This window comes from Patagioenas fasciata, chromosome 1, assembly GCF_037038585.1.
Source record: "Patagioenas fasciata isolate bPatFas1 chromosome 1, bPatFas1.hap1, whole genome shotgun sequence".
NCBI classification, from domain to species: domain Eukaryota; kingdom Metazoa; phylum Chordata; class Aves; order Columbiformes; family Columbidae; genus Patagioenas; species Patagioenas fasciata.
Genome location: NC_092520.1, coordinates 131,078,710 through 131,222,888, shown reverse-complemented (window position 1 = coordinate 131,222,888; position 144,179 = coordinate 131,078,710). Strand labels below are relative to the sequence as shown.

Here is a 144,179-nt window from a genome sequence, read left to right as displayed (position 1 = left end):
TTTTGGTCCATTTCATTTTATGATACTCATGGGTCATTTCTTGCTTTTTCTTACTCTCTCCAGGTAATTGTGGAAAAAGCACCAAAAGCCAGAGTACCTGATCTAGATAAAAGGAAGTATCTTGTGCCTTCTGACCTCACAGGTAACTAAGTCTACCTCCTTTCTTCCTGATTTTCAGTGAGAACATCTGAGAAGTGCTTTTCTCTCTGATCAGCATGAGGAAAATTTCCAGGCAGGCTCAACATCTTGTCATTGCCCCAGTTTACCTGGCTGTCCTTCTTATATTTACATACTTTACAGCCTGGATTACTACGTGCAGCATTCTCTGAGATCTTCTGAGGCATACCACTGGCTTAACTAACATGCATGTGTCACAGCTGACTTCTACCCATGATGAAAATTACTGAATTGTGTATCATAGGCAGTAGCACAATCATCAGTCAATGATAACCTAGCTGCAGAGTTGCCAGAGGCTGTAACCTTGTTGCAGGAAGAGACAGGTGCTTAAAATAGTCCCATTGTTTTCTACCCCTTTGTTTGGAGTCATGGCTACAAAGTTCCTTTTCTGAATGGTCATGGCCATTTTTGTCTGTGTTTACCTTTGTTTTCATTTGAGAACATGAATGAGTTAAAGGAACAGCATTTCTTTTTCTTGCAGTATGTAATGGCTTGCAGAATGCGTTCTTGTGCAACATAGCTCAAGCAACTACTGAGGGATTTGTTTTCCAGAATGGTATGACCATTTGCGCCAAGGCTAAATTCTCTAAGGTGTTTTGGATCAATAGGATGTAAAGGTTAAGCTAGTTAGAGGTCTTCCCACCAGTCCCTGCAGTAGAGCATTTCATACCATAGCAGGTGGAGTTTGGATCTAGAGTGTACAGGGCCTGAGGCATGTACCTGAGAAACTGCCAGCTCTGAGGGCAATAGGTGCTAATATGGTTGCAATAGTGAAGTTACTGCTCTGTTTCCCACATTGTTCATTTTCCCCTACTTTTTACACACAGAATGTGACTTCCACCATCAAAAAAAACAACGGTAAAAACAAACAAACAAAAACCCCCAACAACACATTCTTTCTGCATCTAAGGCATTCTTCTCTGTTCCTCTTCAGTTGGCCAATTCTACTTCTTAATCCGAAAGCGGATCCACCTGAGGCCAGAAGATGCGCTTTTCTTCTTTGTCAATAATACCATCCCTCCCACCAGTGCTACCATGGGCCAGCTGTATGAGGTAAGCCTGCCCCATCTTGTTCTCCTTTTGTTGGAGTGCCCAGAAGGATGGATATCCTCACTGAAGGACAACTGAGCACTACTACACTGACAGTGGATGCAGCTTGGTCAAAGATATCTGAACATGGACCCTCTTGGCCTGGGCTATATCACATCATCTGTTTAGGGAAGTTCCATCCTGCAGTTATAAAGAGGAGCCTGGGGAGCCTCATCGTTTTAATTATTTGTTTGCTACATGAAAGAGTTGTTCTATCAGGTGGGAAATAGTTGATGCAGCAGTGATAAGTTGGTCCAACAATCTTTAACAAAGTATTGAAATAAACTACTTATATTTCAGACAAAATATTGTGTCTGGGGTGGAGGGTGTAGCATGCACACTAGCCTTCCTGTTTATACAGAAGCAATTTCTTTTTAGCCAGTAAAAGAACACAGTATCACTGGGCAACCGTCTGTGTATACATACCTCATCAAGGAACACTTATTCTTTGTTGAAAATTACTTTTTCATAGCTTGTATTGTATATGTGAGTCTCTTGTAGGACACTGTGAACATTGCTGCCCCCCATTTTTACTGAGCAGTGTTATTTGATTGACTTTAAAGACATATTGTGCCCATCAGAGGAACATTCCTCAATTACATAGCCATTATATCATGGGTGGTTTGCAGTGGTTTCTCCTTGTACTGTGTTTGTGTGTTTTAACAGGAGAGCTCCAGTATGGTTCTGTGAGCCTTATTTGACCTGTCCCTTTTTGACAATAACTGGACACTTTGTATGTGGACTGATTAAGATAACATAAGATTAACACATGCAGGGAGCTTTGCAAATCTGGACATGTTGCAGGAAGGTATGTCTGACTGTCCAGAGCTGAAATCAGAACTCTCTTCCTGGCACTCTGCAGACTTCTTGTGTCAGTGTCATCAGTGTCATCTCAGCTTTACTACTCATATATAAAAACAGGACTAGAAATATAGCCACTTGTCAAAGTGTTCTAAAAAACAACAAATATAACCACATTTACCAAATACTGAAGTATCTAGAGGTGATTTTTGACCTGTTAAAGCTTTCCAAGTCTCTCCTCTCAATCTTAAGGCCTTACCAGCACTGAGATTCTGCTGCACATCCTGCAACAGTCAGAGCTGTTTCTGTTGCACATTTGCAGTACCCTCAGGTTGTGGATCTTAAAGTAAATTCATTCTGTCCAGAAATGTGATTTGCTTGAGCTTAGCGGTAGAGCCATGGCCAGAGAGAAGGGGTTGCTATATGCTCTCTTTGGTATGAGGAAGTGAAGCCTTTGATGTACAGGGGGAGAAAGAGAGGTCATGCCCTCTTGTTGTTAAAATAATCTCTTGTTTGGGCTTTTTCACATGTAATGAGTTACAGGACTTTGGTTTGTTTCTTTCTCCCTTTCTCTCCTTGCAGGATAACCATGAGGAGGACTATTTTCTCTATGTGGCCTACAGTGATGAGAGCGTCTATGGCAAGTGAGCACCAGCCCCTCAGGCATGCAGGCGAGATGGACTGATGGAATGGATTGGGGGGGGAGTGTTGAAGAGGAGGAAGGAGGATGCCTGAGAAGAAGGGAAGACTACTGGGAGTGAACCACATGCACAATGCCATCATCTTCCATGCATTAATTATAATCATTATTTTTTAAATTGAGGGGAGGGAGGGTAGGGGGCCAGTGTGTGAAAGGGTGAACTGAAAGGCTAACGAAGGGTTCTGTGCTGAGGGATGGAGAGACTCCACTGTCTGTAGTTCTCTTGACACAGCTGGTAGTAGTTAGCCAGTGCTGGAGTCTACTAGACAAGCCAGTGTGGTGGAGCTCCAGGAGAGTGACTGGGCAGGATGGCCATTTTTCTATAACTCTTTCATTGGATGAAGAAGGCATGCCATGTATTGTACACTGACCTTTGTCATGCCTTGCCTATTCGCACGGGCTGCACTCCTGTGAGCATTCAGTGAGCTGTGAAATACTTCACTCTGCCCACAGAAGGCTGTCAGTCCTCACTCCAGCTGCTAGCTGTGAAGCTTTCCAAGAGTATTGTTTCCCATCACTTCCATCAGTATTAGAAGGGCTACTTCTAAGGCCTGGGCACTCAACAGCAATGAGATGCGAAGGTTGGGGAAAAGAAGGAAGGACCTTATTTTTTTTTTTCCTTTCTTGCTTTAATTGCAAGTGCTGGACAGAAAAATTTGAGACAACCCTTTTATTCTTTTCAGTGAAGCCAACTGATAAACTCCTAAGCACAGGGCTAGAAAGGACTTCAAGAAAATGATTAACCCACTCCAGATCTGAGACAGGACTGAGTATACCAAACATGGCTGCTCATCTAACTTGTTCATAGTAAACTCCACAGACGCAGATCGTGGAAGCTGCCAAGGTTGTCTGTTCAGTTCCTACCTAGCCTACAAGTGAGAGCTTTTCTTGCTAATTAACTTTAGTCTCCCTTGCTGTGCATTAAAGCAACTAACTACTAATGGTCTTGTTATTCCTGAACACAGAAAATTATCTATCAGTGTTGTCCTTGTATCAGTCTTCTGCAGATTTGAAAATGGTGGAAGTCCTGTGGGTTTAGTCTTCCCTTCCATGTCTCATCCCTGTACAGCCCTTGCACTACATGCACAAGCGGAAGAAATCAGTCTCTCCATGTGTGTCTTGCTGGCTTTTTGTGATTGGACAACAGTGCCACCCTTTGCCACAAGAGAAGTGCTTTTAGACTTGAAGGGGAAGGGGAATGGATTCTCTATAAATTTTGTTTTAAGTTATTTTATTTTAAGCCAGTGTTTTTCTTAGAAAGGTGCCAGATACATGCTGTCCCGTGCAAGCCTTATGCTGTCATGCCAAAGCAGTTTCTTCCCAGTGGCACAAAGAGCAGATTTTCCCATAGCTGCCATAACTCTGATGAAGGGATGGAGTTTGGGGAGTGAGCTGACTTTCAGGAAAATTCTGGGGTTTTATCTAAAAATCAGAGAACTGGACCCGAGATACTGTAAACATTCCTACATTTAAGAGAGGGACCAAGAGGGAGGAAAGGAGAAGAAGGTTGAAGAAGACAGGCAGATTCCAAAGTAACCTGAAGGTGTTTGCTCTATTTATGTGAAGTTAGATATCAATTCTCTGCATTCCTCAGGAGTGAGAAATCAAAATGAGTGCTCTTCTGCTTGTGGGAGGGAGGAAATCAGGTTTCAGCCTTCTCAGCCTGTTGTTCCATGGAGGTACACAGAGTAAAGGAGCAGGCTAGGAAGTGTGAAGTGGGAGTCACTGGCAGAACTGTGCGAAGGTCAGGGAAGGCAGCTTAGAGGGGCAGGAGGATCACTGCCCATGTGGTATGTGAAGTAGCAGGAGAGAAGGGAGGAACTGCAAAGGATTTAGACAGGGTAGTTGCAATGGGCAGACAGAAAGTGAGGGAACAAAGGATGAAATGGTTAGGTTAGTATTCCCCAGTTTTTCATCCTGAACTTCAGGTTTGTTGTTCCATCATGTGTTTATCCGGAATAAATGCATTTGGATGAGTTATACCTACTGCCAACTTAGGTAACTTCAGTATCTGTCTTCAGTGTTCCGTCCTCTCTTTTTGGCCCACTCTCCTCCAATTACCAGGCTCTTCTGCCATTGTTGGGTGCAATTTTGCATCAGTGTCTTGTTTTAGGAAGCTCTGAATGTTCTGAAGCAGAGAACAGACACAGGAGGCTTTGTAGAGTAAAATACAAGATAGTTGGCATCTAGGGTGCTCGATTTTGTGCTCAGACCTCCCCTCCCCCTGCTGGGTTTATAAGTGACATATGTGGGACTAATATCAGCTGTTTGTTACATGTAGAGTTACAGTTTAATTTAGTTATTTTACCGTTCTTTTAACTGGATTGTGGCATTTACTTCTGTTTTTGCGCTAGTCTGATATTGTATGAGGTAATGATGGTAATTATTTTTTGTGTTGGTTAGCTGCAGGTTCTTGTAAAATAAAGTTCATACTACTTGAGCTAAAACAACCAATCAATAAAGATGCATTTGAAAATCACAGGCTTGGTCCGAAATGTGTGACTGCATCATTTGTCTCCACATGTGTGCTTATAAATAGGGGACCAGCTTTGTCAGAACTTTTTGCTGTTACTTTTTCCCAGAACCCCAAATTTCCTCTGTCCTGTCTACCAGGACAAGCCACATCTCTTCTTTTTTTAGTTATGTTGTCACATGCACACACTTGGCCATGTGTTTCTGTGCCACCAATGTGCACTTTAATTAGACCTAGATGACATGAGAAGGTCTTAAGTGTAGTGGATGCACTGAGACATTCTCTGCCATTTTAAGGTCCTGAACAGTCCTGGCGAGTTGACAGGGTCCCAAGGGCACCACCAGCCCTGACTGTCCCTGCTAGGCCCCCAGGGTCACCTGTCACCCTGCCCATGGCCCAGGACCACGTGATGCTGTCAGCCCCGACGATGCCGTAGCAGGGTGGTGATGCCAGTATCCCACAGCCCTGCCCAGCCCTAGGCCCTGGACAAGCCAGGCCCACAGGGCCCAGCCTTGGCCCATCCCTGTCTCCAAAGCCCTGCCATCGCCAGGTATGGGCCTGGGTCTGATCCTGACCCCAGCCTGCAGGTGGGATTCCTGTCTTGACCTGCCTTATCACCATGATGAGCCTTGTGGTCAGGGCTTGTGTTTGGATCTGGCCACCATCCCTGGGCCTTTCCAGCTCCCACATCGGGTCCTGTAGGATGAGTCCTGTGGTTCCCTGTGGGCCATTGTCCCTCAGGGAGCCACCAGTCCTCACTGTCTCATGACAGTGAGGGCTGAGGTGGGACTCCTGTGGGCAGAGGGCATGAGAGGGGTCCTGGGATGCCCTCTAAAGATAGGAAAAGCAAAGATAAGGGAATCTGTGGCTCATTGAAAAGTAAGTCTGCAGTGGTGACAGATCTAGGCTGCTTGTCCTTGTGGATATTTGTGCGCTGAGAGGGAAGGAGTCCTGTTGGGAGCTGGCGAGACCAGCAGCCACCATTTGCTCAGTGCCGTAACTCCGCATCAGGTACTGTCAGCACACAGAGAGGAAAGGGACATGTGCTGTCATCTGGGGAAGCAGCAAGAGATATGCCACTTCTTCTACCTTCTCGTCACCTGCAATTTTGTGCAGGTGCCACTGGCCAGAGCAGCGGAAAAGGACCATGCCAATGCTGTGGAGGGGCGACCGTCAGCTGTCCCCCTGCCACACACTGAGTGAGAGAGTTGCACAGAGCGCTGAAGTCAAGAATTGTGGCACTAAAATTCACAGGAATAAAACTTGCTAGGCCAAATAGATCTTCTTTTCCCCACTGCATACAGGTTGGAGCCAAAGTATGAGCCTTTGTTGCTGTTGCTGAGGGAGACGATAATTCATCCTGCACTGTGTAAACTCAGAGCCTGCCCATAGCAGCAGTTTCTGTGCTCATATCCACCAACGTGAATGAAACAAGCTCCCGCTGTACGGCAGAAGGGCGCTGTGCCTCCAGACAGATGGTCAGAGATCATCTGAAAGCTTACACTATCAGCTGAAATAATTTGAATATCAGCTTCAAACATAGTGCATGTTTTGCTGTCTAGGTTGTGGTATTGTCTGCTGAGTCACATAGAAAACCACCATGGAGTTGTATCTGAATAAGCAGGCCTCTTCCACTGCCGCTCTCACCCCTTTTCTGAGAAAATGGTGTACCAGTGATGTCTGTATGCCTTGTACCTGCCATGCTGCTTTTTTGTTTGTGTCAGTGCCGTCACTGAGAGAAACAGCAGTCAGGCACATTTACTGAATGTGATTTGCCTGATCCATGTGTAAAATATTAGCCTGTGCTCAAAGACTGTCACCTTTATTCTGTGGGTTATGGAAGTGGGCTTGGAGCAAGGCCTGGGGGAAACTAGAGGCTCAGCTGTTCAAGAGAGGTTAAGTAATTAATACTGTGTCTTGGTCACTATCACTGCACATGGGATCCTCTCTCCAGTCATCCTGATGTTTGCTTTGGAAGAAAGCATCCTCCTGGAGCAGAGAGTACCTGAGGAAAAAGATGGCCTGAGTCATTAGGGTCGCACAACATCACTGTGAAGAGTATCTGTTATCTTAACAACAGGTCCCAAATTATGCTAAAACCTGGTGTTTTCACTTCCCATAAAACAGTCATGTCTGAGATGAAAGAAACACTGATTAAAACAGAAATAAGACTACCAGGGGGAGAAACTCCACCTAATTCCTGTCACTCAACCTTGAATGAACAGTCCCCCATGATGAGCCACAGAGTGTGACTAGAGGCAGAGACTGCTGGCAGGGCACTCGCAGGCCTGACACAGACAGCATGGCTGGCCACAAACAGCAGCTGTCCCAGCTTGTGCTGCCAGTCTGTAGGAGGATGTTGGAAGTCCCATGGCATTTGTGTTCCTGGATGCTCGTATGAGTCCTAAAGCACAGGTCGTACCTGAATACATATGTGATACAGGAATTAGTTAATACTCTCCTGAAAAAGCTGGATCTTGTGGTACCTTTCTGTACAATAAGGGTCTGATTCTCCCTCATTTTGCACTCTGGCCAATATCATCTGGATGTTACATTGTTCTTCGAGAATTAAAAGATTGTTAAAAAATGCTAGAATTAGTGATACACGGAAGCAGCAGGATAACATAAAGATCCGTATTTTCAAGTGAGGGCATTGCTAGAACTGCATTAAGGTTGAATGGACTAGATTGTTAGCTGAAGGAAAAATTGATCTGATTCATCCCTGGTCTACTGCTCCCCCCACCTCAACTTAGAGGATTTGTTTTGCCACAATCCTCTCTGACCATCTGAGCAGTCTCCTGCAGTGTCCACACACTGCTCAGAAACCTAGAGCGCTTTCAGGAGGTAGCAGTCCCTGTTACCTTTAGCAGGACATTCTCCTCGCCTTTGGTGTACCTTGAGACTAGCTCTGCCTCTTCTCTCTTCCCATATCCTATTATTCCTCCAGTAGCACCTGCCCTTTTTTTCCCTCAGGGTACAGTGAGATTAGCAGGAATGGAAAGGTTTCCTTAGCCTTTATTGTCATTGCCTGCCCAGCCACCTTCTCTCCCACAGGAGGCAGCAGAAGGCTGACGTGTGCTCTCACGCAGCAGCATCACCTACCTCCATTAACTGAGGTTCAAAGACACTTGACCGCCAAACGTACAGTGAACAGTGCTGAGAATGCCTCACATCAAATAGGTAAAGCCATTGGATATAATTCCTACAACAAATACATACCTGTGAACACACCACCTGGACCACATAAACAAAACTAAGCTACTTCCTGCACCTTATGTTGAAAATACCACATCACGCTCACCCCATGCACACTTGTACACACATATGCACATTCTCCACTATGCCTCAGACCACATCAAAGGCACATAACATCTTTGTATACGGCATTGGCCACATCATGGATATTACCATGTCAAAACCCACTCTGTGACTTCATTTGTACCCCACACAACAGTGAATTTACAGGCATTCCCATGATACATTGTCAAAAACCATGCGCTTCCTATACCGAGCCTTGTATCGCAGCAAATATGCAAAACATACCAGTCTGATCATGCTCACCTGAAGCACATGTTAGCAGAAGGGATGCAAGGGAGAAAATTATATGCACTACACACTTAGAATATAGTTCAACTCTCCACACAGACAGCAAGTTTGGAAAACAGTGCAGAAAGGAAAGAAAAATGAAGATGCGCACACACACACACACTGAACGTGAGGCTTTACAGGCCTGGAATTCAGCCACTCTGGCAAGTGCAGTGTATACTAGCAATCAAAAAAGAAATACAGCAAAATTTATGCCTGTGCATACTGGCTTTCACACAGCCCTTAGTGCACAATGTGTATTTGTCCATCATCCTAATATGTATTCAGTGCAACTGAAGCCAACAGCCATGTGCCAAAAATGGACACTGAGAAATGGAAATCAATAGGGAAATGCAGGATGGAAAAAATGCTCAGGCTAATACACAGTCATGACTCTAGTGCAAGATTAAAAGCAGGAGTGAAAAAGGAACCTGGAGCACTAAGAAAAGGTACGGCAGTATACAGCCACTAAGCTGCTTCTTATCTATGGAATGCAAAAGAAGACAAGAAAGCATCAGTTCACAGGAAACCTTGGAGGAAAGGAGCCCACTACCTACAGCCATATTTGAGAGGTGAAGAAACAGCAGCCTCTGTCCCTCTATCCTTTGCAACTGAAGGTAAAAATTAGAGTCTGGAAAAGCAGGACCCTTCTGATCAGGACTGGATTGTCATGGGAGAACAGGAGGGAGGCAAATCGGGACTATCAGCAGTTTACGGAGTACAGATGGAATCAGGAGCCTGGTGGAGCAAGATGTGGGAGGAGAGTGAGAACAGACCGGCGAAAGGACTGCAGGGTATGAGTGAACCCAGCAGAATGGTGTGGGAAGCCAGGAACTGGAATAACACAGTGGCTCCAAGGCAGGAGTAAGACGATACAGACAGCTTAAACTAATGCCAAAGGTACTGCAGAAAAAGCTCCTCCTAAATTGGGCAGGTGTTGGCTTAGCCTGTGCGTTCACACTGCTGCCACTACCAGTAGAACCGCAGTTGCATGTAGGACTCATTCACAAAGCTGAGTATCTGGTGAAGCCGTGGTTATCTACCTACCTATCTCTCAGTCTAGTCCTTCTGTGCATAGTCATTACAGCAGCCACTGGAGCTCTCTGTGACCACTGTGCTACCTCAGTGATATCAATTAACCTCGTTGACCCTGAGTGGACAGTGCTGGGGGACATCCTAAATGCCTTTTCCTTACATCATACATTAAATGGGTGAGGGAATGAACAGTTATCACAGGTATGCTCCTTCTTAAGAGGTATTCTGAATCCAAGAGCAAAATAAACATGTAATTAAAGGAGTGGTATCACTATGCAGATATGGAGAGCAATAGTGCCAAATATTTAAGAGAGAACAATAAGAAGACAATGGGCAAAACCAGCCTATTAGAATGAGAGTAAAGAAAGGCACAATCAAGCTGTAATGCACTGTGTAAGAATGTGTATTAAAACGTCAGAGGAGATGTTAATGCAGATTGGAATCTGAAATAGGTATTTTTCCATTTTACTGTGGTTGTTCAGATGTAACATTGGAATATTTCAGATCTTATTCACAGTTCATTTGTTCCAAGGGGCATACAACAGAAAATGAACAGTGACAGATCTGATCATATTTCATTAGTTTGCATTTTATTACTTCACACTTATATAATGTGTTCTATATGAGAGTCTTGGTACTTCCAAAAATACAGATCTATTCAGCCTCACAGCAGCCCAGTGGGGTAGCTCTTGCTGTTTCCAGCCAGCTGCTGGTGATGTTGAGGTGCAGAGATGGGGACTGGCTTACCTCAAGGCCCTACGATGAATCGGAAGCAGAGTTAGAAAACTAGTCTTGTCCTCCTGATCTCTAGCACCTCTAATAACAGGAATACACTCATTACATGGTAAAACTGGAATGTGAATTCTGTATATTCATATTATTTTTCATTATTGAAAGAAATTCCTTATCATCTTTGGGAACACAGCATCATAACATTTTGATGTTCTGCCTTTTGCAGACTGGAAAAGCTCTGATTTCTTTGCCAGAACCAGCAGCAAGAAGGTAGCTCCTACTCTTGACACGTTGCCAAGAAAACACTGCTGAATTGTCTTTGGGCAACAGCCCTTTTCAAAGGTCATTGATACATCTATCAGTGCCTTCTTTCTCTGGAACAAAAAACAAATTACAGTGCAAGCCTGGAAAAAAAAAAGTGCATTTTCCTCTTGCCATTTGCATTTTGTTGGATTTTCTGTCAACTTGCAAGCATTTAGTATCTGTTTTTCTATTTTATTATGAATGTTTCATAAAATCTGCAAAATTATTCAAATTATTTAGAAGCCTAAATGTCATTTTGAAAGAATTTAGACACTCACTGTTGAAAATGCTGAAATAAACACAACACTGTAGTCACAGACTTTCAGTAATATCTGGGTTTGTAGAATTTTTAAATACACAGATGACAAAGCAGAAAGAAATATGGATTTTTTTTAAACTATATAGCTGCACATGTCTGTGGTTGTCCAAATTAAAACAAACAAACAAGCAACAACAACAAACATCCATAAAACACTGTTGGAAATGTTGGCCTTTTGGGATAGCATTTCCTGACAGGGAAAAAAAAATAAAGAATGAAAGAAAGAGCATTTTGAAATCTGTACATTTGCTGTGGATGTCATAGAGATGAGTGTTAGAGTGTTTCACTGTTAGAGAAAAATGTCATCCAGGGTCTCAGGTGCAAAAGATGAGAAAGCACTTATTCAGTGATAGAGGCTCAAGTTCCTATGGCTACTTGATAAAATAGAGAAGGAACATTAAGTTAACATCACTGCAGTGACTGAGATATCTTTGCTTCTTATAAAAGGTTTCAGTGGATTTTGCCTTGAGGACGCCCTGTAAGAAAACTGCATTTCCTGAACTCAGCCACAGAGGAAAATATTGTTTATTTAAACTGCCTATTCCAGAAGGCAGAATCAAGTGCATATTTGGATCAACTTCTGAGCTCTGGAAAAATCACAAAGCTGCTAAGGCAGTTTCATATTTTAGCATACTCTTATAGTGCTTTTTGCATAGTCTTTTAATGCAATATTCTCATATTTCCCCAGAAAGCAGAAAACACATCCAAGTAGCTCATTCCAGCTAGCATGAACTGCAATTTGCTGTAGTGCATTGACACTTCTCTGGACTCAGGCGTTGCAGGTTGGTTGCTCCCACAGCATGGACATTTTCTTCTCTTTCTGCAGTTGGTGTTGTGTTGTCTAGACTACAAAAATCTCCTTGAAGGTACCTCCCTGCAAAGGATTCCTGGTCAAAGCCTGACTCCCAGAGAGGATCTGAACATGCCATCTGGTCTATGCCAAAGAAGTTCCTTTTCCCTAGGTTTCCTGCAGCAGAGACTCAGACATGGATTCCAGAAATTATTCTAAAATAAATAATTTATTTGCAAGGTACAGCTAGAGTGGCTCAAGCTGGATCCGTCCTGAAGAGGGACCTCAGTGGAAAAAAAACTTGGACAATTATACCCCCACAATCCAAGCACACCTCATGCGTGACCCTGGGCCAATTGCAAAATTAGAGTCTAATGTCTCCTCATTCTTCGTTGGGTCTCTTCATTTTCATCAGATGGGTTGTCAGTCAAAGTTCGGACCTTCAGTTGCTATTTTGCACCTGCAGCTGGAGAAAATATGTTCTTGGTAATAACCAAACCATTCCCCTGTTAGATGCCACTCTGTTGCTTTATCTCTAAGGATGCAGCTCCCCTCATCTTCTAGCTCTATGGCCCTTTTTACTTAACAAAGCAGAAAGTTCAAAGTTTCACAGATTGCAGAAGTTATGCCAAGCAAACTTACTGATGCAAAGTGAATTCTACAGAAGCAAATTCTAGAAGCAGCAGTATACCGAATAACTCAATAAGCTAAGGCAGTCTGCTCCCTAACATCTAGCAGCATATTCTTGAACAAGACAATGAAGAAACAATTTTTAAATGAAAGTAAGATGTGCTGGGCAATTTAGGGTGAGGTAGCCACAGAAACCGAACCAACCAACCAAAACCCCACAAACAAACAAAAAACCAAAACACACACACACACAAAAACCCCCACAAAAACCAAAAAACAACAAACACCAAGAACACTCAGTGACTTCAGATCTAAGATTTCTTTACTAAGGGAGATGGTTTCAGCAGGTGGCTGGCAATTTCTGGCTGTGAAAGGTGCACACAGTTATACACACACTCTCTGCAGAACACATACACCACAACCGAAAACTCCAGTATGACTGTGAGTGGCACCATGGACTCAGGGCAACAACACTGTATTGAGCATAACTGGTAGCATTTCTGTAACACGGGGCTGCAGGGCTGCTATGTGTGGTAGGAGTCAGTGAGCTGCCCCACGCCTGTCACTGCCACTTCCAGCTAACTCTGAAAGGGATGTGAATAGTCCATGGTGCTTCAGAAACCTCAGCTTGTCAGAGCCACTCAGAAGATCTATAGCAGAGCATTTGGCATGCTTGCTCAAACAGATTTAAGAAAGAGTAGCACCAATAAAACGGAGGAGATTTGGGAGGAGACACATGGAGGAAGACATGGCTGGGGATGTGGCTGGAGATGCTCCATGCCAGAGCAGGGACAAGCCTGAGGGACTGTGGCATATGGAGAACCCATATCAGAGCAGGGGCACCCCCAAAGGGACTGCAGCCTGTGGGTGGCTTGTGCCAGAGCAAAGGGAAGTGAGGAAAATGCATGGACTGCCAGAGAGAAACCATTATGTTCCAACCTCAGCCTCCTGCATTGCCTATTACATCCCTGAAAGGACTGGGAGAGATTGAGTGTAACGCATGACAAAAACAAGGGAAACTGGGACCAGGAAGGGGTGGGAGCAGTGCTTGACTGAAGTCCAGCTGGGGGAAAATGGAAGAAAGGTGTTTCCCTAACTGTTTGTTTAGTTTTTTACTCTTTTGTTTCTCAATATTCAAATCTGTAATCAAAGGTTTGCACTAGCTGACAATAGATTAAATAAGTTTCCCCAAGTTGAGACTGGTTTGGCCATGACAAATATGTTTAGTCCGGCTGGTAGAAGTATCCAAGATGTGCTTGCTGGCCCAGCTTGTACATGTAACTGTTCCAGCTCAAGCTTAGGCTTCTGTATGATGCTGTACTTCTGGGGATGTGGTTCATTCCCTCAGCAACAATTGTTTTCACTGCTTGTTGAAGATGGCCAGTAAGTCATCAATTACCTGATTTTTCAGGCCAGCCCAGGCTATTTTAGCTTTCTCCATATGTAAAGACAAGTAATAGCCTTTTCTGGGGCCATTAGTATGTTAAAAGGGTGTAAATTTGCTTAGAGTTCCTCTGTGCTTTTTGTTTCTTTCTGTTGCATACCTGAATCATTTGGAACAAGGCAGATGTAGTTCAGAGCTATGAGTGAGCTTTCCCCATAACAGCTATTTGTGCTTTAGTTGTTTTCCCCAGTACATACCAGAACCGTCTGAAATGTTAAAGCTGACAAAGCAGTTCAGGTCTCATTTTGTCTGAGTGATAGTTTTGGGCAAGTTTCACTACATGACAAGCGTAGCCTCCATTTCCAAAGGATCTCAAAGCAATCTACAGAGATTTATACTAAAATGGTCATCTTACTTAGGGAAAGGCAGTTGCTCTATGAGCTGCAGAAAACAATCATAGATCAGCTAGCTACAGGGTAGAAAAAGCAACATTATCATCAGGTCTCTGAAGCAGGAGGCAGGGGAATGGTGTCTGCTAGAATTGGGTCAACACTTTCATAGACTCATCCACTTTTAGAAATCCTGAAGATAATTTACTATTATTCATAAGCTTAGTTTGAAAATTATTTTCTGTCTTCAAATATCATGTTCTTTCATTTGAAATATGAAAGATGTAAACCACATGTATTGTGGGAGTTTTAAAAGCAGAAAAATGGAAGGGTGAATTATATAATAACAGACAAAAAGTATACATGCTTGCTGCAATTTAGGGATAGTGTGTTTTCTGGGGAGTTTTGTACTGCCTCTGAAAAAGTACATAAAAAGAGACAGGATGAATCAATCTAACACAGTGTGAGACTGAAACCTCCCAGATATTCTGGTTTTCCACTTTCAGAGAGTTGTTATAGTAAGAATTTTCTATTAAAGAATGTTTCAGTCAAATAACTCAAATATCCACTGTTCATGTAAGATATTTATTTGTCTGCCTGATGGGATGTAGGAGTCGTGAATCTCCAAAGTGTAGTACAGAGATTATAAAGTCATCCAATGGGACAAATTCAGTAATGTTAGTGCCTGACCCAAGACTACAGCATTAAGTAGGATTCACTGCTATGACGATTAGAGGCTGTAACCAAAACTTGACTCTCATGGAATTACAGTGTAAAGGAGAATAACTTTATCCTTCCAACTTGGTAAAAATGGGTCCTAACTAATAAACTCCTCTGGGGCAAGAAGTAGCAATGAGTTTCTAAAGAATAGGAAAGAGCATCAAAGGAGGCATAAAGAATTTACACTGGAAGAAAAATATTAAATGCTTGGCCCTGCTTTCACTGGCACTGCTGAACAGCTTCAGTGTGGTTTCTATGAGAGCAGACTCTGGATCCAAAAGCAGAGAAAATATTCTGCTCTAGGCTACATTTGCAGCACTGAGTTTGGTAGAGCCACACAGAGGCAACTGACACTGATCGTAACATCTTGCCTTGCCTGTGAGGACCAGCTTAAAATCTCGCTCGTTCTCCAGCATAAGAACAAGTAAATTGATAGAAATCATGTTTCCTTTATGTTAATGGAAACTGTTCTAAGCATCTAAGCAACTCTTTTTTTTTAGCATCTAAGCAACTTTTTTTTTTTTTTTTTTTTTTTTTTTTCTGGAGTCTGTGACACTTTTTAAACATACTCGAATACATTTGCATCAAAATACTAGGGAGCCTCTTCTGCCAAACCTGTGCATCATTAGTATATATTATTCAATTTATTTTTTGTACAAGGAGATAATAATAGATTTCATAATGATCTCATTTAGTTAGAATTTGCAAACAAAACCAGAAGAACCAAATTAATTAGCAGGTCAGACTCACCTTATTTGAAGACAACTGACAGGACTCCAGTGAAAGAGTAAGAAAAATTCAAAAGGTAATGATTTTAGCCTTTTGCTGAACAAGATGAAGGAAAACAAAAACTAATTAATTAAAAATACCAAAATACAAGTCTGTAGAAATATTATGTTTAATTGGAGGTTTATTTCAAATAAATTACTCACTGTTAGTTAATTACTGTTGCTAAACACGTTTTAGCAGTTCGAAGTGCTAAGAACTGCCAGGTCTGGCAGAATGGTGCTCATACACGTCTGTTCCTGTAGGAGGCTGATAAGCCAGGGTTATTTTATGCACATGATATTTTCTTCTTTCCAAAATAGCTGAATAAAATAACAACTACTCTTAGGATTTCTCAGATGATAATCAAGCTGAAAGTTCCACCCCAAACCAGAACCATGAGTAATGGAATAAATGGGTATTTTGCCCATCCAATACACAAAATGCTTTGTTTCCAATCAGAAAACCTGTTCTCCAAAGTTCAGTGAAAAAAGTCCTCCCTTTCTTGGTGGGAGTCAAAATGAACCCAAGAAAGCTTTATGGTTGTTGTCTGTGGGTCTCCATTATGAATGATTCAGCCTACGAATGGTGCCACTGTTCTTCACTTCCCATTTCAATCATCATCATCTATGTCAGGCTGGAAAATGCTATTGAGAGGTGATTAATACTGGATTTTAGACTGGGTAGATCCCTCCTGAGGACAGCCAGCTTGAAAGAATATGAAGCAAGGTTGTTGCTTCTTTGCTTTTGTACTGTCAGTGGACCCAGCTGTGAAATTATGCAAGATTTAGAAATGAAACTGGGAATTAGATGGAAAAAACATGTTCTGATTGAACTGATGTTTCATGACAGGTCTTATTGACCATCAAAGCAGATATGAGACACTTGGCTGGGTCTGACATATGTCACTATGTTCACAGTCCTCAAAACCTTGTTCCCTGAAAAATATATCGAATTATTAACAGGCAATTGTTAACAGCTCCTGAGAGCATCCTCCCCTACATTTCCAAGCAACTCCCCCTTCAGTGGATGTCTGCACAGCATTAACTATCACAGATGGTCCAAAGAAGTCACATCACAGTGAAAAAGTATCTTCTGCTTTTGTGATTAATATTATTAAGCAAAAGGGACTACAGATACAAATTCTTTAAAAAGAATTGGATCATCTGAACTTTTTAAATCTCTCTCAAGGTTTCCCCCCCGCCTCTGACACTATGTACACAGCAGGACTACTTCAAATTGCATCATATACCATAAGAAAAAATCAACCACCTTTAGGCTGAATTTAACACACTGCAGGCAGCATAGAACAGAAAGCCAACAAGGTTTCCACCAAGTCAGTCATTAGGAGAGACTGTCAGATGGCATAATGCTTGAATGGGTATTGTCAAAAGTATCTGAGTTTAGATGTCAGTCTTGCAAAATTACGAATGATGAGCAAGTAGGTGATGCCTGTGGCAGCCTGATTCTTGTAACAACAGCTCCCATGTGACTGCTTTAGAAAACATGAACTAAATTTGTATAAATCCTCTTTGTGGCCCACCCTCTCCTGGGCTAGGAACACTTTTTCTCAGTGTAGCACCATGTTTCTCAACTGCTGCCTTCTTAAAATGCATTTTGATCTCTATGCTCCCTGAAGCACTGGGGACTAAGGGTCAAAATACTTTTTCTCAGTGCAGACATGCTCCTTCCCTGTCCTCATCTCTCTGACAAGCAGTGGAGCAGCTCAGCAATGCACGGTGCCTTAAGAGAAGGCTGTGCTAAAATATTTATTTTTGTGTCAGACTGTGTAAACACTGGTTTTCATTTCAGAGCCCAAATACTATCCCACCCTTCCAGTGCTGTCAATCTAATTTATGGATCTAAAAGCTGATTATGGAAAAGTCACAAGTGTTACAATCTGCAAAGGTAAAGCAAACCCATTCCTTCCATTCCTCAGACTCTACAGGGAGAACAAGGCACAAATTTCGTGTGGCAAGAAAAGACTGGTGTATTCATGACATACTATCATACATATTAAACAGGAGAGTGCTCCTCAGAGTCTGAAAAAACAGACGAGAAGACTTTACGTGCCAAGAATCCTGCCTGATTTTCTTTACATTCTGCTAGGAAGAAATATGGAAAACAACAATATTTATCAAAAGGTATTTGAAGCACCTCTGCTGTTCTTTTCATATGCTGTGTTAGTTTTTGTAACTCAAAGTAAATAGCTGTTAAAGGAAACTAATGAACATAAAGGACTAACATTTCCAAAGTATGTATTAATGCTTCTGAACTGATTACACTTTAAAAATAGACTTCTTTCGTATCCATACAATAAACAGGGTCACAGACAAGTTCTCTGATTGGAGAGTGACTTGCAGCATGTGGTGTAGGGTTGAAGCTGCTGTTTATTCTTTACTGTAAGGCACAAAAAATCTCAGAGGATTGCTGTGATGGCTGCTAAAAATTTTTAAATTCTTCTAAGGCAATCAAGATTAGTATTTTGCAAAGCAGAGGGTCTAGCACTACTGTAAATTTTTTTTATCTGGTATGTCACAACCTTCAGTATTATTCTTACTAGTGTGAGTTTCTCTACCTTATTGATGAGGGGTTTTCTTTAGAAAGCCCTTTGTCCACAAATATGATCTAGCCCTTATATGTAGCTAAATGAATAGAGGTCGTCTATTCTGAAAGTAGCCTAGTGTCCTATGCCATCCTGTTGCACTTGAAATCTGAAATTGGAAGACATCTTTTATTGTTAACTTTTCTAATCTTACTATAAATGGCACATAAATAAGTGGTCCCTCATCTTCTTCTCTGGGTACTCTTGGAGTTTGTAGGGATTCAGCATGGAAGGGGCAAATAGGTGAGCCATACCAGGTTCTACTCCATCACAGAAGTTTATATACAACAGACAAAAAGTAAGGCTGATGCACTCAATATACTCCTAAGAGAAAGCCCCAAAACTGTAGCTGCTGCTGTAGTTTGCACTGTCAGACATGAATACATCTCAGTACTGCTTCATGGAAATGGGGGCTAACAGGCAAAGAGGGTGAGACTTAGCTTAAGAACTCCTGGTCACTGTACTGGGAGCCTGGGTAGGCAGAGGAGAGACAAGGAGAAGAACAAGGGCCATATCAGTAACACAGTCCTGACTACTGAAAATACTGTTATAAAAGTCTTTGCCCAAGCCTTGAGACAGAACATTCCTCCTTCCTTCTGGAAGTGACCATGCCCAAAGGCACCCACCCAAAGCAGGCTTTGTAAAAGCACAAAATAACAAACAAGGATAACCTTGAAAACAAAAGAAACTTAGATTTTACCTGGTGGGTGGCCTAGAATCTCCTCTGAGTGCTCTACCCTGGTAAGCTGATGCTTCCCTGGTCCAGTTCTGCATTTTTTTCACTGATTCCCTGCAATAAGCACCCTCAGCCCCCAGAAGGCATGAGGCTGTGCTAGGTGTCTGCACCCAGAGCATATCACCTTCTTCCGCTCTGGTGTCCTGGGCCTCCTTTGCTGTGTGACCCACTGCCTGCCTCATCTCACCTTCTGGAAGCTGAGCGTGTCCAGCCAGCTCTGGGGAAGGTGCCACCTCCCCTCTGCTCAGTGGGGCTCCCTTGATGGAGCAGGCTGCAGCAGGGATGAGGTACCAAGGCAGTCTTTCTTGTCCTTGCATCTCTGTCATCTGTCTACCATCTCTTGTAATCCATGGTCATTCAGCATACCACTAGCAAGGCCACACATCGTACAGCATTGGTCTATGTAAGTTTGGGACAGAGAAAGACATTGGAAAGATTTTTAGACTTACTGTCACTCCATGGTAATATAAACCCTGTCTAAGGAGAACTCCAGGCATCCTGAAACAAGAATTTGTTTTTTCAAACAAATATCCCTTCGAAATACAGAAATCTAGTCATGTTTTATTTAACCTTCTAGCCTTATGATCTTTGAAACAAGCTAGAAATGTCTGAATCCTGAAGAAAATTAGTTGAATATGTACCTAAATGGATTTTGTCAGAATTTCTTGAAAAATTATTTGCTTTCCTATTAAACTATGGATGTCAGCTGAACGCAGAAAGTATCTTAGAATAAATTACGCGGTCATAGAATCATGTAATCGTAGAATCATATAATAGTTTGGGTTGGAAGGGAGCTTTAAAGTTCATCTAGTCCAAGGCCCCTGCAATGAACATCCTCAACTAGATCAGGTTACTCAGAGCTGTCCAACCTGGCATTGAATGTTTCCAGGGATGGGGCTTCTACCACCTCTCTCGGCAACCTGAGCCAGTGTTTCACCACCCTCATTGTAAAAAAGATTTCTTCCTCATGTTTAGCCTGAATCTCCCCTCTTTTAATTTGAAACTATTACCTCTTGTCCTGTTGTAAGAGATCCTGCTAAAATATCTGTCCTCATCTTTCTTACAGACCTCTTTTAACTACTGGAAGGCTGCAATAAGATCTCCCTGGAGCCTTCTCTTCTCCAAAATGAACAACCCCAACTCTCTCAGCCTGTTCTCATAGAAGAGCTGTTCCAGCCCTCTGATCATCTTTGTGACCCTCCTCTGGCCCCTCTCCAACAAGTCCACGTCTTTCCTCTACTGAGGGCTCCAGAACTGGTTGCAGGACTCCAGATGGGGTCTCATCAGAGCAGAGTAGAGGGGTAGAATCACCTCCCTCGACCTGCTGGCCAAACATATAGTCCTACGTTAACCTTGAATTAAGATTATTGCAAGATGCAGTAATGTTAAAATAAAATAGAATGGAGTTTAGGAGAGAGAACCTGGGGTTTCAGTTCCGGGGAAGCACCTCAGCTGCAATGGTAGCTTGGATCCAGCAGGATGCAACTGAGTCTGGGCTCTTGGCTGGGACCTGTCCAGTGCCCTCAGGTTGGGGCAGCCTTTCCTTTACGTTGGGTTAGACAGTGGAGAGCTGGGAGAACACCACCACCCCAGAGTGCCCAGGGAGAAGACAGCTATCCAGTGCCATCCGTTCCTCTGCATGGCCTCTGAGGGACTTATCTGGAAGATGCAAAACAACCCCACCTGTTTTGTGGCAAACCTCTTGCAGCATTTGTCAAACTGACCAAAACCTCTCACAGCTTGGGCTGCTGGGTGGTGTCTATCTGCATGAGTCTCACTGGAGTGAAAAAAAAATCTTTCAAACTGGCATCAAGGCAAAATGAGTAACCTAAAACAAAACTGCAGTTTTACAAAATGTTCTTTTTTAACTCATTGATTTCTGAGTACAGTTAACAAAATTATTATTTCAGTACCACTGTAATGTAAATATAGGGATTGTGTTCTCCTTACGTGGGGATACCTGATGTTGCTGTATCAGTTTTGAATAGCAGAAGAAGCCCTTCAGACATGCAAAAGACTTATATGTACAAATTATATATTGTAAATTTTCACAGAATTTTTCTTGGCTTGCTGCCATCCTGGAGCTATACTTGTTTTGTGCTTATGGAACAAGCTTCCCCAAAGTGGCACTCACCATTCCACTACAAAGCCAGTGTACATAGCAGGAGAAGGTAAATTACATAAATGCCTGCAAGCAAAACACTAAATGCTTTGATATAATTCATTAATACTTTCATAGGTATGAAACTTTCTCTAAAAGAACAATAGTTGAGAGCCTGCTCTGATTTCTAATCCTAGGTTTGTTCCTAATATAAACAATGTACAGCAGAATGAATAACTGGTGGTTGTTTATTAGTCATTAAGAATTATTTGATCAGAACATCTATTTCTGCTAATCCAGTAGATGATTCTAAGGAAATGGTTGGTTCGGGGTGGGTTTTTTTCACTGCTTCATCAAGGGGCAGTGAGACTGGATGACCTCAAGAGTCTTGCCCAACATAAATGATTCCGTGATCTATAAATGAAAACAAAGGAGGTAGGAGCCTGTTTAACAGCTGTAACTGTATCTTGTCATATGCAACAGGACATCCTCTTCCACGGTGTTATTGCAAAGAAAATATTTCAGCTCTGCCCTCCTGGCTCTGTTCCTGCTACCACCCTCCTTTCTACCCACTTATCAAACACTCAGTGCACTCAACAATGATGCTGGGAAGGAAAACAGGAACAGTCACTACTCCTGAAGAAACCATTAGAAGCAATGCATGTTTATTTTCATCTCAGCAGGGTAACAAGATTTCCCCAGGATGTCCAATGCCAGGACAGCAAGCATTCCAGTGACAGGACCCAGGTATGTCTGAAAATTACTGAGAAAGGCACACATAAAATCTCTCTTTCCCCGTCTCCACCACTTTGAAGACTGCCTGTCACTATCCGATGGCTATAAATATGAACATCACCAGTGTGATCCTAAATGGAGCCAGGAACACCACAGGGAACCTCCTGTTGGAGCTGCTCATGGCAGGGGTTCACTGCATTCATTCCTTGCACTACGGTGGATGTCACAGCAGCAGGGAGCACAGCCAGGCATCCTCTCAGAGAAGCTTCGCGAGTCACCTTCACAGGGATCAAGCCTTAGCACAGCTTTCCAAAGAACACTTCCTAACACAAGGTCCACAGAGATCACTGAAGAGATTTCTCGCAGATCCGTGGGGCAAAGACTTCACAGCTGGAAGCATGGATGGCACCTTCCAGCAGAACAGCACATTTCTGCACAAGGGTGTTGGACAGGACCCTGAGGGAGACAAGGGCAGAGCACACAAGCAGGGTGACATAGGAGACAAATACCAACTTTGGCAGGGGGAAAAACACCACACAACTTTGGAAGTAGGAAACTTGCTGCAGCTCGTCTTTACGACTTCATGTCAGGGGAAACCCATCCTGGGACATGGGAGGTCTTGCAGTGGAGCTTGCTATGCCTGGAGCTCACCATGAGACTTTCAGTTAGTCTCATGCCAGGCTCTCCATTTCCCACCACTAAAGAGAAAAATGTCCTGTCCCACAAGGGACTTGTTGCTTAATGCACTTAAGGTATTTGGAGACCTTGGGACAGAAAGTATCAAGTATTCCAGTTTAAAGCTGTTGTATGGGTTTGTGGAAGGTGAAAGTCTCTGTTTCATTAAGGTTATCCAATCAAGAATCCTTTCAGTGCAAAAGGGGATAACAAGGACAAAATGATTAAACACAATCCACACAGACACAAACCTGGTGCACAAGAAATAACCAAGGCAATGGCAAAGACCAAAATTCTTCAGCCACTAATTGATGGTCCATCAAGAAACTACAGGCACAGCTTCGAAGAGGGCCAACCTGAGCTTTGTAACTGATAAGAAGGGGGCAACAACAGGAGCAGGAGGATTTGGAATATTTGAGGGCAGCCTGTGAGACTGTGCAAAACTTGTTGAGGAACATTTAGGGGAAGAGGGGTTGAACAGAGAGGAGGGCATGGCCCGTGTGTGAGCAGTTTCTGATGGCATGTGCATCTTGCTCCCTACCCTGTAGGTTTCAGTGCTGTAAGGATGAGGTGCCCAAAGCTGGGGGCATCCTGTGAGTGGATGTGGTGCTGGCTCTGGAGCCAGAGTGGGGTGCAGGACCCCTGGCAGTGGTGCCAGGCACTGCGGTGGGTGAGGAGCTCAGCCCAGACCGTGGGTCAAGACCAGTGTGCATGTCCTGGGTTGCTGCTGACTGTGGGCTGGAGGAGCTCAGCACTGTGGCTGGAGCAGGACCAGGGGTCACAGCCCAGGTGCTGGGTGCCAGCTGCTGAAGGGAGGGTGCTTGTGTTTTCCACCAGCCTGGGGTGTGTGGGTCTGCGTGTGCAATTCCCTAGCAAACTCCAAGCTGCACTAGCTGGTGAGGAGGGCATCCTCTTTTTTTGCAGTGGCATCAGGTGGACAGAGGGTCTGTTCTGGTGTTTGGAGGGATTCCTGCAAGTGTGGGGTGCCTCTGAGAGTGTGTCTGCTTGCTAGCGAGCACTGAGTAGGACCTGCTGGTGAGTAGGGGACATGTGGGGTGGGTAAGAGGGCTGGAATCTACACAGGTGTGTTAAATGGAGGTGTTCTACTGATACTCAGGGGCTCTGTGAATGTGTGCATGCTTGTGAACCTAGAGGGCATCATGTGTGTGCCTTCACTAGTGAACTTCAGTCCTGAGCAGCCAGAGAGGAGTAAGGGGACTTATCTGCCTACAGTTGTGCTTTATTTGAGTTCTGGTAGCATTATGTGTAGGTGCTGCTGAAAGCAGTGCCAGATTCCTTTGCTTGCACGTGTTTCTCTGGGGTACAGGTCCTGCTTCACTATTGGCTGAACCTGCAAACATGAAAGCAGCAGCTCTGTCCGTCAGCCTGGGACAGGGATTCACAGGTCTCTGGGTGCACCAGACTGGGCTCCAGCAGCCAAGCAGGAGAAAACCCTTGGTCCTGGAGCTGCTAGAGCCTGCAGCCACTTTGAACATCCCTTAGCGACTGTCTTCATTGTTGGTCAACTTCCATTGACTACAGATGAGACATTTCATGTAAAAGAGTTAAGTACATGGGAAGGATCTCAAGCCCTTTATCTAAAAATACAGAGCAAACACCATACTCACTTTTGTCCACTGAGTTTTGAGCCATCTTCCCAGGTCCAGCCACTACCAGTTCTATTCTGCAAACCAATCAGTGAGATTTGGTGTGCATCCTCTGGAAGAAGTCCTAGGATGGACAGAGAGACATAGAGAGATCAGTAGACTTCGAGAAACCCAGTCAAGTCCTCAGTTCTGAGGGGGAAAAAAAAGGGTGCTGTGTGAGGAAGGGAATTCGAAGAAAATTTCTGAATGTCCTTTGAACATCCATGTGTTTTTTCTCCCACAGGGACATGCTCTGTGAAACTTGGCATTCTGGAGTGACAGGTAGCCCTCTGACTGTGAGGTGTGAGGGCTGAGCCCCTGGCAAGCTCAGCAGAGGCAGGCAGAGAGAAGTGAGTCCCTCTTGCAAAGGGGCCAAGGGAAAGCCTTGCCTCTGTCAAATGCAGGAAGGGGGTGAGTGAGTCCCAGTGCCTTGCAAACGCCATTTACACTCTCCCTTTCTCACAGAGAGGAAGAGCTGGGCAGTGCAGTGCCTTGGACCTGCTCCCCTGTAATCTTACTATCCTTCATGAAAAAGGTCCTCTGCCTTTGCCGCTACAAAGGCACCCGCAATTTCACTGGTATTGCTGATCACGAGGAGATGGGCTCCCTGTGCCCAGCAGGATTCCTGGCTGGAATTCCAGTCCTTCTTCTCCTGTGAGAAGAAGTAGCAGCTCTCTCTGTAGGTCACCCACTGCTCAGGGCAGTGTGGACATGAACAGCCTGCAAAACAATCATACATCTCTCTTCCTTTTCATAATCACAGCCTAGTTCATGACAAACAGATTTCACAAATACACCTTCTTTGGAAAATGTTTCTCCACAGTTACTGTAATGCCATCCTTGGAGCTCCTCTGAGACTTGCAAAGACAATGTAATTGCCTCAATCAGAGTCTCTGAAGGGGTCTGTAAAGGGCATCTATTTTCCACATTGGGAGTAGGTGGGAGAGCATGTAGGGATCTCCTGTGACTTTCTTTTTCCTTCCAGCATTTTTACCTTTTCGGCTTTGATCCATGTTTCCTTCTATCCAATGGGACAGACAAAGCCCTGGCACCTGACAGACTTGTGGCAGGTCACCCATTTCCATATAGTCTCCACCACTACTGCTGGCTGCTGCTGGGGTACATCCTGTAGCACATGCCTGAAATACAGCTGCTTTGTACAAGCAGCATTTCTGATTCTTATACTTGCCTGAACCTCAGCTTCACAGCATTTCACAGCAAGCTAGTCAAAAGGCTTAAACTTCCTAGGAAGATGAATCATTTTATAGCAGCTGCTAGCCATGGAGGTCTTGCGGTTTGAGGTACCCTCCTTTTCTTTCCTAAGAGGAGAGCAGCTTGTACTACTGGACCATGGATGGACACTGAACACACCAGTGCTCATTCTCTTGCTGAGCAACACTGATCTCCAAATGCACAGAAGATAAATGACCCTTCAGGCTATGTCCTCCAGCCCAGAGCTGTACTTATCAGGATGTAAATGGCCCTGAGTGGCTGAGTATCCAATGCAGTGTGCTTTTACATACTGAAGTCTACCCACTCACCCCTTTCAAAGCCATCTCTGACACGTTCTGCCCCTTACACTCTTGTTCCTGTTGAGGGAAGTTCTAACTAGACCAAGTTTAACACTTAAAAATCTCAGAAAAAAAGAAACAAGTCTGTTTTAAGAGACAAAAGTTACTTCCATGCTCTTCTTGGACCCCTCAGCAGACCTCAGGAGCCCTGTTTTGCTCCCTGCCACAGTTCTAAGTTCAAAACAAATATATTAATTGCAGGAAATTTATTTACCCTTGATAATATAACCCACTGTTGTTCCCAGCAATGCCAAGAAGAGCATCCCTAGAATCACTGCAATAATCCAGGAAGTACTACATGAAACAGGAGAATCTAAGAAGAAAAAGAACATAAATGTGAGAAATGTGAGGCTTTCTCAATGGGACCAGTTATAACAGTATAACTTATCTCAAACTGCAATGTCTGTTTACCTCAGCCTGCACTCATTTCAGAGTTCAATACTGTCTGACCAGGTTATTTTCAATATTCCACACATGGATATTTTAATGTTTAATACCAAATTTACTTATCTGAAAATACATGCTATTACATAGGATTCCAATTTAGCAGAATGATACAGCTATGTATTGAAAGCACAATACAAATGCAAATTTCACTTAGTAGAATATAGCAAGTTCTATATACAGCTGAATCACACTACAAATATGATCATCATTGCCGGGCTCTGTGATATGCTTACCATTGCAATATTGGGTGGTACCAGAAAGGAAAATGTGGGTTTAAGCAGTTCAAGCCTGTTGATCTCTTCAAAGGTCTTTCTGTCAGTCGTTCAGTGGTTGTACTTTGTGTTAGGCTGAACCACATATACACTCACCCCATGCTGGTCTGGCTAACTCAGGAAGACCCTTGCATTCTTTTGAGTGCTGATACAACTTTTTGAGTGCTGATACAACTGTTAATCTAAAAAAAAAAAAAGTATCTGTCTGGTCTCCTTAATGTTAAGTTCAACTTTCTTTCTGACAGCCATTTTTCAGTCACTGCATACTTCATGAGTACATTGCACTTGCCCATCTACTTTGAGCTTTCTCCCATTGTAGAGGCTTATTGATCAGTGACAACTCAGGCTTACATCTGAAGAGCAGTCCAAATACAATGAGTGTTTCGATATGGCATCAACAGAAATTATGAGGTCACACATCACTTTGTTGGCTTAGCAAGTCTCCATCTTTAACCTGCCTTGAACTACCCATCCTTCCCAACTTCAAACAGCAGGTTAAAAAGAAAAACTTGTAGTATACAAATGCAAATTTCTAGGACATGAAATATGTTAGACTATTTATTAAAAAATGCATGCAGCCTTCCCATTATTAACAGACTTTACCTTTGCTCTTGATGTTCTCCTCTGTTCTTTGTCTTCTCATCATGTGTTTCTTGGAAGAACTGATGTGTTTCACGTTCAGATAGATGTGCTCCTTTTTATTCCTGTCACACGCTTTTAAGTGTTGGGGTTTTTTACTTTGCTTTACTTGAAATTTAGAAACCCAAATATCAACAAAGTCCAGGTCTAGATCTGAATTTCCCTGGAGATCAATAGAGCTTTCCTCCCAGCAGTTTGGAATCATTTCTAGCAACAGAGCAAATTATTAGCAGAAGAGTAATACATAGAAGCAATGGTGTCCTAAATCAGCTTTCTCAAATACAGTATCACTTAAGCAATAAAAATAGCCCATGAAGAGCTCTGTCTTTTGTGATTAAACTGCTGCTACAACAGATACTAGGTAGGTCAATGCTAAACAGGGGATCTTGCTTTCACAGGGAACTGACATTATCTCGCATTCTCCATATCAATGAATATAAGAAAGAACTTAGGCTTGACTGAGATGACAAAGGTGAGGAATTAAATTTCCTTATGCATTCAGTCTATATCAATGCCATACTGATTTAAAAACAAAGTCCTTTGAGCATCTGGACAAGAAAATTTGGGGTTTTTTACCTTAATTCCACAGGAGGAAGCTGAAATGTAAGAGCAAAACAGGTGGTGCATCTTTCCCAATCTTCATATGTGACTCTGCAAGAAGACAAAGTGATCATTACCATCAGACTGAAACAGGGTAACTGAGACATGAGAAAAAAGTATTGTGGTGACCCACACAGGAAATGCACATTCCTTTACCCCAGCACTAAGCTTTACCCTTTCAGAGTGACAGTGACAAACCCTGTGTCTGCCATGATTACATGAGCTAATTGTTATGCCACATTCACTGAGCAACAGAATACATTGAACAAGTTCAATCTGTAGAATCCATTACTAAAATCATAGGCTTGTACTGCCAGTCCTTTTCCTACAAGAATGATTTCTCTGATCATTCAACAATGTCAGACTTTCCACTCAGCTTTTTGATCTGTGTAGAAAGAAGTAGATCTGTGTAGAAAGCTCATGCCTGCTTTACAGATAGGTTGGCACTTGGCTTCAGGTGGAAAAGAGATACAGTACCCTCAGAACAGAAAAGGACATCACAAATAATTCATTTTGTTAATTCTCAGAATTAATCAAAATCTTGAAACATAATTTTATGAACATTTGCATAATTATTTTCACTTTATAGGTTACCAGGAACAAATATGTTTAATTTAGAAACATAAAAATAATTTCTATCCCTTTTCTTCATTCCCTTTCTCTTCTTTTTTTTTTTCTTACTCCATTTATTTTTAACGACATGGACAAGAACTGGTCAAGGATGTAAAGGTTGGGGTTAGATTTGACTGCAGTAACAATGAGACAAAAAAAAAGAGACTGAAAAAAAAGGGAGAAAATGAAAAACAGACTCACAACCTTAGACTTGAGAAGAGTGGACTTTGTAGTGCTCAGGAATCTGCTTTCAAGAATCCCATGTCATACAGTCCTGGAGAGAAGAGGGGTTCAGAATAGCTGGCTGGTTTTCAGCTCCTCTGGACTCAAGAATGGTCCACTCCAGGAGCAGGATACAAAGCAAAGGTGGCAGTGGACCTGCATGTATGAGCAAGAAACTCCTAACTAAACTCAAGCATAAAAAGGAAGTGTACAAGAGGTTGAAGCAGGGTTGGATGACCCATGATTCAGGAAGAATCCTGTAACTTGCAAGGGTGGACTTAGGAAAGGAAAAAAACGCCTGGATTTGAATATGATGGGGGATGTGAAGGGCAACAAGAAAGGTTTCTACAGGTATATCCGCAAGACAAATACTTGGGGAAAATGTGAGTCAGTGCTGAATATGGAGTGGAGCTGGTCACAAAGACACAGAAAAGGGCAATATACTACATGACTCAGTGCCTTCTTCATCTCAGTCTTTGCTGGTATGACTTGCCTTCAGCAATGTCGGATGCATGAAAACTATGAGAAAATGCAGTGCAACATAAGCTTATCCTTGATGGAAGAGGATCATGTTAGGAAGCATTTAAACAAAATGTACATACACAACTCCATGGGCCCTGATGGGAGACACCTCAAGTGCTGCGAAAGCTCACTGATGTCATTGTAAGGCCACTCAAAATAACCTTTGAAAGGTCATGGTGATTGGGAGAGTTCCCTGAAGAATGCAAGACAGCAAACATGACTCCTGTCTTCAAGAAGGAGGATCCAGGCAGCTATAGACCAGTCAACCTCACAACAGCCCCTGGGGAGCTGATGAAGCAGCTAATCCTAGAAATAATTTCCAGACACATTAAGGACAAGGAGGTAGTCACCTTCTTGTCAGCACGTATTTACAAAGGGAAAAATATGCCTGACTGACTTGATAGCTTTCTACAATGAGATGACTTTGCTCCATGGATGAAGGGAGAGCTGTGGATGTTTACTTATCTTGACTTTCAGTGAGGCTTTTCACACTGTCACCTGAAACATCCCCACAGACAAGCTGATGAAGTATGGAGTTGGATAAGTAGACAGTGATGTGGATTGAAAACTGGGTTCAGAGAGCTGTGAAGAGTGGCATGATGTCCAGCTGCAGGTCAGTCACGAGGAGCATGCCTCAGGGTTCAATACTAGATGCAGTAATGTGTAACATCTTTAATGATCTTGACAATGGGGCAGAGTGCACCCTCAGTAAGTTTTCAGGTGATACAAAACTAGAAGTAGTGACTGATACACCACATGGTTGTCCCAACATTGAGAGAGGACAGGCAGAAGAAATGGCCAGAGAGGAATATCATGAAGTTCAGTAAAGGTAAATGCAAAGTCCTGTGCATGGTGAGGAACCAGTATGTACTGAGGGCCAACAGTTTGGAATGCAACTTCGCAGAAAAGGACCTGGGGATTTCTGGCAGACACCAAGCTGAACATGAGCCAGCAATGTGCCTCATGGCTGTGCTGGTTCAGCTGATATAGGGTTAATTGTCATGGGAAGCTGGCAATGTCCTGAGTTTGGCTGGGTCAGACTTGATTTTCACAGGAAGTCAGGAGGGGACACAGCCAGGACAGCTGACCCAAACTAGCCAAAGGAGTATTTTATATCATCAAGGTAATGCTCAGTATAAAGTCAGGGAGCAGACTAGGTGAAGGGGATGGGGAGGGGAACACTTCCAGCATGGGGATTGTGTGGTCCAGGGCCCTCTTTTTTTCTGCAGGAATTACTGGGTGGTGCAGTTGTGTTCGGGCACAAGGTGCAGTTCAAGTCTCTGTTGGTCCAGGACAAGGGATTTGGCATGAGCATGTTTTAGCCTGAGTTGCAGTCCAGCATCCATGATTGCTGCTTGAGGGACTGCTGCTCTGGAGCAGTCTGGACATGGTTTTTTACCAGGCTGGTGAGCAATTGCATTAGGTATCCCTTGCTTTGTATAGTAATTCATTATTGTTATTTATCTTTTCCCTTTTGCTGTTGTGTTAAACTGTTTTCATCCCAGCTCATAAGTTTTACCTTTTATTTCCTGATTCTCCTCTCCATCTCACCAGGGGCAGGGGAGAGGTGAGCAAATGACACCATGGTTCTAATTGCCAGCTGAGGTTAAACTGCAACAATGCCAAAGAATGACAACAACCTCCTAGGTGGCATTAGGCAGAATGCTGCCAGCAGGTTGAGTGAAGTCGTCCTTCCCCTTTACACTGCATGAGTCAGGCCATGTGTCCAGTACTGTGTCCAGTTCTGGGCTCCCTTGTACAAGAAACACACGGACTTACTGGAGTAAGTAGCAAAAGGCCACTCAGACGATTAAGGGACTGAAGCATCTTTTGTACAAGGAGAGACTGTGACAAATGGGACTGTTTAGCCTGGAGAAGAGAAGGCTCAGGGGGATCTTATAAATCAAAGTTGGTTTGTTTGTTTGGCTTTCGTTTTGTTTTTTGTGGGGTTTTTTTGTGTATTTTTGTTTGTTTGTTTGTTTTGTTTTTAGTGTTTTGGTTTGGTTTGGTTTGGTTGGTTTGTTTACAGTGACTGTGTTCAAAACTGGAACAGGCTTCCCAGAGAGGCTGTATACTGTCCATTTGTGACAATATTCGAAAGCCAACTAGAAAATGTTCTTAGCAACATGCTGTAGTTGACCCTGCTTTGAGCAGGGCATTGATGATCACCAGAGCTGCCTTCCAACCTCAACTATTCCATGATTCTGCGACAACTAGTGAAATTTCAGTATGTAAGAGAAGATAAAGGCTGAATAGAACAGACATATGATTCCTCTGCAGCAGCAACTTTGGAGCTCTGCCTTCCAATATGATAAATCTTTGTCTACTTGAAGGGACTCCTTGGGCTCAGTAAGTCAAAACAGACTTTAAGTCTCATGCAGTTGATATGTCTAAAAGAGATTTTTTCCCAGTCTCTGCATCCTGAAGATCTCATCCTCCTCCTTCACTCCACTTCATACCATGTGTGGTTCAAGGGGCTGGTGGATCTATGCCAGCTTCAGGAACAGTTCTGCAGGAGAGAGCTGCAGGATGCTGCTGACCCATTTCAATAGTAAAATTTACAAGTCTGTGGCTTCTGATATTTCAGATGCAGCCACATACAGCACAAGCAACTGTAATGTAAAACATCTCTCTGAGGGCAAAACAAGCTAGTATAGTTCTTCCTCATAAATGTACTTTGCACTTTAACTCTCAAGATCAGAATCAATTGTGCACAGAGCAGAAACAACATAAAGGATGAACTCTGACTGGATGAAGAACTTCAGTACTGTCCTACAAACCTGTGGCTCCTTGTGGACAGATTTTTGACCCAAAAATCAGACTTACCACACTCCACCGTAATCTGAATCTAAATTCTGCCCCCATGCCACTGAGTTCTGCTTTGTGCTGATGCAGCTGACTGCATATTTTAGGGCAGGATGTTCTTAATTTAAAACATGGATGTATCAAATCAATTTAATACAGAATGCAGGATTAAATTAAATAAAAGGCTTTCTTTTATAATTCAGTATAAGAAAATAAGTAATTAAACTTTTGAAACACAAATAATAAAATTAAATGCTGTCCTCCAGCTCAGGACTGGTGTATACCTATGCAGAAAGTACACATTCAAAAAAACTTAGGTTGCAGACAGTTCAACTTGTATCTTGTCATGAACAATAAACCACAGCAAATCCACACTTTGAAAAGATAAGAACCAGCTTACAGGAAATGCTTGTTCTGAAGACATTATCTTCAACCAGACAGGAAGCTTTGACTTCACAAAAGCTTTGTTGCCTGGTATATTGTTCATAGGGAGGAATGATTAATAAGAGAGGCAATGAGGAAGACGTGAGTGCTTCTTTTCCATGATGCCATATATATGCCATAATGCCATTTCTTTGTGTGTCCCAGCAGGTAGGCCTATTTTGCCAGGTGCCGCAAAGACCCAAATTCTTCAGCCATTATTTGGTGTCCCATTAAGAAACTCCAGACACGCTTTTGGAGACGACCAGCCTGGGATTTGTAACTGATGGGTTACAACTGTTTTTGTCTTCCTCCAGTGCAAATTCCCTAGCAAGCTCCAAGCTGCACTAATGGTGAGGAGAGGGTCCTGGATCTATGCAGGAATATAAGGTGGGCAGAGGGTCCATGCTGGTATTTGGTGGCTCCTGCAAGTGTGGGCTGCCTGTGAGAAAAGTGTGTGAGTGCATGGGTATGTTTGGTAGCAAGCACCAAGCTGGATGTGCTGGTGAGTACAGGACCTGTGGAGCAGGCAGGAGGAGCTCAGATCTGAGCAGGGATATCATATGGAGAGGTGCTATACTGGTCCTCATAGATCCATGAAAGTGTCTGTTTGCTTGAGAACCTACACAGTGTTGTATGTGTGCCTTCACTAGTGAACTTCAACCCTGAGCAGCCAGAGTGGACAAAGGCGACTAGGCTGTCTGTACCTGGTGTTTGTTTGACTCCTGGTAGTGTTATCCATAAGTGCTGTTGAAGGCATTGCCTTGCCTGTGGCCATCTGCATATCTAGCAGTGTTGGTGTTGTGTATTTGTGCGTGTGTGTGTGTATGGGATACAGGCTCTGCTTCACTGCTGTCTGACCCTGCAAACAGGAAAGCAGCAGATGTGTCCAACAGCCTGGGACCTCCCATCCAGGCTCCAGGCAGGAGGAATCCTGAGGCCTCAAAGGTGCTGGAGACAGTATCCACTTAAAACATCCCTTTTCAGGAAAAATAACAGAACTTCATGTATTAATTGCTTTAAATATGCCTGCTCATTTAGCCCTTTAGAGAACTCCAGTTTATTTGCCGAGTCCCTTGCACAGATGCAAAGTCGTCTTCTTCCCCAGTCCATTGTACTTACTGCCTTGTCTATTTTATGTTTGTAATAGTTTCTACCAGCATGTGTAATGTGACAGTCAAGCTTCTGGTATGTAGTTTTAAGACCCTTACAAAGTTTGCCATTTGCTTCTTTTGTGTTGGGATAACATTCAATAAATTAGTGACTGTGGTGGGTTGACCTGGGCCAACAGATAAACATCCATCCAAACACCCACTTATTCCTCTCCCTGGGACAGGCAGAAAATAAAAGTAAGGTGAGAGGACTTGTGGACTGAGATAATGACAGTTCAATCAAGAAAGCAAAAGCACACCGAAGCAAAGCAAAAAAAAAAAAAAAAAAAAATTGAAATTGATACTTCCCATGGGCTGGCAAATGTTTAACCAATACTAGGAAAGATGAACTAAGCACATGTAATGGTTGCTGGGAAGAAAAACACCATAGCCATGAAGGTCCTACCTTCTTCCTCTTTGCCCTGATCTTGGTGTTCCTCTATTGTTTCTCACTCTTTTTCTTCGTGCTCTTTCTTTAATATATTTCCCCAGAGGCACCACCGGCCTGGCTGAGGGGCTCAGGGGCTCTGATGAGAGCCAGCATCACCTGGTCTCCTCTCATGGGGAGCACATCTGCAGCCCTCCCCTGTCCACACCTTGCACAGACACCCAGCACAGTTACATGCTGTACCCAACCCACGCACAGAGGATGGAAAAGGGGCACATGTTTAGGGAGCAAGTGCAGCGGCAAGCAGCAGCCCCACATTGGGGCAGGTGGAGCTGAGGTTGCACACTGGCACTGCCTGCCTTGCCCTGCACACAGTCACATCGCAGTTCCTCCTCCTAAGAGTTCAGTTTTGAAAGGAGGCATGATTTATTTTCCATATGCGTTCTGCAAGAGAGGTTTTTCTTTTTTCTTTTTTTCTGCTCCTGGTAGTATTTCACAATGACTTCTACTTTCTAAGGCTCTCTTTTTACCTCTTGTCACTTCCTTTACTTGCCTGCTTAACACCTACACTTTTTAAGGTGTCAGACTTAAACTTTTGACATTATTTTAAATATGGCATAATCTGTAACCACATTATGTGGTCCACTTCTTTTAAAGACATATGGCATTATTTGGCTGGTTTCTTGTGATGTCCCCTCCCCCTTCAGGACTGCATCTGCACTACTCCTGAGGCTGTGCACATGCACTGGGGCACATGGAGGAGATACGGAGAGAGAGCGAGAAATGGCATTGCGAGTATTGTTGTCAATGATAAGTAAAAAATAAGACACCTCTGTCTAGCTGTGAAGTTTTCATCTACACTACTCTAGACAGGAACAGAGACTTTTATGAATGTGAAATGCTAAGTGGTTTTTGTTTTTTTTGTTTTTTTTCTTCTGAAACAGTCATACAAGAAGAGATAAGCAAGAAGAAACGAAGACATTAGGAGAGACAATTCCTACTTTCTTCCCTCCATTCCTTGTATTGCAACCACTGAATTTGGATTTGAGAGTCAGCAGTACCATGCCTGCATCCAGGAGAAAACAATGCACGTCCCATGTTGGATGGTACTGTACGGATATATTAAAACACAGGTGTCAAACACACAACCTGTGGGCCGAATCCGGCCCTCCACTTTGTTTTATCTGGTCTGGCACTTGGTTTCTACCTGGTGGCAGTGCCAAGCTCTTTGCCCCCAGGCTCCTGCTGCTCATGTGTGCAGCATGTGTGACCGTGTTACACTGCAGGAGCTGCAGCCATAGCTACAGGAAAGCAGTGAGCCTGGGTAAGAAGAGTAATAGGTGAGACTGATGTTTGACACTAGTAAGTGCCTTGGGGCATTGAAAGGCAAGACAAACAAGAATTAGTAGGGCAGGGGGGCAGTGCTTGAAGGGGTACTCTCAACTGGGCAAACATTTAATTTAATTTTTTAATAAATTAGTCAGATACATGAACTTCAGTAACTTCATGTTATTTTTAAAAGCGCCTGTAAAAAGATATTTTGTAACCAGCAGCCAGTGTCCCACTCATGAACTCAAAAATGTCCAGTAAGAGAAAGACTGATGTAGAAGGAAGGCAATTTAATGATAGATGGGAAAGGAAATACATGTTTGTGTTGCAAGGAGAAAGAACAGTATGTCTTTTGTGTTATGAGACAGTGTTGGTGATAAAGGAGTACAATGCACATAACCAAGTGGCAAACATAAGGCCCACAGGCCAAATCCTAAAATTATATTCATCCCTTTGAAGGCAACCGTGAGGCTGATATGGCCCACAGTGAAAATGAGTTTGATAACCCTGTATTAAAAGTTTAAACATATTAAGAGATCAGCCAGCTAAGACTCTTCCTTGTGTCGTATCCTCTCCACCCACACGCCCCCCGCCCCCGCAAACACTACTCTCCCTTTTTTTGTTGAAAGCCCTGCCCTCAAAGACAGTTAAGGAGCATAATAACATTGAACTATGTACGCTAATGTACAAGTTGCCAGTATTCCCTGTACCAAGTAAGGTATGATTATTTTGGCAGCATCAAACTATTTTTTCTTCTCCTTACTTGATAAAATAACACTTGTTAAAATAAAGGCTGTAAACCAATATTTTTATAATTTAAAAAATGGGAATACTCTTTTTTATTTTTTTTTTCTGACAGCATTGATGTATTTTCATGCAAAAAGAATTTAGTAAGGGGGAGCCAAAGCAAAATCAAGGTCCAAAAATGTCACAACCTAAAAGGTTACCCAGCCTCTGAGTATGAAAAGGTTACAAACATGAGTTTGCAGGGTTCTGCAGGATTTTCAACACGATCATGTTTGAGCATGAACTGGGGTCTCCGCTCTTCTGAAATTGACTGTACTGGACAAGTGTTCACAGTTGCTACTCAGGGGATGGCTGGGCCCTGGTTTTCCAGGTTGGTGAGCAATTGCATTGTGTATCCCCCACTTTGTGTACTCTTCTATTGTTATTACTGTTGTTGTTTGTATTTCCCCTTTTGTTGTTCTGTTTAACTGTTTTTTATCCCAGTCTATGAGTTTTACCCTTTGTTTCCTGATTCTCCTCCCCATCTTCAACCTAATGGCCTTCTATGATTGAATAACTATATCAGTGGACAAAGGAAGGGCTATGGATGTCATGTCTGGACTTCTGTAAAGCCTTTGACATGGTTCTCCACAACGTCCTTCTCTCTAAATTGGAGAGATATGGATTTGATGGGTGGAATGTTCAGTGGATGAGGAACTGGCTGGGTGGTTTAATCCAAAGATTAGTGGTCAATAGCACAATGTCAGATGGGCACCAGTAACAAGTGGTGTCCCTCAGGGGTCCATACTGGGGCCATCCAAAGGGACCTGGACAAGCTAGAAAAGTGGGCCCTTGCAAACCTCATGAGATTCAACAAGGCCAAGTGCAAGATCCTGCACCTGGGTCAGGGCAACCCCGAGTATCAATACAGGCTGGGAGATGAAGGGATTGAGAGCAGCCCTGTGAAGAAGGACTTGGGGGTACTGGTGGATGAAAGGTTGGACATGAGATGGCAATGTGCACTTGTAGCCTAGAAGGCCAGTCGTATCTTGGGTTGCATCAGAAGAAGCATGGCCAACAGGTTGAGGGATGAAATGATTCTGCCTCTCTACTCTGCTCTAGTGAGACCCCATTGGGAGTCTTGCTTCCAGTTCTGGAGCCCTCAGTACAGAAAAGACACGGACCTGTTGGAGAGGGTCCAGGGGAGGGCCACAGAAATGATCAAAGGAATGGAACACCTCTCCTATGAGGACAGGCTGAGAGAGTTGGGGTTGTTCACCCTGGAGAAGAGGGAAGACCTTCTCCAGGGAAGACCTTATTGCAGCCTTTTGGTATTTAAAAGGCGTCTATAAGAAAGATGGGAACAGAATTTTTAGCAGAGCCTGTTGCGACAGGACAAGGGATAATGGTTTTAAACTAAAGGAGAGGAGATTGCGGCTAGACAGGAGGAATGAATTTTTTACAATGAGAGTGGTAAAACACTGGAAGGGGTTGCCCGGAGAGATGCTGGATGCCCAGTCCCTGGAGACATCCAAGGCCAGGCTGGATGGGGCTCTGGACAACCTGATCTAGTTGAAGATCTCCCTGCTCATTGCAGGAGGGGTTGGACTAGATGACCTTTGAAGGTCCCTTCCAACCCAAACTATTCTAGGATTCTATTCTTAGATTCCTAATTCTTTGATTCTGTGATTAACTCCTGCCTTCCTGGCTGGTGCTGTCATGAGGGTTTTGGCTTTTATGACAATGGGACATTCCTCTATGACTGTAACCTGTTCAGGATGGATGGAATCCATTTGTCTAGAAAAGGCAAAGGAATCTTTCTCAATAGGCTGGCCAACTTGGTAGGGCAGGCCTTAAACTGAAGGGCTTGTGAGTTAGCGTCTGAAGTGGCAATTGCATCCATCTGAGGAATAAGCCAGACCAACCAGAGCAGCGACAAATTTTCCTTAGCTGCCTCCCAAGATGAGAACCGGAAGGACAACCACCTCAAGGGTATGTCTGGCTATGGTGGATCCTTCTGCACTCCTCATGGGAAATCTGCATGCCTGAGTACTTCCCTGAAGCGTTTGTACAGCAACACACATAGCATGGGGAATAAACAGGAAAAAATAGAGATCTACATGTGGTCGCAGGGCCATGATCGTATTGCAGTTACAGAGACATGGTGGGACAGCTCATGACTGGGATGTTGTCATGGAAGGCTATGTACTTTTTAGGAAAGACAAGCCAGCAAGGCAAGGTCAAAGAGTTGCACTTTATGTGAGAAAGCAGCTCGAGTATCTTGAACTCTGCCTTAGGGGAGGATGAAGAACAAGGTGAGAGATTATTGATAAAAATTAAGGGGCAGGCTAACAAGGGTGGCACTGTTGTTGGCCACCTGATCAGCAAGAAGAAGTTCATGAGGCCTTCAACAGACAGCTGGAAGGAGTCTCACGATCACATGCCCTGGTTCTCATGGGAGACTTCAATCACTCTGACATTTGCTGGAAAGGCAACACAGCTAAACACATGCAGTCCAGGATGTTCCTAGAGATCATTGATGATAGCTTTTTGACACAGGTGGTGAAGAAGTCAGCAAAGAGAGATGTGACGCTGGACCCTGTCCTAATAAACCAAGAAGGACTCATTGGAGATGTGAAGGTTGGGGCAGTCTAGGCTGCAGTGAACACACAACGGTTGAGTTCAGGATCCTGCATGAAGAAAGCAGGAAAATAGGATTATAGCCATGGACTTCAGGATGACAAACTTTAGCCTCTACAAGGTTCTGCTTGGAAGAATCCTATGGGTTAGGGCTCTTGAAGATAGGTGAATCCAAGAGATCTGGTTAATATACAAACATCACTTCCACAAGCTCAAGATCGATGCATCCCTGCGAGGAAGAAATCAAGTAAAGGAAGTCAGCAGCCAGCATGGATGAGTAAGGAGCTTCTGACAAAACTCAAATGGAAGAAGGATGTTTATGTAATGTGGAAAAAGGGACAGACCACCTGGGAGGAACATAAGGAGGCTGTTAGAATATGCAGGGATGTGGTGAGGAAGGCCAAACTCCACTTGGAATTAAATCTGGCAAGGCATGTCATGGACAGCAATACGGTCTTCTTCAAGTATATCAGCAGCAAAAGGAAGGTTTGGGAAAATGTAGGTCTGCTGCTGAATGATGTGGGTGCCATGGTGATGGATGATACAGAGAAGGCAGAGCTACTGAATGCCACCTTTGCTTCTGTCTTTACTGCTAAGACTGGCCCTCAGGTATCCCAGACTCTAGAGACAAGAGAGAAAGTCTGCTAAAAGGAAGACTTTCCCTTGGCTGAGGAAGATTGGACTAGAGATCATTTAGACATACTGGATATCTGCAAGTCCATAGGCCCCGATGAGATGCCCTCATGAGTGCTGAGAGAGTTGGCAAATGTTGTTGCTAAGCTGCTCTCCATCATCTTTGAAAGGTTGTGGAGAACAGAAGTGCCTGACAACTGGAAGAAAGCAAACATCACACCAGTAAGCTTCACCTCCATCCCTGGAAAGGTGATGGAATAACTTGTTCTGGATGTCATCTCCAAGCGTGCAGAAGAAGAAAAGGTTTCAGTAGTCAACATGGATTCACCAAGGGAAAATCATGTTTGACCAACCTGATAGCCTTATGTGATGGTATGACTGGCTGGGTTGACAAGGGAAGAGCAGTAGACCTTGTCTACCTTGACTTCAGCAAGGCTTTTGACATTGTTTCTCACAACCTCCTCATAGGCAGGCTCAGGAAGTGTGAGCTGGATGAACTGGACAGCGAGATGGATCATGAACTGGCTGGATGGCAGAGCTCAGATGGTTGTGATCAACAGTGCAAAGTCCGGTTGGAGGCTTGTAGTTAGTGGGGTTCCTCAGGGGTCAGTGTTGGGTCCACTCTTGTTCAACCTGTTCATCAATAACCTGTATGAAGATACTGAGTGCACCCTCAGCAAGTTTGCTGATGAAACACAAGACCATGAGGAGCAATTGATACAGCAGAAGGCTGTTCTACCATTCAGTGAGATCTGGACAGGTTGGAGGACTGGGTAGAGAAGAACCTAATGAAATTCAACAAAGGCAAGTGTAGGGTCCTGCACCTGGGGAGGAATAACCTCGGGCGCTAGTACAGGTTAGAGGTTGACCCACTGGAAAGCAGCATTGTGGAGAAGTACTTGGGAGTCCTGAGGCCCTTGTGGCCAAGAAGGCCAACAGTATCCTGGGGTGCATTAAGAAGAGTGTGACCAGCAGGTCAAAGGAGGTTTTCCTCCCCCTCTACTCTGCCCTGGTGAGGCCGTGTCTGGAGTACTGCGTCCAGTTCTGAGCTCCCCACTTTAAGAAGGACAAGGAATTACTGGAGGGAGTCCAGCAGAGAGCTACGAAGATGATCAGGGATCTGGAACATCATTTTTATGAGGAAAGGCTGAGAGAGTTAGGTCTCTTCTGGTCTGCAGAAGAGAAGGCTGAGAAGGCACCTTATTTATGCTGACAAATAACTCAAGGGTGAGTGTCAAGAGGAAGGAACCAGACTCCTTTCAGTGGTGCCCAGCAACAGGATAAGGGGTGATGGGCACAGGCTGAAATATAGGGAGTTCCATCTGAATATATGGAGAAATTTCTTCACTTTGAGGGTGACAGAGCACTGGAACAGGCTGCCCAGGGATGTTGTGGAGTCTCATTCTCTGGAGACATTCAAACCCACCTGGATGCATTCCTGTGCAATCTGCTCTAGGTGCTTTAGCAGGAGTGTTGGACTAGATGATCTCCAGAGGTCCCTTCCAACCCTAACCATTCTGTGATTCTGTGAATTAATATAATTAAAATGCCCTGTGCCCATGCTCCAAAGCCTGGAAGCCAGGTCAACAGCCATAATCAGTCAGCTGTCAGGCCTCTGAGTAGGTGTTGTTCTTGTGCTACTTGGTGAAAGGATCAGACATGTTGCTGAATCTTGTTCACATCATATTTGATTTGTTAGATTTGTTAGTGTAGAAGCAACAGGTACTATTTATTAGCACACAAATACCTCCTTGTGAGGCTAAATTATAGTCTGAGGCCAAACACGAGTGAATCAGTCTCCATCTGTAGAATCATTAAAGCATATACAGTAGCATTTTGGCTCATTTCAAGTGTAGTGGAAATGCTGTCGATAGCTGCTTCTAGTTCAGCAACACCCACAAGTGTGGAAGTAGTTTACATATAAATTCATGAAATGTGGTTGGTCTTGTTACTAACAGGTTAAACATGCCACACTTCTTAGATACAGGGTAATGGTTGTATTGGAAGCTAAAGGATAAATTCTTAGATCAGACTGCAAAAGAACCAAGATGAGCTATGGTACAAGCACCTGCCCATTTTGGAAGCAGCTTTATAGGCATTAGTGCCACAAAGCCAGAATCATCTAGGTGTAAAAATAGTGGGCCACCAGCCCTGTCTAGAGGCATTGCAATGTTTGCAGAAGAATGATTGAATTTCATTAATCAAATTTGACTTAACTGGATTGTCCAAAAGGGGGTTACCATCTATAGAGCCAGGCACATTGTTTGGGTTGCATACACCCCAATTATCATTAGTACTCAGCCAGCCATTCCTCTGAAGACTATAGCATGTGGAATTAGGACTGGTGAAATCATAGTGTCTTTGATATTGTTTTATGTTATTAACATTCAGTGTAAGATTCCAGAGTTCCAAACCATTAAACCCAACTTTTTTGGTAATTGCTGATTCATTATTCCAGATCCATGAGATTTTTGGATAAGAATCAATACAAGCTTGTGTTCTGTCACATTTAAATTGAAAAAATGCTGGGATGAGATTGTAATATAAGATGTAATTACAATTGCTTGTCTTGCCCACTCAAATTGAACTCACACCCTGTCACATCATAATGCATCATCGAGCATTCTAATAAGAATGTGCCTTAAAAGATTGCTGTCAACAATTCGGAGTATTGGGAAGTAAATATGTCAAATTTGGTTGATACCAAGATGCTTCAGTGACATGTTCTGCTAACCACCAAAATTAGGCATCCAGTGCTCAAGGGCGGTATAAATACCAACAATCCGATTCATTGCCCACTTGAGAGATTGTATTCATCCCATCCCTAGGAAGAGGGAACAAGCATTGCTGTGATTATGAGATAGGACCCAATCATTACATATATCAAATAACAACTATAAGAAAGAAAAAAAACTGAGGGAAGATTGCTCATGACATTATTTCATTTCAGGTGAAATTGCCAATCAGTAGGTTGAATAAGGTAGACCAAAATCCATGGAATTAATATGAGTTCCTGGTTGCTGACCTTGCAGGCAGGGCAACCTAAAAGAACAAAAAGCCAGATTGCTTCATTTCTTTGGGGTATTAGGTAATCTGGATATCCTACACTCAGAAATGAGGTGCTTGTTACCCTGGTGATTGAACATCATTGAAGAGGTGTTTGTAATACACATGGAAATTTTCCTTTTTGTGGATGATTCACCTGGACAGTTTATCCAATAGATAATTGGTGACAATCATTTATGCCTGAAGTTGAAGTTATCCAAGGATGAGTCACTTGTTCTATAGCAAAAGTAAGATTTGCAATAGAAGGGACAGCAGTATGTAAGGGCTGCTTTTCATTCAATTCATTCAATAGTTTCATTCAGTTTATGATAATCTACCATCAAACACCAGGTGTCATTAAATTTATGGACAGACCATATATGGGAGGTATATAGGGAATGAGTTTTCTGAAAAATACCTTGTCATTTTAAATCCTTCATGAGAGTAGTTATGCTTTGTGAGGCTTCAGGGAGAACAAGATATTGTTGTACATGTGTTGAAGTACTTTTAGATAATTTAGGTGCGACCTATAATAGAAAAGTAGGAGACCCTCCAGCCAGTATTTCATCCATAGAAATTACAGAAACCTGAGTTTGACGGTTTGGCACTGAGGTGCCTAAAGGAGTCTTAATAGTCTGTGATTCTAATATATCCATACTTAATATACTTAAGGGTTCTACCACCACTAGGGGTCTCATTATTCTGTCATTTGGCAAAATCAATTTTATCCTGGCCTTGGAGCACTCCTGTCTTTTATCTTCAACCCTTGTCATAGGAACACTCTCTCAGGTTTTCTGAATTAATCCAGGCGTGTCCTCAGCTCTAATCATTGATACTGAGGCACCCATATTCATGACAAAAGAGGGAGAATATAAATAAATCACTATTAATGGTATACAAGGGCTTTTACTAGTATTAATTCAAAAAATGTTGGCCTCTTGGGGCAGATTGGTAGAACTCCCTGGGCTGGAAATTTGGAGTTTCTCTGTTTTGTTTTCCAATAGTAAGATAGGTAAAGCAAGTGGAAGCTTTTCTTATTCCTCCTGGCAGGAATATTCCTATCCAAACTTCAGTTAGCTTTTTGCCGTACTCCAAGGACATCTGCCTCAACTGTTCTGCATTAAAATTTGTAGTGGTCATCATGACCTGCGGTGGGGGATTGCCCCTGTCTCTGGCAGGAGCTGGGAATCGTACCATGGAAGTTTTAATGATAGGGTAAAAGGAGGCTGTCTTACCCATAGGATGCTCAAGTAATGAAGTGGGGGTGGAAGACTTGCTCTCAAAATCATCCTCTTCATTATCAGTTTTCATATATTTGTTCTTTCAGTGATACCATTCCCAGAGACTGTGTGTGTATGGTAGAGCAATCTTCCTGCCATAAAACCAGAGGTCTGAGGTTAGTTTCTAACTGTCAGAGTAGATGCTCTTATCATGACCATGAGATTCAGGGGCAGCTGCTCTAGTTCACAACAAAGTATTCTGAGCTTGCTGCCCCAGGGATTTAAATAAAGTGCTTGTGGCTGCTTCTGCGAGAAGCCCAGTGAAGGATTCTTGTCTGCTTTTGCTTTACATTTATGAATCTCCTGCCACCTCCAAAATTCTGCTCACAGTGTTTCCCAATTAAAAAACATTTAACTACTTGATTCTTATCCCACCTATGTGTTTTCCATCCCTTATCTTCTTGCTGTCTTCACTGTCTTCCTACTGCCTCCTCCCAAGCATTCATAACCTGTGTATTTAACAGAACCCCACTTCTGAGACCAATTAATGTCACAACCTAAAGGGTTATCTGGCCTGTGGGTGGGTATGTAGAGAGTCACAAACATGTATACCTATGATTAATAAAGTGCATTTATATATAGCAAATTACTACAAATAATTAGCAGCAATCAACAGCATAGCAGCCTTCAAGAATTAGCAGCAATCAAGTGTATACATAATATTTCAGGTTACTACAGACTTATCACCAGTAAAGCAAACTTTTCAATAATAATAACAGCAAATATCCTCATGATTGATTACTTATATGCATATATGTTCATAATATTACCAGTACCAAGCACATAAAACCAATCCCACAAGTGGGTCCAAATCCAACTGATCCCAGAATGGGGACCAGAAGCGGAACCAATAAAATGACAGACAGAGTCTCACTTCAAAGATGATCCATGTCACAGAGACAGGAGTCGAACAGGAATCCCCAGCGATGGCCCGATATCTTGCCTAGGAGATCCCATAGAAGGTTGCAGAGGCTCCAGTTTGTGCCAAATATAAGTAATTTTTCTATCACAGAGATGTAAATGGGCTTAGGAAACCACCATCTGGAGCAGTCAATAGAGACAGCTAATTTCTGTTTTTCACTTGGAGTGGCCAAAATGATGATGTTTTCTCTCAGACCAGTTTTTATTTTTTCAGACTGCTTTCCTGTTCTTGCTGCTAGAACAGCCAATGGCAGTTACCGATTCTTACTTTCTTAGTGTGATTTCCACTTTTGCCAGACTATTTTTCACCTTTCCAGATGATAAGCTGCCATTCCACTCCCTTGTTGTTGCACTTGTCAATGGTATCTCAGGCTGCCTGCAGTTTCTAGGTACCCAGCTGCTCTTCAAAGATAACAGTTGCGCTTCTCAAGGATGCTTCTTGTTCCCAGACCTCATTCCCAGGCTGGCAGGCATTGTCTCTATATTTCATCAGACATCTTCTTCTGTTTAGTATTCTTCCCCTTATAAAAACGTTGTCTTTATGGCTGTTCACGTCAAGGAAGAAACTTGCATTTCTGAGAGAATTCTCAGACTTGCACAGTAATTTGATGTGGCCAGCTCTAAAGCTTGAAGCTGGTTGTGAAACTTTCCTAAGAAATTTTGCAGCATTGTCTCTGTTATAACAGAATTTGAAACCCAAATTTTCCCAGGTTCAGAGCCAAGCTGGGACAGCAGAAGTGAGAGACAAATTTCCAGAGCTGCCCTCTGAAAGCCTCGTTCCTATGCTAGGACATTCAACACCTAGATTTTCTTTACTGTTTCTGAAACATTAGTTTTGTATTAAAGACCAGAACCCAGGTGTGGCTGCCTTCACCATATAAAAACATAAAAACAGAGAAGGCAGAGTTACTCAATGCTTTCTTTGTATCTGTCTACTCTGCCGGAGGCTGTCCTGAGGAGCCCCGTACCGCTGAGGCCCCGGGGGAAGTCAGAACAATGGAGGAGTTTGCCTTGGTTGATGAGGACTGGGTTAGGGAGCAGTTAGGCAATCTGGACATCCATAAATCCACGGGTCCAGATGGGATACACCCGCGGGTGCTGAGGAAGCTGGCTGGTCATTGCTGGATCGCTCTCCATCATCTTTGCCAAGTCTTAGGAAACGTGAGAGGTGCCTGAGGACTGGAGGAAAGGAAATGTTACTCCAGTCTTCAAAAAGGGCAAGAAGAAGGACCCGGGTAACTATAGACCGGTCAGCCTCACCTCCATCCCTGGGAAACTGATGGAACGACTTATCCTTGGTACCATCTCAAGGCATATCAGGGAGAAGAGGGTCATTAGGGGCAGTCAGCATGGCTTCAACAAAGGGAAGTCATGCTTGACCAATCTCATTGACTTTTATGAGGACATAACAAGATGGATGGATGATGGCAGAGCGGTGAACGTGGTCTACCCTGACTTGAGTAAGGCATTTGACACAGTCTCCCACAGCATCCTCACAGCTAAACTGAGGGAGTGTGGTCTGGAGGATCGGGTAGTGAGGTGGGTTGCAAACTGGCTGAAGGGAAGAAGCCAGAGAGTCGTGGTCAATGGGGCAGAGTCCAGTTGGAGGCCTGTATCTAGTGGAGTGCCTCAAGGGTCAGTATTGGGGCCTATATTATTCAATATATTCATCAATGATTTGGATGAGGGAATAGAGTGTGCTATCAGCAAGTTTGTTGATGACACGAAGCTGGGAGGAGTGGCTGATACGCCAGAAGGCTGTGCTGCCATCCTGCGAGACCTGGACAGGCTGGAGAGTTGGGTGGGGAATAACCTGATGAAATTTAACAAGGGAAAGTGTAGTCTTGCATCTGGGCAGGAACAACCCCAGGTTCCAGTATAAGTTGGGGAATGACCTATTAGAGAGCAGTGTAGGGGAAAGGGACCTGGGGGTCCTGGTGGACAACAGGATGAGCATGATCCAGCACTGTGCCCTTGTGGCCAGGAAGGCCAATGGCATCCTGGGGTGTATTAGAAGGGGGGTGCTTAGTAGGTCAAGAGAGGTTCTCTTTCCCCTCTACTCTGTCCTGGTGAGACTGCATCTGGAATATTGTGTCCAGTTCTGGGCCTCTCAGTTCAAGAAGGACAGGGAACTGCTGGAGAGAGTCCAGTGCAGGGCAACGAAGATGATTAAGCGAGTGGAGCATCTCCCTAATGAGGAAAGGCTGAGGGAGTTGGGTCTCTTTAGCTTGGAGAAGAGGAGACTGTTTACAGATATATACAGATATACACAGATATATAAGGGGTGAGTGTCACGAGGATGGAGCCAGGCTCTTCTCGGTGACAACCAATGATAGGACAAGGGGTAATGGGTATAAACTGGAACACAAAAGGTTCCACTTAAATTTGAGAAGAAACTTCTTCTCAGTGAGGGTGACAGAACACTGGAACAGGCTGCCCAGGGGTGTTGTGGAGTCTCCTACTCTGCAGGCATTCAAGACCTGCCTGGACGCCTTCCTGTGTAACCTCATCTAGGTGTTCCTGCTCCAGCAGGGGGATTGGACTAGATGATCTCTTGAGGTCCCTTCCAATCTCTGACATTCTGTGTTTCTGTGATAAGGAAGAAATTATTATGAGGATGATGAGGCACTGGAACAGCTTGCCCCAAGAAGCTGTGGATGCCCCATCCCTGCCCCATGTTTGTATATGTGTGTGTATGCATAACAAAAAAACAAAATGTTGAGTGCTTGGTTTGCATTTCTTGTCTTGAATGCAGTGTGTGCCTCAGCCTGGCAGAAAGCAACAGGGATATTAAGGCAGCATGATGTAGGAACCTCCCTTGGCACTCAGCAACTTAACTAAACACTGAAGTGTAACAGTGAATAAACGCTGTCGTGACCACAATTGTTCTCAGAGTTATGATGCCTACTGTCTTCAATCCTCAGTTTATTTTAAAATATTGTTATCAATTCCAAAGTCTTACAGAGAAGCTTCTGTGTAACTATACTTATGTTTTTAACATCTGCATATTGCATGTTGTATAAATCATCATGATTTGCAAGTAATTTGCAGGAATTTTAAAGTCTGCATGGACATGTATGGATGGAAAAACAGCTGGTAATAATGAATTTTCAAAATGTGCTCACAACATAGCTGCTAGCAGAAGCCATGTAAATATTGACCTTGATGTGAAGGTCTACATCTGTCTTCTCATGATTTTCTATTTCTCCTTTTAGGATTTTCCTTTCTCTCATTTTGGTTTTGGTGATGAACTGCAGTAACCACAAACATCCTATGACTATTATTAACACAAGCACCAATATTTTGAGTACATGCAACCACAGAGGGACACATGTGAGAATATGATATATTCCTACCTGGTCAGAAAACACACTTTTCATAGCATGCCACAAAACTCCAAGTCTTAAGTGAAGCAAAGCAACCTTCTCACTGCTTCTCCCTTACATTTCCCTAGACCTGTTCTCTGGAGTAGGAAAAATAAGATATAGTTGACAGTCAGAGATGGGCAGCTGGTGTTGCAAGAAGACTACAGCCCTGGTAAGCATGCCTGGGGACAGGCACCACTGTTATGTTGCAGGTAGGATATAATGGCAGGATCATCAGCCACATGTCTTGCTGCTGTCAAGTACAAGACAAGCACTGAGCAATCCCACTTCAAACAAAATCAAAACAACATATGCCTACAGGCCACAAACAAACCATATGGAGTATCTCAGCGTGCATGTTCACACTGTGCCAGCCTGACTGACAAGCCCGGATAGTAAGTAATCACCAGGCATCACAACCGCCTTCTTGTCATAAATGGTCCCTCATTTCATGTTCCAGTTTCTGCCAAAATGATGTTAACCATGGCTGAAAAGTCCAATTTGGTGCTGGTTACATCATCCACAACCTCAATCCAGACCTGCTTCCAGTGTGCCTGTCCTCCAGCGATCCTCTCTGGCACCATCACCAGGAACTCCAGCCACAGGGCAGGATCCCAGCGCAGGCAAGTGCTTTGGCTCCTGTCTGGTAACTTGGCAGCTTTACCTCTTGAGTGAAAAGCAGGCTCTGTTACAGGTAACAAGATAACCTACACTGGAATTACAGTGCGGTGCTTGGCAAAAAATAAACTGTCAGCTAGGGGATTATTTTTCTAATTTAATTTCTTCCGACTTGGTTCACAGACTTCCACAGAGTTCTTTCAAACACTTTTGTTCTTACTTTTGCCATGTAAAGCAGCTCACTGAGAAATTACATGGCTGTACTGTAACAACATAACGGCAGATGTGTTCCAAATCAGAAGAAACATACAGCTCTTCTCATTGAAGAGGTAATTATGTTTGCATTCAGCAGCTCCTGCAAACAAAATTTGGTTTAATTAATATAAATCACACTAGCACCTCTCACTACTCTTAATACTCCTGGAGGAATTAGCCATAACATAGCATATGTTTCCCTGAAGACAAAATATCGTAATATGTGCTAGCACAAACAGATGAAGAAGCCAGCTATTAACAACTAAAAGTCAAAAGAAAGCACTCTTCATATAACATCCTGGTTTAAGATTATTGTGAAGAACAATTCCAATGCAGGTACTGCTCTACAATTTAAAACCAGGCAACTGTGCTCAAAATCACTGATTTTTGAACAAATTCAACACAGTCTTAGCTTGATTACCTAGACGTTACTACACTGGCGGGCTCTTCCAGGTTCTATTCTGACACATGAAATTCCCTCTGGGCACTACACTGAGAGACTCTAGATGTCATTCCAGGAAGGGATGTATCTCACAGAGCAAACAAGCATTGTGTTCTTAATGAAGAAATAGGGGAAGAATAAGTCTGCAGTGACTGGCAGAAAGCAGGAAGAAAGTCACAGTGTGGGTCTCATGACAGGCCTTTGTTTTCTGCTATCATCTTAATACCACCCAGAAGGTGAACAACGTTCCTGATAAGCAGATCCAGCATCTCTGGAAGCTACCGGATGGAGGCAAGGGTCATCCTGTGGCATTAAGAAGACACAATAGCTTCTTCCTCTGCCATGAACATCTCCTCAACTTCTTTAATCCTGCCTGTCCTTTTCACTTCCTCTTTTACAGTTCTTTTGCTCTTAAACTCTGGATACTGACATCTTTACTTCTACCAAAAACTGCTCCAAGAAGAAAAACTTCACATTTAGAGTCTGGACAGAAATCACTCCTTGACTAATGTGCACCAGTTCTAATTCTAATCTAAACAGGATTATAAACATGGCTTGTTGGTATGCAGCTCGAGCATAGCACTATTAAACACTGCTTCCTTGCACCACAGGTCTGCTATAAGTTTCCCAAAGTCAGAAGTAGTTACTATAAGTGAAGCAGAGGGTGAAGAAGGGAAGGAGAAGGTGAAGTGAGTTGGTTTTGTTGTAGGAGATTTTTGTATTGACCAAGTTAATCTATACACAGCAAAAAAGACAAGTTTCCTATTTACATTTTTTTTAAATTTATTTTTACAATTTGAGATGGAAATTCACACTTAAGGTTGAACAGAGATAATCGGAAAGGAGCAATTTGTGTAAATGCAGTGTGCTGGGTGATATAGCAGGACATGATTAGAGGCAGCCTTCAGGAACCTGGCCAGCTGTTGGGAACCCAGAGAGACAACAGACTGTATATCTGTGCACAGTTTGGGGCACTCCGCACACATGCCTCTGTGTCAGACAAAACAGCAGCTGCAAATACCATGATAGAGGCATTTTCACTGCACAGAAAGAAATCTCTAACACAGGACACCTCAAAAAAGCATCCAGCACTGCTACATAAAACAGCAGCAGGGGACAAGTGTTTTCAGCTTAAATGACACTTACCCAACCACTCACTTGCCGCTGAAGGCTAAACCTCCCCACCCATACTTCATACTCTGCAAGCTCACACAGTTTTAAGAGCTCAGAAACAAGTCCATCATGAACTTCAAATCTGCACCTCTAACAGGAACAGGAAAAAAAATAAAGCAGTGCTGGGTAAGAAACATTGATCAAACCCAAGAGAGATATAAAAAGGGAGATCCATGAGCTGTGAGACTCTTGGAATGGCTGATGTCCAGCAGTTTTTGTTTCAGCTTTAAAGGAGACTATACAGGATGCAGGATTTACAGATACATGTCATCCTTACTAAGATTCAACACTTCCAGACTTTGTTGCCTTTTCTGATATGACGAAGTATTTAACATGCCAATTGCATCCACATCAGATTCACTCTAAATGTAGAGGAGCATGCATAAGAAAACACCATGGTTATGCTTTCCACACTGCATTTCTTCTTCTGCTCCTTACCGGTTGCTCACCTGTAGCTCAACCATATGGCAGGCAGCTTACAACTCACAAACCAACAGCCACTAAATTCAGTTTTAAGGGGGCTATGAAAGCAGTTCGACAGCACAGCAAGATTTCAGCAATGATTTTCTAAACAAATTATTCATAACTGAGATGCATCCCATCACTTACAGCAATAAAGGCTAGGTCAGATGGCATTCCAGCATTGGACCATCAAAAATGGACAGTATTTGCAATAATCATGCTGGATTATCAACACTTCTAACAGAAGCAGCAAAGCCATGGTGGATAAAACATAACAGGTATTGAGGAAGCATTCTCTAACTCCAGTATATCACTTGGCCTGAAAAATCAGGCATTTGTTGTCAGTCCCAAATGTCAGTCCCACTGTCACCCTGGCAGTGTTTTCCAAGTGTTCTTTTTTTATCTGATATCTATCAGTCCTGAGTCAGATTCCAAACTGTGTTGCCATCACAGGTCTGAAAAGTCACCCATAGCCACCCACATCTTTCATGTCTTATGCACATCTTAAAGAAATTACTGTGACCTCCTCTCCTGCTTTCACACTGGCTAAAGGCACCTACACTGGCTACAGTCAGCTCTTTCTCTACAGCCACTAGCTGTATGTAACAGTTTCTGTAACCTTTGAACAGAAAAGCTACTGCCACACAGAATGAGGCTTGAAAGCACACAGTATTTAAAAAATGTTAGTTAAAACTACCCTACAAACCTTTTAAAGCTTTTCTGTACAACTCTGCCCATATGTGTTTAGTCTATTTCAACCAACTCTCCAGATGATAAGGCCTTTAAAGCCTTCTGCCTTCACTTCTCTTTTGGAACAAATTCCAAAAATATGTAATTATTTTAATACGCCTAAGTCCAGTCATGGACTATATTAAGCATGTTTCCTGGTCATCTTTGCTTTCCTGTTATGTTTTGTACCTGAGTGATATTCTAAAGTCCTTGGATTACTGACAAGCTACATAAAATTGAGCTATTTTGCTGCATATTGAATAACTCAATTACATTCCACAGGATTGCTCATGCATTGCAAAATAAGAGTTACTATATTTTTGTGTGTGATATCAAATCAAGATTGGTTTTGATATAGTACTCAAGCCACTATTTCCAAAAGTCAGTGATGGCAGCTCAGGCTAGCTTGCTACTTACTCATAGGAGAATCTCTTGGAAAAAAATTCTGCAGGGGAGAACTGCAAGAAAAAGAGGAATGAAAGTAAATTGCCAAGGGCAAAATGGGGGGATGGTGAGTGGAGGATGGAACCAAACTCACAAAGGGAAATACAGCATCCTGCACAGAAATAATTTCCACAGGAGACGGAATTCGAGATAAAATTATTATAATCCAGAACAATTTACAATAAGAAAACCAAGACAGCTTTCATTAACATTTGGAAAATAATTACTGGATAGTAAGCTCTAAGCCACAAAAGACTCAAACATCTTCATGAACATCACTAAACTAACAATTTAAAGTTTTGCAGTCTTAACACACTGAGTAGAAACATACCAATGGCCCAAAGGGTTGTTTAGAAAGGCTCCACTGAATCAGTATACATGTAGGATAATCCAGAAACAGCAATATCTCAGTTCTTACGGCAGTTCAAATGTGGCAGGTTTCACAGTATCACAGTATGTTTGGGATTGGACGGGACCTCAAAAGATCATCTAGTCCAATCCCCCTGCTGGAGCAGGAATGCCTAGGTGAGGTCGCAGAGGAACATGTCCAGGTGGGTTTTGAATGTCTCCAGGGAAGGAGACTCCACAACTCCCCTGGGCAGCCTGTTCCAGTGCTCTGTCACCCTCACTGAGAAGAAGTTTTTTGTCAAATTTAAGTGGAACCTCTGGTGTTCCAGTTTATACCCATTACCCCTTGTCCTATCATTGTTTGCCACCAAGAAGAGCCTGGTTCCATCCTCGTGGCACTCACCCTTTATATATTTATAAACATTAATAAGGTCACCCCTCAGTCTCCTCCTCTCCAAGCTAAAGAGAGCCAGCTCCCTCAGCCTTTTTTCATAAGGGAGGTGCTCCACTCCCTTAATCATCTTTGTTGCCCTATGCTGGACCCTGTCCAGCAGTTCCCTGTCCTTCTTGAACTGAGGGGCCCAGAACTGGACACAATATTCCAGATGGGGTCTCACCAGGGCGGAGTAGAGGGGAAGGAGGACCTCTCTCTATCTACTAAGCACCCCCCTTCTAATACACCCCAGGATGCCATTGGCATTCCTGGCCACAAGGGCACAGTGCTGGATCATGCTCATCCTGCTGTTCACCAGGACCCCCAGGTCCCTTTCACCTACACTGCTCTCTAATATGTAATTTCCCAAGCTATACTGGAACCTGGGGTTGTTCCTGCCCAGATGCAGGACTCTGCACTTTCCCTTGTTAAATTTCATCAGGTTATTCCCCGCCCAACTCTCCAGCCTGTCCAGGTCTCGCAGGATGGCAGCACAGCCTTCTGGCGTGTCAGCCACTTGTCCCAGCTTCGTGTCATCAGCAAACTTGCTGATAGCACACTCTATTCCCTCATCCAAATCATTGATGAATATATTGAATAATATAGGCCCCAACACTGACCCTTGAGGCACTCCACTAGATACAGGCCTCCAACTGGACTCTGCCCCATTGACCATGACTCTCTGGCTTCTTCCCTTCAGCCAGTTTGCAACCCACCTCACTACTCTATTGTCTAGACCACACTCCCTCAGTTTAGCTGTGAGGATGCTGTGAGAGACTATGTCAAAGGCTTTACTGAAGTCAAAGTAGACCACATCCACCACTCTGCCATCATCCATCCACCTTGTTACATTCTCATAAAAGGCTACGAGGTTGGTCAAGCATGACTTACCCTTGGTAAAGCCATGCTGACTGCCCCTAATGACCCTCTTCTCCCTGATATGCCTTGAGATGGCACCAAGGATAAGTCGTTCCATCAGTTTCCCAGGGATGGAGGTGAGGCTGACCGGTCTATAATTACCCAGGTCCTCCTTCTTGCCTTTTTTGAAGACTGGAGTGACATTTGCTGTCCTAAGTTTCATCTGAAACTTCAAAGTGCAGCTATTACTGCTACCTGAAATGTCTGAATCTACGATATACAGAGCTGTTTTAATTGTATTCAGATTCACAGTTGCACCTAAACAAAATCAGATGTACAGTCAAGTCCTGTTGTATCACAGTATTAATTCTTAATTTTAAGGTAGCCTACCAGAGGGCAGATGTCTTAAAACCAGTCAGTCCTGACACACAACCACTGACTGCAGCAACTAAAGGGAAACAAGGGCAAACACTGCAGCCTGTGGGGCAGGGCTGAGTTTTGTCACATTGCTGCGTGCCTCTTGTACCAGAAACAGTGCTGGCATTTTATGAACCTGTGTGCAGTAAAAACACCCGTAATGCTGTAACAAGGATGTTTTTGACATCCATTTTGTCTGATATTCTGAGAAACTTCTCTTGCCTTACTGAGAGCAACTGCTGCAGTGAAGCATGACTGATCTTTGTTATTAGGGTGTGTCACGGAGGCACCCCGAGGTTAGCTCAAGGGACAACAGGGTCCAAAACAACTTTTATTAAACCGGTGAGAAACAGGGTTTTAGCACTCCAAAAGTGACTTAAATACAGGTTTCGATATCAGTTGAGGAAAATTATTAAGGGGCAGCAACTAATACAACAGGTGGTCCATGGAGTGCACGCACGTGGCTTCACCCAAAATAATGCTGGAGCTGCCCCTGAGTCCGGGAGGAGTACACACTTGCCTGAACATGGTGTGGGATTATTTTAAAAGAGATACACGTACTCATAGTGAGTACGGAAAGTGTACATTCATGATTCCGTGAGGGTAAATTTATAATACACTCGCAATCCTGCGAGGGTTAATTTACTTACACGTGCAAATGTGCATGGTATATTACACGTGCTTATGTGGAAGCACAGGAGGAAAATACACTCGCGATTGTGCAAGGAAATAATTTATACACGTGCTCATATTGAGCACAGAAAGCTACACGTGCAAGTGTGCACGGAAAGTACACGTGCTTGTATTAAGCACAGAAAATACGCGTGCAAATGTGCACGGAAAGTTGCACATGCTTATGTGGAGGTACGGGAGGAAAATACACCCGCGATTATGTGAGGATTAATTTTACACGTGCTCATATTGAGCACGGAAAGTTACACATGCATTTGTGCATGGAAAGTATAAATATACTCGCAATCCTGTGAGAAGTTTTACTCACACCCGTGGTGGCAAGGCAAGTGTAGTCTCCATCCCGGGGAGGGGGGCTCTCGGCGGCAGCATCTCGCTCGTGCTCTGAGAGACTTGTGACAATGGACGGAGTCTCGACGAGAGTCCCGTTTTTTTTATAGTCTGATCAGATCTGACTGTAGGCATTCCAGAAACTTCTCTGCACCCCCACACTGGCTGTGGGGGTGCCCCTGAAGCCTCCAAACATCCCCCACACTGGCCGCGCGCCCAGCGGCTCACTGGCGCCTCGGCACTCCCTCCTCCTAATGGCCCTGGCCAGGGTGCTCTGGGGCAGAACAAAAGAAGCTGTTAGCCTCAAACAGCAGGGAGAGAGGGAGATGTGCCTACTCCTTCCATACTGAAGGAGGGACCGGGAGAGAGGGGGGTTTGCATCCTGTCACAGGGTGCCACTTCAGAGCAGCTGACAGCAAGGGCTGCTCCAGTAAAGACAAATACAGAGCAAAATATGCAGGGTGATGGCAGCAGGGGAAAGCAAACCAGATCTGAAGTGTGGTAAAAAACTGGAAATAAGCTTGCAAGATGAATGAGCTTGTAACTTCTGAGCTATGGCTGTAACATTCTTTGTGAGGAGCTGTGCCAACACCTCTAACGTAAGACACAAAGCCACAGAAGTAAAATGCCTCTTGCAGAAGTGGATCACAGTGGGGGCTGTTTAAAAACAGGGCAAGAGGAAAACCCCAGGCCACCTCGTCCTTTTGTCATACTTAGAAAGACCCATTAAAGCATTCTATAAATATGAGATTGACTAATGTGAAAAAAAATTGCACTTTTATATGTCTTGGGGAGTTTTTTGTGGGGGAGGTGTATGTTTGCCAACTATTATTTCTTGATGGTGTAGTACCTGCTCTTAATAAAACCACAAGCTGCAGGAGGTAGCATAAACAAATGCACTCTAACATTCTCATGACAAAACCACAGTCCTCACCAAAAAGCAATTCTGTGACCACAGAAGAGCAAGTAAGTGCACTGCAGTATTTATCTCTATGTGTTCAAATGGGAATCCTTTGCTACATGCCCACTGTAGCAGGAAGAAGGTTAGTGGAGGCCTGGAGAGTTCAAAAAGACTCTTAAAAAGCTAACGGTTCATCTGCAGTTTCAGGAAATGCCAAGTGTAGTGAAGCCAGACTGCACCATCTGTACATGCTGTTTGTTGCCACTTTTTTGGACCATAAGCTTTTCTCATTTCCTCTCTGCCTGGACTGGACAGAACTTCTTCATCCTTAGCAGTGCTGCTGGCGCTAATTCAGTTTCTGAGAAGACGATCAAATGGCTGAAGAAGGCAGGTAGCAGAGATAAACCTTCATCTGTACTGAAAGACATGCTGCATCTACATTTGAGGATAGTGAAACAATCCACTGTTTTCCAGTCTCCAACTCTGTGTAAGTAGATGCGTTCAATGTGAGTCAAATAAAGACTCAGATGCGTGCAATTTACAGGCTGTGGTGCTAAGCTGCTGCTACCTTGTCCTGTCACAAGCAAAGCCAGGCAAACTCACTCTCCAAGGAGCAGCAGAGTGAGGTGAGACAGCTGCTGCTGGCCCTGACACTTGTTACCTCTCAGCAGACCCAACGTCTCACTGTCATGGAATATACAAGAGACAGCAATGCAACAGCAATGTTAGTTGTGGGGGACTACGGTGGGTCCGTGGATTCCCTGACGGAGGGCATGGGAACAGAAATTAGCCTTGAAGATATTAAGCCCTACCTGTGAGAAAGATGGGAGTAAAGGAGTAACTGAAGATGTTAAGGATGTACCCGTGAGAGAGAAGGGAGTAAAAGAGTAACATTGATGATAGCAAAATTAGCCAATGAGATGTTACTACTGTGATTTGTAACCAATAGTGAAGAGACACATGAACTGGTAAAACTGTATAAAAATGCACTTGTGGCAATAAATGGCATCTACTACTTTCATCCTGGAAGAACTTGGTCTATGTCGTTTGTCCATCTCAATCACGACAGTTAGTCCTCTGCACTTGTTCCAGGTGGAGGAATTCCTCTTCTCTCATGTTCTAAAAGAGCTTCGAGGCTTACACCCTAAGCCTAGTGCATCACAATGCAGAAGGTAAAAAGTTGGTTTCAAAGAAACAGTAAACTCGTGCTTTCAGTGATGACAACTTGTCAAACATAAGCAAATCAGAGAGCTGAAGTCCAAGTGTAAATCCATTCTGCCAGCTGTGCAGGAGCTGTGGCTGCTCTGCTTTACACTAGGCCAGCAGGGACTGATTGAATTACGCAGATGGCCCTGACATCTTGAAGAAAATTTTGACAGAATAATAAAAAGTCAACATTTTTCATGGGAACAAGATTCAAATTAAACAAATAATGTGTTCCATTGAAAATATATGCTTCTCAACAATACAGCTGTGAAAAATTTTCACCAAGCCCTCAGTGGTTTCGCTAAGGAGGATTTAATGCATGAGTCTAGGCTGATCGCAAAAATTTAGATCTGTGTATGAATGACAACTGCCACGTGGAAAAGACTGCTACATAGAATACTCTAATTAGCATCAAGTGTAGTTAACCAAGAATAACTCCACATATATGATTTCTTTTATGCCACCTTAAAACTTAATCTGATTTAGATTCAGTCACTTCCAAACCTATATAAGCTAACCTGAGGGAAAGGCAGTCAAACCAGAATAAGAATGCTCACATTGAGAATCAGGACACTCTGTGGAAAGGAAATGAAACTTGGACCTTATAATATATCAAGAAAATGTCTTTCTGTGGACAAATTCATAAGCAAGGTCTTGGCACAGGTTTACTCTCAGGCAAAACTAAGGCACACCTTTTGTTAGAGGCTGTGAGGTGCTCGCGTCCTGAACTCCCATGGATTCCCTTGATCAGTGCTTTGATAACGGAAACAAAATATGAGGATTCATGCAAACCAGAACATTGCTTTCTGCAATGTAACAAGATAGGGAGCTTTGAGAACAGCGATGCATTTGTTGCATTTACCTCTCCATTTAACAAAGCTCCCTATGAACCACTGTGCATTATTCATCAGGTCTGCAGTAGCACTACGGATGCTGTTCACAGTTCTGAGATTGTATTACATGTCTGAAACACACTTTTCACTGGCAAGACCTTTGAGGATATCCCATTCTTTAGTGGGAGGCTCAAATCAAGCTTTTTTTTTTTTTTAATGAATAGTTTATTTGTCAAAAAAAATAGTGTCAGCTGACTGATAATTGTGAATTTGACTTAAATTTACCAGGTAGCTTTGACCCTGTTTTCAAGTGAGGGAGAGATAAGATGATGTTATTATACAGGCCTGTGTTAGTATTTTGAAAAGATCATGTTTCAATTCTTCATGTCAGATTTACACCAACAGTAGTTATGGACATTAAGGCAGTGATTAGTGAACACCGTAAGAAAACTCTGAAAGCCAAATGAATACGCTTTCATAGAGTTTTCAGTGTTCTAGTATACAGTGGTGATACATGTGCTGTATGAACTAACATCACTTTTATTTCTGGATGGAAATATACAGGGTGTTTCAAAAAGACGGACGCAAGTTACCAAAACTTGATAACTCATTAAACCATTTGTAAATTTTTGTGTGATTGTAACATGTTGCCATCATGAAATATACTGCTTTAAAATTGGGTCTATCTTTTTTAAACACCCTATAGTTTCTTGCAAAGCCTAAGTGATATAGGAAAAACAAGAACCATTCCATTAATGTTATTCTGCATCTAAAAGAAAACTTCTTAACTTTGCCTTTGGAAGAAGACCAATAAATTTTGATGGAAACGATAATCTAAGCTCACTTTTCCAGCTATGTATTTTTAAAATCTAAAGTGATGGTTGAAGATATCCTTCAGAGTAAATAGTCCCCTTTAGAAGAGGAATAGTTTAGCTTTTTTCACAACACTGATTTTCAGCCTTGCATCCTACATGGCAAACCCACCTAATTTTTGCCTTCTAGGATGCTGCAGGCCTGCAGCTTGTTCTGAAATTATCTGGGATTCAACTACATGAAAGACTGAAACCTAATGAACATAACTGACTGTAATTAGCCTTTTGTGGGTCGCTATGCCCTTTAACTTCAAACACATACAAGAGTCATGCTCGCTGGAGAGATACCGAGTGAACACTGAATCCACTCTACACACAGAACAGTAAAACTATTCCTTTAATGTGCATTTATATTTTTTACAAGAACATTACTTGAAATGCCAAAATAATTAGAGAAAAAAAAAATAAGGCACTGTCAAGTTAGAAAACACAAACAGTAGAAGTCAAGGAGAAAATTTGTTTTGCAGACTGATTCTGCTTCTTTTGAAATGAAGGAAAAATGTTTATGACTTCAAGTTACTCTGATTTTTTACAAAGTTTGCATATTCATTAAAATCAATTATGAAATATTTTCAGATAAGTTTTGTGCAGCTTATATTATAAAATATAAATTTTGAACTAGCGAAACTCCCACTTTTTTAATTAAAGAGACATGCCCTTCTTCCAGGCAGACACTGAAGGCATACAGGTGTATTTCCACTGGGACTTCGACCCCTCAGCTGTCCTAGGGCAAGTCTTAGCATAGGCACCACTAACTTTTCTGCAGTAGCACTGGCACAGCCAGAACCTACTCAGAACGTGAACAGTCAAATCATGTGCACTCAGGTAAATCACCAGTGCAACAACCCTTGTCACTGAACAGTGACAAGCAAGTCTGTGGAACTAACATTAACACTAACTAACATAGTGGAAGCAAGTCTAGAACTAATATTAAAATGTATCCACTGATCAATGCATGGCATATAAATGGCTTACAAGAAAACTACATACATAAAATGTCTCACACTATTATTTTAAACTGAATCTGGAGTTCATATTCAGCAGCTCACTGAGCAAAAGTTCATCTCCTCCATGTGATTACCAAAGTTATCTGTGGTGTTTACATGTGAGACCTTGAAGTAACTGTGTTATCATCACAGTATTCACAAAATGCTATGGTCACAACTGTCACAGGTCATGTCCAATATCCAGATCCGCACTGCAGAAGTCATATAGCAAAGCTGTCACCACAGAGATAAACACAGTCTATCATATATTCTCACCATAATCACACAACGTCACTATGCATGCTTATTCTCATCATGTTATATTTACTGTAGATCAACCTTTGTTATTTGGTGTATTCTTAACATTTCCATACTGTTTTCACAGTAGCTGTTATAACTATGGACAGATGTCTTCAAAAAACCAAAATAACTCAGCAACAAACAACTCAAAAGAGAAGCATATGAACAAATTACCTGCTTTGCTCAAAGGAATGATGAGTTAAGAACCATTCCTGGGAAATCAGGTCTGTAAGGACTTTTCCTGAGACAAGCAAGGAATAATATGCCTTTATTATTGGAGTACTTGACACCACAGCTACTACAGGAAAGATATATTCTACATGAAGATTTATGATACTAATGTAACAACTTCTGCATCCATAGATACGCAGGTCTTTGGTTCTGTTTTTAAATATAGTACCTATTTTCCTATGGGAAGCTATAGTATAAAGCACTGCAGAAGACCCAGACAATTACTGAACGCAAGAACCCAACTGTGTTGAACAGGTCCTTCGTGAATGCACACCAAACCATCAATTTGTGTTACCTATTCTGCACACTTTTTCTTATAGTGCTGTGCCCCATAGCATATTCCCCAGGGCATCTCCTCTTCTGAATACCCAACTGATGCTGTTTCCTGGGACATAAAGGACAGGAAACATTTCCAGAAAACTCCTTGTGGTGGGTTGACCCTGACTAGCCGCCAGGTGCCTGCCAAAGCCACTCTGTAACTCCTCAACTGGACAGGGAAGAGAAAATGTGATGAAAGGCTCACATTGAGGTAAGCACAGGGAGAGATCACTCAGCAAGTACCCTCACAAGTAAAACATACTTGACTCAGGAAAATTAATTTATTGCCAATCAAAATCAGATTAGGTTAATGAGAAATAAAACCAAATCTTAAAACACCATCCTCCACACCCCCTTCTTCCCAAACTCAGCTTTACTCACGATTTTTTCTACGTCCTTCTTGCAAGAAATGAATGGGGATGAGGAATGGGGGCTGTAGTCAGTTCATCACATACTGTGTCACTCCTTCCTCCTCCCACTCTTCTCCTGCTCCAGCGCGGGGTCCTCCCACAGGAGATGGTCCTCCACACACTTTTCCAACATGGATCCTTCACACAGGCTGCAGTTCTTCACTAACTGCTCCAGTGTGGGTCCCTTCCACAGGGTGCAGTCCTTCAGGAACAGACTGCTCCAGCGTGGGCTACTCGCTCTGTGGGGTCCTGCGTGAAGCCTACTCTGGCTATAGCCTCCTTCAGTCACATTCACCTGCTCCAACATGGGGTCGTCCATGGGCTGCAGGTGGATCTCTGCACTACTGTGGACCTCCACAGGCTGCAGGGGGACAACCCACTTCATCATGGTCTGCACCACGGCCTGCAGGGGAATCTCTGCTCCAGCACCAGGAGAACCACTTCCCCTTCCTTCTCCACTGGCAGTGGTGTCTGCAGGGCTGTTTCTCTCACATATTCTCACTCCTTTCTTCCAGCTGCTGTTGTGTATTATTTTTTACCATTTCTTAAATACGTTATCACAGAGGCACTACCAATGTTGCTGATGGGCTTGTCCTTGGCCAGCAGCAGGTCCATCTTCAAGCCGTCTGGAACTAGCTCTATTGGACATGGGGGAAGCTTCTGGCATCTTCTCACAGAAACCACCCTTGTAGCCCCCAGCTACCAAAACCTTGTCAGGCAAATCCAATACGTTCCTTTAACTCAAGTTTCTCATTACATTTTCTACAGCTTCCTAAACCCACTTTGCTCCCAAATCACCACTGGCAGAGTGATATCAACAGGTTGGTTTAATAATAATAATCATGATAATAGTTTGTTGTTTCAGGCATGGAGGAGAGATCTGATATATATATATATAACATGCTTGAAAAACAGAGGGATCCCTCCAAACGTACACACCTCATTCTGAGCTTGAGAAGTGTCTAGAAAGGGCAAACTCAGAGACTTCTCCTTCACCAACATGTGAAAGAGTCCTTCAGAGTATGGTGTATTCACTCACTAGACTGAGCATGTCAACTCCAGCAACATTAGCATAGAGTTCAGGCACCACAAACTCAGGCACCTGCAGCACTGCATGATTATTGCTGGTCTTCATAGCTGCTTGTAGAGACCAGATCAGGTCTGCTGGAGAAGGCCGGTTAGTTGCATTCCACTGCCAGCAGGACTTCATGATGTTGTACCTGTAAGATGGAGAAGTAAGGAGGCACTGGGAATGAAAAGCAACACAAAGTTTCACTACAGTCATCTTACATTTAAAACATCTAGAGACCTCCCCTTTTTCTGCTTCATGTAAAGTTCTTTCCATGACTCTTCGACATTTGCAACCACATAATAATGTGTGGGGGCAGAGGCATGCAGTTGTTTGAGAGGATGCCATCTGTGAGCATGGGAAAAGGGAAGAAGATTGTTTGGTGTTCCCTTTTGAAACAGTAACTGAAATTCCTTATGGAAGAAAAAGCCTCTGAATATTAAAATAAACAATGTCTTCACAAGAGGAAGTATAATGCTTTAGATCTTCTGTGTGGATGCTTTGTCCATTCCAGGAAAAATCCCACAACTTAGAGGAAAAACATACATAACTCCAGAATAGTCCTGTGCTTTGCAGGGAAACACAGGAGCAACAAAATGCAATGGAAGACATGGAAACAGAAATGAGAAATTTTCAAAAGCAGAAAAGAGAGGTTTTGGCAAACAAGGTTTCATGCAGTAGAATCCAGTAAGGAGATGTGGTAAACATGAGAGAACAAGTCTCTAACAGGCTACTGTTTTGTATAGTCTAGACTTAGAGATCTTCTTTAAGATCTAGTTTTATATATCTCACTTCCATTTAGCTCTGCAGATCGCAAGTTCAAATGTCCATAAAGCAAGTCGCTTACATGGCTTGCTGGCAGCTCGAGGGCTGCTTCATAATGTTCTGTCTCTGCAGGTATGATAAAATGTCAGAAGGTGGTACCTCAGGATACGGTGGAGCACCTGGAAGTGAAAAAGGAATTAAGGTAATGATTTCAGATAGCAGCTTCTTTATAAGAATGCCTTTGTCCCCTACCAAAAGCCTTTTTTTCCTACCACAACTCACTCTGACAGAAAGTCTAAAACAAATTGACAAGACTTCACAAGTTAGAAAAAACAGGATGGTTATTTAAATTGTCCAGCTTTACATTCTGAAATTTGAGATTTTGGGTCTTGCTAATTTGCTGCTGCCTTGCATATTTTTTTTAATTATCATTAAATCTTCTTACCTAATGTAATCATTTCGTACAGTAGAATTCCAAAAGACCATCTGCAACAAAAGACAACATACCAATGGTAAGTTTCCGCTCTAGCTAGCTAGCCTAAATACATAAAATTGACTATGCATGACCTGCAGAAATGAGAAGAGAAGCTATGACCTATGAAGTGGGCATTATGCTGAGACTAGATATGCCTTATTGTGAACTTCAGGACACGACATGATACATAAAGGAGTGAAAGACACAGGCCTGACAGACAGATTAACTTCTAGCCCAGAAGTTAAATCATACATGTCTGCTTTGATGCTTGGGGGTTTCTTCAGGAGCCGCTCTGGAGCCTGCCACTTGACTGGCACAATCTGTGTGACTGAGTTGGCACCATATGTGTGAATTTCATAGGCAAGACCCAAACCACAGAGCTTAGCAGTGAAGTTGTGATGAAGGAGGACATTCCTGGCAGCAATGTCACCATGGAACAAATTATTCTGTTCAAGGTAAGCCTGGAAAGTTGGAAAAGAAAGAGAACGTTATAATTCTATTTATTCTAATTTATACAAATTTCACTTAGTTTATGCCTGTCTCCATGCTGTGGAATAGGGGTGTATACTCACCAAAATAATGCAAGCATATTTGGCTCAGTTTTAACCAAGCACATCTCCAGTGCTCAGGTCAAGAAGACTTAGGCCCACCATGCAGACTCGTGTTGCAATCAAGCAAGAAAGAAAAAATGCAGTGAATATAAGCAGACTTACCAGAGCTGCTGCAACTTGCTGTCCAACTTCATATACTTGCCTCTCAGTGAGGTCATAAGGGACACCATCCATTGTCATTACATCCTAGAAACAAAAGATCAAACACATGCCTTAGCTGTAGACTACCAGGGAACATTTCCTTCTAATCTAATAAAATGCGTACTATCTAATCTTAGGCTTTGCCAGTTAGTTTCACAATTGGTCACAAATTGACTGAAATATAAGGGTACATGGATGTGTGATGTGGATGGATGGATGGATGGATGGATGGATGATGTGCTGGGTAAGACAAGTACACTAGAGACAACTGGTGGGTAAATGGAAGGGTGGAGAAGAGATTAATAGGTTAGACAGACATGGGCAGAATGACAGTGGAGAATGACAATCCATATGCATGCATGAAAGACCTACTATAAATTGGACTCATGAGTAGAAAAGCATATTGATAACATATGAATCGCTATCTGGTATGAAACTAAATATCCATCTGTGTTACCACCCTGCCTGTAACAGTGACCCTAGCTGGATATCCAGATGAGAGAAAGAGAATAAGGTAAGCACACAATGCTTTTCCTGTGTAGTTTTCTAGCCCCCCAACTATTTTCAACTTAAGGACTTCCTGAGACGGTTATGGTTTCCAAATGCTCAGTAAAGTTTGAAAGGCTATGGTCCATGAATTCATCCACTCATGACTTGAAGTCATGTGAAGTTTCAAAATCCACAGCAGTCAGTGGCAAAGAATTCCCCACTTAATGAAGCAGCAACTTCATTTGTCTGTTTTGTACATGGCACTTACTAGCTTGATTTGCTACCACCTTGTCCTTCTGCTGAAGTAGACAGTGAGCAACCTCTCTGTATTTAGTGTTCCAGATGCAGGAAGATGATGGATTTATATGGTGACATGGCAGAATTTTCTTTCTATGCCTTTCTAAATAATGTCTAATATTTAGTTTATTTTTTTGCTTGATTTAACATTTTCATCAGACTTTATATTTTAATATTATAAAATCAGTCCCATTATTTCAGTCGTCATCAGCAGGATTACTTTTCTTCATGGGCACGACTTCATTTTTAACTATACTGAACTTCATCTGTACTTTTTATTGGTCAGTCTCTCAATCTTGAAAGATCTTTCTGCAATTTCTCAAGGTCAGTCCTTGCTTTTACTGGCTGGTATCACTAGCCAGTATCACTATCACTATCTTCATCACCTCCTGTCATTGCATTTTCTAGGTTATTGATACATGTAATGAACAGCACCAGGTCCTAGCATATATACCAGCAGAACTTCATGGGTGACCTCCCTCTATGCAAGTACCAACCTTCCACTTTTATGTCCTGTTTCCTGTGTTTTAATCATCTACTTGTCACTCAGTGACCTTCTCCTTGGTGTCATAACTGCTCTATTCTCTTAAACGCATTTGGAGTGGGACATTATTTAGAACTTTTTAGAAATTCAGGTAGCTGTAGCAACTCTCATTCCAATGGCCTGCAAAGTAGGACTTCACTTTACAGAAGTATGTCAACTTCTCCAAACTATATTGTATCAACAGAGATATCCACTAATTCTATTCCAGTTTAGAGTTGTGGAGAACTTATCTGGGGGACAGAAATAGTTTAGACTTATATAGATCTCACAGAGAGATGAAAAGAATCATCTGTGATTTATGGACTATGACTTATGGATAGATACGTACCTAAGGAATTTAGGAAGATATTCTACCATCACTTTGTTTTGACTCACCTTCCTACATGTCCATAGAAATGTCAACAGGTCACCAAGAGACACATCTTCCATGATCATATAAAGTGGAAGCTGGTCTACACAGCATCCAACCAGTTCAACCAGGTTCTCATGACGGCCAAGATTTTGATGGAATTTAATCCTTCCCAGGAAATCCTTTACTTCCTGGGGACTAGCCAGTTCTGTAAGGACAAAACAAAACAAACAAATTAAGGCAGCAAAGAACAGGGCGAGTAGCTTTTACAATCAACATGAATGGCAATCTTCTTTTGTCTTGCCAAGGCACTCCTTCCAAAACACCACTGACACTGAACCTGATACTCAACACAATGTGTTCTTGTCCAGTAATGACTACAAAGTTCTGCTCAGCATCAAGTATTTGATACAGAGATCTGTAACAAAGTGGATTCTGGCCACGTGTTTTACCTTGTAAGGCTTTCAGTACTACAGTCTTAGTCTCCCCGCGTTTCCCAGTTGTCAATTGAGCTCTGTAGATGCTCCTGTAGCGGCCATGTTTTATCAGCTGCAAGGTGCCTAGTGAGAGTTTCTCTCGTGGTATCTCCAATTCTTTCAGAGTCAAGGAAGCAGAATTTAGCAGGCTCTCCACAGAGGTCTCACTCAGCTGGATATAGCGGTTCTCTGTTGAGCTGGATTCCTGCTGATTGTTGTCATGTGCTGACAAAAACAAATACACATGATGCATAAAAGCAGACAGATGAACTCCTGTAGTAGGTGGTAATGTCTATCTTTTTATCCTCTCTGATTTTTGTTCCATACTGCTTTGGAAATCAGGACAAAGTAATGAACTGTTATTGTATCTTACCTATCCTGCACCTTGAAGCAGTAAAGGAATTTATCTATCTCCCACTCTATTTGATGAAAAGGCAGAATGAGTTTGGAGATCTCTGTTTATTTTAACTATGTAAACTTTATAGATAAGACATGTTTGTACTTTATTCCCATCTGCTGAAGCAATGACCATTTTCTTTTATCGCCAGTAATGAGTTGTTATGAAAGTGACATGCACAGGGTGTTCCAATGAAGGCCCTATCTTTGTTCTTAATTACTTCCCCTTCTATAGGCTGAAGAGGCTTTTTCCTCTACAATCCCCATATCATTTCAGAACTGTATTTTCATTTCCACATAGCAAAATATGTTTGCAGTACCAGCGAAACTGTCCCTATCCTCCACTAGTCCCTGTTCTATTTCCTGCCGTTCTCATAGGAAGTGGGAGACAGCAGCGTGAAATTAAATTTATTAAATGACAGTATAGAAAGTGGATTAGTTAGGTGTGATCTACATCAAAACAACTGTCATTCATGATTACCTCAGTGAAATTTTCCTTGAAGTAGCATCTAGAAGGGTGTTCCAGAAACACACTTTGCAGCTCTCAAGTGATGTTACCACAGTACATTAATCAGCCTATACGGTACGTTGTTTCAGGTTTTCTCAGATCCATCTATACCACAGATGCCACTGCTACTACTGCAAGTGGGATAACTCAGGGTTCCCAATTTTTCTAATGTTCACAAGGATTGCTGAACACCACTCAGGCTCATCAGAAATGCTACTGCCTAACAGTTCAAGCAATGGGAAAATGGGATTGACTTCTGGCCACTGCAATCAACACTCTTTCCTCAGTCTGAAACACATTTTTCTACCTTGGTGTCCAGATGATGATGATTGCTTCTGCTTTGCTTGCAATCCTCGACAGTGGAGCCAAAGGATCACAGTTAGCACAATGACAAAGAAACCCACAAGGAGAACTGGGACAACAATCACTTCAGTCTGATGTTCACGCACAACTGTCACCAGAAAAAGAAAATGGGAAGCCAAAGAATTAGTAACACTGCCTGATACACATTGGTTCTGTATAACAAAGTAGTAATAACCAATTTCAGTAACTTTCAAACCCCAAAGCATGTGTATCTATCCTTTGTTCCTTGGAACAGCAACTCAACACTGAACATCTCATTTTTCAAAGATGCTGAGTATCTAAACTGTATTAAACCACTAGGAAAATTGGACATAAGGTCACTTATTTAGATGCCTTAATTCAGAAGGTAGGAATTGTAGCCATGTGTAAATATAATCTACCAGTGAAACAGAGCAAGCCCTGGCAGAGGGATAGGAGGGAGATGGGAAGGGCTGGAGGTTACTGTGCCATTACAGGTTCAACTCCTTCCATCAAAATTATAGGGAGCATTTTAAAGAAAACAGGGCATGGTCACTTTGCAACTAACAAGGATGTTGCAGGTAACTAACTCTCTTAGCTCCTCAGATTTGGAGGTGGTGCTATTTTTGTACAGGGCAAGACCACATTTCAGTTCCCAAAGATGACAAAGTCATGAAATCAAAATCTCACAAGACTGGTCCTTAGGGAAGCAGCAGGGAATCTTTAATGACTATTATTATGTCTCATTCAAAGTAGAAATACTCTAAAATGGCTAAAATTCTGTGAGATTAATCCCACCACAAAGGCTGCATGCCCCTAAAAGTTTCTACTGCACTGAGACACAATGCAGAAAGAGCTCAGTCAAATCCTTCTGTGTGGGCTGGGATGCAGGTGGAGCAGGGGAAAGGGCTTGGCCTGCTTTTTAGCAAAATTGGCCTTCCTGCTCAACACGTGAAAGCTTATTACTTAAAAAAATCTGTGAATCTTACCACACAGCTTGTCATTGCTGTTGCATTCCAGCAGCATGCGTGTGAATCTTTTTGCGTCCCCTGCCATGTTCAATTCCAAGCACGTGGGTCTCTGACGTCTGTCTTCTGCACAGACAAGAAGAATATTAAAGAAATCAACCAGGGGGTAGGATGATTTATGAAGCAATAAGTGAACTGAATATGAAGCTTTCTACTCCTTATGATCAGCGGTTGTGTGAAAAAGCAGCACTAGGACTTCAAGGCTTACGGAACGATACAGGATATTCACTATCAAATCCTACGAATGGCAGAATGCATGACCAGAGAGAATTCAAGATTAAGCTTGTTCTGCAGTGCTTCACAAGCAATTGTGTACCTTTAGGCCTAGAGGTTGGCACATGCACAAAAATTCAAAGTCCCAAACTTAACTATATTTAAAGAATACTCAATACAGCTAATACACTTCTAGTTAACACACTTCTTGGAAAGGTTCAGCCTTTTATCTTCTGGTCCATTACAAATGAACAGATCAGTAGCAAGCATACTATTGCTCCACAACAAAAAGGAGAAAAAAAGTCTTGCCATTAGGGCTCTCCAGTACTAACTCTTATCACTGCCAGGTCTATAACTAATCTGAAGCACAACACCTGGAACTCTTCTGCATTTGTAGTTGAAAATGCAGGGCCTGTACAAGTATGCATGTTTCCAGGGGTAATTTCAGCTATCACTAATCCCTTAGCATGTCCAATCATACACCTACAAAACCTTCTGATTGTGTAAGTACATTTCTTATTTGTACAACCCAGCTCAGACAGAGCTGGATTCGCAAGTGTATGCCAGTGTCTGCGTGTTGTGCCAGGACAGCAGATCAGCTGCAGGTCTCCCAAAACACATCTCTGATGTTGAATTTCAGCTGTTCCACATTACAGGGGGAGATTATGCCTGTAGAAATTTGTATTTCTGTTCAAATTGATGTATGTGTTTTTGTTTATTCTCTGGAGAACACAAAAGCATTTTAGAAGATGCCCCACTGCTACACTAAGTAGTAATCTTTAAGTAATTTTTACTGAGGACTGAAGTCCTAAGACAGGAATAGGCTCTGTGATGCTGCATTGATTTACATCAGTACAGGACCTGGACTACTATTTCTAAATTATAAAAATCAATGTTCTGAGTAGTGATGACTGACAGAAAGGCAAGGAATGTAAATTTAGTCACTGTTTCTTATAAACATTGTCAAAAATTTAAGGCTTAACAGCTTCACAAATGGTATCATCTACAACAATTTATAGGCATTGGGACTTCTGTTCTGTAAGTACTTCATTTTCAGCTATGAGTTCAAGGCAATTCATCTCAATGGCAAATGCTAATAACAATATATGGCATTCTTACTGATATTAATACGTTTTTATGGAAGTTGGTGATGGATAGTGAGTTTATTCTCATGCTTAAAATTAACAGTTGTAATGATGCTTTACTCGTTGCGCAACAGAGGCAGCAGAAAGAGGAAAATAGAACATATCGGCACTTCAGGGTATCACAAAAAGTCTGTTTCATTTTTTGTTTCCTTTGATTCTTACTAAACTAGCAAACTCACCTAGTTTCAGGGTGTGGTTACAACACAAATCCAGTCACAGGAGCAATAACACCAAGCTTTTCAGGTACACTGAAAGCAAGCACATTAAGTCAGCCTACCTTGGCTATAACACTTACACAAATACATAAGTACCAACACAAGAGGAACAGTCCTAGCTTCTTTCACTCAGATACACACAGAAAGACACATATGAACAGATATGACAGCATCACAGGAAAACAGACTTTAGCACCATTAGTCAGCAATCATGTTGCATGATCTGAGTCATAAACAGTCCAACCTCCATCTCAAGACTAGCTAAAGGCTTTGTTTTGTATGGATGCTCACTAGAAATGCACGCTTACATTTAAACAATGTGCATGCACTGGCACACACAAGCACACGCATACCAACTTGTACTTACACAGAAACACAATCATACAGTTGCAAAGATCCATGGAATCACAGAATCACAGAATCGACGGGGTTGGAAAAGACCTCAGAGATCATCAAGTCCAACCCTTGATCCAACTCCAGTCCATTGACTAGATCATGGCACTAAGTGCCATGTCCAATCTCAGTTTAAAAACCTCCAGGGACGGTGAGTCCACCACCTCCCTGGTCAGGCCACTCCAATGCCTGACCACTCTCTCTGTAAAGAATTTCTTTCTAATATCCAGCCTAAATTTCCCCTGGCAGAGTTTAAGCCCATGCCCCCTTGTCCTATTGCTAACTGCCTGGGAGAAGAGACCAATCCCCACCTGGCTATAACTTCCCTTCAGGTAGTTATAGAGAGTGGTGAGGTCACCTCTAAGCCTCCTCTTCTCTAGACTAAACAACTCCAGCTCCCTCAGCCTCTCCCCATAGGTCTTGTGTTCAAGTCCCTTCACCAGTCTTGTTGCTCTTCTCTGGACCCGCCCCAGCACTTCAATACCTTTCCTGAACTGAGGGGCCCAGAACTGAACCCAATACTCCAGGTGTGGTCTCACCAATGCAGAGTACAGGGGAAGGATCACTTCCCTTGTCCTGCTGACCATGCTATTTTTGATACAGGACAGGATACCATTGGCCTTCTTGGCCACCTGGGCACACTGTTGGCTCATGTTGAAAAGCTTTGAAGCAGGAACCATGTCTACACTGGTCCCCTGTCCATAAAAAAGATTCCTACCTACTCCCTTATGCACCTCCCATCAGTGATGCCAGTGGGTGGCACCCAAGTTTTCTAACCATACTCAGGGCAGAACTATGGGATCCAGAAATAAAAACATTGACAGCCATGGGCGCTCTATTTGCACTGGCACTCCCAGTTGTCGCCATTGCTTGTCCAGCCGCACAGGTGTTACCACGTGAAAAGTATGATTAGACAAGCCCATTTATACTCTATGCGTTCATTCTCTTGCAAAACTCGGGAAGAAGGAAAAAAGTTGCACTTAATAAGATAATTCTGAAGTGCCTTTCAGTGCTACTTTTCAGGCCAAAACCAAATGAATCCTCATACTTAGCACTTTCTGCAGCTTACTGGTCTAACATTAAAAATATTACGGTTCCTACATTTCCATCCTCACAACAAGAGCAGAAATCAACAGATTTCACCTTATATATTCAACACGTTTTTTGTCGTGTACCAGTAGGGGACACATGGAGGGTATGTGGAACTAACATATTCAGTGTACAGGTGCATACTCATCACAAAGCAGAAAGCATATTGGCCGTGCTCAAATATTTTTTTTATTATATGAACATGGTTTTCCAGTATCAAGCCAGCATAAGGGGGACAAAAATACCTTAAGAGGTTCAAAACCTGTACCTCACTGGAATTCTGATTTTCCTTGTCTGTGTATTATGTTGTGCCAAGGCCAGTGCTGTCTAGATCATGAGCACAGGAGAACATATCCTGTTTTACTTCAATTCAGAATTTGCATTGAGCTATTTGTGCAATCACAAGTAAGTGTCAGCTTAGTAATTCCACGGGGTTTTTATTACGCTTTTCCACACATTAAAATCCATTCAATTGAAATTCTTGCATCTTCATTTATCTTCATTGTTTATGTTCAAAAACATATTTGCTTCAATAGTCTGGTCTCCTTGCCTGAGCCTATCTACTCTTCCAGATTACTCTGATTTCATGCTCCTTCAGTTGAAACCCATTATTTTTGTTGTTTACACAAAACCTGGAACTTCCCTTTTTCTCTTGGACATCATTTTTTTCATCAAGTTCTCTACTGTGCAGCACATCAACGTGACTGAACATCTTATTTAAGAAAACTAGTTGGTAGTGCAATATAAAAATCAAACATGATAGGTACCAACCACAGTGCTAGGCCACGCTTCCTTCAGAACACCAAGGCTCGGGTAAGAGTGCTATGTTCCCACTCAGTTTCAGACTCCAAAGCCTTCCTGAATGACACCTTCCCTTTCATATGGGTGACCAGAAGGAAATGAGCTTTTCTAGAACAAAGCTTCTCAACATAAGGGACTGAATGGGAGCAGCCAGGGCTTGTGAAGGTCTCTGTAAAGGAGTTTTGAAAAGCTACTTGTTCCCCTGACCAGAGCTCAGAGGGAGGGAACAGTGTTTCTGCTAAACAAATTTGGAGAGATGTGGGAGCTTTTGCTGTGTCAGAAGGAAATTAACATTAACTGGTGCAGAGGACAATGCTCAATGTATTATTAACAATGTTCGGATACTATGCAGTTCCAAGCAGACCACAACAATGATGGCAGTCAAGCCTTTCTTTGACAAATACGTGAATCGAAAGCCCCATGTCCAAACAGTGAAGACCATGGTATGTAGAAACAGCAGAAGCAGCTGCCCTTAGTCAATAATTATGTAGCAAAACTTTGGCAGAAACTAACCTGGAGCCAGTAGCATTTGCAAACTGCTACTTGTAGACTACTTGGAAAACTCTGTCCCAGCAGTTTCACAGCCCCCCAAAAGCGCCAGGTTAATTAGCTCCCACATCTGCCCTATGCAGACACTTCTCCTCTGTGCACATTTGCCAGCCTGATGAACACTGCGGGAAAAGGTGGTGGTTTGTTTTCAGCCACATTTTTTGCCAAGCTGATCTGCTGCCCTGGCAGTTTAGAAAAAGCACAGATAACAACACAGGGACAAAGTAAGTAGGTAAAAGATGGCAGATGCAGGGCTGCTTAAACGAGTTCAGGAAGCCCCAATACTGAATATGAATGTAGTTTGTGACTGCAGCTGCTCTGAATAAAGTGCTCAGCAATGCCAAAAGAAGAGACTGTGTCTTTTCTCTCCACTTTCTTCCACTCTTTATTTCTCTCCTGGCTGTGCAACTGATCACAGGTAAACTGATTCAAACCACTAAGCCAGCAGGAAAAAATGAACTTTTCTTTTGCCATGGTAATTTCCTGACATTTTAGTGAGTGGTATTAGTTCACCAAGCAATTCAATGAATGCCAGTGCAGGCTCAAGGAAGCAGCAGGAGGACACATTCAGAAGCAGGAACAGGGAAAATGGATCTCCTGCTACTCAGGATGGCAAATGGCTGATTTGTTTAAAGCTGTATTGTCAAACCATTCCCTGTGTCAGCACAAATACACAGGCGCTGTGTGCCAGCATAAGCCCTACTATGTTTTGTCCAGTCCCCTGTCACTCATTCCCACATGTATACTGTCCCCTTAGCACTAGCACAAGCATTCACATGGCTATGAGGTAAACTGGATTGGGAAGGTGCTCTGGCCTAAAATAATCAAACCCCTCTCACATATTATGGACTTCAATTTCTCATCAGTCTCAATTTATGCTGTTCAAAGTGTGAGGACCTAAGAGTCGAGAAGCTTGAGTGACAGACATTGTGATGAACACTTAGGAAAAAAAAGAGAAATATCAAGGCTTACATGTCGATGGAATATATGGGAACTGCATGCACAGAAACTGCCTGATGCTTGCTCCTGCCATGTTCAGGAAAACGAGGTGTACATATTCAGGGTAAATACATAGTTTTCCCAGTGAATATGTGTGGCTTAGGAACTAACATCAGTTCCCATCATCAGTGCACATGTGTAAATCCTTGAGTACTGATTAACCATTCTGTCTAAATAAACACCTGATTAAATTAATTAAATATGATAAAAATAAGGGCTAAGATACATGTGGATCTTCATTAGGCCTTGTAAACTGTACTATGAGCTGATATGGAAGTTAATGTAGTTATTTCTCCAGACTTCCTGGCCTGCATTAACTGCACACTACTTTATTATAAAAATATTCTTACAGATGTTTTTCGTGTGCTAGTTGTGAGGCCCAATTGTAATATGACTACAGGCATGTAAAGAACAGCTGAGTAACTCACTTCGGTCCAGCATACTGTCTTACTGATAAAAGACAAAACAAATCCTTTAACCATTATGCCTTCTAGTTAATTCTTACAGTGTCAGAACCATGCTCTCAAGCTTTTCCAGTCACCATTGCTGTGCCGCTTTTATTATTTTCCTCCTTTTTTATATGAGCTTTGAACAGGGCCACCAGTCAAGGCTTAGGGAACCATTATGCACAAGCCCCCTGTCCTGTCTGGGCAGCTGAAAGGGAGGGGAGCAAGCAGGGAACTGCAGGAACCAAAATGGCAGTGAAATCATTATGTGTGGGCTCAGGACAAACGAGTAGTCATGCATGTTGAATGTGAGTGAAGAGGGAGAAGAAAAGAACCAAGGAAAAGCAAACAGTGAAACAGATATTTCTTCCCCTGTAATGTCCACTGTTTTACCAAAAGCAGTGTCCAAAACAAATAAAAAACAAGTCCCACAGGTTTCAAGCCTAACAACTTGATGCCGTAAGAATGTACTTCTGCAAAACACTATGTATTTGTTAAGACTACATAGCCTGCCTCTTCTGCCTTCAGAAGACCTTAGTGACTATTTCCAACACCCTGGCAGATCATGACACTTTTGCAAGGTTTCCCCCACCCGTCACATCATCTCACCTCTGACCATAAGCCACCCATGGGCTACCAAGCAGCATTTTCAACTGTTCAGAATGGGAATTCTGATGGGGCAACTCAAGTTATAACATACCACAGCCATCTCACTTCTGCCCTGAACACGTATTACTGATAATACACTGCAGCTTGCTGTACTGGCTGGAATAATGTCTCAGTAACAACGATTTGGTCTCTAACTCACTTTTGCAACAGCTGGTAACTGTAACACCCTCTATAAGAAAACAAGTGTTTAAAAATATCGCCTGTGGTGACTCAAGATTTTTTCTTGGTTCACAATTAGACAGAACCTGAACATCAAACCTAGGTTAGTTGCAGCTGAAGCATACTAAAGGAGTGAAAGAAAATTAGGCTGACCACTTCTGAAAAGCCAGACTATGGAGAAAACAGCAAATAATGAGGTCGATGTTGCTATTTGACCAGGTGAACTACTTAGGACAAACTTGGCTCCTTTTCAAGGGAGTAGCAGAAACAGGCAGAGTCAGCAGTCAACACTGAATTGATTAGCATGAGTCAGGAGGACTCTGCACTGCTGTGCTTTTATGCTAACATGGTTAGTCCAAACTAGCACCCTATCAGTGGAGATACGCAAGTTCTCATGGTGCTAAGTTTTGCTTAAACTTAGATCAGCTCAGAAAAAATTAATTTATTTGTGCAGTGTGAGGAAGTCTGAATAAAGAAGTGTGAATCTGTACAGAAACTGAATGGTTTTTAAGGCAAAAATATTATTTTTCTAATGCAGACACAGCTTACTACAGTTTCTGAAAAAGTAACATATATCTTGATCACACTCTCCCTGACTTAAGGCACAAAAAGTTATTGTTCACAGGTTATCTGCAAAATAAAAGTTAAAATAATAATTTAAAAAGTGAGGCGTGCATTCACCTGAAGCCTTTAGTGAGCAGGCTGCTTGGAATATGGAAAATATAGAGGCCAGACTCTCAACAGCACATTCTTACCTATGACTTCCTTTTGTGCAGTCAGAAGCACACACAACTTTTGAAAATGCCAACCATTCTGTCTCTTTTTTTCTGACTGAACTCTGATTTTAGTGTTAGCTGCCAGTACTAAGCCTGTATCAAACCCTAGCATAAACTTGATACATATATTCTGAAAAACTGTGACAGCAAAAACTGTGACAGAACATAAGAAGAACAAAGGAGTTTTTCAAAGGACCATGCATACACATAGATCTTGTAAAAAGCACTGTGAGGTAAAAATACTGCATGACATCATATTGCTGCATAATGGCTTAAGAAATGGAATGTGAATCTGCCTTCATAAATGCACAGCCACAAGGAAACTGAGCTGAAGCTGTGTACACAACTTCAGCTTCATGGTTTCCCAACTTTTGGTTTCTTCATGCATTTAACATAGACATTGTTTATAATTTAACCAGTAGCTCATGCACACACACACAGATACGTGCAAACAAGTAAACACATAGAAAAATCTAGATACCTGTACCACTTTGGATTAGAGTTAGCTCCCTTAAAATCAAGCAACAGTGATGGAAGTCAAATGCTAATTAATTCTGAATCCAGCCCTAGGCATGTATTACTTAACCAAATACTGTACATTTTTATACACACATGCATAGCATCGCCCTGCATTGTTTCAGTGAACTGAGACTAGTTTTATATGAAACTGATTTCCTTTGTTATATTCTTCCATTTAGAAGATATATCTCTTTTTTTTTTCTCAAATACCAATACCAGTATGATCACAGAAATTCATAAGTAACTTCAATACAAGCAGTAAGTACATACACGGATGCGTAGACTTTATGGTACAGCTACATCCTATTTCAGGTCACACTTCTGTTAGTGAAAGTCTTTTTAAAAAATTAAACATTCATTAGCTAATCTTCCAGCACTGTTTTCTCTCACTTACCTGAATTACACCATTCCTCTTGCCCCGCAGGAGTCTCTTCCTGGAGCTCGTCTACTGCCAGTTCCCAGCTTGTTTGAGGCCGCCCCTGATAACGCTGGTAGTTACCTTGTGTGGTTGTAATTCTTATGACTAAGTTCCTCCTCACTGATTTTCCTGTCCCAGACGTGCTCAGCTTCACTTCTTCTCAGCTGTCTCCCCAGGGAGATGGCGTGAGTATACGTCCAACACATGAGCTGGCAGGTAGGCACACACTTGTAAAACAGGTCTGCCTGGCTTCCCTGCACCAGCTGCTAACCTGCAATGACAGAGACAGGCAAAGCAAAGAGTCTTGGGCAGGGACTTGCAGTGTAATTTTAAAGGCAGGCAAACAGGGGGGATAGGCTAACGTAACAAACAGAAATCATACACCTCACATTACAGGTTCATGTTTAGAATAAAAAGGGTTCTTGGAACAGAAAATCTGTACAGAAGGCCTAAGACTCCAAACGCTGCAACAGCTTTCTATCAGGAACACAATCTGCAAATGAGGAAAGAAGGAAAAGACCAATAACACCAAAACATGCTACAACAGAGAGCAGCAATGCAGGCTTTATTCCTGTTCTTCCTTGCTCGTTCATCTCTCTCCTGCTCGGGCTGTCCATGCATCCTGCCAGCACTTTCCAGATCTGCCATCAGCCCTCCTCTGACCTTCCCTCCCACCAATCCAGCTCAGAGCTCCCACACAGCTCTGGCAATGACCCTCACTTACAAACCCCTTTCAAAATCCTGAGCTCCCCAACCAGACTGGATAATATCCTTGAACTTGCCCTGTGACCTTTTCCTGCTATGATGCCCTTGTGGTCACCATTCTGCTCTGTTGGTGCCCTCAGTCCTCAGTGCCTGTGCAGCGTAATCTTCATTGCACCTCAGTTCCTCAGTATTTTAATTCTGGGAACTTTCTTCCCACCCAACCTGTGTATATGAGCCCCTGCTGTTGGTCTGCCAGCTCCCCCCATTAGCTCAGAGATTGCCCTCTCCTATCACTGAAAAATCTTGTGTGAAGAGTTTCAGATTCCTGACTCCTGTTTATATGAGTCTGTACAAGATTATTTGTTTACCTACTTTGCACAAGTGGGAGGCAGTTGTACTACAAGAGGAAAAAACATGAGACCTATTGCTGAGAGACAAAGTTCATTTCACAGTCAACAACATGCTGCAGGTGGCTTTGGGAAGGTGTAGAAGATTATATGATCTCTGCCAACTGTTTGAACAAAACCTACCTACTGTTATTAACACTTGGGTGCTGCATATATTATTTGGTATGGGAAAATTTTAGTTGTGACAGAGGCAATAGCTTTAGACACTGAAACACAGTAGTTAATTGATCTGTAAGAGAGACTGCATATCAATATATTAGTACACCAGTATATCCCAAGTTTCTCTCTAGGATTAGTCCTCCACCTAGCATTTACTATGTGTGTAAAATGGTGAAAACGAGGTGTGGTTTTCTTCATTGCTTGATCTCTCTACCGAGACTGCCAGACATGGGCAAAATAGTATTAGTGAAATAGCCCTGTGACGTGGCCTTTCATCCCCCGAGAAACCAGGAGAGACATCTTCTAGACTGAAAATTTCCTGAGTTAGACCACGACAGCTGCAGAGTGTAGGTTCAGACTCTCATTTCAACTTTCCTCTTATTCTGGTACTAACTTGCATTGATTCTCAGCAGTATTTTCTACATGAAGGAGCAGAAGATCTGCCCTATGCACTATTCTCCATTAAAAAGTGGTTAAAATGCAAAAGCCAGTTCCTCATTTAAATGACTTCTTTACTGAAATGTGTTACTTTCCACAGGCACCTTCCCCAAGGCCAGCTGGGGAAATCTATTCAGATTCCTGTTTAAAAATAACTGGCAATATTCCTCCTTTTCCTCCTTCTTTCATAGTTTCTACAGCACTCAACTGTAGGCAAAAGCATGGGAAAGGCAAAGGGTTAATATTCAAGGTATGCATATGCAAAAGCTGCTGCTTTTAGTTTTCCCAGTCAATCTTTCTGCTGTGCTCCTAGTCAGACTCATTGGAGAAGATATTTTAATGGTTCAGGCTTCAAACTATATTATCTTCCTCACTGATCCACAAGCCCTCCTTCTGTTTAGTTAAGGGACAGCAGTCATTTATTGTCAGGTTTTGTCCTACGAAAACGAAACTTCTCCTTCTATAAATCTTGTATTGTGTGCACGTCCACAAAGAAGACACTGCCTGTTTAAATGCCTGTGCCCTTCTGTCTGTTTTTTCCTTAAGTAGTATGATTAAGCATATTGAAAGGCAGTATACTGGCAGTCTTATTAACAAAAATGTCCTCTTTATCTCCAAGATGGTTATAGCACACCTAGCAACCATACAAACCACACAGCAGCTGCTCACTGGCCCCAAGATGTGTTTCTGGGACTAAGCAGCAGTTCAACCACAAACCATTCAGTATTTCTCCTATGTGCTCAGGGTGCTAATTTTGCCGTTCAACTTCCAGAAGATAAGCATACTCCAAGTAACTGCTGCTGAACCAGAAAATGCAAACTTCAGATGAAACGATTCCCTTCTTAAGTGTTGTTATGATATTTACTTTTTCTGCAGTAATTTAGAGGCAGTAAGGTCTCTTACTTTCACATCCTAATGTAAGATTTAAAACTGTGGCTTATAGCTATTAGACTGTGACTCATCTTTTGGTCAGCCTAAGCCCACAGAGGTTGAAAGGCTCAGTACCTGTTCTTTAGTTTCTGCAAGCTAGACATTAATCCTGGAATAGGATGATCTAGAAGTGAAAGAAAAATTCCTGTCATTATCCCAAGTTTCTGTTTTGCCTCATGAGCTTTGCCTCTCAATATGGTAGGTCTTCTGAGAACAATTTATTTGCTTATTTCATATTTAGATTTTTCTTGAAAATGGTAGTTCTAGCATGATTTTCAGTTCATCCCTGCAGTTTCTGTTATTTAAAATTTCCAAAGGAACAAAGGCTAGGAAAGGGAAGTATTATATAAAAAGAAATTAAAAAAAAAAAAAAAAGCTTATCCTTATAAAAATAAAATGACTAAAAGATTATGCATCAGTCTTCTTCAGCCAGTCGAAGGTCTGGCAATTTGCTAGCACTTCACAGAATCACAGAATTGTTGGGGTTGGAGGGACCTCAAAAGATCATCTAGTTCAATCCACCTGCTAAAGCAGGTACACCTAGAGTAGATCGCACAGGCATGTGTTCAGGTGGGTTTTGAATGTCTCCAGAGAAGGAGATTCCACAACCTCCCTGGGCAGCCTGTTCCAGTGCTCTGTCACCCTCACTGTGAAGAAGTTTCTCCTCATATTCAGATGGAACCTCCTGTGCTTCAGTCTGTGGCTGTTGCCCCTCATCCTATCATTGGGCACCACTGAAAGGAGTCTGGTCCCATCCTCTTGACACTCACCCTTGAGATCTTTATAAACATTGATGAGATCCCCTCTCAGCCTTCTCTTCTCCAGGCTGAACAGACCCAGCTCTCTCGATCTCTCCTCATAAGAAATGTGCTTTAGGTCCCTAATCATCTTCATAGTCCGACACTGGAGTCCCTCCAGTAATTCCTTGTCCTTCTTAAACCAAGGGGCCCAGAACTGGACACAGTACTCCAGATGCGGCCTCACCAGGGCAGAGTAGAGGGGAAGGAAAACCTCCCTCGACTTGCTGGTCACACTCTTCCTAATGCACCCCAGGATACCGTTGGCCTTCTTGCCCACAAGGGCACATTGCTGACTCATGATCAACCTGTTGTCGCCCAGAACTTCCAAGTCCCTCTCTGCAGTGCTGATTTCCTCTATTTCCTCTGCACTTCCTCTATTCAGGGTTAGGCACATCAAACAATAGTCTTTTTCTCTCACTTCCCTGCCAAATTAGACCTCATAATTCCCAACTCTTTTCTAGAATCTAAATGGAAATGTCATTTGCACAGTTTCATGGAGTCACTGGCATGGTCAGCTGTTCTCAAACCAGATGCTCTGGAAAGATGCTGAAGGTTGATTAGATGCTGTAAGTAGGCTACAGTACAGTTTTTCCCTTTGGTTTCTTTGGCAGATTTTCCTGGCCCAGAAGCTGGGATTCATTCAACACAGCTGAGAAACCAAGCTAAGGTCATAGCTGCCCAAGTTCTCTGTACAGTTACTACAAGGTCATAAGAACTTCTGTATGTTTTACAAGTACTAAAATCCCCTTTCCTTACACTGACATCACAGTACAAAGGGTAACCTAACTCCTGATTTACATGTCTTGGTCAAATGTCAGAAGTTATATGCCACACATTTGAGCTAAATTCTGTTGCCTTCCTCTTCTTCAAAGAAATAACTTCCCCAAGCAGGAGTTCTTTGGGTTCCCAAAATCAGTACTCATCCACAGTGTAATTCTTGGCCACAGCCTCTCCTAGAACTCCAGGACTGTTAGACTGTAAGTTAGGTGCAGCACATTATCACATGCATTCAGTTCAGCTCAGTGTAATTCCTGAGTGCTCTTGTCCTTAGCAGTTAACATTCTGAGCACAATACTTATGCATACTCCTCTGTTACCTTCACATTTCCTCTTTCAGTTCATGTTCTTTTTGCTAAATACGTAAATTTCCCTTTTAAGTTCCTGCTCTTTGCCACCGCATTTTTACACTGTTCACATATTCCAGTGAGAACCCAACAGCTCCTCTTGGAAAAACCCAGAAGCTGGTGAACAGAAGCAGAGTGACCTAAACACTCAGTCTCAGGTTAGAATAAATTGCAGGGCTTCACATATTAAGAAGCAGAGGAGCCAGCTATCCTCTGGGAAGGATGCCCACAGAGACCTTAGAAGAACTCGAAAGTACTTATCACCAAGAGCTATAACACTGTTACATAAAAATGCATGAAGAACTACCTCATTTAATAATGTATTTTTTACACCTGTAATTCACCCTCTAATACATTATTGTGTCCTAATTGTAGTGGAGAAAAATCACAAATGAAGAAAGCTATGTTGAGATTAAACCGGCTCCTGTCTGCCACTGTCATTGGAAACTGATTCTAGTACATTGATTATTATGCAGTAGCAAGGTGGTTGCCAAGCTATCAGAATTACATGCATAAACACAATAAATTTTCTGCCCATGTTTTCAGAGAGTAATGAAGCAGTATTAAAAAGCAATACCACGCTAGACCAAAAATCAGCCTCCTAACCACATATAAACACATGTACAGCAAGGAAGCCATATCTGGAAGGGAGCTTAAAGGCACAGAATTTAGGAGCTGGGGTTACCTGAGAAATGACTGTGCCACCTCAAACCAAGGTCTATCAGCCTAGCATTATGCCTCAGATAGCTGGCAGTGAGAGCACCTATAGGAAACAAAGGACTACAACAACATAAAATGATACTTCCCTTAACACTCTCCCCAGCCTCCAGTAGCCTGTGGTTCAAGGATTTATTTAGCCAAATATAACTTTTTCTTTCATATGCCTTGAAGAATTTTGCTCAACCACTTTTGAAACTCTACAAAACTTTAGCAACACAATGATCTGTGATAAATTCTGCAGCATTCCTACAACTTGAGTGAATAAATACTTCATTTCTTTTGAAGATGGATTGCCGTCTTCAAACCAACTACTCAGTTGGCAGCGAAATGAGTGGTGATAGCAAGAGACAAGTCAAGTTTCATTCATGATGAGAATACTAATATACTCAATCACTTAAAAACAGGACTAAGCTTGTGTTTGTGTAGATGAAAAAGGAGAACAAGAGACAGGCCAAAGCATTTAAAGTTTGGATACTGATCTGCCATGGGACACGATTTGGGGTGTGAGAACTTCAAAGAAGGGACTTGATTCTCACTGCTATATACAAGGTAATTACTAGTATCAGCAAACTCTTGACAAACTTTCAGTCTTTTCAGTCTTACAAAAATTTCTAACCCTTCTTTGCCTAGTCCTGCAAACACCTTCTGGAAGGCACCTTCAAAGACCATCCAGTCCAACCCCTCTGCCATGGGCAGGGACCAGGTTGCTCGAAGCCCCAACCAGCCTGGTCTGGAATACTTTCAGGGATGGGGCATCCACAGCTTCTTGGGGCAAGCTGTTCCAGTGCCTCATCATCCTCATAATAATTTCTTCCTTATCACAGAATCACAGAATGTTAGGGATTGGAAGGGACCTCAAAAGATCATCTAATCCAATCCCCCTGCCAGAGCAGGAACACCTAGATGAGGTTACACAGGAATGTGTCCAGGTGCATTTTGAATGTCTCCAGAGAAGGAGACTCCACAACCCCCCTGGGCAGCCTGTTCCAGTGCTCTGGCACCCTCACTGTGAAGAAGTTTCTTCTCATATTCAGATGGAACCTCCTGTGCTTCAGTTGGTACACATTGCCCCTTGTCTTATCATTGGTTGTCACCGAGAAGAGCCTGGCTCCATCCTCGTGACACTCACCCTTCACATATTTATAAAAATTAATGAGGTCACCCCTCAGTCTCCTCCAAGCTAAAGAGACCCAGTGCCCTCAGCCTTTCCTCATAATGGAGATACTCCACTCCCTTAATCATCTTTGTGGCTCTAATCTAAATCTACCCTCTTTCAGTTTAAAACTGCTGCCCCTTGTCCTCGTCCTACAGGCCCAGGTCTGAAGTCTCTCTCCATCATGCAGGCAGGGGGATGGATGGATGGATGCCCACAGAAAAGAAGCAAAGGCCCCACCCAACTTTCGAACTTCGGGCCCAAGATGTAACTTTTGGGTTACTTTCAGGACAACTCCCGAAACGACACACCATGTGGTGCGACCAGTTTTGCGACGGCTGCAGCTGCCGGCAGCCGCCCGGGACTTGGGGCGGGCAGGGAAGAGACGCGCCGGGCCAGCGTAAAGGGCCATGCAGCCCGGGGGTGCTGGGGCACAGCCAGAGGGGCCTTAAGCAGGGGTAGGGGGTTACCTCCTGTCGTCCAGCCTCCGGGGAACGGCAATTGCGCACCGCGGACAGCAGGGGAGGAGGGGCTGCCCAGCAAGCCCGCCCTGCCCCAGACGCCACGGGTCTGCCGTGCCGCGGCCCGGGACCGGCGGTGGGTGGGCTAGGAGAGGGGTGGCGGGACACGCAGCCGTGCTCCAGTCCGGCCCCGGAGCCGCGCAGCGGGGGTGGACACTCGTGCCTTTCCCCTGGTGTCCGTCGGCCGCTCAACCCCTGACCCAAGTGCTTCTTTTCGTGAAACACAAAATTAAATCGAGTTCGTGAGCTCGGGGGCCGAGCGCGCAGGAGAGGAGAGAACACCGGGGTTTTTTTGTGTCCAGTTCCCGCCCGCTCCTCTCCCCGGCCCCGCTGTACCCGGCCGCGGGCCCGTGAGGCGGGACGGAGCGGGGCCGGCGGCGCGGTTGGCGTGAGGCGCTGGCTGGGCCCCCAGACTCTCCGCCCGGGTGTTAGCTTGGGGAGGGAGGGGACGGGAGAAGGACCTTCCCCTCAGGAGGGAGCGGGCTGCGCGGTGAGGCTGGTTAGCGTGGGCGATGGCCGCCCTCTGAGGGCGGGTCCTCACACGGCCCCCGGGCCCGGCCCAGCTGTCCCGCAGTGCCCGGGGCGCCCCGCGGTCTTGGTGAAAGCCGAAGCGGCTCTGCATGTGGGGCAGCCAAGGCTTCGGGCTTTTTAAGGTCTCGAGGGTGAACGGTTTGCCGGCACGCAGTTACATAATGAAACGGGTTGTGTGAAGAGACCCTTGAACGCCCAGCATCTTGATAAGGCTTGTCATCGCTTTAAAAAGCTGTAAAGCCACGATAACCCCTTGCGTTCCTTCTGTGTTTATGAGCAATAAAAACCGGGAAGTGGATGCCCGCTGAGTCTGAGAAATCATACATTAAAAAAGCTGGCAAAAACTATGCTGCATGTCACTACAGCAAAGCTCTTTTTTGTCTCCTTCGTAGGTTCATCCCATCCCATCGGTGGTTTTCAGAAAAGGAAGTTAAAGGCAGGGCTGCATGTCACGTGTGGCTAATATCAAGGTTCTGAAATCGCATACATAGGGCCTCTACAACTGTTTTTTAGACCCAAGCATTTTCCTGAAATTTTCCTACCCACAACCTGAGTGGAGGTTAGTAAATAATATGCACTTTGCTACTTAAATGGTGACAGAACTTAGCGTATACCTGGCTGTAGCGCAAAAGTGTGAAATACTGAATAGAAGTGTGGATTTTACAACTAACTTTGAAAATTGGGAATTGCCCTACATCAGAATATTTGGGAAAGAAGCTTGAAGACAACTGTAACAGGATAATAATATTTTCTTATTAAGTGTTTGACACAGTGATCTTTATTATTACTGATACCAAAATCTTCATTTTGCACCAACACAGCATATTTGAGTGTGATTTTCTACTTAAATTTCACAATGGACTGAAAAGAGTATGCAGCATATAGGTGATAACCAGTACCATAAATGTCAGGGTTTTAATAAATTCATGTGTAAACTGAATATATATATATATTTATATATTTAAATTTTATTATAATGCTACTTTTAGCTGTGAAAATCACTTCAAAGTAAAATAAAGTTTTAAATTTCTTTTTTTCCTTGTAGATGGCTGAATCAGAAGCTCAGGCAGGAAACTATGATAACATGGTAAAGATGGTGGAGGACCTGAACAAGGACTTAGAAAAACTTCTGGAGGAAATAGAAAAACTAACAGGTACAGGTCTTTATTAAGAATGGTATGGATTTGTCTCTTAGAGTGAAGACATTGAAGATTTATTATTATATTTATTGCAGTAAACTTCCATGTGATAGAAATTTAAGTGGAAACAATCACCATCAACTAATGCCATAATGTTCTTAATTGGAAGAAATAATGCAAATTATCTACAAGTTTCAGATGGCTCAGAATTTAAAATTAATAGGTGACAGATGATAATGTATTTAATATACAGTGATTAAAGCATAGTATGTAAAATGAGATTTAATTTTGAAAAATGGTGAGATACATACTACTTCTCAGGTCAGTGCATGACGTGTTTTAATTCCTCAGCTAGCATAAAGACTCCTCTGCAAATTTAATCTTAGCCTTGTATGTATACAGAGGACTGCATATTCCTCACCATGTGCTGCAACAATTCTATCAGAAACTGTGTGCAGCTAACAGGGCTTGATGGAAACTGTTAATTAAACTATTTGTAATTGAACATAATTTATGAGTGCTACTGAGAAAACTATAGACAATTTATAGTAAAAGGGAAAGTATGAAATAGGTCCTAAAACTACTTGCTCTGTCAGATACTCATTATTTCAAAATCAGTATTTCATTTTTAAGGTTGTTCTTAAAACCTTTAATCTCTATGCTGCAGCCTCCTTACTCTTCCTTGCCTAATACAAGCCTCCTGACACTAACAGGTCTGGAGAGAGGATTATTTGGTTCATTTATTTTAAAACAGTCTGTTGAACCTTTCTTTGTGATTACCTATTTTTTTGTAATTTTTAGGTAAAAGTGTGTATCTCCCATTCTGGAGTACTTTGAGACATTTATAAAGAAGGAATACCGAACAGTCTTTTATTTCCTATTCAGTATTACTGTGGCTAGTTTCCACTTTATTTTACAGCAGGCCTTCTCTGACATAAGATCTGGACTGATAATAATTCATGTCCTTTATTCATTTACTGAATCAGCCATTGCTTTTATTCAGCCAAAATTCCTGGCTTAGTAGTTATAATTGGGTTTGTAGTGCAGGCAACCTGGATGGCATATGACATGGTCGTCATGCGTACCAACCCACACCTGGCCAACTCCATGAGGCATTTGGAAGATGCCTTCCTGAGTTGCAAAGAAGAGATGGAGAAGAAATGGCAAGAGGTGCTAAGTGAATCTAAAGGTGAAAAGCAAACAAAATGAATAAATTTAGTTCAATGATGCTGCCAGAACTACATCCCTTGGAAAATCACTCCAGTCTTTGTGTTTTCTAGCCATGGAAGTTTCACAGATACTGTGGAAGATGGATTTGCTTTCATTGTATTAAGAACTACTTATGTATACATCTGTGGAAGTATTCTAATGAGATTACACATAACCTATATATTTATATTGTTGAAGGTAAAAGGTCAAAATATGTCCATTTTTGTTATGCTCATCAGCAATCTCTATAGTGTGTGTGCATATACAAATTACATGCTTTCTGTGTCTTTCTTCTTGGAAGATTATACTCACTTCATCACCAATATATGTGCAATTCTTTAACATCTGAACAAATTGGGGGCAGAGGAGTGGGTGGGAGTACAGTGGACCATCACAGTGGTATTGCACCAGCACATGCCTTTCAAGGAAAACAAATTTTTTTTTTTTTTCCAAATGAAAAACAGGTGAAATTCTAGATTTGCAGATAGATTGGGTTAATTTGATGTGAGATTGCCAATAGATGTTCAGTTACAGAATTTTTAAATTCAGACAGCTTATGTATAGTTGTTTCATTTTCTTCGGATTTTTTAACCATTTATTTGGACTCATTTTCCCAGAAAAATTATTCTTTTCAAGCTCTCTGAAGATAGCATGTCTCACTTAAGAAAAAAAATGTTTCCAATTACAGACTGCACTGTATGTGGTGCAGTCTGTGGGACTGCTGCAGAAACCAAATTAACCATGTTATGAAACACACTTTTCTCCACATGTTGCTATTGTGCAATATTAAAAAAGGAAGAATTACTTTCCTTTTCTAATCAAGTGTGGAAAAGAACACCACCTTGTGGCTTGCAATTAATGCATAAATTACTGTTTTATCTGAGATGGAAGTCAGTGCAAATTTTGAGGAGAAAGAACTTCCTTTTCATTAAAATCAGTCTTTTAAACTATTTTGTGTGACTTTTTGGCCAAAAAGTGCCAAGTACAGATGGATTGTAAATTTTCCAGAAATCTCATTTTTCATTTGGACACTTAAACCAAGTGGCCAGAGTTAAAAAAAATATTATAATAATCCAGGAATCCCATCAAGAATAGAGAATAACACTCAAACACTTTTAAAAATGTCTTTTAATGAAATGTGACATTCAGTTAAATTGTATGTTTTATGTGGCGCTGAATCCTGTTTCCTGTAATTGAAAGATTACCGTATGTGAGTCTGTCAGAATAATGTGTTTATCCAGAGTGAAGGGCCACGATCAGAGAATGTAGCTGTAAGGAGAGGAGGCATCTGGCAACATTTTTTTCCATCCTCAAGTCTCATCACTTTTCCTTTCCAAATTTTGGATTTTTTTTTTTTTTCTCTATAACTGACAAGGCAGAAGGCATTACAGCACCATCAACAGAATGTGTTAAGAGCACCTTAATTTTCTCCTCATCAAAAAGCCGAGAAATTGTAGACTATTAACCATCGGGCATCAATTTAGTCTCAACAATGGGTGCTTTCACTGAGGTACCATGTCACCTTACTGTGAAGGAACAGAATGAGTTTGCAGTAGGGATGTTGTGGACACTTGTGCACATTTTTAATCTCTGCCACCCTATATCTTAGTCCTGAAAGTCCACCACAAACACCTAACAGTGCTGAGAGGCAGGGACACAAGGTGGGAAGAGAGAAGGGACAGTTGCAGCTGGGAGCACATCGTCTGTTCTTCCTGGGGCATCTGGCTGGCTGAGCAGGCCAGATCTGCCTCTTTCTCATCAAGATTTTCTTCCCAGCTGTGCAATGATAACCAGAGAAGAGTCAAGGATATGCATGAGTGTAGGAGGAGTGCATGTTCCTTGAAAAGCTATACAGCAAGATGAGTATACTTTACTACTAAAATAATTTGTGTTTATTTTAGGTTGGTTTTCTTATTTTTTACATTGAGCATCAGCTTGTGGAGACTGTGAGTTTTGCTTCATGCATCTCACCATCTACCACACTTCAGCACAGCTAGATGCCTTAGGCATGCAGCAAAAAAAAAAAAAAAAGATAGTCCCCATTGAAACACCTTTATTTTCTGTCACAGGAGTGTGCAATATAAATTTTCAGCAAGACGTTAATGGAGCAACAGCTCCATCTAGTGCTCACCTGTCTTAAAACTAACAGTAATCCGGATTGCTGGGTTGACATCTCTAAATCACCCGTCACCAAAGATTTCTGTAATGAAAAGTGTCAGCAGCAGTTCAGCTCTATGTTTGCTCTCAGCAAACTCCACTTTCGTGATCCAAGCCTGTACAGTCATTATTCATAGGTGCTTCCTGTCCTGTATTTAAGGCAAAACATGCTTCTGCAAAACAGCTACAGAAGCAAGAGAAGTTGGCACCGGTGTACTGCCAGTCTGAATGCACAGATACAGCAGCAAGGAATCCTGTTTTCTTAGTTATTAATTCCTTAGCCTCTATTGAGTAATACTTACTAAGCATGTCACAAATCAATGTTCCTTTTTTTTTTCCTCCTCCTTGTTATGCAGACACCTGGACAGGTACTGGATTCTGTATTCACCCCAGTTCATTTTGTATGGCTAGGCTGTCTTATTTCCACAGCTGGATACCAGCTTTAATCAAAAAGTGTGTGAAACTTAGAAAAGAGGTTATGGACTCAACCCTTAAACACCAGTTAAGGGTAGTATACAGTCTGGTGTTTAACACTGCAATGTTTTTACTGTCCTTGTCACAATAAAATTTACTGATCTTAATTACATACTTCAGCTGTGTGCAAGGCAAGAGTTGGATGTCTAAGAGTGAACTATCCAAGAGCAATGAAACTGAGCCATATGTTTGCAGGCTGTTTGGACCACACATGGTGTAGTGCAAAGCACTTTCCTCCTCTGAATGTAAACTTTTAAAAAAAAAAAAAAAAAAAAGTGTGAAGTGTCCTGCAGCCCTTGTCTACTAACTTATGTGCTACTGCACTCAACATAGCTGCCTGGGTTCTCAATGCTGTTTAGTCTCTCTTAATGGTTTCTTATCAAGAAACAGAGACCTAGCTACAAGGCCAATATGCAATCTCATGGGAAATTGTGATGGTTGGAACTGTGCCCTTCTGTCCTGTGTAAAACAGAGAAGGGGCTGTGGGCACTTCACATGTGCACTTGGACATCTCAGTCCTTGTCAGAATGTGGCCTAGAGCTTTGTTGAGAATATTTATTTCATTTAGTATTAGACCTTTCTAGTTCATTATTACCTAAGCTCAAGAAGATAATCCATGCTAGCTGTTTTAGTTGTTGGCAAAAGTTATTTCAAAATTTTGGTCCAGTTCTTTGCAGCAATTTTTCCTGAAATGTGTGTGGAGAGATTACTGAATCTATAAAAGCCCTATTTACACATACTAATATTAAAATAATGTTCTTTTTGTTGGCATTCTTAGCAGAGAAGCAGAGACCTTATTGAGAACAAAGGGAGTGAACAGCATTCCTTCTGAGTCAGTCATTTCCTCCAGGGCAAGGACTGTATCACCTAGGTGGTATCAGCATGAAAAGCAGCAGTGGTTTTTCTGTGTACATTCTATTAATACTGATTTTTTTTTTTTTTTTTTTTGTAGCACTGCCTCTTCCTTGCTTCTGCACTACTGTGAAATGCATTTACATTTTTTCAAAGAAAACATTTAGGGTAATTTCTCTTTTTTTTTTTTTTGCTTCTCATAAACTATTGTCTACCTTACTTGCCTGGTTTTCTCTAGGTGCTCTGGATTTGGATCACTGGAATACAAACAAAAGTGGTAAGATTACAACACTCTGAGCTGATGTGTATTTTAAAGAAGGGCATTATTTACAGCCTGTTGAAAACAGTTGTCATGGACAAAAATTTGAGTATTGTGTAATGTAAATGAAAATAATTGACTAGTTCAACACACTGAACAGTAACCACAGAATACAGACCTTCTAAGCCTCTGGAAACAAAACAAGACTATTACAGGTACACTGTACAAAGCATATTTTGAGTCTTACCACCTTAACTGATGTTACCTAATATCTTAAAGCAGCAGCAGCTTAACTTGAGGTGCAACTGAAGTTGAGTTCTAGGCTGATACTAATAAAAGCCACTTGTCTGAGCTAAGGCTATGCAGATCTTCACACATTTAACCCACACTCTGAATTTTGCCAGAACAGATCTCTTTCTGTACTATAGACACGTACCTTACAACCAACCATCCTTAGAAATTCACTGTAAAAGCAGTTCCTGACTAGTTCTAAGGACCTCTGTGGTCCTAAAAAGTCACAATTTACAAGTCAAAACTCCAGACTGATAGCCAAGCATTGAAGAATGATGCATTTTGACAAATCAGGAAATATCCCGAAGCTCTGAACTTGGTGACAACTTTCTGTAGGTCTTTCCTATCACATTTTAAAACCTTAAGATATTAGTATCACCAGATGATAAGATTAATAATTACTTCTAAGTCATCAGGGTCAATTTTCTGCACAGTCCATTGTTGTCTAGCTTTAGGAGTCAAAATCAAATCGCAGCTACATTGCACCACTATTATTGACAGCACAAAATGAAGAGTTCTAGCTACCACTTGTTTGACACAGCCTCCAAAATTTTCTCATCTCCGTTACACTTGACCAAGGGTCCCACTGCCACATGGCTTGTGTGCCCCAAAGTATGTCTGAATATCTCAGAGCAGATACTTTATTTTCACAGAATCACAGTGATCTTGAAGGCTAGCTGGTTCTCCAAAAAGCCAAACCAGCAGAAAGGATAGTGTCTAAAGGCCATGGCCTTGAACTGAAGGATCTACAAACAGATTTTATAAAAAGCCACAACAAATAACTGAGTGTCAGATTTGCAGTTTTCCCTCTTCCATGGATCTACAAATTGAAGAGTTTGAAACCTGATGTTCTAGAGCTATTAGGGTCATAACAACCTTTGCTATCCAGACCACATACAAGTTCATTCTAGCATTCTATAGGGGAGTTTCAAGCACATGCCCCAGCATTAAGTAGGTATGCACATAGCTTGCCATGAAGGCTGTAAAATCAACTTCTGAGTAGCACAGGCTTTACTTCCAGAGTTTTTCCAACTGCAGCAGAAAGTCTGTTTCATTTCCAAGGCATTTTTTGTACCTGTTTACAATCATCCCATGAAGTGGGTGGGAAGGGCTGCACATGAATGTAATGTTGTTCAATGCAGAAGTTTATAGGACACATTTCTCCAAATTATTTAGTATCTCATCATTGCAAGACTTATGTTTAAATGAAGCAAGGCAGAGACAAAGGCCTGCAGAACATTCTTCCCTTCTTTGTCCTCAAAAGATCACAAGCCGCAGGGAATATTTTTGTGGCTAAGCAACAGTAGACAACAGCCCTCACAAGCAGAAAGCTTGGTTACAGTCAGGCAGGCAGAGTATTATGAAAACACTGTAAAATGATTACACTATGAACATGTAATCCACTCCAAGTGTAAGCCATTGTAAGTGCCCATGAAAGGGAAGAACGCTGGAATGATTGTAACACAAAAACAATGGCTCCAAGTAGGTATAAAAGCATGTTAACTACTCCGCAAATTTGAAATCCTCATAGCTAAAAGTCTTGAAAAAAACCTAAACAAAAACAACCCCCAAAACACCGCCACCACACCCCCACCCCCCCCCCAAAAAAAAAAACACACACACAACACACAAACCAACCAACCCACACACACAAAAACACACAAACAAAAAACCCACACACACTGAAGTTCTGCTTGAGGCAAGTAACCCATAGCCTTCTTCACAGGTACACAAGCGCCACAGCTGCCAAGAGAACTGCCCCTCAATATTGAGCACCAGTTTTATATTTCTTCAGCCAAGGTTCATCTAACACACGGTATAGTAAGAACTATTTATGCCCCGCCCTAGACATCTAAAAATGTAATTCTAGAAAGTGCTTTAGACTCGCTAGAGTTGAGCTTGTATTTTCATAAGCAGGAATTCAGGGATGAAGTGAACTATATCAGTCACAAGCTTCAATTTTATAGAAGGATTTCTCCTATAACAAAGGTAGGACTGTAATAAAAAAAAATGGACACTAAGACACTACTTGCATCTCTCCTTCGATTTCTTCTTTCATAAAATACGTGCTTTGTTAAACTGATTCAAATCAGACCTACATTTTTTTCAGAGATTAGAAAATTCTGTTTGGCTCATCAAATCTCACTTTCAGAAAAAAACACTTGCTTTTGAGCAACTGAAGGCAGTTCAAGTAGTTTTTGACAAATTCTGCAGTATTAATATCTTGCATCTGTTTATATTACAGTGAAACTGCCAACCTTGTCCCAGTCTGCCTGAAATAATTTGGTTCTGAACAAAACTGAAGTATACTAAGGATTATCCTCAAGAATTTGTAAAAGGTGCATTACTTACGTTTTCCTCACCTTATTAAATTTTGTTCTGTGTCAAAAGAGCCACATTCATTTTCCAAGGGAAGGCATTAGAATACCACTGCATCCTTCTCAACATCTTTCCCAGCCTACAGCTTACCAGATTTGGAGCAAAAACTCCATCTCACAGTGATCCTTGTATCAATTAACTTTCATAACTGCTGGGTTAGTGACCCAGTGCTGCACAGGCATGTTACACCATGTGAGCTTGCAGGGAGCGTAGCGGTGTGTGTACTTAAGGGAGTCAGCAACATTCTCTCTCCTTCCTGAACCAAGCCTGTAACCTGCACTTCCCATCTCATTAAGATGATTTCATTGCAAAAGCAAGTGGGAAATGCCCAATGCAGTCAGCTGTGGGCAGCACAACTTGTGCATCACTAAACATTCCCCTGCCTCCACCAGGCAAATGCAACAGGGTGTAAGGGCCATTCCTCACCTTCCCAGAAGCTGGAAGCAAAGTGCTTTGGAGCACAGTTATACCCTGCGCTCCCTCTACTTCTAATTTGCTGAGGAGTAACATGAGAATGTCTACAGAAAACCTCCTATCTTAATAGTTTAAATTTTATTAATAGAGTGCAAGAGCAGGGAAATTAGAAGAGACAAGGAAAGCAAGTACCTGCCAAGAATCTCTCCCATTTAGTCCTCCATGTGTATAGTTACAGTACTGCTCCAGACCAAGGGGTTTTACATGAAGTGTTATTTAGTAAAGGCTGGGTCAAGATTGCATATCTAAGAATAGAAAGAGGTGTTTTAAGGAAACAAATATACTGTCTAATGTTTGGATAACAACAACCCATAAGACAGGAACGTGATAAATGTTGAACTAGAGAATGAAGGACATGAGATAGCTGAAGAAACACACCCACATTGAGCAGCTGGAACTAGACTGATAACACTTGCAACATAACCAAGTTATAGGAACATTAGAAAAACACATTTGTAAGACCACTAAGTATGTTGCTTATTACCACAAGACACCACAGGTAGAAAGATTTTTACTGGTTTCAAGTAAGAAAAAGTGGAGAAGCTAATAAAACATACTGCCGTTATTTGGAACAGAAGCTTAAATAAAGTGGCAGTTACTATGCCCACCATGTCTTTTTGAGCAGAGGAGTCTGAAACCTTGTATTCTACTATTTACAGAACACAAAAGCCTAGCAAAACAGATGGGGAAGACAATATCCTAGTAAGGCACTCCAAATCCCCTAGCCCCTACCACAAGATGGTAACAGAAAAGTCCATCAACACCCTTGGAGCCAGAAGAGCAGAGAGGGCAGTGTAGGTTATAGCTCTGTTGTATAATTTGCAGAAATTGTCTTGGATTGGAGTAGAACCACCTAATGTAGCCACATCCTTGCACATGTGTCATCCAGCATAGTTCTACACAAGATACACCAACACATACTTAAGAGGCATCTCTCATTTTCACATATAAAGCTGAAGCAGTGAGATTAAAATATGTATTATTTTAAAAATAAACACGAAGAGACATACTAAAAACTACTTCAATAGTTGAAATCACTTTTATTTGTGAGGAACGTCACCCATGCTGCAGTTTCAAATAGATCTTACCAAGGAAAGCGGAAGTTTTTCCTCCCCACGTCCTGCACTGAACAGGACTGGCACAGAAAAAAAAAACCTCATCACACACGGGAGGTTTAGCACCAGCATCCAATAAAAAAAGCATTTAATTTCAATTTCAGTTCTTTGGTTGGGTTTTTTTTTCCCTTTTCAGTTTGATACCAAAGGAAAAACTGAAAAATTCAATACTAGTGAAACAGTGAAATTCTTACAAAAAAAAGAAAACAACAACACACCCCACAGTTGCTGTTGAAACTGGGGAGGTTGCTCTTTCTAAATCTCACTTTCTTTTTCTCTCTTCATGCATCTATGTTGCAGGCGTTCCCTAGATCTCAGCTGCTGGTAAATTTTTTGTCTTTTAAGTTCCAGTGTTTCAGATCTTTGCTTTTGTCATTGTTGATGATTTATTGCTTGTTTCTTTGGTGTTACTTTTCAGTTGTATTTTAGGACACCTGTTGAAGAGCCAAATTAAAAAAAAATGCAGTTAACATAAGTTTCATTTTTCCATTGAAGAGGTAAAATGTCAGGTGGAGAGGGAACTATCATAATAACAGACAGGATAAGCATGACTGGCTTATCCTATCCATAAACTGAGAACACAGTATGTTCCTAAAGCAAAACATTGCTAACTCATAAGCAGATGCTTTTGCTATAAAGACCAGATAAATCTTCCTGAAAAGTCAGATTTATAAAGCAAAAATTTACTTTTTCACAAGTACAGACACAGACAGAAAGAAGAGAAAGCAGCAAACTTTCTTCATTTGCTTATACAGCAACCTCAAAAGTTCTCAAATATCTAGCCGTACATAGGGGGATGTGGCCAGAGTCCAAACCCTACAAGTGTACACAATGCTGCTCCAGCTGGAGAACAAGAACTACCTATATTCCTTACCTGAGGGATGGTAAAGGTGCCTGGGGAGGTGGACATTACTCAGCACCACTCTGCTCAGTCACTGGAGCAGGATTTTCAGCAGATGTTTCAGTCACCTTTGCCTAAGACACAATAAAACTTTATTATAGGCAAAGACTGACTTCCAGACCCTTCCAGTGTTCAGTGGTAGGGCCAGCATAACCCAGGTTTTAAAACAATCAAGGAAGATGAATAATCAGAAAATATTAACTGCAGGAAATACACTAAACTTGAAGTACTATACAGCAGATTCTGTCAGTAGACAACCTCAAGTAGATACAGAATGGGAAAGTCTTTCCTCATTAAGGAAAAACATGTATTTGCAAACAGTCCCCTGAACAACTCTGGTTCAAGCAGTTCAGGAAATAGACCTGGAACTTTCAAATCCATCTCTTACGCTACATACAGACTGAAGATTTGAGGACACTGAAAAACACAACTGCTTCTTTCCACTTCAAAAAAAATATTTGTTACACTTTGACTCCAATTAAGAACTATGTAGAAGCTGTCCCATTTAAGAAAAACTGCTTATTCTCAAAGAAGTTCACAGAGAACAGGCAATGAAACCAGCTAACTTCAACCACCAAAACTCAGTCTCTGCAACATTTTGCCAGAAGCACATTTACCTCTTTCCCATCCTGAGCTGGAGCATTGGGTGGACGAGGTCGACGCCGGTAGTTGTACGGGCGCCTATACCCACGACGAAGTGGCTGCTGACTCATAGCACTGGCCTCACGATGGTTCTCTTTGTTTTCAGCCTCTCCAGCCACTGGGGCAGGGCGTGGACGTGGGGGCCCTCTGAAGAAGGAAAAAAAAAAATGAGAGAAGCCTGAGGAGGTTACACTATCGTCATCTTAGCCCAGCAAAAACTTCTCTAACCAAGTACCATCCCATCTGTAACAAGTTAAATGCTAGCAAACCATCCCTTTGGAGTTCATCAGGCGTATGGTTGAAAGGGAAAAACCTGTTGCTTGTCTAACCCAATGCAATCTGAGTGTCTCTTCGCTGTTGAAGGTACATCAGCATCTTCTACTGTCTGTCATACAATAAAGAGGTAGCTAATCCATTTGAATTGCTGGGCAGGAGAAGAAACAAGCAAGTAGTGGTCATACAGGCTGACTCCGCCAAGTTAGCCTTGGACTAGCTACATACCACTTCAGCCCTATCCATAATTAATGGTGCAATCCTTGGGAATTGCATTTCCACCTGTAAACTATTCCTGCATCTCCCCACTTTGCCTTATGTTGCCCTTCTTGACCACATAATGTATCTTGCAAGTTGGACCTCATTAATGCTAACATGTTAATGACATTGGGAGATATCTGGGACTGGTTATTCAAAAGAATAAAGAGAAGCTTTTTGGCTTGGAACTACAGTATGTGGTCACATCTCAAATGTGTGGATACATGCTACAGTCTACAACTACAATCTACACCTTCCTCAAGGGGGGCAGCAGAGGAGGAGGTACCAATTTCCTCGCTGTGGTGACGAGCAATAGGACATGTAGAAATGGAATGAAGCTTCATCAAGGGGAAGTTCAGATATGACATTAGTAAAAGGTTCTTCACTGAGAGAGGTGGTTGGCCACTGGAACAGGCTCCAAGGTAAGTGGCCACAGCACCAAGCCTGACAGAGTTCAAGGAGCATCTGGATGATGCTCTTAGTCATACAGTTTAGTTTTAGGTAGTTCTGTGAGAAGCTGAGAATTGAACTTAATCCTCATGGGTCCCTTTCAACTCCAGATATAATGGAATTTTATAAGCTACCAAGTCCATGTTCTTGAAATATGCAAGAACATTTCATCCCATTCCCAGGATAAACAAAGTATGTCTATAAACTGTCAAAACCCAGCTGAAAGTGATGACAAGGTCACTGCCTACTATCTAGTTGCCATTAGCTGGCTTAGCTCATCTACAGCTATCCAGGCCCAAAAGCCAATTTAGCATCTTGAAAGGAATCCAACAGAAAAAGCAGAAGTGTCACGGGATTTAGCGCATGTAAATGCAAGCAATGCCTACTTGTTAATTCAAACAGAAACATTTTGCACTCACATTGGATACAGTAAGCTATCATACCTCTTACATGGAAAAAAAAAGCATCAGAAACACAAATTCCCATTAACCATGGGTAAATTATCCAGCCTGTGATTTACCCACATGACATGCAAAAGCTCAGCTGACTCACTGTTCTTGGTATGGTGCTATTCCTGACTGCTCAATGCTAATTAAGACTTTCAGGAATAAAATTTATTCAGCTCAGATTCCTACAAGCAGTAGCATCAGTATCACCTTGTTTCCCACAATCCCAGATAAGGGAGCCAACTTTAACACAAACATTCGCAGATAGAAAAGCTCAAAGTAGAGGTGGAAGGCTTGTGGTTCTAAACCCAGCATCCAGAAGGATGGATCCATTTTGCATGGAACAGGTAGTCATTATGTTTAAGGACATTTTTGTTATTCCCGTGAAATTCAGCTTCTTGTTGCGCTTGCACTGTTAATTACCTCTTGCTGATTGTTTTTCAAACATTTGGAAACAACAAAAAAAAAAAGGGAGGGGAGAAATTACATCCATTTCATAGTTAATCTAAATTCAGTGTTGGAACTTGACCTCTTAAGCCAGCTGACAGAAAGACAAAGACAAGATGAAGAGAAACGAGTGAATGGTTGACTAATACAAATAAGCTCCTTAAAAGCAGAATCAGAGCAGTCTGGGTTGGAAAGGACCTTTAAAGGTCACCTGGTCCAAAACCCCTGCAGTGAGCAGGGACACCTTCAACTACAGCAGGTTGCTCAGAGCCCTGTCCATCCTAACCTTCAATATTTTCAGGGATGGTGTATCTACCACCTCTCTGGGCAGGCTCTTCAAGTGTTTCACCACCCTCACGGTAAACAATTTCTTCTATCTAATCTAAATCTATCCTCTTTTAGTTTAAAACCATTACCCCTCATCTTATCGCAACAGGCCTGCCAAAAAGGCTGCCCCTGTCTTTCTTACAGGCCCCTGAAAGGCAGCCATAAGGTCTTCCCAGGAGACTTCTCCAAGCTGAACAACCCCAACTCTCCCAGCCTGTCCTCACAGCAGAACTGTTCCAGCCCTCTAATCATTTTTGTACTTCTCCTTTAGACCCTCTCCAACAGGTCTGTGTCTTTCCTGTGCTGAGGGCTCCAGAGCTAGACACAGGACTCCAGGTGGGGTCTCAGCCAAGCAGAGGGGCAGAATCACCTCCCTTGGGCTGCATCAAAAGGAGCATGGCCAGCAAGTCAAGATACAACTTGCCTTCTGGGCTGCAAGCACACATTGCTGGCTCATGTCCAGTCTTCCATCCACCAGTACACCCAAATCCTTCTCTACAGGACTGCTCTCAATCCCTTTATCGCCCAGCCTGTACTGATACCAGGGGTTGCCCCAACCCAGGTGCAGGACCTTGCACTTGGTCTTTTGAACCTCAGGAGGTCCACATGAGCCTACTTCTCCAGCTTGTCCAGGCTCCATTGGATGGCATCCTGTCCCTGCACAACTCAGTAAACCTGCTGAAGGCTGCTGAACCCACTGTCTGTCATTGATGAAGAAATTAAACAGTATTGGTCCCAATACAGACCCCTGAGGGCCCCCACTTGGCACCTATTTCCATCTAGACATTGATCTGTTGACCACTACCCTCCAGATGTAACCATCCAATCAATTCCTAATCCACCAAGCAGTCCACCAATCAAATCCATCTCTCTCCAATTTAGAGAAAAGGATGTTGTGGGGGCTTGTGTCACAATGCTTTATGAAGAACACTAGTAAAAGTAATCAGTGTTTTATTTAACTTGTCACTCAATTCTCCAGGATTAAATAAGTCACAAGAAAACAAGAATATTAATGAGCTTTTCCACTTAAAGGAATTCAGTAAGAAAAAAAGTGAGGCAACATCTCAAAAGGTATGACAGTCAGAGGCTGACTATTTCACACTGATATTTTTAACTGCATCAAATTCCTCAGCTATTGAATTGTTCCCTCATTGTAGAAGCTAGAAACTGGAATGGTGATGTCAGAACTAAGGCTGGAAAACGAAGAAAGCAGTCCTACACTGGGTATGACTAAACACATATGACTCAGCAACTTACTCCTCGTATCCCTCTGGAAAGCATCAGTGCTCACGTGAACTTCAAGGGATCTTTGCTAAGAACATAAGAACGGCCTACTTGGTCTTCAAGTGTCCTTTTACACCAGTTCTGTGGATCCCTAGAGAAAGGACAAAGAAACCTATCTCCCAAATAGCCTCCCAGCCTCAAATTGGTTTCAACTAGTGATTTCCCAAGCCACACAGCTTGCCTATTTAGAGATATCACAATGGTGTTCTCTTCCAGTTATTTGAGCAATATCCCCAAAGCTCATGCAAGCTTTCAATATCACCAACATCCTGTGGCAAAAATCTCCAGCAGCCTGCTGAATGCACAACCCCCCAAGACAGCAGTGTGCTGCTACAGCAAAGGCAAATCTGATCCCAGGCTGCATTCAGGGGCATTACTAGCATGGAGAGATGTGAACATCCCATGCAGCACTTATCAGGCCACATCTGGAATACTGTGTCCAGTTCTGGTCCCCACAACTCAAAGAGGAGATAGAAAAACTGGGTACAGCCAAAGGAGAGCCATGATGATCAAAATGCTGGAGAATCTGCCCTATAAGGAAAGACTGAGGAAGCTGGGTCTTTTCCTCCTAGAAAAGAGAAGTATTCCAGTGCAACTACAAAGACAACAGCAGTGCTCTCTTTACAAGGAGCCTCATTGAAAAAAACAAGGTTCAACAGGTACTAGTTCTGTCAGGAGAGGTTTCACCTTAGTGTAAGAAAGATTTACAATGACAATCATTTACTGGAATAACTTTCCCAGGAATGTAGTAGAGTCCCCACCACTAAAGGTTTCCAAGATGTGACTAGACAGGGTGCCAGATAATCTCATGAAGGCTCCCTTTCCCACAAAAGGTTCAGCCAGATAACTTTTTGAGGTCCCTTCCACCCTGTGCTGTTCTGTAGTTCTATGAACCTCACTTCATTTTTCAACATGCATCCCACTTCCTTCATTTGAAGGCTCTTCATAGCATATTCTTTCATAAGAAGGAAAGACAAAAATAGTTTAATCCATCCTTTCCATGCCACTCAATATTCTATGGACCTCTATAATCTGTTTCCATTTGTCTCTTCTCCCAGCCTCAGAGCCTGCAGGCACTTCCACTCCTTACACATTTTTCTCATTCAATCATTTTGACGAGTTTTCTCTTACTATTCTGGAAACCCTTTAATCTCCTTAGCACCCCCTTTCTCCAGAAGTTCCAGCAAGAGTAACTGATACTTCTATTTTATTACCTTCTCCTTTAGGAACCTTCAAGGAGCCTGAATTTTAAGTCTTGACTGACAGCAGTATCCTCCACTAGCACAGGATATTACAAGGTAACTAATGCTGCTACATAATCTAACAGCCTGTAAGAGACAGGACACCACTTTTTCCTCAACAGTAGGCTTTCCTTAGTACCTAAAAGTAGCATCACTGCATAGAACCAAGCCTGAGTGATCCACAGGATGGAGCTGGATGCAAACAGACTACTAATCTAGTGCTTAGCTGCAAACTACTCTTTTCAGGCCACAAGAAGAGTTACAAAGCACACCCTGCCCCTGTAGATAGTAGATCTAGCTGCCCCAGATCAAGTGGGATGCAGATTCATTACTTGTCCTCAAAAAGCATAAGAATCAGCCAGGAAAATACAGACCTTCCAATTCACTTCAACATGCTGCTCAATTGTGACAACTAAAAGGATACAAAGAATTTTTTGCCTTTTCTTGACCTATTCCTAGTTCTGAGCAATTATAATCACATTAAACAACTTACGTAGATGTTTCCTTACTCCTATGGCTCACCTTTCTCCTAGTAACTAAAATGCTTCTCACTGTCCCAAACATTTGCATGCACATTAATAACCAGAAAATACAGCTTCTTGCTTCTAATGAAGCCTGTATAGATCACAAAAGCATCCACGTGTAATGACAAACAATGGAAATAGTACAAACCTGCGATAGCGGGGACGATAGGTAGGATTCCTTTGGACTTGTTGATGAATTTGTCCTCCTTCTGTGACCCCATCCTTGATTTCTCCCTCACCACCCTACAAGCAAAAGAAAAAAAGACCGAGTCTAAAGACAAAGTGTTATCTTATTTCATGGGCAGTATATTAACTATGAGGCCCAATAATCTGAACACAAGTTCAAAACCAGTACAGAAACATCAACACACCAGGTAAAGAAACATACTCAGAAGGCTTTAATTAGGGCAAAGGTTAAGAGTGGGACAGCACAAGAGCCAACAGTGCTGCTCTTGATCCCCACAAGTAATAGACCAAGAAGCCACCTGGTGATGCCTCCTCCCTGTCCGCCAAGGCAGAGAACCTGACAGTTCACTGTGACGCATACAAAAATATATTTTAAGACAGAACATTGCACTGTAAAGGATAAATGCATTATGAAAAGGCAGCTATTGATCAGGACATTTCTCAATTTGGAAAACAAACTGAAACTTTCCAGAGACCACTTTCTGGCCTCATTGTACACAAAGCCCCATTCCACAGAACTCTCACCACAACACCAAGAAGTTTAAAGACAAAAAAACTGTACTACATCATATCAAATACTCTTCTACACCCTCACCATTTTCAGCCTTTCAGAGATGCAGTGGTTATCTCTCCTCTTTAGTTGTTAACTGATATAGCTGTAGTTGAGGTTTGTTTTGGTGGTGGTGGTGGTTTCCCTAGTTTGTTGTCTGGTATTTTTTTTATTTTGCTTAAGTGCCAGCCATCAGTAATGTCTGTTTTATAAAAGTTACGTTATTTACTGTTCACAATACACTACTCTTCCCCCCTGCGCCCCCCCGAAAAAAAAGGGAGTTTAACAACAGGAGATGGACTTTTATTTCTAGATCTTCTGGATCTGATCCAGCAGGAAACAAAAACTATTGCTTCTTGACAGCCTTCAACAGTCTACACCAAGTCTGAGATATCTCCTTCCAATTCCACACAGCTATTTTAACCACCACCACCATATTTCACTCTTTTCAACTGGCAACTCCAGGTACCTGCATGGACAGTGAACTTTTCCTTAGCTAAGGTAACATGACGACTGGCATTTAGAAAGGCTGGAGTGTTGCAGATTGTAACAAGAATCTTGGGGAATTAAATGAACCTCAGTGACCAACCTGGACAATCTTCTCCCCTCACCACAATGAAGTACCCTCCAGATGCATTAATAATTTCAAGCATTTTTGTAGCTTTCCAGGTTTCTAAAAAGCACAGAGACATAGCCTTAAGGCAAGTAGAATATTTCACATGCTGAAATAGCTATACCAGCTAATCCTAACAACATGATAGGGTCAGCTGCTGAGGTGAGAGAAATCAGAATTAAAAAAAAACCAAAACACAAATAACAATCCATTACAGTGTCTCACACACAAGACTGATTAGGATAACTAAATATAAAAAGGAACTCCCACTAAGTAAATAGTGATAACAGGTAGCATCCGATAGCAGTTGAGAAATACTTGACAGACTCAAAACCTGAAAGGGTAAACTTCGAGTTTGACAGCATTATGCTACTTATACCTACTTTGCCATATCAATCTGTCCTGTTTGTATCAAGATGTTTGTACTCCCTAACTTCAGAGTTTAATAACCTGTGAGGGCTGGCCAGAAGTGTCTCAGACAGTAAGGTGAAAAACAGTGCTGCCAGTATTATGTGTGGCAATACTGATTCAGAGGTCTTGGGATTTGCCTTTTCTGAATCAGTGACCTTATACTGCTTTTGCTCTCACTCTCTTCCTCATGTGAAGACTGGCAAAGCACAGAAACAGGAGAAGAGAGCAGCAATATATGATCAGAAGAGAGAACATGAAACTAAACCAATTCTGAACATGTTCCAGCATAATCACCATTTCTCTTCTCCAGGATTTCCAAGCAACCACATGTTAAATCAGTAGTCAGTTCTAGCACTGCAATGCCAGAAACACAGAACCACAAAGGCCCAGTAGGTCTTGTCTAAAAGACAATGTGCCAGAAGCCAACAATGAATCAAAAAACTTAATTGTAGGGAGGGGCACACAATATTTACACCAGTTAAAGCTCTTCTATAGCACTTGGCAATCAGCATCACATTCACAGACCTTTAAAAGGCAATATTGAATTTCTAACTGTTTTTAGTGGCACAGCCCAAGTCCACTCCTCCCTTCAGAGGGCTGCATTGGAATCTCAGATAAAATACTATCTCCTTTAGTAATGGAAAGAATGACTAAACCTGATGCAGACATTTTCCTATTCATCTTGAACTGAATGTTGACATGTCAGTATTTTAAATGGGTTTGGCTTAAACAATCAGTTAAAAACAGAATAGCAAAGTAAATTAATTGCTTTGCCCAGAAGTCCTGATAGTTTCCTGCATCTTCTATAGTATCACAAAAATTCAATTAACACATTACACTAGTATCACTGCCAACTGTTTGATATAGGTCTATTTGCTGTGTCAAGTATGGCTCCAGAATAAATCAATTATGCTGTCAGAAGTCACTGAAACAGATCGAATTGGACCAGAAAACAGAAGCTGAGCTTTGAGGTCTTGTTTTACTATACTCAAAGTACATTAGGTTCATTTATTAGGAAAGCTTCATACCTTGTCTAGCACACACATGATCTTGTTCACGCAATCTCTTCCACAGGAACTTTTGAACTCAGTGTAACACCTTCTAAGAAAACATTAGGTTATCCTGAAGGACAAGTGAATGAAGCCAGCCTGCCACATTCTACATTTTCCTCTGAAGAAGACCAATATAGGTAAGCAGGCAGGCTGTGATTCCCCATGAAGATCTCACACAGATTTCTCTGACCCTAAAAAGGTACAAAAATCTTATTGCCATCCCTCAAAGGAAAGTTTTGTAAGAACAAAAGAAGAAACGAAGGAGCGCAAATGAGTAAAAAGCTCATTGCAGTTACAGTTAGTGCTTACATCTCTGCAGATCAGTCTCTAGCTTTTGTATAGTACCATTCGTATTTTCAGGTCTTCTCTCTATGAGAAATAATGTCAACCCATAAAACAGTTCTCCAAACTATTTCACTTGTTTTCTGACTCACTGGTATAGAGACTTATTAGTAATACACACTGTATTTAGATAAGACATCACTGGTTCTCAAGGTTATTCCATGATTCATTGTCTGTTACGACTCCCTGACTACAGCTCCACACCATGTTTATGTTGTCACAGACAGTTTAGCCACAACCACAGTCTCTTTTCTGTAGTGGATACAATTACAAAATTTCTGATATGAACAAGTATAATACTTCTGTTTTCCACAGGACTATCCATGCAGTCCAGACACCATTCCACTGGAGCTGGTTAAATACCTCAGATTCTTCAAGGTCCTCTTTTCTCTGGAGAAATTCACACAATGTGTTCAAAACCAGACTCAGTATATAACAGTGCGTACACATTTGAGCTAGCATGCCAAAGCACAGCATTTTTTGTTTGCCTAAAACCATGCTAGTGAGGAAGGAAAAAAAAAAAAAAAAAAATTGACTTCTGGTGCACTACAAGGTTGGACTGGAGTTGCTAACCAATATCAACTAGAAATTCTTGAAACCTTCTAGGTTTCTAGCCACCATGTCAAAAGTCACCTCAATTTTTTTTCAGTAAATACAGGATTGATGATGTGGGCAGCTGAGCTCTGGGAAAACCTTTCACCTCTGCAGCCTAGTAGATCTTTAAGCATAGCAGGCCTGGGTACACTGAAACCTTCTCCTTCAGCTGTGCAGCAAGAGTTGCCTGCAGCTGAGTAAATATCCTTTCAGCAAGCACAGCCCTAGAGTGCCATACTGTCAGCAACTCAAATGTGTCTCAAATATCCTTCAGGAGATTTTGCTGGAAACAATTCCTCAAGTAGAGAGGCCCAACCTTTAATGCACCTGCTAACGGGACCATACAGAATAGTGCATTCATATTGCTATGGCTTGCAGACACTGATACCTTTCTTACCCCTTTACACACATGGGAATGGAAGGGGAAAGAGGAGGCCTTGTTAAAGGATAAGAATAGTAGAAAGAAGCATTTTTCTAGACACAGTACACGCGCAGTTTCAATGTGAAGAATGTTAACTGATACAACTGAAAAGTTTCAAAAAGGAAATACTGATAGCATCATATGAGGATGTACTCTACCCTCTGTTTGTCTATCAAACCAAGCACACAGGGGATGACAAGAATATCTGAACAAGTTTCAGTGGTTTCACTGACCTACACTAGGACTTCAGGGACAGTCCCTGCACAGCCCTTTGCAGTTGCTGCCAAAGACAGCAACTTCAAGTGGAGCTTTGACTCATTCAGGCAACTAACAGATGAGTGCTTAAGAAGGCCCAGCAGAACTGGTTGCACCTCAGACTAGCTCAGAACACAAGAAGGGTCCACTACAACATGCAGAAAGTTGAGCAAGCATAGCAGACATCAGCTATGGTTGCACAAGAAACTCCTGACTGAGCTCAAACATTAAAAGGAAATACCACTTATATCTTACACACACACACACATCTGAGACTATACAAGATACATTAGCTGGCTCCTGCAGTGCTGTTGAATGTCACTGCCTGACCAGCATCATCTTTAAAAGCTCACAGCAATCACAGAGTTTACCTTGCTACCCATTAGAATGGCATGCTAAGGGAATGGTACTATAAGATCATCATCCTTGAATGAAACAGAATTTACTCTTAATTTCTACAGATGATACCAAATGCAGAGGAGCACTCAATGGATTGATGGGCAGGTCTGACATTCAGAGGATACTCAAAAAGCAAAAGAGAAGGATCAACAAACTTCATGAGCAACAGGAAACAATGAACAACCAGGTTAACACCTTCTTGCAAATCATCATTTGCAAATTTTGAAAGCTGTAATTCTTCCAGAGTCAATGATCCCAGAGAAAGAGCAGTACATTTTTGGTTATAAATGAGAGATGTCTTCACAGGACATTAGGCACCAGTCACACAACAACTAAGGTCTAGTACCAACACCAAAACAGTCTGGGCACTCATATATAATCAAGCCAAAGGAAAACAGTGTGATGTCAGAATTTATTCCCCTTGAATCCCAGCACTTAATGTACACAAGTGGGTTATAGTGTCACATGTGAAACAGATTTTTAGCTGCATGAGTTTGCATTAGACATCCAAGACATCATGTCCCAGTGCAAGTATCCCAAGACTGAATGTTCCCCATGTGCAAGATGTGTCTCGCATTATCCTTCTCCAGGCACAAAGAAACAGCTGCTTTCCATACTCAGCAGTACACAGGGTTGGCTAAGCCTTGATATATGTGCTTATTTAAAATCTGAAGCAACTCCAAGACAACACCACTACCACCAACTAAAGTGTTCACTCCCAATATAGTTCAGGGAGATTTTAACCTCAGGAGAGCAAAAGGTAACAACAGAACCAATGCTGGAACATACTCCCTAGTATCCTACTTCTCTGCTGCTTGGCATGTGAGCTGAAGCTACAAACTGTATTGTCAGAAAAACAAAGACGTATGCAGTAGTAAATACTATTACCAACACCAACTTCCAGCAGCCTCCAAGGGACTAAGAAAGAACACCTTTCACGTATTTAAGGCTCAGTGGTGCCTAGCTGTATTAGAGAGGAAACCTCATGACAGCTAGGCTTTAAGGAAGGATTTGACAACACTCAGTTTGCCCCCACGCTGTCAACTCTGTAGAACAAAATGAGAATAGTTATGTTGCTTGGGTAGACTTCCACCCAGGGCTCCCATACTGGATCATTCAACACATTTCTGCAAGTGATGATCACAGAGTCAGCTATGAAAGAAAAGATAATCAAACCTGGTATATGTTCCAGTTTGTTGGATCATTCCAGGCACAAGCATGATATGAATAGGAATAGAAACTGCTAGAACTACATCCACGTACCTCATACTTCTCCCTGTCCAAAAACTTGCAGATACTATAAGTGGTACACAACTAGTGTAAAGAAAAAATCCATTATCTTTACATTGTACGGCTGTAGGCAGAGGGCTACGAAGGGACAATACATGGAGGTTTCAACTAGCTGGTCAAACTACTACCATGCCATGCAAAATTATGAGCTTCTAAACAAATCTGGTCTTCCAAGTAAGCCTTCCAAAGGATTGTTAGTTATACTACTTAGAGTAATATAAATACTTCCCCTTGCTTCAGGTAAGGGGCATGGTGAACCACTTAGGCATCCCAATCCTTTGTGTTCACTCTTCAAGCTGGTAACTTTACCACCCAAAGAGATGCTTTTAGCAAAATTATAAAAAGACAGGACACAGAAAGGTCTACAGAACATCCAATAATAGAAAATATCAGTATCAACATCAATGATGTGCTGGAGGAACCCAGAATGTATCTGAAGAACACTCACAACTTAGCATTTGACAGTTTACTATATGCCAGTGCTGAACGTGCAGTTCTCTCACAAAAAGATCAGAAGACTGCTGAGGAGGTAGGATGACCACCACTAAGGAAATTAAACTTACACTTCGAGGAGGTCCACGGCGTCGGCCAAAATAGCCACGTCGATAGCGGCGTCGGTCTGCAGCATAGCGGCTGCCTTCTACAGGAACTCCATCTGGACCAGTGACATTAGCTGCTTCTGCACCCTGGAAGGCCAAAAGAGAGTAAGCCAGGGTGGTACAAGAAAAGAACAACCCAGCACAGGGAGAAGGGAAAAAGACAAAACAGAAAAGCAGCTTGTTCGCATCAGTTCCAAGCTACAGAGATTCCTTCCTCCCAAGGAGTGCAAAAGCAGGTCTGTTACTCTCAACCCTGTAACACAAGAGTTATGAAGTTATGATCATGAGGTAAGACCCTATCAACCAGACTGAGTTCAGAGGAAAAATGTAATAACTGATTAATGAAAAAAAAAAAAAAAACCACCCACACACCACAACCCCACACAGTCAAAAAAAAAAAAAAAATCAAAAAAGCTCAGAAAACTCAAAAAATTTGAGAAAGTACAAGTGCAAAAAACTTGAAGGGTCTTACAGTTAAGCTACTAGACTCCCATGAAAAATTCTTCAGGGCAATATATGCATCAGTTAATGCTTACTAGGCAGACTGCCATTTCAAATAGTCTACCAAGTAAAAATTACCAATTCTAGAAGCACTACTATCTAGAAACACTTCTTAATGAAGCCTTAAAAAAAAAAAAGATCTTCCACAGAAAAGCTGCAGGAATGCCATCCACCTCAGCGATTAATACATTAGACAAAACAAAAACACAGCTAAGGTTCTGTGTTACTGTCCACTAGAGTGATGTTAACTCTGTTGAACCACATCCCTAATCTCCATACATCTCTCACCTTCTCTCCCTCGACCACATCAAATTCTACAGTCTCTCCATCACCAACACTGCGCAGGTACTTCCGTGGGTTGTTTTTCTTTATCGCCGTCTTTAAAGAAAGAGTAAAAAAATTATTAGTTCATCTTACACATTCATAGCCCTGTCACTGAGGTAATGACAGCATTCCTCTGCTATAATCCCAAATCTACATATCAGATCAGTCACCACACCAACATATTTCAAATACACAGATGTCTCTTTTATTCCACAGGCCCGCCAATACAGTCAATGTTTACTTCTTTCTCAAACTCATAAGTTCATGAATTAGTTGTTGCTACATGAACACCTGTCAAGCCTACTAAATATCCAGATCATTACATATTTCTGTAATAGAGTTCACATGGAGTGTTTGATCTCCTGCAAGATGTACCAAGGCAGCTCCAGTACCAAGTGTGACCCATGCCTTCAGAGTCATCAAGTAGACCTGTAGACTATCTACAGAGAACTTAAGACCAGAAGCAATTTTGTAAAAGATGATGTTAACTACAGAGGTACAATGGCAACTCATAGTAACCAGATACTAATTACTAGAACTCTGGTGTAACAAATAAGCACTTTATCTAAGCATTGTAAGGGAGACTCCCCAAAATTAGGCTTTGGATCCAAACTGGTTGAAAATCTCCTTCGACACAGAGCAACACTCAAACCTCCACCAGCCATTTCCAGCCTGGCAGCTATAGGTGCCTTTTCCCCCGTGGAGTATTTCTAGAATTCCACAAAAGGCAGTTAGCAAGACAAGCTTACTATCTGTTCATTACTTACGGGTAATCAAACTGCAAGAGGCTAGGGAAGAAGGTGGGGAGAGAGGGGTAGGAAACCACACCACCACACAAAACCAAACCAAAAACATTGTAAAAGCCAATCTAGCAGCCAGTTTTTTACAGAAGTTCTCCTCTTAAAAGTTTTCTGATATGGGTATTTTTTGTTAGCATGAAGAAGGCAGGTGCAGATACAGTAGAGAGAAGCACACACAGAAATCCAAGGCACAAATCTGGCTTAAGAAATGTAATACAGGGCAGTGGAAGAAAAGCAGGATGAAGATCAGCAGAGTTGTTGCCCATGCATGGCAGCTACAGCCATTCAGTCAACAGTAGCTCAAAAATATTTCCACCTGAACAAAAAGTTCTAATCAGTTTAAAGTTGAGCTTGACCAGTTTAGGAAAAGTATTCTTATTGTTGCCAACTAGAGTCCCCTTTGCATTTTAGGCAATAAGTTAGCATGTTCTTTTAGCCCTACATCTAGCCACACCTTTCCCTGTACCCTGCAGTGTCCCTGAAGGGCTTCAGGAAAAATGCAAGAGTGTAAATATTATTGTTACCAAAAACAAAACAACCCAAGAGGGTTTTTTTGGTGTTGTAGGCTGGTTTGGGTTTTTTTGTGTGTGGTGTGTTCTATTGTTATTGATGTTTGGTTTTGGGTTTTTTGTTTGTGTGGTTTTTTTTTTTTTTTTTTTTTTTTTTTATACAGGAAGAGAATTAGCTGCTCAAGTGAATTCTTTTGGGAATTACTTCACAAAGCAGAGACTCTCACCATCAACTGAAACAGCTTTGTTTGCTTTCTGCTGACCTATTGGCATAACTACCCCATTTCTAAAACCAGGTGGAAGGTGTTTGCTTTTCCATAAATGTTACATTCTAATACTAAATATCATTATTTTCACTGCAGATTAAGGGTTTAATTCTTCGACCACCACTTGTACTGACACAACTAAAACTCACAATACTTGTGTTCTGCATGTGACAGATATGTCAACAAGCTGTATTTCAAACTCCTTCCCCTTCCTTGTAAGTACAGAGGGAGAAAGGACTGCCAGATTTCTTTTCAGAGGGTGTTCTTAAGATTGATCAAGCTCCTCAAACATCCTCCATGAAGTGTAAAGGAAGATAAATCTAATAGTTCCAGTTTTAGGGACAGAAACTTCAGAATTCAGATTTGCAAGGAAATAACCTGCCAATAGGAGATAGAAGCTGCTACACAGTAGGCTGGGGTTCATTTTGTAAAGACAACCAGGAACAATTTTGAGTAAATCCTAACATTCAGAGCAGAAACTATACAACTATACTATTATACTTACTACTTCAGCTGCAACAGTAACAGCAAACAGTGCTGAAACAAACCTCTAACAAGCTTAAGCTCCAAGCTTGGTGGGAAAACTTTTACTCCATATATCCAGAGCAGAGAGAGTACTATTCTCCCTGTTACTGTTCACCAGCATCCTGCAGTCTCCAGCTTCTTTGATGAAAAAGACAGATGTTTTCTGTTAACACAGACAGCACTCAACAATTAAGACAGAGCCTTTCCTTTCCAAAGGTGACACTGATGAACAGACAGCTATGAGCGTCTTCAGAGCTAGTTCAGTGTTTTGTTTGGAAAAGGTCCTTCCATAACTTCATGATATCACCACATCATGTGCACATTCAGTATTGTCACAGCAATAGCCAAAATTTGTTACACCAATTACCAGCACATGTACATGAGGTTATGCACAATGAATACAATCCAGTGAAGAAAAAGACATGTGCAGAAGAACTTAACTCCTCTTCACTGCTTATTAATTCAAATTATGCCTAATTAAATTGGACTTCTCTGGCTACTGACACTTTTAATGGTTCTAAACAGAAAGACCCTCCTCCCCCTGAGATACACTCCACCCAACAAGGCAGATCAATCCCTTTTGCTTGCACCACCTCCAAGTAACAATGCCCTAGATAGCACCTGGTGTGAAGCAACTGGACAAGGACGCAAACAAGATGAGGCAGGTGAAGAATTGCCCTTCCCCAAAACACTGTTTGGGTTCCCTGCAAGCAAGACAAAGGGTTAACTCAAATCAAGTCATGCATGCCCTAAAGAGAAAAGCATTTTAATCTGTACTAGGTTTATAAATAGCATCCAATAGCTACACACCAAGCATTAACCCCTGTTCCAATCATGAGATCGGACTGTTCCCTCCCCACCACAGATGCATGCCAGGGAGGAGGCTGTATCTATTCAACTAGGTCAGCCTTATTCTGAAGGGATTAGGCACGTAATCCAGCCCCTCCAGGATGGCATGAGGAGTGGGTGATAACCAGCACTAACCATGGAGAGGGAGGTCACAGCAGGATGTTTGCTTACACAGTCAATTTGCCTCCCTTGTGGGCAGGCCCCATCTGCTGGCCCTGCCAAGCCAAAAGCTCAGGCAGGAGCTCCAGCCAGAAAGCTGCAGGCTCTGGTAGCGAGCACACTTGCATACAGGAACAGCTCAAGATGCAAGAGCTGAGGAACACCTGATTGCAGCCAACCCAGACCAGAGCTGGAAGCATCTACTCTGCCATGCACAGTCCAACAACAGGGTTAATCAGATGCAAGCTTGCACATGAAGTGGTGTTTCTGAAACACCAAGTTCCAAACACAAACACTAGTTTACATTTCGGTGAAGGACACTAAACAGCACAGACAATACTAGCTTGCTTCACCGTTTAGATCTCTGCATGCAGCAATCCCAAGCAGAATAACAACCAATCCATGTTATTTCTATCATCAGCATGACAACCATTTTCCAAGATAACTTCTCACAAGTCTCAGGGACACCTCACTTGTCTTCCAGGTAGTTTTACAGTGCTGCCTTATCCAGAACACGTTTCTACTACTACAACTCTTACAACCTTTCTCTGGACTCATTCCCATCAGCCCACAGATGCAGCATCTGTATCAGTGTGCACACAGCACATGGTCATTAAGGAGGGTGATCATTAGAAATTGGTACACACATCACAAGCTCTCACTCCCAGTCCACCAGCTGAACTGGTAACAGGTACAGCACATACTTCCTGACATCTTCATTCATTGCAGGCACTGGACTTACTCCCCCCCAGCTTCATCTGTTTTAAGGGTAATGGGTCTACACTCCTTGACCCAGAGAAACAGCTATCACAGGCTATTGAGTCATGAGGCCTCAAAAAGTAAACTAACTATTGATGTTGACCAGCATGTTTAACACAACTGCATATGCACATCTCATCCTCCATAACCAACTCTGAGTGCAAGATTCCCAGTTACATTTGATGGAAATACTGCTACTTATGCCACAGAAAAAGCTCATGTTTTTAAGAATCACATGAGCCTGCAGACATTTCACATGGAACAAGCTCCAAGGGTAGTATTTCATTTTCTAGTGAACAAAAAGCTTCAGATTATGCAAAACCAGATCTAAGCCAACTAATCAGTTTATATCAGCACAGAGACAACATCCTCTATATTTCTATTAGTTGCCTGTGACCTGATAAATCATAGTATAAACTTAGAACAGCCTAGTGACAGTTCAATGAAAGTTAGCCAATGACAAGCCACTGGGCTACCTCCCTCTGCTTGGGCACACTTGGCACACAACCTTTCTCCTCCTCTAGTAAGAGAGCAGCTGCCTCATGCAGCAACAGCTGATGGCAATCCAGGCTGGTCAAGAGCCAGACCAGATCACTTTCTCTCCAATACCAGGGAGGGCAGACAGAACAGACCTGCGAATGAAGAGGGTAGGAAAAAACAGAAGACACAAGGAACATGAGGAAATGGGGCAGGAAGGACAGACAACAAGCAGCAAGGTATTGACAAAGCAGAGGAGTCATCTCCCCTGGGAAGGGACAACCACATAAAACAATAACATCAAAAAAACCCAAAAACCTTTAGTGTTCAAATCAGAGCAGACAAAAGAAAAACATGAACGGTTATAACACCTACTCTTTCATTCACAACTCCAGCAAGAACAAAAACAAACCCTAATATTCCTTCCTGAAAATTTCAACAAACAAGTCCATTCAAGGTATTTATGGTAAATACTCTAAGAAGCCAGGACAAGGTTGGGTGGCTGTTTGAGGAAGCTGTATGAAAAACCTATTATAGCATGCATCTCAAAGTACAATTACTGCTGTCTTACCTGATGAACAAACACATCTTCTTTGGTATCGTTTCTGTGAAAAGAAAGTCATAAGGGTTTAGATTAAGAGACTTAAATAGAAATCCTTGACTTCACAACTGAAACCATCCTTCCCCCAGCCTGTGGTACATCCCCTAGATTCCATACATTCTGTGTAAGTCTGTACTACCAAAGCCCTATTCTGAATTTCCTGGGTCACATGCTCCACAGCAGAAAGGCCTCCCCACCCTTCAAAAGGGTGAGGGGATAGAGAAGGTTTTCTATAATCTTCCAGCAAATGTTCAATATTTTGTTTTGACACAGGGAAGAGTTAATGACTGGACTGCTCACCTTCCACAATTCCACCCCCCTGAAAAACCTTCCACAGGGCCTGCAACCTGAGCTGTTATCCCAGAGGTCAAACAAGACTCTCAACAGGACTGGCCACAGCTGTTAACAGAGCTCTCCTTTCAGTGAAACTCAAAGCAACCATGCACCAGAGGTGTTAGGAGAGTCTCCTGGAAGGGGACCCAGACACAAACATGGGGTTGTCTAGATTAGGCCAGCTGGTTCAGGCTTCCACATCCAAAACATGAAGACAGTTTGAGACCTTGATTCTGTGTTCCCATGAAACAGAAACAGCCTAGACCCCACTATCTGTTCACTCAATTTCTTCTCAACAGAGGAAACAGGTGGGTGAAAGAGTTTGTGAAGATAATGCATAATCCAAAACTTGTTGCACTGAACTCAAGTAACAGTAGACTTCAGTTCAGCAAGATAGCTAACAAATTACTACACCATATCTAGCTGAAGACTCCCACATAAATTGCTATGAAAGACTAAGAGTACTTCCTAATTCCAGCTTTACTTCTAAGCTTACATAACACTGGATAGTAGATTCCAGAGACTGGGATTAATACTGTACCAGAACCGGCTTCAGATCCGTGAAATGGGGCTCTTTTACCTCTATCTACAGTGTCCAACTTGCCCGATTCTACCTGCTGTATAACAGCTCAAAGACTTGCAGGACAAAATAACTTGCCAGACAAGCATTTACCATGCAGGAGCTTCATTTCTCATAAAACACAAGACATTTAAGCCCCTCAGCTCCAAAGATATCCCAGCCTTAAAAGCCAGTTTCCTCCAGTAACTTGGAAGCATGGGTCTTGAGCACCATGAGTATGATTAATATCACTTACAGCTATTTAGCTTATCAATGCCATTCAGAGAAGGGAAAAAAATTCAGAGCAAATTTCTGTGAACCCAGGCCTAGAGTATTTTCAGTGAGATACTTTCAGAGAATCTCAGTGTGTATTTATAGTAGGTATTTCGACCCATCAGTTAACATTTGATTTTTTTATCCAGAAGTATTTCCTCTCAGTGTGGTATGAGTAAACATGAGAAACAAGTAAGAGAGAAACTCTGCAATGAGTTTCACTTTGTTTTCTCCCCATAAACATAACCTTTGATGGAGGAAAATAAGTCCTCTGACATTACATCAATGATTGGCCCAATCTGTCTATCAACTGCATGAACTTGTACTCAGGTCTTTAGGTCTCTGTTGCAATTACTAACACATGGTATATTACCCATACCATGAGTCTTAGTACAGTACAAATATGACAATCATAATTTAAACATACCTGTTGATAAAGCCATATCCATTCCTGACATTGAACCACTTGACTGTGCCAAGAACTTTGGTGGCTGGAGAGACAAAGGTAAAGAATTTAGTCTAATGAAGTACAAGAATGTTAATAATACTTTTATACCTGCACATGAAGTCATAACCAGACCCATTCTGTTCCCTTAATGCTCAAAGTGTACCTTCATCTCTACTTCAGTCTACACTAAGGCAGTCGCAGATAGCAGTGCTTTAACTTGCTGTTCTTCAGCCAAGAGTTCACCACACAGCATCTAGAATGAAGCCTAGCTCTATTTTCAGAATTGCTCATCCATCACTTTATTTCTTATCCCAGAAATTGGCAGCAAAGCTGAAAAATGTCACTGTCATTCATCAGTTCTCTTTAGTTTAGTACCTAGACATGAAACATCGCTGTTTGAAAGTCCTCTCTTTCACTTAGACTTATCCTTCCTTTCTTCCTTGGAAACCAGAACTGCCCACAGCACCAGTATCCAGCACCATGCAACTCTCTCAAGCAAGAGGCAGCACACTCATATTTTGGACAAGCTCTTTCTTGCATTATCACTCTAACCAAATGAAATACTGCAAGCTGTTATTCTTTTTATATTCCTACTTCTAGAGATCACCTACAACTTACCAGCTACAAACTGACAAACTTTATGTTCCAAGGTTTGTAGGATCAAGACAAGCTCCTGTCCCACACAACAACAAAAGAGCATCTCACTTAGAAGCCATACTGTAGTGCCTTATAGGATCCAGCAAAACCTGCTCCTCCAACATACAGGAACCTGTGGGAGGATGGAGGTAGTTCAACCTCTCCTTCCCTCTCAGCAACTGGGTGGAGACCACAAACTTGTACTTTTCAAACTTGTAGGAAAGGGAGAATTCTGGTCTCTAGACTTTAATAGATGTTAATTATTACACAGCATGACCATAACTATCTAAGCAATCTACATGGTACTTCTATGAAAAGGGTCTTGTCACCTACAGATGACTGCTTGTTAAAAAACCTTACATATGTTTGGGAGACAGAGGAGAAATCCAAGAGCCAATTAAAAGAAATACAGTCTAGAGAATCTCCAGTTCAGAAGTTCAAGCCAGTCTGCTCGAGGCAAGAAGAACACAATGCAAACTGTTACCTTCATCTGCTCAACACCTGTATTCTTCCCTAAACATCCACTAGGATATGACACAGCTAGACAGACCTTTGGTCTCATGCAGTCTTACCATTCTTATATATCCCTCTGACAAAGAGTAATCTCTTCCTCCTCTCCTGAATACAGAGCTAAAGTAGGACTGTTTGCCAACAGCAGTTCATTGCAATACTCCTGTTGTACACACTATTTCTCTTTGCACTTCTAGAAATGAAGGTTTTCACCTTCTTTAATACATTTTTTAGCAGAAGATGTTCATATTTAGAAGCAGCAAAACTGTTAAGACTGAGACAGCTATTAGAGGAAAGTGCTCTACCTAATACAGCATCCATTCCCAAGACTTCTTGTTCACAGACATAAAAAAAATGAAGTTTCACTACCTAGCACTTATTTGGCAACAATGACAGTCTTCAGCATCAACACTTGTAGTTGTGCTTTTAAGTTTAGCTCCATGGGGACATCTCTAGGTATAGACATCTACTGCTACCACCAAGGCACTGGCTACATGCAAAAGCTCACCTCATGAAGTCAACAGGGGAAGAAAAGGGGTGTGGAGGAAGCAGAGAAACAGGTGCCCATGGCACACACAGGTTTTAGTCTGCTCTAAGAAACAAGGCTAATTCCACTGATTTCCCCACTATCATCTTTTCCCTCCCCTGCAAAATAGCTATTGAATCTGTTGGCCCACTTCAATCAGATTAGGATGAGAGTGAGAAGCCTAGGAAGCATGACAAACCCCCCAGAAGAGTCAGAAAGCTGGTGGAAGGAGAAGTAGTCAAAAACTCACTCCACTAATAAAAAGAAATTCACACACAGAACAACATCGCTCCTTTTACACAAGCTGCCAGAGACCAGAGTGAGTCTCCAATGTATTCCCTAGGACAGGATACTGAGGACATACCATACCCTATCCACACTAGTCTTACAGTCTCCCCTAAGCATTACCACAGGGTAAGAACATCATAGTCAATAGCATTACCTTGAACATCCGCATGGCCACGGTGCAGCCATTGTTAAGCCTGAGCTGTCATAGCAGGGAGATCAGGAGGAAGACAAGCCCAGAGGAAACTACAACCAGTTTTACTGACAAGACAGAGGATGTAGTTGATGTGATTACACTCACCCCACCAACAAGCAAAAGCCCACGTTTCTACAAGATGCTGTACTCTGATGCCATCAGAGGAAACAATCATCAGCCACTTATAGACATCACTAGATATCCTTTTCATTAATTTTGACAAGGAAAGCCAAAGCTTCCTGTGACCAAAAGCAAAAATAAAGTTGAGTAACCTTTATCCTTATTCCTATAAGTAAATCATTTGGATGCTCTGGGCAAGCATTAGACCTTGCTTCTAATAGGATCTTTGCAAGAGAAGACTTAAACTAACATAATTACAAGAAGATAATTACAGAGACATTTGAGGCAGACTTGGATAAGTCAATTTTCAATTAGCATTATCAACGACCACTTTCCTCACAACCCCTTGTAAAAAGCTTGCCTAATAATAAGGCCAGTGTGCAAAAAAAACATCACTGTGGTGGTTTTATTTTTCTTGCTAGACCTGGAAAGGCACTTGTGTCTTCACTCCTTCCCCCCCCCCCCAAAATAGCAAGACATGAACAAGATAAAAACATTACCAAGAATGAAGCAAACCATTTAACAGTAAGAAGCAGCCAGATGTAGCAGCAGATATGGATGTGCCTTTACTGATTACTGACAAATCAGATAACAGAGCATGGGAATATCACGCAAAATATACCTCCAATTTCTGTTTTGCTAGAGTCCTTCCAACCTCAGCTCCAGAGAAGACATCTATCTGGTTCTGCTACCTACTGCAGTAAGACCTCAGTCTTTCCCTTCAGAACAGAAGATGTTGTCTTTCCTTAGTGAAGTTTGTGACTCTAGTACACTAACAGTCAGCTTCAGCTTTGCCTGACTAACCTCTTAAAGCTACGCAGTTATAAACAATAGATCCCTGTTTCCACTTCAGATTGAAGCCCTGTCTCTTTCAACAAGTTGATCCTGTTTAACCACAGTAAACACTAGCTATGTACTGCGCTCGAGCAGTGATGGCAACTTCGCATTTCACTTGCATTTTTATCGCTAAAATAGAAACTTAAAAAGCCCAACACACTAATCCTAGAGGCATTATTAAATCTGTATTCCTTATAGATAGAAAAGCTGCACAAAGAAGACCTTAAAATTAAACAGGCGCACACGCGGCTTACAAGGAACCCCCTCCAAGGGGGATGTCCCCGCAGGGCAGGGGGCCGGCGGCAAGTGCCAGAAGTCCGTTCAACATGGCTGTTGAACTATCACCGCCCGGCCTCGGAGAAGCACCCGGCGCTGTTCGCGGGACCGGGCGGGGTAGTGAACGTCGCTGCCGCCGCCGCTGCACACAGGTGCTCCCGCCCAACTCCTGAGTTGGCGTCCCGGCCAGGCGCCGCTCGGCTCCCCCCGGCCGCCTCCCGCGATCGCAGCCTGACTCACAGCCGCGGGGGCGGGGAGCCGGGCTGGACCCCGGGCGGCGGCCATGTGCTGCCCCCCCCCCACCCCGCTCCGCTCCCGCCGCAGGTGCCCCGGGACGGTGGGAGGGATCCCAGCACTCACCCAGAACTTTCTTCTCCGTCTCAGCCGCAGCGGCTGTTGCGGTGGTGGCGGCGGCAGCACCGGCAGCAGCAGCAGTGCCGGGGGCCGCCTCGCCAGCCGCCGCGCCCGGTGCGGCGCTGCTGACGGGGCTCTTGGGCTTGGCGTCCGGAGCGGCGGGTGACGGCGGCACAGAGGCTCCGGCCGTGGCGGCGGCTGTCGTGCTGGTGGTAGCCGTGGGGGGCGCCGGGCTGCCGGTGCTGGTCTCCGCCGCCTCGCTCATGGTGTCCGGTGGGCGGGTGCGCGGCGCTCGGCGTCGGATTTCCCGCGGGCCCGCGCTGGGTCTTACTGTCCCCAAAATGGCCCCGCCGAAGTTTTAACACAGTCAGCGGGGGCCGGCGCCAGCACTCGCGCCGCCTCATTAGCATTTAAAGGGGCCGCGCCGACACTGAGCGGGCGGCGCGCAGCGGCGTCCCCGTGTTGGAGCGCGTGGGACATGACCTGAGAGTTGGTGGGTGGGTGGGTGGGTGGATGGATGCGCTCGGCCGTTCGTGAGTGCGCGTCAGTGAGGATATATACGTGTGCGCGTGTGTACACAGGAGTGTGTGTACGCGCGTGGGGCGTGCACGTGTTTCCGGGGGGGGCGGTGTGAAGCTGAGCCCCGCGTGTGCACGCACATCCGTGTTGGTGGATACACACAGGCGTACCCCTACGCACGGGTGCTTAGCTGCGTGTGTGGATATATATACACATTAATATGTACGCACAGACGCAGTGTTGCGTGAGAGCCCTGCGAGGCCAAGCTGCCTCCCGCGTGTACCCGTGGTAGACGGGTGGGTGCATACACCCACACCTCCATGCCTGACAGCATGAGAGGGGCATTGGAGGGTTCGTCCGCAGGGTGGCGCAGGCAGATGGCTGTGGGTGCATGTCCGTTTTGTTGGCGACACCAGCGTGCTGGTGAGTGGCTGGGTGGGTGTTTACATTGGCGTGGTCACTATTTCTTTACATCGGCACTTTTTTCTCTCATGGCGTCGCGTAGTTTGCAGCTGATGATGTCAAGTTTTCAGCCCCACTGTCCCATTGCTACCTCATTTCCTTGCCACTACCCTCACATCTTCCTGGCCTGCCATCCCACCTCTTCTTTTTCCCTATTCTTCCCCCAGGTTTTGTACAATCTCCCTGCACATCCTTTCAGTGATGGCTCTGCTCCCGTTTGCAGTGTGCACCCCAGCACCCTGTCCTTGTTCCACACTCCCACCACATATTTTTTCTTAGTTGTCTCTGCCTTGTGTCCATCTTTCCCTATGAGATGGATGAAACTTCATGCACCTGGCCTTCTCTGCTTTCTTAAAGGTTTGCTTTGCTTCTCTGTACCTGAACATTCAAAGACCATGTTTTTTGTTTTGATTTTGTTTGTTTGGTTGGTTGGTTTGTTGTTGTTTGTTTGTTTTTTCCACTTTGTACTCCCTACTGATCCCCACTTCTTGACAATTCAGTGGTAGTTCTCATAACAGACTGCTGCAAAGCAGCTCTTCAGAGAGAGATCTGGGGGTTCTGGTCAACAGCAAGTTGACCATGAGCCAACAGTGTGCCCTGGCAGCCAAGAGGGCCAACCATGTCCTGGGGCGCATCAAGCATAGCATTGCCAGCCGGGCAAGGGAGGTGGTTGTCCTGTTCTGCTCTGCACTGGTGTGGCCTCACCTGGAGCACTGTGTGCAGTTCTGGGCACCACAGGATAAAAGGAATATAAAGCTACCAGAGGGTGTCCAGAAAAGGGGTACAAAGTTGGTGAATGGTTTGGAGAGGAAGCCGTATGAAGAGTAACTAAAGTCACTTGGTTTGTTCATCCTGGAGGAGACTGAGGGGAGACCTCATGGGGCTACAGCTTCCTCACAAGGGGAGGAGGAGGGGCAGGTGCTGATCTCTTCTCTCTGGCGACCAATGACAGAACCCAAGGAAATGTCAGGAAGATGTGCCAGGGGAGGTTTAGGTTGGACATTAGGAAAAGGTTCTTCACCCAGAGGGTGGTGGAGCACTGGAACAGGCTCCCCAGGGAGGTGTCATGGCCCCAAGCCTGACGGTGTTCAAGAAGTGATTGGACAACACCTTCAGACACATGGTGTGAACTGTGGGGTTGTCATATGCAGGGACAGGAGTTGGACTCAATGATTCTTGTGGGTCCCTTCCAACTCTGGACATTCTGTGATTCCATAACAAAATTAAAGGTCTTTGGAGGGTATATGGGAATATATCAGAAGAATGGTGAGGAGGTTGGTTAAATGTAAATATCCTTAAGTCTGTAGAAAAAACATATACATCACACTAATTGTTTTACTGACCTTGTGTGCTTGATGAGTAGAACCTCTGTGTTAGATAAGATAGGCCTGTGAGAAACTCTAGACAACTTATCACTATGTCTGAGATTCCTGCTTTGTTGTGAGAAAGAGTGGGAGGCTGCGCCTGCCTGAAGCCTTGAAATACAGGCAAAGTCAGCAGGCCCGGTGATCTTCTTAACACAGCTGAACTGCTGCAGCGCCTGCATCCCTGCTCGTGTCAACTCTGCCTGGGAGCTTAGGTGCTACTTCGGAGATCCCCCAGTAGAGAGGTAACTAAAATAAAATTTGCTCTTTGCCATGCATTCGTGGCCTCTGGCTCTTCTTGCGACATGCCTGCGCCTGTGCACACAGAGGGCATCCCTTGCTGAACATCCCGCAGGTAGCAGTGCCAGCATCAGCTGAAAAGCCATCTCAGAGGAGGTGCTCACTGGGAAGGCACTCCTCATGGTATGGCTTAAACTGCTTGAGGTCTCCCCTACTGAAACTCCTCAGGAACCTGGGTTTGACAGGTGTCAAATTCAAAAGGAAAAGATGCTGCAACACCACAATGCAGACCCTTCCACAACTGCAAGCAGGCTAAGGCACAGCTGCTCTAGAGACTAATGAACTAGAGAGCTGTTTTGAAATTCAAAATGCTTTCGGAGCCGTCAGAGGTGTTTCCACCCACACAGGCATCACTGCTCCCAATTCAGTTACTTACACCATTTTCTAAATCCTGAATAGAAATTATTATCACTCTTCTCCTCATTGCATTCTACTGTACACATAAGAAACAAAAATTTTTTGTCCCACAATTTTTAAACCTCCAATCTCTGTTAATTTCATTATTTTAAGAGTACGTCACTTTGTGTCTTTTTACATTTCCAGAGTATGTGGGAATTTCTAAGAGGGTGCTCATTTTAATGAATTTTCAGAGGAAGGCTTATTATGCCAAGTCAAATGCATTATCAAAATTCAGACACTGACGTGCATTTGAGACATCAAATTTATGAATTAATTAACAACTTCTTTTTCTTGCTGACAATTGGTAATACATTTCCTCTGCTTCACTATTGAATCTCTTTTAAAAAATTGTGTTGGAAGAAAATGATCCACCAACTTAGGTAATAAAAAATTATAACTGTTGCATGTGGAGAACTAATTTCTGCATCTCTACATTTCTGAATACTTCATATCAACTAGTTGTAAACAACTTTTGTAAAATTTAGGACAGAACAATCACAAGATAGCTGAGGTTGGACAGGACCTCTGGAGGTCATCTGGTCCAACACCCCTGCTCAAGCAGTCACACCTAGAGCCGGTTGCCCAGGACGATGTCCAGACAGCTTTATCTCCAGTGTTCAGAGGGAACCTCCTGTGCTTCAGTTTGTGCCCATTGTCTCTGGTCCTGTCACTGCGCACCACTGAAAAAAGCCTGGCTCCATCCTCTTTGCACTCTCACTCCAGCTATTTATACACATTTATAAGATCCCCTGAGCCTTCTCAACGTTCCCAGCTCTCTTGGCCTTTCCTTCTAGGAAAGATGCTCCAGCCCCTTCATCATCTTTGTGACTGTTGATTGTAACCTTTCCAGTATGTCCATGTCTCTCTTATACTGGGGAGCCCAGCACTGGGCACATTACTCCAGGTATGGCCTCACAATTGTGGAGTTACCTACTGGCAACTCTTCTAATGCAGCTCAAGATACTGTTAGTCATCTTTGCAGCAAGGCTGCACTGTTAGTTCATGTTCAACTTGGTGTCCACCAGAACCCCCAGGTCCTTTTCTGCAAAATTGCTTTCAAAATGGGTGGCCCCCAGCATGTATTAGTGTCTTAGGTTGTTCCTCCATTGGTGCACAAGCACTGCAGAGAGGCACCCTGACATTTGCCAGAAAAGGGTCTGAGTTTTTATTCAATAATGTTGCCTTGTTAGCACTTCCTTGCTGACATGCAAATGCTTGAGTTTGGCTTAAGCTTTCGTTTGTCAATTTTGTGTTCTCTTTTGTTCACATCTCCCCAAACCCTTCGCTTGTCAGCCCTGTGTCTCACTCCCTCACAGGGCTGCTGATGACTCTCTCTCCTGCATCGGTCCTGGTTTGAAGACCTTCTTATCACATCAGCCATACTGGCAGCAAGGATACCTTTGTCCTGCTTAGAAAGGTGGATCCCACCTCTCACAACTAGATGTTGATCCTCAGACAAGGTCCCATAGTCATAGAAACAAAAAACCTGTCACTGACACCAGCTCCTCAACCAGTTGACACACAGTTGTCTCCTCTTCTTCCTTGCACCCTTTCCCCTCACCAGCAGGGTTGAGGAGAACACGGCCTGGGTCCCCATGCCCTGATTATTACCCCCAGAAGGAACACTGTTTGAGAAGGTGCATTTTTTTTTAAAGTATCTAAAAATGTCTAGAAATTCCTTAAAGTTATTTTCCCGCCTCTCTTTGCTAATTAATAGATCTGTAGCACATCAAAAACATCCTTCTGACATTGCAGATGGTGGAAATACAAATCTAATGCAACATTTAAGTTGCTCATAACTTGGCTGAACTGTGATAGCTTGGACTGAAATTGTACTTCTTGTTTGAAAACTTCAGCAAAAGATGCTGAGTCCTGACAAGGAGACGAGGGGAAAATACTGTGTTTTCCTTCATTTGAATTTGTTTTAGGACTTACCTTTATAAGTTACAGAAACTCTGTGCTTTTGAAGGGAAAGCTGAAAGTTGACTGTGATAGAGATGCATGTCTTACAGTTCCTATTTGGGGGGAGAACAAAAAGCACCCCTCAAAACTACTAGCAATCAGATTTCACCAAGTGATGAACTTCTGGAAAAAACTCTTTAGCACACGGTCAGTACAGAAATTATCTGAAGATGCTGTCTGGAGGTGCACCAAGCATGTTCCAGCTCTTACCTGCTGCTTGAAACCCATGTCCATCAGTGCTGCACAAGCACCACAGGACAGTCCAGCTGGGGAGAGCTGAGCAGGTCACACTTGCAATTGCAATTCCTCTGGTTACTGTGGCACCAGTCACCCATGCCTGGAGAGAGAAGACTAATGTGTTGGTACTCTTCCATGTGCCTCCTGCTGCCCAAGTTGTAACAAAGGCAGGAAGCAGAGGGCGGCTGGGGAGCACGGGCTACGCTAAATGCAAGACAAGGGACTGAAACATTCAGGATTAAGATACTTGTCAGGAGGGAAGGAAATACTGAAGACACAAGCCAAGAGAAAACAGTGGCAGAGAGAGAGAGCAGAAAGCCCTTGTGATGGGTGTTTCACACCTCTCTGACTCATACTCAGTATGCTTTGCCTACTGCTGCTTTGGCTCCTCAAGTGGAAGGCATCTGAGCTGAAGCCCTGAGAGATGGACCTGCTTCTCAGTTGGGTCAGTCAGGGTGGCTGTGTGGGACAAAATCACTGTTCCCTAGCCTGGGGTTTATTGTTGTTTTACTTTTGGAAGGGAACTGAAACTCATTTGACAAAAGACAGTAGAGCTGCAAAGTTAAGAAATACTCGAAATGAGGGTACGTGTAAGCTTGGAAGTTCTTCCTCCTTAAGGGTAGGGATAATTATATTTTTCTTAATTAGATAATCACATATTCCTCTTCCCACAGGATCTCGCTTTTTTCAGCAAATGAGCTGTTTTTCAATAGTCCCTTTCATCCTCCTCACTTGATGTGCAGCTCAAGCTATTATTTAATGCATATTATATAACCCTCAGATTAGATGCAAAATTATTCATTCCCTTCTTTCTCTGGGATCCCATGGGGCTTTTGCCATTATACACCCATGGATCATAAACATTGATGAATATCTTTTACTCAGCTGGGATTACCATCTCCATTTGTAGAATGAGGAACAGAGGCAAAAAGAGATGAATGTTTCTGTTTTCAAGTATCTGCTGATTCTGGGTAGCCACCTGGAACATACATGCATTTCTTTTCCAGGGAACGTGCTGGTTTTACAAGTTGGGTAGGACATGAGACACCTGTGTGAGTTTGGGACATGTGGCATGGGAGCTCTTTCATGAGGCTGTTTCGTGAGGCTTCAGGAGAGGTTTCTCCTGCAGATCCTGAGAGAGAGGAGATGTCTCGCTGCAGCATCAAGCCGGCAGTCTGACCTACTTGGAGGGGTTGCATTTGAACCCCATTGTTTCTTGCTGTTTCCCACCAGGGAGCATAGGTTGTCATTCGTTATGCCCCATGAATTTCTCTCCTTTGGTGACTAATCCCTCCCATGCTCTGTGTGGGCAGCCCAGGCAAACAGCTCCGTCTTTTGAGTCCTGCAGGGCCATCTTTTACAGTCCTAGCCTCTGGAGTCCTAGGATAACCTGGAAATCTGTGCTTTCATTTATTTGTGCAGAACCTGCTTACTTCATGCTGGCTGTGGAAAAGATCTTGAAATGTACTGTTTAAGTCTTAAATACAGAAAGACAGATCAGAAGAGCTAAAATTGATCCCCGTTCTAAAAATTTCCTGATTTTAAACCAACCCCAGAGAATTTGGGGTTGCTGGGAATTTGCAGGAGTATTCCATGAGACAGCTACATCAGATAGGTAGAGTCTATTTGATATTTTATGAATATGAATAAATTTTTCTACTTATAAAGTTGCTCTTTAGGGGCCCTAGGCTCTACTGAGAAATCTGAGGGATAAACAGGATTTCTGAAGATTTTAGACGGTGGATGATGTACAAGGTGGTTGCATTCACCTGTCTGTGACAGGACACACTGATCCAATAGGCTAGTTCAAAGAGCAGATTGAGCGAACACGTTTTGTAATTAGAAAATGTGGTGTTCACAGAAGTGGAAACATTTTGCAGATACAAATAAATTTCTGTAATTGTACTTCTTGGAAAAAATGGGATAACACCTTTCAGTAAAGTGGAAAGGTTCTGTTTCAACAATTGCAGAAACTAACATTTCAATATAGCATTTCCAAATAATTTAATGTATTAAAGCTATTTTATGTAATACAAAAATAATGTTGATTTTTTTTTTCTTTACAGTAAACAGTATTTTTCTGGAGATATATTTTATAAAATACATCTGCAAGTATTCTTTTTTTCCTACCAGTTTTGGAAAGGAGTCACATCTAAAGCTGCAGAATTTCCTTCAAATTGCAAACTCTGATCCTCCCATGTCTAGCTGGACAAGTAATAGATTTATTGGGCCTTTACTTTTATTTTAAACCATAAATTCTTCAAATTATATCTAGTATTCCAGTGTGATCTTATACACACCCTGGCGTAATTGGGACCTTATCTTCACTGTAGCTTGTGCCATGTTGATATTTTCATAACATTGATAATACAATCACCTACCACAGGCATATTATTTAAACTGTCTACTTACCTTCCGTATTGAAAAGCTGCAGTTATAATATTTATTTACAAAAGCAAGTTTAAAAAGTTAGAAAATCATAACCTATGAAATGTAGTACTTGTTCTGCTGAGTCAGTGGAAAAATGGTCTTGGAACTGAGCCCTAAGTGTGTTCTAAAATGCAGAGGATTGCTTGATCTTGATTACTTTCACGTTGCATTTTATATTGTCAACAGCTACTTCCCAAGTAGCACCTTTAATATTGGACTGAAAGCAGTTCTAGAAGATCCAGCAAGTTGTTTTTTGGTTTTGTTTTGGTTTTGTTTTCGGGGAGGTTTTTTTTTTGGGGGGGGGGGAAGTGGGGATGTTTGTTTTTGGAAGGCTTTTATAAAGAAAAAAGAAATTACACTAACTTTAATGGAAAATATTGATAGTCTTGTAAATCCTTTAATCTAGAAGGAATCAAAATGGTTTATAGATTAAATATCTGCAGGGTACATCAGTCAAATGCAAAATGCTGCCCCACCAACCTGTGTCCAGAATACTTTAGAGTAATGGCATAAGAGGGAAGTAAAGAATTTCTCTCCCATTAAAGCTGTGGGAGGTGATCTTGGAAAATACAACAAAGTTACTGTGTCAGGAAAGTAACAAAAGCTCCAGAAGTCATCCTCCCTTGACCTTCATGCTGTCCTGCAAGCATCTCCCAGCCCACTCTGAGAAACATAATGTTGAACCTGGGAAAAAAAAATTCCATTGGACAATGACAGAATTCTGTGAATTGAGATCACATTAATCAATAATTCCAGGCAAAATAAAATTAACAAAATACTTCAAAATTGCCAAAGAATCCATTTGAGTATATTAAATGAGTATGTAGATAGTCTACGTAAAGTACATCTGCCTCAGCATGGCAAATGAAGAATGCTCCATCCCAAAATAGGCCATAGCCTGGCACTATCCTCGGAAGTGTTGGATCAAATTTACTCTTAGGGCTGCTGTGTTTTACAACACAGAGGATGTGTTTCAAATTTGGTTGAAGTACATGAGATTTACTGTTACAGGCAATTTTGGATCCTTCCAGATGGCAGGACTTAAAAGGACTGTCAATGATTTCCATCAGGATTTATATGTTGTAAAACACTGAAAAGTTTATGAGCAAAATAACTCTTATTATCTGGATATCTCTGAGATATGAAGAACCTGATTCCAGGCCAGAGTTGAAAGACCTGAACTTGAGAAAAAGCTGCTGCCGCTAAAAAATGATTATTTCTTTGTTAAGAGATGAAGGAGATAACCAGCAGTCAGTGAAGGAAAGATTTCTGTTGATGGGTTGACATCTACAAAGTTTTGATCAGAACCCGAGTGTGTCAAAAACTGGGTAGCTGATTAGCTTTAAATATATTACTGTATGTCATGGTTTAACCCAAACTAGCAAGAGAGCTGCTCACTCACGCCCTCCTGCACCCCCCCAACAGGGGAGAGAATCAAAAGGGAAGGGAGAAACTTGGATTGAGATAAACACAGTTTAATAAAATAACAAGATACTAATATACTACCAGTAAATATATATATATATATATATAAAATAGAAATAAAAGATACTCAAGGAAATTCTTTACAAGCTATCCACAACAGAGCAGCCAGTCCCAGCAAGCCACACCTGTTCCTAAAGTTGATCCCAGAGAGAGAAAAGAGAGGAAAAAGGCAGAAAAGCCCAGAGGCCTCTGCAAAATGGCGAAAGCATCCTGCACCAAAACCTCTCCCAGTTTCAACAAGAAAAATAAAAAACCAAAACGCACACAAGAGCAAGTGCCCAAGAAGCCAGAGAGATTGGAAGAGTCAACCAGAAGGCCCCACTCTTAAATCTGGAGCATGACACTAATGGGATGGAATACTCTCGTTGATCAGTCTGGATGTCAGTCAAGCTCTGCCCCATTTCTCCCCCCCTTCCTTGCTATCTCACACCTGTGGGCAGAGCAGTCAGAGTGTCCTTGGCTCTCAGACCAGAGCAATTAAAAACATTAACTATGTGCTGGGTTGTTATCTTCTTGTTCTCAAACTAACTCCAAATAATGAGCATGCTAGCTATGAAAAAGAAAGGTTTCTAACTGCATGAGGAAAATTAACCCATTTTCAGTCAAACCAGCACACTGTACTATGATGCGAATGTGGCTTTTAATGAAGAAACTGAGGAAAGAGTTTAGACGTGCTTGCTAGAGCCGTCCTTGAGCTCACCCAGTGGCTGAGGAGCCCCTATCAACTCACTGCCCAGCCTCAGCATCCGTCTGCATGTTATCCTACAGAATTAGGGTCAGCCCCCTCCATCCTTGTTCTCTGGATACTCCTTTGTATCATTGCTCCAGCCAAGGCTTCTCGCGGTGTCTTAGGGGTTAAGGTGACATAAAATGAATGCACAACAGGCAGTGTTATTCTGATGGATTATTAAGTATAGCTGGAAGGACCTTATCAAGATAAGGAATTAGCTCACTCAAGCACTGAATTGTGTAGTGAGGTCACACTAGCTTGCTTCCGGATCTTTGTTTATTTACCATTATAAAAAGACTGGATGACAGCCAGCTGTTGGCTCAGTGAGAAGGCAAAGGAACAAGATGTCTACATTTGCAAAGGACTTTGCAAGTTGTAATTTATGCTACAGTTGCAAACAAATATAGCACACAGTACCTAAATTTCAACTCATAAAACCATTCCTCAGCCACATACACACATCACAAACTACACAATCACAAATTTGACTGAACAGAGACCACATACAGAGAGAACTATACCCAGCATATCCTTTCTTAGGTCACAGGCAAATGTGCATTTGTCTGCACGGCAAAACAAAAGTTCAGATGGCAGAACCCCTCACCATCCCCTCTGCTTGGTCAGCAAGACAAGGGTGAGCTGAGAGTAGCCGCTGGAGATCTATAGGGAGCCTTGGTCGTTCTAAGGTGCGGAGCTGCAGATCAAACCCCAGGCAGAGGCTCAGTGTGAGCAGCTCAGCTCAGTGCAGCAGTGAGAAGGGTTGAGGTGAGAAAGTAGCGGAGAGATGCAGAACACACTGCACTCCCTTTCCCTTTCACTTCATAGTTATTTGTGAAGTCATTAGCGTTAACTGCCTTTGTAATATTTTCTAAAGTGATGGTCTTCATATCACTACGGGAAGTACAAGGGCAGTAAGAATCAAGGCGGTATGAGTAGAAAGGTGTAAAAGGAATGTAAACTAACCTCTGACACAGAGTAAATAACACACTCAGAGGAATGTGTTACTGAGGAGTATCCTCGAGCCATGCACTTTGTAAGAAGTGAATTATATGTAAGTACTATACCAAGATTAAGAATAATATGAAAATAATACACTCAGAGGAGAGTCTCTAACCAGGAATATCCTCTACCTATGCACTTTGCAGAAAGTGTGTTATATGTAAATGCTATACCAAGATGAAGAATGCTGTGATATCTGCCTATGGCACTGGATTGTCCTTTTGCCTCTCGTGGCGAATGAAGACTGCAGAGTTAATAAATTCCTTCTCTGCTCCCAAGTATGCCATCAGCTTTTTTCTTTCTTGTCCTCTGGAAGTTTTGTGGAGGCAGTATGTGTCAAAATAGACTTGAGCACTGTGATTCAGTTCTTAAGTCTGGGGCCTGCTCTTCTGGAACAAGATTTCTCCCTTTTCTCTGGGCCAGCTCCCACTAGCTGTAATGTAGCATATGACTGCACATGCCTACAGGGAAAATGGGTTGGGAAATATATCAAACATAGTCAATTCAAGGTTTTATGGCAAGGCATTAAAGATTTTTTAAAAGTTAAAAGTGGCAAGTGAAGAGGGCAATTGTCTGAGCCAGTGCAAAAGGTTTATAAGTAGGAAGGAAAGCACTAGAATAAAGAAAAATTATTCTGGGCCACAGGGCAGGTATCTGCAGGCAGGTGGCAACTCTCTGTCTGGAAGGAGACATGCTGGTAGCTAAGTGGTTCAATACTTTGTTCATATAGTAAGTGTCAGACTGCATGGAGGTGGCAAAAATTACATTTAATTTAAAGCTTAAGTTGCATTAAAGCAAACCAGATCTCCAAAGAATAGATTGCAGAGAGGAATCCTGCTCTGCCAAGTAAGAAGTGTGTAAGGTGTGATCTAGTACTGTGCCTTTTCACTATGCATTTATAGGACCCTGTGAAATGCATATACTCCAGTTATGCTTCCTGTCCGTGTTACAACATGAACTAATTGTTGTTAACCTTACAACAGCTCCCAGTGGACTGAGAGCCCAAGACAGCAAGGCTGCTTTTCTAGGAGGTTGTGTCACACCAACATGGAAGAGGCTGAATTTGAAGCCTGCTCTCCTGTTTTGTTCTGACACCAGGAGTGCCAGTGCATTCAGGTGAGCTTACCTGGTGGTTGCATGTGAGACAGGAGAAGAAATCCATCAAGGGCCAAGCATAATAAAAATCCATCTAGTCTTGCTTCCATTTATCAACAGCAAAAATCGAAGCATTTTTGTGACCTTTTCTGACTGATTTCTGCCTGACTTTAAGCCTATCTGATCATTTACAAGATACTAACTAAAGAGTTAGGACATTACCTGCAGCCAGTTTCCTGAAGTGATGAAATCAGCCGATACCCAAATGATGTTGTTGCCTGACAGTACATATACTGAGAGGCACACTGCAGGATGCTGTTGTCCAAGGAGACAGTTGCTTTCCTTCACCTGAGAGAACTTTGGGGTGCTTCCTGGAGCCATTTTGCCAGTCCTGGCTGCAGGTTAGGCCTCAAAACTGTAATGCTCTGAGACTGACTGTTAAGATGCATTTTGGACGATTTTATAAAGCCCTGTTTAAATTAATCTTTGGGAGGGTTGTCGTTTGTTGTTTGGTTTTGTTTGTTTGTTTGTTTTTCCCAAGCAAAAACCTCGCTTCAAAATAAAAAAAAAAAAAAAAAAAAAAAATTCTTTGTTTTAAAAATCCTGAGGTGCAATACTTGACTTTTCTGGGTTGTCTTCTCCTTTCTTTAGCCATGATTTCTCCCCAAATATGTCCAGAGCTTGCCATTACAGTTAATCCATCCCAAAAGCCCTCTCTGCAGGTCCCTTGTCAGTGCACTGCTGTTCCACACCATATGAAATGCTGTGTCTCTCATGAGGGACCCTGCTGACAGAAGCAATTCAGATCTCCTGCCCTAGCCTCTGATAGTTCGTGATTATAAAATCTCAGCCCTTCTCATGAACATAAGGTACACTCCCCTTCACTCTGCCCCACCACTGCAAGAAGCTGTAAGGTGGTGATGGAATTTACCTTCCCCTGAAAACATGACATATTTAGCATTGTCTGAGGTAATAAAAAATGAGCCAGTTCCTATTAAAGCAAATCCCATTCCACTGCTCTACAAGCTAGCCCTTTTCCTTACTCCTTCCCAGGAATTTCCGAAGTCAGGCAGGAATCCTGCAAGGAGAATCATCAAATGCAGAAAGGCTGCTACACTGGCTGCACCCCCTCTTCCCTTTTGAGCTAAAATACCCTTTTTTTTTTTTTTTCCCACTAGTAGCTCAATATGATATATCTGTGCTGAAAAGCTAACAGGGAAATCAAAAAGATTTAAAACAAACCTTCCAAGGCCAGTGGAAACAATTATTTTATCAAAACTTGTAGCTCTTAAATAAACAGAATAAAGCAGAAACAGGTTGGTCCAACAATGACTCTATCCAGCCGTAGGCAGTAGATGGCAGTAAAAGATGGGGAAAGTGAAGATTAGACCTGTAGCTGGGAAATAGCAGGCGAGTTTCTATTTCAATGCAGAGGCTTCAGCATAACCTGGTGCCATGCTCTGCTTGAAATTAAATTAGAAAGGCATAGTTTCTTGAAGAGCCATGTTTTCTTACGTCTCTTGTCTTTCTCCGTAGGTTCATTTGGTTCCCTAAGGAAGTCTTGCAAGCACAATGATGAAAGTCAGCTCCCCTTCACTGAAGGCCCAGTAACTAACTGGTGGGTATGATCCAGCAGCTGAATGGCAGCTCATGAAGAAAGCAAAAACTACAACCAGCTGATATGCACATAGCCAGCTGAAGTGACCAGAGCCCATTTCTCCACAGTAATGTTCGGTCAGCGTTTGGATTAGTGAATTGAATATGGCAAAGAAAAACCATCCTGGGACCTTAACTGAGTGCAGTGGTCAAAGCCCAGGCTGTGCACTTCAATACAAAGCAAAACTTTGTGCAGCAGAACACTGTGTACTCCTGCATTGTGTGAGCTGAATGAAACACTCGACATTGTGGTTTGTGTTAGTTCTGATGCTACTCTGCAACAACTGAGCACTTCCCACCTGGGCATTAAGGGATATGTCTCTCATCTGTCACACTGAGAGGGATGAAAAATGGGAGCATAAGCCTGGAGGGAGTCCTGGGACCCTGACTTTGCACACATCATCATCACCACCACATATCTTTAGGAAATGGATTAAACTCCATCCCAAAAATACTTTGTTCTTCTGTTCTTCCCCCCTCATAGATTCTCTCTGATTATCACCTGTAATATCCCATATTTCTATGCTGCACTTTGCTCCAGCTGTGACATATACCATAATTCTATAAACTGCAATGAACATAAACACAATTATTATTACATAGTATTTAAACTATGGAAGTAATATAATTAGTGCAATTAAAACATATTAAAAACTCTAAATATAAATACTAAAATGTCCAGTCCACATTGGAAGCCGGTTGACATTTTTCACAGACAATGGCTTTTGACAAGCGAAAAATTCAAAGTTCTTCAAAATCTAAAACTTTTTCAGCAGGCAAAACTTTTCAAAAACTTTTTCAATGAAAATAGTGGCATTAATTCCACTGAAAAGTATTCTCAGGGGAAAGATGCTTAATCACAAGCCTTATGTAACACCTAGAGGAAATAGCATCCTCAACTGAGTCACCTGCAAAAATTTCAGTAAGGCCTTTGCCACCATATCCCGCAGCATTCTCCTGGAGAATGTGGCAGCTCAGGGCCTGGGTGGGTGTACTCTGTGATGGATAAAGAACTGGCTGGATGGCTGGGCCCAAAGAGTTGTGGTGAACGGAGACAAATCCAGTTGCAGCTGGTCATGAGCGGTGTTCCCCAGGGCTCAGTATTGGGGCTAGTTTTGTTTAATCTCTTTATCAATGATCTGGATGAGGGGGTTGAGTGCACCCTTAGTAAGTTTGCAGATGACACCAAATTGAGTGGGAGTGTTGATCTGCTGGAGGGTAGAAAAGCCATACAGAGGGATCTGCACTGGCTGGATCATTGGCCTGAGGCCAATTGTATGAGCTTTAACAAGGCCAAGTGCTGGGCCCTGCACAACAACCCCAGGCAGCACTACAGGCTTGGGGAAGAGCGGGTAGAAAGTTGCTTGGCAGAAAGAGATCCGGGGGTTTGGTTGACAGTTGTCTGAACATGAGCCAGCAGTGTGCCCGGGTGGCAAAAAGGCCAACAGCATCCTGGCTTGTATCAGGAATAGTGTGGCCAGCAGGACTACAGAAGTGATTGTGCCACTGTACTCAGCGCTGGTGAGGCCCCACCTTGAATACTGTGTTCAGTTTTGGGCCCCTCATCATAAGAAATACATTGAGGTACCAGAGAGAGTGCAGAGGAGGGTGATGAAGCTGTTGAGGGGCCTGGAGCACAAGTCTGATGAGGAACAGCTGAGGGAACTGGGGCTGTTTAGCCTGGAGAAGAGGAGACTGAGGGGAGACCTCATTGCTGTCTATAACTCCCTGAAAAGAGATTGTAACATGGGGGGTGTTGGTCTCTTCTCCCCAGTAGCAAGTGACAGGACAAGAGAAAATGGCCTCAGGTTTTGCCAGAAGAGGTTTAGACAGGATATTAGGTTAAAATTCTTCACAGAAAGGATTGTCAGGTGTTAGAACAAGTTGTCCAGGGAAGTGGTGGAGTCAGCATCCCTGGAGGGGTTTAAAAGGTGTTCTTAGGGACATGGCTTAGTGCTGGAGTTAGGTTATGGTTAGACTCAATGATCCTGAGGCTCTCTTCCAACCAAAATGATTCTATGATCTTCTGATTCTATATTCTGTATTATGCATTACACATTATTTATTATTAACTATACTTGTCAGCTCATGTCAGCAACAAGGAAAAGGGTTTGTTGTACCTAAAAACACCGCTTTTCAGGATATGGTTTCAGACATTCAGCTGGACAAGAGACAAGGAGAAGAGCTAAGGGCAGTCTCTGAAAACCACCCTCACTTCTGTTCTTGCTCTGAAACTAGTGCTTTCAGTTTCTTTGCAACTACAGAACGGAACTCAAGTATGCAGAGGTTTCAGTCAGTGGAGGGCAGCAGCAGCTGCGCCTTAACAGAATTATATTTATTTAAAAATTGACTGGAAAATCTTTAGAATTAGCAATTCAGCCTTGGGGCACTGAGAAGCAGATTAGTACAGTGAATAATTATTTGAAAATCTGTTTATGTTTCTAATTCATTAATGAAGATCGTAGGAGCAGATTTCAAGTAAAAAGAAAGATCAAACTAGCCAAAATAAGACAAGAACCTGAGTCCCAAATCATTTTTTGGTATCTGACAGAAAGCGAGATTTTCAATTACAATAACAAATGTCAATAATGCCATCAGCCTTCAGATAAAAGATCTTAGGTCATGTCAGTGACGAAAACATACACATTCTGAGAAGTCTTTGATGTGACTGCAGTAAAATGCAGTTAACTTTCAGGAAGAACTGCATAGAGATGGTACAAGGAAATTAATGACATCAACTAGATTGATTAAATACTTCAAAAGCATCATGCATATTGTTGAAAAACAGTCAGGGAAAGGCTCAAGGAAAATGTTTCAAAAAGGCTCTCTCCTAATTTTTTCCTTCATAAAGTCTGGAAGGCTAAGCACCACAGTAAAGGAGAAGTTTAAGAGTAATAAGCCATCCTGCAAAAAGTTGAGAATATTTCCAAGCAAACAAAGTAGAAAAGAATGCATACTTACTCAAATATATTACAAAACCACGATTAAAATCTGGAGGGAGAAAAATTTCAGTAAAACCTTCCCCATGATGGCATAGAAATTACCTGATGATTAAAGCTTATGAGTCAGGAACCCTACCTGAGAGTATGTAGGGCCAACTGATGATGCTTTTTTAAGGGAATGATTCAAAAAGAGACACAAACATGGCAAAAAAAGGCAAAGAAACTCTTGGCCCATATTGTGAAGGTTAAGGAAGTTCCTAATGAGGGATGAAACAGAAGATCTGTCTCTGTCTTGGTTTTGTTAAAAAACAAGTTTCTCTTATAGTGAATTTGCCTGTCAGCTAAAGCTTTCATTTTAGCTGCATTTTCCTGGAGAACCAGATACATGTTTTGGTAAACCTAGCAATGGAATGCAAACTTATTGATAACAAATGGATACAGCTCTCGCGAGAGGGGCAACGAGAAACAGGTGACCAAGAAACTGATCAATGAAGTATAATATCCCATTCATGTGAATACTTCATATAAAAGTGGGAGATCACAAGGATCTCCTCCTTTTCCTTTTTGCTTATGGCTGAGATTAGGAGAGGACCTTCTTAGTTGTCCCTGTGAACTGAGGCCTAGTCAGAGACTGAATCCAGCCCCGGTTGGCTGCAGAGTCCATTCCAGGACTTTGGGTGCTGGCTCTGCAGACTTTCAAGATTGGTTTTGTATATTTTGTATTATTTTCTCTATTCTTATTAGTAGCATTAGTAAGACATTTTTCATTTTTCCAACTCTCTTCTCTCTGTCCTTCTTTCCCTCCTGATCATCTGTCCTTAGTGGGAAGCAGGGAGACAGAGGGGCTGAAGGGGGAAGGTGGGGGGAGAGGAGGTTAACACTACATCTGCCAGGGTTTTATTGTCACCCTGCAATCAAAACCCTCGACAGTCTCAAATTGAAGTATTAGTTGATGGGATTTTAATATGATGTAGGGAGAAGAGGAAACATGACTTTTAACAAGGGCAATCATAGCTCTTCAATGTGCTGCAATGCTGTATGTAGGCATGGGTGATCTGATTTACCTAATATTTTTGCATGTTTTAAAATGTTTATGAGGAAATCCCTTGGAATGTCATAAATAAAAGAAAAAATAAATTTTAAAGGTCATATTCTGTAGTATTGTCTAGTTAAGAATAAGAACTAAAGATGAGAGATACATTGCTTACTTTCCCATAGACAAAGGTGACTGTGTCCTGAATGGAACTTTGCTAGAGCCTGTAGTGTTTTACATACTTGTGAATTATCTTGAAAAATGGGTACAGGGAAGCGTATAAAATCTACCGATACCACATTGTTTAGGACCATAAAAACAAAAGCAGGTTGTAAAAAGTTAAGAAATGCTAGACAATAAACCAACAGATATTCATTCATTCTTTATTGAAAAACCCAGAGATGCACATGATGAACAACAGTCACACACATACAGATTGATCAGCTCTGAACTAGCTGTGGCCAGCTAGAGGATACTGGTGTAAACACACTTGTCCTACAGGGACAGTATGGAACATTTCTGGTTAACAATTCTAGCTTATAGGAATTCAACAGGTGGCAGGGCCCAAATAACAAGAGCAGGAACTTTTTCCATATTCTTAAATTAAATGGTCAAACACATGATTATATGATGTTGTACAAGCCAAAACTTACATTCACACAAGAGAATTAGATAAATTCCTGAAATTCCTGGAAGGATTAGTACACACCAATATGCAAATCTTGATATGGAAAATCACTAATTGACAGATTCCTGAGAGCAAGGTAGCATCGCTGAGGTAGCATCACTGCATAATTGCCCCATCCTTATTTTCTACCTTTCTGCCTTATTTTCTACCTATCTGTGTTCAGTCAGTAAGTGAGAGCACACAAACAGGGTAGGCAAATGTACTATCTACCCTTGTACACAGCCTGCTTTATAGCAAAAGTACATTATTGCTGATAGATATGGACCAGCTGAGTGACATCACAGCCCTAAATGAGGAATGTCATCACCAGCTCAAAGCAGAGGCAAACCCCATCCAAGAGACTTTTCCTAAGATTTTCCATACTCTATCTGCCTACCCATTCCTCTTCTGCTGCTATTCCTGAAAAGGATGAAATTGTCTTACAGATCAAAACACCTGCTTTTGCAGCCTGCAGCCTAAAACCCCAAAGGCTTTCTCCTGTGCATAATCCCTTTTGGTCCTTTTTGCCATCTAGAACAATGATTCACTTCCTCTTCATGGAGCTTTCAGCCTGGGATGGCACGTAAGAATTGGTAGCAAGAAAAGTAAGGCATACTAGAAAACGAAGTCAGACGGGGTGCTGAAGAAAACAAGTCAGGCAATGCTCTTCAGGGTTCCAGTACATTTAATCTGTGTCTGGGGAACTGAAGTGGTCACCGTTTTGGCAGCCAATTGTGCTGCATCAATCAGAGCTGTAGCTTTCCATCCCCGTTCATCTATAATTTGCCAAGCCAGCCAGGAAAAGAATGATGACATAGACTGAAAAATGAAGTAGTTTTCTGAAGGCTTTACACAGAGCTTTCAAAAGTGATTTTTGGTTTTGCTAGTTTATTTTATTTTGAATTCAGGGCTTTGGATAGTCGATTTTGTTGCTCTTTAAGAATAAGCAGAAAGCTTATTTCCAGCCCATAGCATATTGTTGTCACCCCTAGCAAGGATATGGATAGAGCATCTTTTACTGCTTGCAGGGAACTTGACCTCCAAGCTCAGCCTAGCAGCCAGGGTTCTCTATTTCTTGGTCCTCTTACTAAAGAATAAAATTAAGGCACTACAGCATGGCAGGGCAAACATTGTTGATTTATTGCATTCCAGATTCTAAGAATAACACAAAGAGGATTCAAAGCAAATTTTGCAAAAGGATTCCTAACCTACAAAACAAACTCTGTACTTTAACAACCAAATGTTCCTGTGACGAAGCTGAAATCACCAGCTGATAACCAGGTTTCTTCACTCTGTGCATGTCTTTCTATATGGGAAGAGAAGAGTTAGATATCAAATCATGAGGTCCTGAGGTAGCTCTCAACTGTCCCAGCATGATGTGACACTAAGGAACTGATCCATTGGTTGAGAGACACTATAGGTATCTGCTAATCCCCTCTGCCTTACTATCTCATAACAAAGGTTCTTTTAAAAAACGTGCAGATAAATTGCGTAGTTATCTTGCTTTGGATGCCTACAAAAAGTGTTCACTTACAAGGCTGATCTTTTCCTCCAGCATTTTCCTCACCATATGTGGATCCCTCTGTAACAAGACATGAGAAGGGTCACGCTGCTGGACAGTACCCCCTACACACACCCAACGAAGGCAGCAATACAGCCCCATGCCTTGATCTGCCAAGCAGGACACAGTGATGCCCAAGAGGGTTGGCACAGGTCAGGGCAGTCACAAGAAAACAATGAAGTGAAAGGGCAAAAATAGGATGCTCTGGAAGAGCCCAGGCTGCCTTCTCAATTAAAAGAGTTTATTATCTAAAACAACAGCCATGCAACAAGCAATCCTAGGTAATTTTAATTTACCCAAAGACACGTTATGCTTTTCTTCCCATCCAAATTACACTCCATTTTGAAATTAACATTTAGATCTGGTTCCAGATCTAGACACGTTTGATCAGATGTGTCAGACTCAGCCCAGTCACTAATGAGCCAGGACCCAGATATGAACTCGATGTAAGAACTTCTGCCCTTCCTCTTGCACATACAACTTCATAAACTTCCAGTGGTGGGAGAAAGTTACCTTTTAAAAAAAAAAAAAAAAAAAAATACACAACAGAGCACTCTGCCTAAATCATGAAGATCTGTGATTCCCAAATGGATTGAGACCCTGAAGAACACAGGTAAGGTAACATCTGTATAAAAAGAAAAGCAGGATTTTTACTGTAGAGGAGTAAAAAAAACCAAAGAACAGAAATGAGAACTCACGTAGATCCCCAGTCACAGATCCTCCATTCAAACTGATGCTGTGCTCAACTGCTGGCATAAGGAAGAGATGTTAAAGAACAAAAGACAAGCAAAAAACCCAAATCAGTAAAGCCAGTTCTTTAAAACAAATCACTTTATAATTCAGTTGTTTTTTCTGCTTCCAAACTGGATGAAGTATTCAAAAGAAAGTGATCCAGAAGCTGAGAAGCCAAGCACTGTTGGCAATTGGCACACTGCATGGACCACCTGCTGCTGGCATACAGGACCTGATGCTTCTCCAACTATACTGTATTTGCAGGGAAGAAGGAAGATGCAGCGATGGGAGCCTATAATGGTAAAATCAGGAATTCTTGGATTGCTGTGCCACATCCCTTGCAAGGTACATTTATTCTGTGGAGATAACCCACATCTTAATTTTTGATGCTTTATGAATGTTTTTCCATGTCCTGAATTTAGATCAGAATCCTAGCACACCCAGGAAGCCTTAATATGTGATATTAGGACAACTGCTTTTTATTTATATTACCAGAATATCTGGGTACCCTCATTATGAACCACAAGACTATTTTATTAGGCAATATTTTTTAATATCACAGCAAAAATACCTATCCTTGCCATGTTTTCCTCAGACAAGAGTTACAGATCTCTGGAATGTGCCTGAAAAAAAAAATTCACACAGTATAACAAAGACGCAAAGATAAAAAAAAAGAGGAAACTTCTTACATGTTCTCTTCTGCACATATTGCTCAGTGGAGATGATGCTGGTCTCACCTACACAAAAAGAAAAATCACACCCTTTTCAGCAAAACCCTTTGTGAATTGCTACTGCAGGGTAGTGTAGGGCTGGCTGCGCTAAGCAGAGGAAGCAGAAGTAGCAAGCCAGCTGCATTTCCCCACCCAGCAATATCAGTAACTGGTAAAAGAGTTTTTCATGCGAAGCTGGCCGCTTATCACACATGTAACCAGACTGTGCTATTTTTGCCTTCTTAAAATAAGTGCCCACAGATACTTTTCCCCTTTGCTTATGTTTTATATACGTAACTTGTTTCTGCTGCAGGCTTAAAGAATTTGCAACAATAAAAATTAGTAAAATACTGGCAATACAACAGACAAAAATGAAAAATATGCTAAATGAGAAGGATATTTGGCTACTATTAAACAGAGTTTTGGAGTTCTGCTTGATTTATTTCATTTCTGTAGTGTAATTAGAGCTGGAGAAAGGAAATGATAATAATTTTGCTTTTTTCTATTTCCACCAAAATATAGCATACCAAAAATAACTATCTCATCTCTGAGACCTCTGACAAATATTCTGACTTAACTAGCAGACCAGATTATGAATTGTTTTTATATTTTTAGAATGATTAAAAAGGCCAGAAACAATAAAAACCCTCAGTCCTTCTGCTTCTCATTATACTTCACAAAGGAATAGGCTAAGAAGCCAAGATCTAGGCAATGACCATAAAATTTTCCTTCTCTCTACAGGCCATCACACACTGTATGCATCCAAGGCATGTGTGAGAGAAAGTAACTGGGAGGCTGTTGACTGAAGACATTTGTAGGCAGAGGGTAGAAGAAACAGAGCCCCCTGGACATACCAGTCATGTAGTCTTCCTCTGTGACAGAGTCGTATTCAACTATTAGAAAAAACAAACAAACAAACAAATTATTAAAAATAATAATGGCATATTTTAAAAGGCAAAGCTTTCAAAGGGCTTCAGAAGAAACCTCAGCCTCTGAGAAGCGCACCAAGGTTCAAGTTTCATTCCGCGGAAGAACCGCTGAAGCCAAATATAGAAGAGGAAGACGATAGGATCCTGATCCATCTACCTCTCTGCCCATCATCCCAACCTCACTTGAAATCCATCCTACCAAGCAAAGAGTATTAAATATTCTGCTTGCTACCGAGCAGACTGAAAAGTAATATTGCTGGTGGGAGCTAAACCCATCAGATTTCTCAGTGCTTTTGTCCAACTGCACAAATGTTGCGTGACAAGGCAGGGAAACTGCACTCCAGGTGGTCTCCTCCAGGTGAACATCCCACCAGGAGGCACTTGCTTCCCACAGTGTGCAAAAGGAGCTGAGAGCATGCTGATCAACTTTGGACTTTTTGGGTTCCCCCTCGGGGGATCCTGGACACAAAAGAAGTTTTGGGGTTATGCTATCCAAGCACAAATGCAAGAGCAAGGACAAGAGACATAGTCAAGGGCCAGAAAAGCAAGATTTGTACAGACTGCATCAAAACACAGATAAACATTAATTCTGTGAGGCAGAAGAGCAACTGCTGAAGCATCAAGGTCACGGAAAAGCTGAATTCAGAGGTGTTTCTGTTGGTGTGGCAATTTGCCAAGATTAATAGCAACTCTGACCTATTTCATGTGGAATACTGTGCCTTCTTGGGTTCTTTTTTAGTCAAATGTTGAAAAGAAAGAAGATAACCAATGGCAGAGGACATCACAGTAAGAGAGGTAGAGAGGACACAGCTGGCAGGGCAAAGGGAGTATAAGTCAAGACTGGAGGGATACTGGCAGTATTATTAAAAGAAGAAGTATTAATGGGAAAAAGGTCTTCAAAATTAAGCATAGAGGACTCTGGTGGTGAAAAGAGAAAGGAATTTGAAGAACATTAATTGATGACTTGGGCTGAAGCTGTCTTTCCCACAGTATTCTGGTATGAAAACATGGCTTGGGGTCCCAAAGCAAAATCTACACACCTTTAATGGCCTGGGTCTTAGTCCCTCTGTGGCCACTGCAACCTCCCAATGGAGTTACAGCCTTTCATGCAGGTATTGCAAAGATATATGTCACAGCAACAAGAGTTACGTACCTTAAAAGCAGCAGAAAGTACAAAGCTAACTTACTGTATTCACTCCTCCTGCCTCTGCTTCCACTGGTGGTTACTTCATCTGCAGCAAGAAATACAAGGGAGTACATTTAGGTCAACCATGATCCGCTAGCTGCTCTCCAACACCTACAAACCCTTGGGCACATCTAGCCAGCTGCTGTGGCTACATGCCCAAAGAACAAAGTAATAACATCTGGGCTACTGGGAAAATATGACATGCTCTGCTGCATCTCTGGTATTACAGCAGCAATGCCAGTTTGCGTAAGCTGTTACCTCTCAAATAAGCTTTGGGTCCTTTTTCTGTACTAGAAAACGTCCAGCTTTCAGTTGTGACACTTGAATTATCAGAGACACTATGTCGTGAGCCCAGGCCAGAGAACTCATCCAAATGCGGGAAAAAAAAAAAAGGAAAAAGGAAAGTCAGAGTTGCAGCTGATGTTCCAACAATTTATCAAGAGCTTTAAATAATGCATCACAGATCATGGCTAACAGGTAGCCCCTTTCTGAAAACAGAAGGGTCTTGTGCAGCACACCAAAATACAATATATAACAGAAAATAAATATTTAAGTTGCAAGATATTCACTGAGCTCATCTCCATTGGGGTGAAGAGTGAGTTCAGCTAGACAAAAAGAAAACACTACAAATACATATTGCCAGGACTGACTGTTGATTACTTTATTCTTTTATATAGAATACCTTTTTCTTAAAGATGCTTAAAAAACATCTAGTAAGGAAGCTTTTCAGTGTAACACACCATCTCAGACTAACCTGCAACCACACCAAAAGCTAGAAGGAAACAACTGCTGCAGGGTGCAAATAAAGTGTTAGCACAGCAACATAAAGTATTAGAAAAACTCTAAACTGCCCCGGGACATACTGAAATGTATACATAAATCTGTTGGGGGAGCTCTGGACTCGGTTAGCAGGGGGGCTTCAGGGTAGGAGTGCAAAACCCTGGTGGAGCTATGTGGAAACCAAATTAAAATAGAAATTATGTCTTATTTTAGGATTACTGGACTCAATTATACATATACTCTTCACTCTTTAGTATCACACCTTAAAACTGAACTAATACCCTTTAAAATAATTTTAATTTGCTCCTTAGACCACTGACAAAAAGAAAAATAGGCTTACACTTTTTGAAAAAAAATCAGTTTGTCTGCCTTCTAATGATTGATCAGGTAGAGATAAGAGATACCGAGGTTAGGGTTTTGAAGAAAAGAAGGGTGACACAAAT

General features: G+C 42.4%; 4 protein-coding genes and 1 long non-coding RNA gene across 9 annotated transcripts in view; 3 read left to right on the top strand and 2 right to left on the bottom strand.

Annotated features, from left to right (window-relative positions):
• Positions 1-5,246, top strand: part of LOC136107178 (gamma-aminobutyric acid receptor-associated protein-like 1) — a 9,283-nt gene extending 4,037 nt beyond the window's left edge. The window contains exons 2-4 of the mRNA XM_065848045.2: positions 64-142; positions 1,112-1,230; positions 2,650-5,246. Coding sequence (XP_065704117.1) covers positions 64-142; positions 1,112-1,230; positions 2,650-2,715 — 264 coding nt within the window. The 3' untranslated portion in view covers positions 2,716-5,246. The remainder of the gene's footprint in view (positions 1-63; positions 143-1,111; positions 1,231-2,649) is intronic.
• Positions 5,247-61,091: 55,845 nt separating this feature from the next.
• STYK1 (serine/threonine/tyrosine kinase 1) lies at positions 61,092-94,730 on the bottom strand. 3 transcript variants are annotated; one of them, XM_065848194.2, is made up of 12 exons: positions 93,948-94,730; positions 77,071-77,365; positions 70,241-70,309; positions 68,665-68,769; positions 67,662-67,805; positions 66,427-66,675; positions 66,001-66,182; positions 64,257-64,340; positions 63,796-64,004; positions 63,514-63,554; positions 63,151-63,247; positions 61,092-62,454 (listed from the first exon to the last, which is right to left on the bottom strand). In XM_065848194.2, exons 4-12 carry the CDS (start codon positions 68,729-68,731, stop codon positions 62,250-62,252), a joined length of 1,278 nt encoding a protein of 425 aa, XP_065704266.1. In that variant the 5' UTR covers positions 68,732-68,769; positions 70,241-70,309; positions 77,071-77,365; positions 93,948-94,730; the 3' UTR covers positions 61,092-62,249. The 3 variants fall into 3 exon arrangements, with proteins under 3 accessions (XP_065704266.1, XP_065704257.1, XP_071671422.1); XM_065848185.2 differs by lacking the exon at positions 93,948-94,730 and adding an exon at positions 84,000-84,450 and having other exon boundaries at positions 62,044-62,454; XM_071815321.1 differs by lacking the exon at positions 70,241-70,309 and having other exon boundaries at positions 62,044-62,454.
• Positions 83,909-87,252, top strand: SYCE3 (synaptonemal complex central element protein 3). 3 transcript variants are annotated; one of them, XM_071815344.1, is made up of 4 exons: positions 83,909-83,987; positions 84,974-85,140; positions 85,627-85,735; positions 86,763-87,252. In XM_071815344.1, exons 3-4 carry the CDS (start codon positions 85,627-85,629, stop codon positions 86,927-86,929), a joined length of 276 nt encoding a protein of 91 aa, XP_071671445.1. In that variant the 5' UTR covers positions 83,909-83,987; positions 84,974-85,140; the 3' UTR covers positions 86,930-87,252. The 3 variants fall into 3 exon arrangements, with proteins under 3 accessions (XP_071671445.1, XP_065704304.1, XP_071671449.1); XM_065848232.2 differs by lacking the exon at positions 83,909-83,987 and adding an exon at positions 84,042-84,126; XM_071815348.1 differs by lacking the exon at positions 83,909-83,987 and adding an exon at positions 84,464-84,540.
• A 105-nt stretch (positions 94,731-94,835) lies between the features above and the next one.
• Positions 94,836-119,923, bottom strand: YBX3 (Y-box binding protein 3). Its single transcript, XM_065848207.2, has 9 exons — positions 119,565-119,923; positions 115,798-115,861; positions 114,176-114,209; positions 109,225-109,314; positions 108,400-108,522; positions 101,872-101,966; positions 96,449-96,620; positions 95,805-95,905; positions 94,836-95,364 (listed from the first exon to the last, which is right to left on the bottom strand). Exons 1-8 carry the CDS (start codon positions 119,821-119,823, stop codon positions 95,840-95,842), a joined length of 903 nt encoding a protein of 300 aa, XP_065704279.1. The 5' UTR covers positions 119,824-119,923; the 3' UTR covers positions 94,836-95,364; positions 95,805-95,839.
• On the top strand, positions 119,232-137,240 carry LOC139829174 (uncharacterized). The gene is made up of 3 exons (XR_011741525.1): positions 119,232-119,356; positions 131,429-131,561; positions 133,077-137,240. It is a non-coding gene; the product is annotated as an uncharacterized lncRNA (long non-coding RNA).
• The last annotated feature ends 6,939 nt before the right edge of the window (positions 137,241-144,179 follow it).

Coding starts and splice junctions, on each gene's coding strand:
- STYK1 (XM_065848194.2), bottom strand. CDS start 68,731: ATGGCAGGGGACGCAAAAAGATTCACACGCATGCTGCTGGAATGCAAC. Junction 66,183..66,426: donor AGTACTGAAAGCCTTACAAG/GTAAAACACGTG, acceptor TTGTCCTTACAG/AACTGGCTAGTCCCCAGGAA. Junction 64,005..64,256: donor AGCAAGTTGCAGCAGCTCTG/GTAAGTCTGCTT, acceptor CCAACTTTCCAG/GCTTACCTTGAACAGAATAA.
- SYCE3 (XM_071815344.1), top strand. CDS start 85,627: ATGGCTGAATCAGAAGCTCAGGCAGGAAACTATGATAACATGGTAAAG. Junction 85,736..86,762: donor GGAAATAGAAAAACTAACAG/GTACAGGTCTTT, acceptor TTGGGTTTGTAG/TGCAGGCAACCTGGATGGCA.
- YBX3 (XM_065848207.2), bottom strand. CDS start 119,823: ATGAGCGAGGCGGCGGAGACCAGCACCGGCAGCCCGGCGCCCCCCACG. Junction 115,862..119,564: donor GACGGAGAAGAAAGTTCTGG/GTGAGTGCTGGG, acceptor TTGTCTCTCCAG/CCACCAAAGTTCTTGGCACA. Junction 114,210..115,797: donor GGATATGGCTTTATCAACAG/GTATGTTTAAAT, acceptor TTCTTTTCACAG/AAACGATACCAAAGAAGATG.